Source organism: Plecotus auritus, assembly GCF_963455305.1.
Source record: "Plecotus auritus genome assembly, chromosome: 1".
NCBI classification, from domain to species: domain Eukaryota; kingdom Metazoa; phylum Chordata; class Mammalia; order Chiroptera; family Vespertilionidae; genus Plecotus; species Plecotus auritus.
This window is the reverse complement of record NC_137770.1, coordinates 182,511,767-182,655,945: the sequence shown is the minus strand read 5'-3', so window position 1 is coordinate 182,655,945 and position 144,179 is coordinate 182,511,767. Positions and strand designations below refer to the sequence as shown.

Sequence of the window (144,179 nt, the reverse complement as noted above, 5' to 3'; positions counted from 1 at the left end):
AAGAGACTGGACAAAAATCATACACCTATGGATGAGGACAGTGGGGGGTAGGTAAGGGCAGAAGGTGGGGTGGGAAATGGCTGGAGGGGAACTATGGGGGAAAAAAGGAGAAATAATTGTAATAATCTGAATAAAGATTTATTTAAAAAAAAAAAAAAAAAGAAAAACTTAAAACAATCATGAATTGAGCATAATGCTCTCCAGGTCCGTTCATGTTGTTGCAAATGGTAAGAGTTCCTTCTTTTGGATTAAAAATGGCAGCAGAGTAGGAGGATGCTGCACAGACATGCTTCCAGGAACAAGGTGGAATTACAACTTAAATATGGAAAGGCTTCCTGAATAATCAATGGAAAACTCACAGGAGACAACCCTGATACCCAAGGACCAAAGATAGAGACTCATAGGAGGGGCACAGGCACAAAAGGTTTGGCTGGGCACCCACAGATGGCAAGTGAAAGTCCCGGAGAGATATCTCAGCTGTGAGGGGGAGCCACTGAGAACTCTGGGATCTAATCCCCAAGCTGGGCTCCCCAGCAGAGAGCACCAACTGAGGAGGGTACCCACATAACATCTAGCTGTGAAAAGCAATGGATAGCTGTCTGCCAGGAAGTGGCAACTGAAAGTTTGGGCACTCTCTTAAAGGGCCAATGTACAACATTCCATGTGTAGCCACCAACCTTATGCTCTGGCAGAGGGAGGGTGAAGCCGACTGGAGCTGTGAGAGCAGAACCCAGGACTGGGGACTCAGGAGATAGAGCTCAGAAGGCAGACACCCCAAGTTTCCTGGGATGAGTCATTCCCTCACACAGCATAGGACATCTTTCCCATATAAACATCTCCCTTGCCTGGGGGGAAGACAGTCAACACACCTTATTGGAAAACACCTTGCCTTGAGGCCACTTAAGAGATTAAAAGTAACAATTAGCCTCCAGGCAGAAGCAACTGCCCCACCTTGTTGAAAAAAACTCTTGCCACAACTGAGGATAATTGCCTGGGGGCAATTTTAGTTGGAATCAAATTAGTCTGTAGACAGAGGTGGTCTCTGGAGGCTTTGAGTCTTTGCTTGATCCAATTAGTCAGAAACAGCCTTTAACACTGTCCTGCACTAGAGATTGAGAGGTGTAGAGGATCTACCTAATACATAGTCACAAACCCAAACAGACAAAAAGAGGAAACAAAGAAACAACCCCCAAATGAAAGAACTAGCAAATTCTCCAGAAGAGATAATTGAAGCAGAGATAAGAAATTTATCTGAAACAGAGTTCAGAGTAATGATGTTAAAAATGCTCAACAGTATGGAAAAAGATATAGTAACTATGAAAAAAAGAACAGCCTGAGATAAAGAATAACACAACACAAATAAAGAACACATTGGAAGGAATACACAGCAGATTAGGGGAAGCTGAGGATTGAATCAGTGAATTAGAAGACAGAGGTGAAAATATCACTCAGTAAGAGAACCAAAAAGAAAAAACAATTAAAAAAATAGGAGGACAGCTTAAGGGAAATGTGGGACAATGTGAAATGTTACAATATTAGAATAGTAGGTATGCCAGAAGAGGCAGAAAGGGAGAAAGGAATGGAGAAGGTGTTTGAAGAAATAATGGCAGAAAACTTCCCTAACCTGATAAAGAAAAAAGTCATACAAGTTCAGGAGGCACAGAGAACCCCAAACAAGAAGAACCCAAATGGACACATGCCCAGACACATCATAATTAAAATGCCAAAAAATAAAGACAAAAAGAGAATCTTAAAGGCAGCAAGAGAAAAGAAAACTGTTACCTACGAAGGAGTTCCCATAAGGCTCACACCTGATTTCTCATCAGAAACTCTACAGGCCGGAAGGGAATGGCATGAAGTACTCAACATAATGGAAAGCAAGGATCTGAGACTAAGATTACTATATCCAACAAGGCTATCATTCAAAATAGATGGTCAAATAAAGAGATTCCCAGACAAAAAAAGGCTAAAGGAGTTCATCACCACCAAGCCAGAATTACAAGAAATGCTAAAGGGATTGCTGTAAGGGATTGCTAAGAAGAAGAAACAGAGAGCGAAACCTAGCCATACAGAATTAAAATGGCTATAAATAAGTACCTCTCATAATAACCCAAAATGTAAATGGATTAAATGCTCCAATCAAAAGATGTAGGGTAGCTGAATGGATACAAAAACATGACCCAACTATATACTATCTACAAGAGACCCACCTCAAAGCAAAAGACACACACAGGATGAAAGTGAAGGGATGGAAAAATTTTCCAGGCAAATGGAAAGGAAAAAAAAGCTGGAGTAGCAAAACTCATATCTGACAAAATAGACTTTGAAAGCTCATGCTAAGCAAAATAAGCCAGTCGGAGAAAGCTAAATATCATATTATCTCACTCATTTGTGGAATATAATGAACTACATAAACTGATGAACAAAAATAGAGCCAGAGTGGAAAATATATTCTAGAATATATTAGAAGTAATCCTGTTATTTGCAGATCTTTAATATTTCCTACAACTTTTGTGATATCATACTATGTTAGTACAGTTTTGGTAATATTATTATACTTAAAATTCTTTTATTCTTAAAATAAATGTTTATTGCATGTAATATTACTATATGTAAGATCATTTTCCTTGAATAATTGGTGTTTATTGCATGTAACATTATCATATTTAAAATCATTTTTCTTGAGATATTAATGTTTATTGCATGTAACATTGTTATTCTTAAGATAGTTTTTCCTGAAATAAAAATTAAAAAAAAAAAAACTTTAAAAAAATCATGAATCAATTACCACAAAGATAAGATTTAAAGGAAATTGGCCTGCCCAGCCAGTGTGTCTCAGTGGTTGAGCATCAACCTACAAACCAGAAGGTCATGGTTCAATTCCTGGTCAGGGCACATGCCTGGGTTGCGGGCTCGATCCCCAGTGTGGGATGTGCAGGAGGCAGCCGATCCAAGATTCTCTCTCATCATTGATGTGTCTATCTCTATCTCCCTCTTCCTTCCTCTCTAAAATCAATAAAAAATGTATTTTTTAAAAAAGGAAATTGGGGAGAGAAACCAAGATGGCGGCATAGGTAAACACCTAAACTGCTGCCTCGCACAACAATTTCAAAACTACAACTAAAAGACAGAACGGACACCATCCAGAACCACAGGAAAGCTGGCTGAGGGAAAATTCTACAACTAGAAGGAAAGAGGAAAGCTCACAGAGAATTGGAGGTACGGCAAAGGGGCTTTGTGCGCGCAGAGAGGAAGGGCGGCTGAGAGCCTGGTTGACTTTCTCTGGCGGAAGGGGGAAGGAAGCCTCCGACCGCACTGAACCCCAGTTCTGACAGCACTGAACCCCAGTTCTGGGCGAACCCCTGGGGACCCACGCTCTTACGGGGGGAGTCTGGACTCTCGGGCGGAGACTCGAGCTGGGAAAGGCAGAAGTCTGAAGGCGCACGCGGGCCAGTGCGCACAAAGGCTGCGGAGGTTGCCACAGGCTTTCCCTAGTGGAAGGGAGTCAGAGGCTCCTGACGGCACTCAGCCCCAGTTCTGACTGCAGTGAACCCCAGTTGCAGGCGAGCCCCTGGGGACCCACGCTCTTGTGGGGGGAGTCTGGACTCTCGGGCAGAGACTCGGGAGCCGGGGAAGGCGGAGGACTGAAAGTGCGCACCGCGCGCTCGCCAGTGCGCACAAAGGCTGCGGAAGTTGCCACAGGCTTTCCCTAGTGGAAGGGAGTCAGAGGCTCCTGACGACACTCAGCCCCAGTTCTGACTGCAGTGAACCCCAGTTGCAGGCGAGCCCCTGGGGACCCACGCTCTTGTGGGGGGAGTCTGGACTCTCGGGCAGAGACTCGGGAGCCGGGGAAGGCGGAGGACTGAAAGTGCGCACCGCGCGCTCGCCAGTGCGCACAAAGGCTGCGGAAGTTGCCACAGGCTTTCCCTAGTGAAAGGGAGTCAGAGGCTCCTGACGGCACTCAGCCCCAGTTCTGGCTGCAGTGAACCCCAGTTCCAGGCGAGCCCCTGGGGACCCACGCTCTTGTGGGGGGAGTCTGGACTCTCAGGCGGAGACTGGAGCTGGGGAAGGCGGAGGACTGAAAGCGCACGTGCGCGCAAGGGCAAGGCTGACAGGAAGCCAAGACTGAGACTCCACCCCATCCAAGCTGAGCACAGAGGCTATTGCAATTTGGCAAGTCTAATCCTATAAGGCTGTCTCCAGCACCGAACTTCTCCCAGCATAGACACAGCTGATCCTTACAGCCAACTGGCCCGGAGGTCAATTCTTCCCAGTGATACCAACAACAATAAAGACTTAATTACAACAAGGCTGTACACACAGTCCACAAAGGGGTGCACCAAGAGTGTCCACCTCAGGTTAACTGGGGAAGCAGACCCACTGGGCCATATTGGAAACCTACCACAAATATCTACCTTACCAACTCAGGGAATCAGTGAAAATGCGGGGTCAAAGAATCAGATCACAAACGAAAGAAATGGAGGAAAACAAACGACTGGATATAGAATTCAAAACCACGGTTATAAGACTTTTTAAGAATATCCTAGAAAAGGCCGATAAATATAACGAGACCCTCGAAGATATGAAAAAGGACCAACTAGAAATTAAACATACACTGACTGAAATAAAAAATATTATACAGAGACCCAGAAACAGAATAGAGGAACCCAAGAATCAAGTCAAAGAATTGAAATACAAAGAAGCAAAAAACACTCAACTGAAAAAGCAAAAAGCAAAAAAAAAAAAATCCAAAAAGTTGAAGATAATGTAAGAAGACTCTGGGACAACTTCAAGCGTACCAACATCAGAATTATGGGGGTGCCAGAAGAAGAGAGAGAGCAAGATACTAAAAACCTATTTGAAGAAATAATGACCGAAAACTTCCCCCACCTGGTTAAAGAAATAGACTTACAAGTCCAGGAAGCCCACAGAACCCCAAACAAAAGGAATCCAAAGAGGACCACACCAAGACACATCATAATTAAAATGCCAAGAGCAAAAGACAAAGAGAGAATATTAAAAGCAGCAAGAGAAAAACAGTTAGTTACCTACAAGGGAGCACCCATACGACTGTCAGCTGACTTCTCAACAGAAACTATGCAGGCCAGACGGGAGTGGCAAGAAATTTTCAATGTGATGAATAGCAAGAACCTACAACCAAGATTACTCTACCCAGCAAAGCTATCATTCAGAATTGAAGGGCAGATAAAGAGCTTCACAGATAAGAAAAAGCTGAAGGAGTTCATCACCACCAAACCAGTATTATATGAAATGCTGAAAGGTATTCTTAAAGAAGAGGAAGAAGAAAAAAGTAAAGAGAAAAATTATGAACAACAAATACATATCTATCAACAAGCGAACCTAAAAATCAAGTGAATTAAAAACCTGAGGAACAGAATAATCTGGTGAATATAATAGAATCAGGGGCATAGAAAGGGAGTGGACTGATAATTCTCAGGGGGAAAGGGGCATGGGGGGTTCATGAAGAGAATGGACAAAAATCATACACCTATGGATGAGGACAGTGGGGGGGAGGTAAGGGAAGAAGGTGGGGTGGGAAATGGGTGGAGGGGAGCTATGGGGGGAAAAAGGAGAAATAATTGTAATAATCTGAATAAAGATTTATTTAAAAATAAAATAAAATAAAATAAAATAGAAAAAAAAAGTTAAAAAAAAAATAAAATAAATTACAAAAAAAAAAAAAAAAGGAAATTGGCCTGACAGAAAACTATTATCTGATACTAGTACATATTTTTTCTTAAATAAACTAAAATTTTTATTTTGAGTTTGTTTTTAAAAACAAATGAGTGTATTTTAAAAATCAATTTAATACTTCCCACATCATTAAAGTCAGTTTTATAGAAATCACAACATAAAAACAAAAAAAAATCTTAAAACAACACAGAAGTACAATAACTTTTTGAAACTTAGAAGAACCCCAAGGAATTTGCAAGAGCCCATTAGTCACAAAATCCTAAACTGGAACACAAATATTTTTTAAGCACTAGGAATCATTGAACCAAATGTTTTCATTTACATATGAGAAACAAAGGAATAATAATGGTAGTATTTCATTGAAGGCTCATATATGTCAAGCATATGCACTCACATAAGCATCCATCCCTACTCTTGATCTCCTCAATCTTGGTTTACACTCTTCTTTACAAAAAAAAAAAAAAAAAATCACTTTTTTTTAAATTGATTTGAGAGAGACAGAGAGAAATATCAATTTGTTGTTCTATTTATGCATTTACTGATTGCTTCTTGTACGTGTCTTGACTAAAGATAGAACCTGCAACCTTGACCTATGGGTACCACACTCCAACCAACTGAGCTACCTGGCCAGGGTGAAAATATCACTTTCTAATATATCACATAACTTACATATTAATTATAGTACAGTGTTAGGTTAAGTTATTTACCTACTCTCATGCAGCTCAAGCTGGGATTAGAATCTATACCTATTTGAGCTAATTAATTTAGTCACCAAATATTTGTGCACCTATCATGCTCCACAACAGAATTCATCTATAGGCCCAATTGCTCCTTATCTTACCAGGAATATAAAATTTGGGGGGAGGGAGGGAATGATTCTGAAAACTTTTATTGCCTGAGAGCTTATTTAGAATATGAATGCATATTAGTGAACTATTTTATTTCAGTAGTCTATGACTCTCTTTCCTAAGTATACTCAAATGGGTGTGGGGGGGAAATATCACTTGCATAATCAGTTCTTTTACCTAAAAGTGTTGTCACGTTCATAGGTAACTTTGTGATTAGGAACTGGAATTCAGGCACAGTAAAGACACGTTTGGTTTGTGACTCATGCTATACAGATTTTGGGTGGCTTGGTGCCTCTGGCAGTTCAGACCTGTAATGACAAACAATTGCTGGAATAATTATTTTTCTCCCTCACTTCTGAATTCCTTCATCAAATGAATAAGTACACTTAAATAGTCTGTTATGTAGCCTGAATATCGCAAAAATAGATTGGGGATTTTTCTATTTACACACCTTTCCCAGAATTTTCATTAAGTGCTGACATTTAATGAATTACATTATGATCCTCATTTTCCCCCTATAATTTAATCCCCAAAGTCAACTCTATGAAAGGTGTTTGTATATCAAATTATTAAAAGCACATTTATTTATTTTCTAATTATTTCTTACTTAAGTCAGCTAAACTTGGTGAGTTTCAGTCTGAGCTTGGGTCATTCATTCCTTTGGTCCCAAAAGACTTATAGAGACTCTATCTCTAAGAGCACTTCAATAGGTTCTGCACAGTTTAGAGTCCATGAGGGGTGACAGAGAATCACATAAGCAATGATAACCCAGTGTGGTAATGACACCTAAGGGGAAAACACTGCATGATCTAAAAACACTGAGAATGGTTGAAGAAGGGCATGAAATGACACTCAGCTAAATGAAGTAGGTCAAGACATCATCAAAATGCAAGGAACAGTTTTTCAGGGCAAGACAACAGTTTGTGTAAAGGCTAGTAAAGGAAAGGAAGAATGGTGTGTGGGAGGAACAAAGTTCAATACGACTGGAGTGGGGGTGAGGGGATCATGGCTATGGACAAGACCAGAGAGAAACCCAAAGGTCAAGGGCTAGGACACATACAGACTTGTGAGCCAGGTTGAAAATTTTACACCTTATCCTATGGCAATGAAGAGCCACTCAAGTGTTCAAAGCTGATGTGAGATTTTTGGAGAATGAATTGGATACTGGCATACAAGGCTATGGAGGTTAAAGCAAGAGGAATTGAAGATGGGGTAGGAGTATTATCCAAACTGAGGAGAATAAGTGTGACACTGGAAATGGAGTTGAAGAGTCAAATGATTTTGGTAGGAAGATATGGGAACATTTCAGACAGAGGGAATATCTTGAATTCTTGAATTTAAGGCTAGTAATTTCCTTTACCAGATAGGAATTAAAAGACTATTGAGATTAAATGGTGATGGAAAAAAATAAAATAAAATAAAATAAAGACTGTTGGGATGTGTGGCAAACACTGTTGTCAACATGAAAACATTTGTAACCCTCCTCTCTTTGTCACTTTCTGCTACAGGGCCAGGGAAAGCAGGTTCTTATTTTCCTGGCCTCTCTTTGATACAGGAGTAGACATGTGACCTAGTTCTGTTTAATGAACTAATAGGGGCAACCTTTTAGGTGGATTTCTAATAAGGGGAATAAGTGAAAAGAAAGAGAGCTCATTGCACTGCCCTTTCTCTCTCTTGCCTTGAATGTGGATGTGACATTTGGAATTGTGCAGCTCTCTGGCAAACATGTGGATGAAATGCTTGGAATGTTGCTAATGAAGTGGAAGAAGTTAAAAAAATCTGGGTCCCTGATGATATTTTGACCAATTCTGAGTCCAACTGAAGCATCCATCTTATATAAAAACTGTTGTTTGAAATTGCAACCCTCCTAGTTTGGCTTCTGTAAATGTTTGCTTGTTTAAATAATAAGGAAAATAAGACTACACCCATTCCAGAGAGGCCATAAACTATGCCCCAGACAAAGTTGTCAGTGCTGACACCAGGCCATTCCTTGAGATATGGTCTCATGGCCCCTTCCCAGCACGCAGGACTTCTTTCTCAGAAGGCCTGGAAGTCTCATTCCAAATTTGGGAGACAAAAGAGCTAGAAAAAGTATAAATAGAAAAGGTTTCCTCCATGTTGAGGTGGGGGGGAGGGGGGCAGAATTTGAAAGGCACATTTTTCTCTGGGCCTGGGCAGAATCTATAATAATAAAAGCATAATATGCTAATTAGACTGGACATCCTCCCAGACGTCCTTCCAGACGACCTTATGGTTGAAGCTGGGGCTGATAGGGAAACCCAGGGCCCAGATGCCAGAGGGAAGCCAGTGCCAGCAGCTGGGGGAAGGAAGGCCTACTCTTGCACGAATTTCATGCATTGGGCCTCTAGTTTAATAATAAAATGTAACTCCCTTTCTCTAAGCGTGGCTTGATTTTTCTCCTGTCTTCTGTAACACAACAACCAGTAGACTTCTTGTAAAGAAACCCATAAATGGACTTATGATTTAAGCCACTGTTTCTTTTTCTGTTTCTTATAGCAAAAGAATTCCTAACTGAAACAGGAAATAAGTGGGGGAAAGAAAGACAGGAAGGAATAAACTGACACATCAATGAGAAACATCCATCGGCTGCCTCCTGCATGCCCCCTACTGGGATGGAGCCCCCAATCTGAGCATGTGCCCTGACCAGGAATCAAACCTCCTGGTGCATGAGACGACACTCAACCAACTGTATCAGACTGGGTGGGCAAGCCAGAAAGTCTTATCTCATCTTTGTTTGCCCAATTCAACTCATCGTTTCAGGAGTTAACTTAATTATCATCTTCTTATTATAGCATTGCAAATATCCACAAAGTTAGTTGTATATTTTCTATGTTGCCAAAGTATATCATTTGTATTTTTGTAATAGCATTGACCCTGTTGACAAGTCTGTCTCCACCATTTGACAAGATCCTTCCTTTATAGAGACTAGATCTTATTTCCTGTGCATCCCTAGGACCAAGCATTGCAACTAGCCTATAAAACTGTGAGGAGAAAAAAATCAGTGACTGGGGAAAAAGAAAGAAAACTGAAAACAGAAGGACAAGAGGAAATTTTTTTAACTTTTTTAAAATATATATTTTATTGATTTTAGAGAGGAAGGGAGAGGAAGAGAGAGATAGAAATATCAATGATGAGAGGGAATCATTGATTGGCTGCCTCCTGTATGCCCCCTCCTGGGGATCAAGCTTACAACCTAGGCATGTGCCCTTGGCCAGAATCGAACCTGGGACCCTTCAGTCTGCAGGTCGACACTCTATCCATTGAACCAAACCAGCTAGGGCAAGGGAATTTTTTGGAGTGATGAACATATTGAATATCTTTGTTGTGGTGATGGTTATATGAACATATATATTTGTCAAAATTCATCAACTGTACACCTTAAAGGGTGAATTTAACTGTATGTAAATTATTCCTCAATAAATATATATTGTAAAATACCAAATAGGCATAAAAGAATGAACATGAATGAATGAAAGACTTGTGTACTTAATTTCCCTTCTAGGAGTGCTTACTTTCATAAGCACCACCTGAAAACAGGGTAAAATTGAATGTTGGGCATTTTGAGTAAAAAAAAAAGTGAGATTTCTGAATAGACGTACTTCTAGGAATTCCTTAAATTATTATATCTAATTTGCGTCTCATTCAGAGACTATGATTTCTTATCTTTTTACAGGTGTTCTAAGATTATCTACCTAGTTATCCTTAAATGCCTTTAAAATTGTAGTAATCTGACAACAAATTAAACTGATGTTGACTTAGAGTTGTGTTGGATCACTGTCCTAGCTTGCCCTCTGTAAAGGCTTAAGTTTAAGTTGGTCTTAGAACATTGAAATGTCTGCTACTAGAGAAAACCAAGATGGCAGCATAGGTAAACACCTGAAATTGCTGCCTCCCACAACCACTTCAAAACTACAACTGAAAGACAAAGTGGACATCATCCAGAACCACAGGAAGGCTGGCTGAGTGGAAATTCTACAACTAGAAGGAAAGAGAAAAGCACACTGAGACTCAGAGGAGCTGCGGAAGTAAAGTGCAGAGGTACAGAGGTGCGCGTGGAAAGGACTGGCAACTGAGTACACAGCTTGCTTTTTCAATCGGGAGGGAGACACAAGCTCCCAACTGCTCTGAACTCCAGTTCCGGGCGAGACTTTGGGGACCCAGACTCATACGGGAAGAAACTGGACTGTCTGGAATCGGGCGGAACTAGAGGGCAGCTTTCTCTCAGAGGTGCTTGCAGCGATTACTGAGGGACACTGAGACCTGGGGGCCTCTAAGGGCAGGGCCAACGGTCAGCCATTGCTGTTTGCTCCACCCTGAGACCCCGCCCCACCCAAGCTGTGCACAGAGGTTTTTGCATATGAATGGCCTGGTCCTTTGAAATCTAAAATTACCTAACAAACTGCAGCTGGGTCAGAGAGACTGAGAATATCCAAAAGAAGACTCAAGGCCCCACAGCAGCTTGCATTGCTTCACAACTGGGCCTCATCTGGGCATCTCCAAACCCCAAACAAAGAAGAGGAATCTGCAGATCTCTCCATAGCTCCTGCTGGCTGGCCTCAGGCAGAGGCTAAATTAGCACCTCCTTGAAGATCCAAGAGCCAGTGTACCCAATGGTCAGAGTGGAATCATCCAGATTACAACTCCTCAGATCCATAAGGGACAAACTCAGAGGGTAGACTCAGTAAGCACTAAAGCCCCACTGAAGCAAGTCCTGCCCCATAAGGGGTCTCCAGCACAGAAGTTGTCCCATCATAGACACAACTGATCCTCACAACCAATTGGCCTGGAGGTAAATTCCTCCCAGTAATACCAACAACAATCAAGGCTTAACAAGACTGCACACACAGCCCACAAAGGGGTGCACCAAGAGTATCCACCTCAGGTAACTAGGGAGGTTGAGCCACTGGGCCCTGTAGGACACCTAGCACACAAAGCCACTCTATCAACTCAGGGAAGCAGCCAAAATGCAGAGACAAAGAAACAGGTCACAAATGACAGAAGTGGAGGAAAGCAAATGACTGGATATAGAGTTCAAAACCATGGTTATAAGGTTTTTCAAGAATCTTCTAGAAACTGCTGATAAATTTAGCGAGACCCTCAAGGATATGAAAAAAGACCAATTAGAAATTAAGCATACACTGGCTGAAATAAAGAATATTATACAGAGACCCAACAACAGACTAGAGGATCGCAAGAATCAAGTCAAAGATTTGAAATACAAAGAAGCAAAAAACACTCAACCGGAAAAGCTAAAAGAAAGAAGAATCCAAAAATATGAAGAGTGTGTAAAAAGCCTTTGGGACAACTTCAAGCATACCAACATCAGAATTATGGGGGTGCCAGAAGAAGAGAGAGAGCAAGATATTGAAAACCTATTTGAAGAAATAATGACCAAAAACTTCCCCCACCTGGTGAAAGAAATAGACTTACAAGTCCAGGAAGCGCAGAGAACACCAAACAAAAGGAATCCAAAGAGGACCACACCAAGACACATCATAATTAAAATGCCAAGGGCAAAAGACAAAGAGAGAATCTTAAAAGCAGCAAGAGAAAAACAGTTAGTTTCCTACAAGGGAGCACCCATAGGACTGTCAGCTGATTTCTCAACAGAAACTATGCAGGCCAGACGGGAGTGGCAAGAAATATTCAAAGTGATGAATAGCAAGAACCTACAACCAAGATTACTCTACCCAGCAAAGCTATCATTCAGAATTGAAGGTCAGATAAAGAGCTTCACAGATAAGACAAAGCTAAAGGAGTTCATCACCGCCAAGCCAGTATTATATGAAATGCTGAAAGGTATTCTTTACGAAGAGGAAGAAGAAGAAAAAGGTAAAGATAAAAATTATGAACAACAAATACATATCTATCAACAAGTGAATCTAAAAATCAAGTGAATAAAAAATCTGATGAACAGAATACACTAGTGAATATAATAGAATCAGGGGCATAGAAAGGGAGTGGACTGACAATTCTCAGGGGGAAAGGAGTGTGGGGGGTGTGGGAAGAGACTGGACAAAAATCGTACACCTATGGATGAGGACATTGGGGATGGGGGGTCAGGGCAGAGGGTGGGGTGGGAACCGGGTGGAGGGGAGTTATGGGGGGAAAAAGAGGAACAACTGTAATAATCTGAACAATAAAGATTTATTTAAAAAAAAAAAAGAAATGTCTGCTACTTCTAAATGCCAGTGAAAGATGGTGTATGTTAATGCAGGTATGTACACACAGCATCCATCTCACCCCTCGTGAATTTCAATCTCTGTTCAGAAAAGCCACAAGCCTACAATTAAAAGTGAAACTTGAAACCTGTGTCATTGTAGGATCACATAAAATTCACAATTGTTTCATTTTTTTCTTGCTCAAATTTTTAACCCAGCATTTTCTATAGCACCTGTGGAGCAATAGAAAATAGCCCATGTCTGTTTTCCAGTCTTAGTTCTGCTTCTTACCAACTAAAACATGGGCTAAGTCACTGCCATTTAATTTTTTCAAAAGTCAATTTCTTCATTTATAACATGTACATATAACATCTTCAACATAGTCAATATTCAATTAAATTATATGTGTTTTATAAACATATATTCTATTCTTTTTATCCTGGATTCTTATCTTAGGGCATGGACAAATTAAGAACTTCGTTGTAAATGGTAATAGAACAAGCTTGTCTCTTGTTAAAATAGGAGGTAAACATGGGAAATTTCAGAGATGTTATATTCAGTTCAACACAATAAGTATGTGTTGGTATTATAGTAGGCACCTAGGATACAAGATTCCTGCTTTCCTGAAGTTTATTAAAGCACAAGTATTATTCCTACTTTACAGTGAGGAACAAAGGTTCAGAGAAACAAAATACCAAATAATTATTTTGTTGAACTGTTGTGATGACTGTATGTATAATGTATTTGTAAGTGTCCAGTATAGTTCTCAGTTTTAAAATTAACTATGAATTACATTAAAATGTCACTTAGGACCCAGCCAGTGTGGCTCAGTATTTGATCGTCGACCTATGAATCAGGAGGTCACGGTTCAATTCCTATTCAGGACACATGCCCAGGGTTTCGGGCTCAATCCCCAGTAGGGGGCATGATTCTCTCTCATCATGTTTCTATCTCTCTCTCCCTCTCCCTTCCTCTCTCAAATCAATAAAAATATGTTTTTTAAAATGTCACCTAGGGAGAAATGGGTGGTCTATATCATGATGTAGTTTGAAGGTCCAGAAATACTGATTGGTGGTTGTCATCATCCAAAGTTGATTCATCATCTCCCCCAACCTAGCTCCTTCACCATCTCCCCCTCCTCCCTCCTTTATTCCCTATCTCAGGGGAGCCAATATCCACATCATTGTCCATTCCAGAATTCTCCTCTCCCCCAGCTAACATCCCCCATCACATCTCAAACTATCAACAAATCTTGCCAATTCTATTTTATAATTGTTTCAAAATTTATCCTCTTTTCTCCATCTCCACTATCACTATTCTGGTTTAAATCACTGTTGTTTCTCACTTGAACTCTTACTACATGCTCTCTGACCTTCAGTAGACCTTCAATCTATTTATTTTCCCCTCCCAAAATTCTTACTTTAAAAGCAGTGAAAGTGATCTATTGCCTACAAATCTTTCCCTTGATTTATCAGTTAACATTTTGCTAAATTTGCTTTAAGTTTCTCTTTTTCTGTCTATACATCTGTTTTTTCTCCCTACACTGTTGGAAGTAACTTGCAGACATCTTTACCCCTAAATTGTTTCAGCATGAATAGCCTGATAAGGATATTTTCCTTCATAAAAACAGCACCATTATTACATCTAAGAAAATTAACAATAATTTCACAATATTTATAGTCCATATTTAAATTTCCTCAATTGTCCCACAAATGTCTTTTACAAAATTAAAATACCCCCCCCCCTTAAGAATCCAATCTATGTTTACATATTACACTTGGTTATCAGGTTCCTTTGAACTCCTTTTCATTAGAACACCCCTCTATCAACATTTTGTTTTTGTTTTATAACTTTGTTTGACAAGTCCAGGTCAGTTGTCATAGAATGTTCCACATTCTGATCTTATCAGATTGTTCCCTTATAGTGTTATTTTGTGGTAGGCAGTTAGACAGACATAAGCAGAGCAAGGATAATGGGCAAAATACAGGAGGTCACCAGGGTGGAAAGCCCCAGATCCCTAGCAATGGACAATTATAGGATGGGACCTTGACCCCAGGTGACCTTTTCTCCCTTAGCATATCTTTGGTCTTGTGGTTTGGAACCCCTGACCTTGCCTCCCTTGAGATAACATCAAGGCCTCAGTTGTATTTCAGCTCCAGGCCCAGAAAAGCAGCAAAAGTGGCTACAGCTGACCTCAGGACCAGATGCATTACCCCAATCAACCAACCAGTGGAGACCTAGATCCTGAAATTACACACCTGGAAAGCTGCTGAATATTCTATTAAGATCTCCCCCTGAGCCCAGCCAGTGTGGCCCAGTGATTGAGCATTGACCTATGAACTAGGACAATGGTCGGCAAACTGCGGCTCGCGAGCCGCGGTTTGCCGCTCTGTTGACTAATGAGTTTGCCGACCACTGAACTAGGAGATCACAGTTCGATTCCCAGTCAAAGCACATGCCTGGGTTGCAGGCTCAAGTCCCAGTAGAGGTTGAGTAGGAGGCAGGCAATTGATGATTCATCATTGATGTTTTTCTCTCTCGCTCCCTTTTCCTTCCTCTCTGAAATCAAAACGACCAGACCAACCCGTGGCTATGATGCGCACTGACCACCAGGGGACAGATGCTCAATGCAGGGGAGCGCCGCTCAGCCAGAAGCTGGGCTCATGGCTGGCGAGTGCAGTGGTGGTGGCAGGAGCCTCTCCCGCCTCTGCAGCAGTGCTAAGGAGCAGTGAGCAGGCGGGTGGTAAGGAGCGAGGGGTCCTGGACTGCAAGAGGGATCCTGGACTGCAAGAGGGATCCTGGACTGCAAGAGGGATCCCGGACTGCGAGAGGGATGTCTGCCAAGGGGTCCCAGACTTCGAGAGGGAGCAGGCCAGGCAGAGGGACTCCCCTTCCCCCAGTGCATGAATTTCATGCACTGGGCCTCTAGTATATTATATTAAGCTGCACATAATCTCAAGTTCACCAGATCACTTCATTGTGAGGATACATATTTCCCTTCACAATTAGTAAATTATCTATGGGATGAAAACTTGAACACCTGTGACTACCTATTCCTCACCATCCTTTCACCCATTCATTTTTACCGTAATCTATTAATAATTGTTGCCTAAAATATTATTTTAAGTCTTCAAAGTAGTAGTTTCACAATTTTATCATTCTTCTACATTTATTAGCTGTCTTCTTTTGTAAAGATGGGCCTTCAGTCTTGCTGCACTCCAATTCATTGTTGATAAACGTCAGAGTCAATTTTCTTAACTGCTTAGAAACCGTTGACCTTTTCCTCTGCCCTGAGGGTTAAGTACAAACTCCCTTACAGGACCATGAAAGGACTTGAGCCTCTTCTTTCCTTATCAGCACTTGATCTCCTTTGCTGGTTTACTTCAATTCATCCTTCAGGACTTGGCTGTGGCTTTCTCCCCGGCTTTTTCTACCAATATCCTGAGAACCCCTTTAGCACTATATACTTTCACTATAATAGCATATAGTGTAATACTTTGTAATTTACGGTTAATTCTCACTGACAGACTTTAAGCTATCTGAGGAATCACCTCAGTCTTGTTCATTCTTATATCTCCCAGAACTTCTCATAGTCCTTGACACAGAGTAGGCAAAGAACAAATGATTAATAAATTTGGCAGGTGTGGCTCAGATGGTTATTCATCATTCCATGCACCAAAAGGTCAATGGTTCTACCAGCCGTGGGCAAACTACGGCCCGCGGGCCGGATCCGGCCTGTTCGGCTGTTCTATCCAGCCCGCGGAGCTGAAAGAGCGGAGGGTTCTCTTGCTCTCCCCTCCGCTCCTTTACTTTGAATTTATATTAGTTCACACAAACACTCCATCCATGCTTTTGTTCCGGCCCTCCGGTCCAGTTTAAGAACCCATTGTGGCCTTCGAGTCAAAAAGTTTGCCCACCCCTGTTACCCAATCAGGGCACATACAAAGGTTTTGGGCTTGATCCCCAGTAGGAGGTGTGCAGGATCCATGTTTCTATCTCACATCAATGTCTCTCTCTCTCTTTCTCTCTTTCTTTCCCTTTACCTTTCCCTTCCTCTCTCTCTTAAAAAAAAAAAAATCAATAAAAACTTTTAACAAAAACTAAAAAATGAATAAAATAAAAAATTGAATGAGACTTTTTCTATGTACACTGTATTTTATGATTGATTTATAAGTATAATTTTAAGTGAAAGTGATTTTTCACATAATTTGCTTACTGGAGGCCTAAGGAGAACCCTTGGACCAAAAAGCCGCCTCAGCACCTGCCTCAGCACAGCATCACTGTGATGATGATGATGAGAGACAGACCAGAGGACTGCTGTTGTTCGTATAGGAGCTGCTCACTTGTGCGCAAATAGCCTGGGCTGCATGTGCTACTTTTTATTCACACTGGGAAAGTTAATTTTCATTCTGGAAATATTGCAAGATTCTGTCTTTTCCTTTTAGACTTATGTACTTGTGTCCAGATCAATAAAGTAGAAATAATAGAGAGGCTTGAGTGGCATTTCCCAGATTGTTAGGTCTTTGCTATTTAATTTGCACCTCTTTTATGGTGTACTGTATCTCACATGTTGTCATAATATTTCACATGGACTTTAAGATTTATTAATGTGGACACTAAGGCAGTGGTGGGCAAACCGCGGCTCGCGAGCCACATGCAGCTCTTTGGCCCCTTCAGTGTGTCTCTTCCACAAAATACCACGTGCAGGCGCACACGTACAATGCGATTGAAACTTCGTGGCCCAAGCGTAGAAGTTGGTTTTTGGCCTGGGCGAGTCTATTTTGAAGAAGTGGCGTTAGAACACTCAAGGGGCCAAAGAGCCGCATGTGGCTCGCGAGCTGCGGTTTGCCGACCACTGCACTAAGGGATAAGAAATTTAAGAAATGAAAGTATTTTTTCCATTCTTTAAAATTTCTTTTTTATACACTAGTGTGAGGCACCTGCCATCAAAAAAAGCACTGATGGACAGTCTCACAGATAATTTTATTTATTGTTTCTTTGATTATCAGCCCTCTGTGTCTCTAAACCTAGAAAGCAACTTGGGCAAGTGTTTTAAATTTTGAAGAAACATTTTTAAGGTTTTTTAAATAAAGATATACTGTCTGTATAAGTTAGATTAACTATGTAAATGTGGGGTCCAAGATGACATTTTAAAAATATTTTTATTGATTTCAGTGAGGAAGGGAGAGGGAGAGAGAGATAGAAACATCAATGATGAGAGAGAATCATTGATTGACTGCCTCCTGCATGCCCCCTACTAGGTATTGAGCCTGCAACCCAGGCATGCGCCTTTGACTGGAATTGAACCAGGGACCCTTCAGTCTGCAGGCCGATGCTCTATGCACTGAGCCAAGCCAGCTAGGGCCAAGATGACATTTTTAACCTGCTCATGAACAGGCATTAGTTGAGTTGGATAAAACAGAAAACACTTCTTCCACAGAGTAGCTAAGATAGGTTAGTCAAGTTGGTGATGCCTGTCCATAAGTGATTTATGCATTAATAATAAAATTACAAGAATTAAAAAAAAAAAAAAGGAAATCTTACCTTTTGAGACAGCATGGATGGACCTGGAGAGCATTGTGCTAAGTGAAATAGGCCAATCAGAGAAAAACAAGTACCACATTATGTCACTCATATGTGTAATCTCATGAACAAAATAAACTAACAAACAAAATAGAAACACACTCATAAAGAACAGACTGACAGCTGTCAGAGGGAAGGGGGGTTGCAAGGCTAGGTGAAAAAGGTGAAGGGATTAAGCAAAAACAAAAAACTCATATACGCAGACAAAAACTCATATACCAGAGGGGGAGAGAGGTGTGGTGCGATAGAAGAGGATGTAGGTTGTGGGCTTCATCCCCAGTGGGGGACGTGCAGGAGGCAGCCAATCAATGATTCTCATCATTGATGTTTCTATCTCTCTTTCCCTCTCCCTTCCTCTCTGAAATCAATAAAGATATATTTTTTTAAAAATGATCACTCTGGAAAAAGAAGTATTTGCTTACAAATTGGTAATATTTGGTTTAGTTTCTTGTTTTCAAGAAAGAAAGATCAATTTAGTCTTATGATCTAGTATCCTGTCTTTTCCATTTCATATTTGTGTGTGGGAGGTAAGATTAGTTTACATAAGTTTCCATTACCAACCAGGTGTGGTTTACATTTTTAAGATATCAAGTTAAGAAGAATCCAGGTTTGCAAATTCCATTTTTAATCTCTGTTGCTGTTTATTATTTTGCTTGGTTTCATATTCAATTCAATTCAAATTTGGAAGGGTGGCTCCTTCTTTGAATTGCTTTATGATTTTGTTTTGGTAAATATAAAGCCAAAAAAAATTTTTTTAATTCCCACAAAGTCTTTCCTCCTATTTAATGAAGACATTTGAGGATTCCATCAAACATTTTCACTAAGCCCATTTCAAAACTAACAGGTAATTAACAGAATTCTGGCAGCTCTGTTAGGGTTTTCTGGAAAAACAGAAGCAAGAGGATATGTACATATGTAAAGAGATGCATCGTGAGAGATTGGATCACCTGATTTTGGAGACTGAGAAGTCACTCTGCAAGCTGGAGGTGCAGGAAAGCTGGTGATGTAGTTCCAGTCCAAGACCCCAGTTCAAGGGCCAGAGAAGAGGTCAGAGAGGATGGGCCAGAGAAGAGGTCAGAGAGGATGGGCCAGAGAAGAGGTCAGAGAGGATGGATATTCCAGCTGAAGCAGAGAGAGAGAATTTTCCCTTTTTATACCTCTTTGTTCTATTCAGGCCCTTAATGGGTTGACTGAAGCCCACCCAAATGGATGAGGCAATCTTCTTTACTTAGTCTACCAATTCAAATGCTAATCTCTTTCAGAAACAACCTTAAGGACACACCCAGAAATAATGTCTTTCCATCTATCTGGGCATTCCTTAGCCTAGTCAAGTTGACACCTAAAATTGCCCATTACAGCAGTCAGTCCTGCATAAATAGTCATTGTAAGTTAAAAAGTGAATACTCTCCCCTTAGGAGCCCTTGAAGCAATAATTTATTTCTGAAATCTTAGTCACCACATTTGAGTAGTCCTATTCACAAAGTTCTATTTCATGGTCTATACTCATGAAACTACTATTTTTTCTAATTAAAAAATATTTATTGCCTGGACGGTGTGGTTCAGTGGGTGAGTGTCGACCCATGAACCAGGAGGTTACAGTTCAATTCCTGGTCAGGGCACATGCCTGAGTTGTGGGCTCGATCCTTAGTAGGCGGGGTGCAGGAGGCAGCCAATCAATGTTTCTCATGTATGTTTCTATTTCTCTCTCTGAAATCAATAAAAACATACTTGAACATTTTTTTAATTTATTGAATTTATTGATGTGAAATTGGTTAAAAAATTATATAGGTTTCACATGTCGTGAAACTTTATCTTAATTTCCATGAGGAATCACATAAAACATCAGACAAATTGGAAATGATAATGCATTTCAGTGATTAAGTATATAGTGCTAAAAAAAGAGGTGCCTTTCATCTCATTTATACTACTGAGAAAGAGGAGTTGGGTATTATTGCAGGAAATAATTCTTCTGGCAAAAAAGGCAGAGAGAAATTATGAGGACACACAAACAAAGTCTATTAGATTATGGTGTTTTGATTCAGCTGCTCCAAATGTGAGGTGACTAGGAAATGGGCCTAGGATTTCCAGACCGTTGCTGAGTCAAGGTATTTTAAGATGGGAAAATAAGGAACATCTTAATTCTACATTAAGATATCAATACACTTGAGAAAAAAATGTAGAAAAATGTTTGGATGTGTTCCAATTACTGCATAACAAACTACATCGAAAATTTAGTGCTTTAAAACAATGGCCATTTGTTGGGAAGCATGAGATTTGGTTAGAAAGTTTGTAAGGAAGACATGCTGATAAAAGGGAAGTGTGTGGAAAGCCGCCTGCCCTGTTTATTGGAATTCGGACTTAGGGGAGACTTAAGGGAGTGTCAAAGGCAGCGCCCCTAATTATTCCTTGACCTTTCCGAACAAGTCTGTGCATTTGCAGACCCCGGGTGTTTACTGGAATCCTTATGCTTAATCCCTGGATGCCCTTGCCTAGAGGACAGTGTAAACAAATGTGTCCTCCCAAGATTACTCACCCTACTGATTGTATCTAAAGATTAAAAATTCCAATAAAAGCCTAATGAGCCAGGCAATCAAGGCTCCCTGGCCACTTCGGCCAGGCCATCCCTTAGCCTCTCTCCCATCTGTTCATCTGTTGTTCAGGGGCTGCTGGTCAGCCCTGGCAGCCATTTGTTTGTATCTCATGATTTTATAGGTCAGGAATTTGGGCCAGGCTTGCTGAGTGATTCAAATTTTATCATTTCTTTCTCATATACTAGTTGGAATACCCTTTTTTAAAAAATATGGTTTTTATTAATTGGTTTTATTTATTTATATTTGAAAGTTAGAAAGTGAATATCTTTTATTTTTTTAATCAGCATTTTGTGTAATTAAGGATTATTTTTTAAAAATTTCTTTATTGATTAAGGTATTACAAATGTGTCCTTATACTCCCATTGCCCCCTCCCCACTCATGCCTTCACCCCCCTGTTGTCTGTGTCCATTGGCTAGGCTTATATGCATGCATACAAGTCCTTTGATTTCTCCCCCCTTACCCCCACCCTCCCCTAACTTCCCTCTGAGATTTGACAGTCTGATCTATGCTTCTCTGTCTCTGGATCTGTTTTTATTCATCAGTTTATGTTGTTCATTATATTCCATAAATGAGTGAGATCATGTGATATTTATCTTTCTCTGACTGGCTTATTTCACTTAGCATAATGCTCTCCAGTTCCATTAGTGCTGTTGCAAATGGTAAGAATTCTTTCTTTTTTACCGCAGCATAGTATTCCATTGTGTAGGATGTACCACAGTTTTTTAACCCACTCATCTGCTGATGGGCACTTAGGCTGTTTCCAAACTTAGCTATGATGAATTGTGCCGCTATGAACATAGGGGTGCATATATCCTTTCTGATTGGTATTGCAGAAGACCAAAGAAAAAACAAGCAACGCTTTTAGAGAAATGGAGTGTCACTGTTTATTTATGCCGGCAGACCCAGAGGAATAACTTCCCAAATCTGAGTAAAGTAACATGCAGGGGGCTTCTCTTTTATATCTTTCTGGGGTCTTTGCCTGCAATTATGGATTATGCTTCTGGTCCTTTGCAAGAAGGCCCCCTGATGGTCTGCCCTGGTGCCAGTGTTAATAACCCTTCCTCTCCTCCCTCCGGGGCAGTGCACTGTTCACAGTTTTATGGTCTCTGTAACAGGTTCTGCAAGACCAGTTTCTGGGAAAGAGGTAGTGACTTAATTATAGGTTATCAAGAATGTACATTGGGCCGAAACCGGTTTGGCTCAGTGGATAGAGCGTCGGCCTGTGGACTGAAGGGTCCCGGGTTCGATTCCGGTCAAGGGCATGTACCTTGGTTGCGGGCACATCCCCAGTGGGAGGTGTGCAGGAGGCGGCTGATCGATGTTTCTCTCTCATCGATGTTTCTAGCTCTCTATCCCTCTCCCTTCCTCTCTGTAAAATATCAATAAAATATATTTAAAAAAAAAAAAAAAAAAAAAAAAAGAATGTACATTGGGCCAAAACCGGTTTGGCTCAGTGGATAGAGCATCAGCCTGTGGACTGAAAGGTCCCAGGTTCGATTCCAGTCAAGGACACGTAACTTGGTTGCGGGCACATCCCCAGTAGGAGGTGTGCAGGAGGCAGCTGATCGATGTTTCTCTCTCATCGATGTTTCTAACTCTCTATCTCTCTTCCTTCCTCTCTGTAAAAAATCAATAAAAAATATTAAAAAAAAAAAAAAGAATGTACATTGGGCTTGCTGGCATGGATTCAGATTGCCAGCATCTCCCTTCCTGCCCCCCTCCCCCCAATATCAGGGTTACATTGGAATTAGCCCTTTTTAGCCTTCTCATTGGTGTTTCTAGTTTTTTGGGGATATATTCCTAAAAGTGGGATCACTGGGTCAAATGGGAGTTCCATTTTTAGTTTTTTGAGGAAACTCCATACTGTTCTCCACAGTGGCTGCACCAGTCTGCATTCCCACCAGCAGTGCACGAGGGTTCCTTTTTCTCCCCATACTCGCCAGCACTTGTTTATTGATTTGTTGATGATAGCCATTCGGACAGGTGTGAGATGGTACCTCATTGTCATTTTGATTTGCATCTCTTGGATAATTAGTGACTTGGAGCAGGCCTTCATATGTCTCTTGGCCTTCCTTCTGTCTTCTTTCGAAAAGTATCTATTTAGGTCCATTGCCCATTTTTTGATTGGGTTGTTTATCTTCCTTTTGTTAAGTTGTATGAGTCTTAATTGGTTTTATAGAGAGAGGAAGGGAGAGTGATAGAGATTTTAGAAAAATAGATGAGACAAAGTTCGATCAGCTGCCTCCTGAATGTCCCCTACTGGAAATTGATCCCACAACCCGGGCATGTACTCTGACCAGGAATTGAATGGTGCCCTCCTGGTTCATGGGTTGCTGCCTAACCTCTGACCCACACCAGCAGGGCTGGAACACTTTTTTTTTTTTTAATATCATTATATTTTATTTTATTAATAAATCTTTATTCAGATTATTACAATTGTTTCTCCTTTTCCCCCCCATAGCTCCCCTCCACCAGGTTCCCACCCCACCTTCTCCCCTTACCTCCCCCCCACTGTCCTCATCCATAGGTGCATGATTTTTGTCCAGTCTCTTCCTGAATGCCCCCCTACCCCTTTCCCCCTGAGAATTATCAGTCCACTCCCTTTCTATGCCCCTGATTCTATTATATTCACCAGATTATTCTGTTCCTCAGGTTTTTAATTCACTTGATTTTTAGGTTCACTTGTTGATAGATATGTATTTGTTGTTCATAATTTTTCTCTTTACTTTTTTCTTCTTCCTCTTCTTTAAGAATACCTTTCAGCATTTTATATAATACTGGTTTGGTGGTGATGAACTCCTTTAGCTTTTTCTTATCTGTGAAGCCCTTTATCTGCCCTTCAATTCTAAATGATAGCTTTGCTGGGTAGAGTAATCTTGGTTGTAGGTTCTTGCTATTCATCACTTTGAATATTTCTTGCCACTCCCGTCTGGCCTGCATAGTTTCTGTTGAGAAATCAGCTGACAATCTTTTGGGTGCTCCCTTGTAGGTAATTAACTGTTTTTCTCTTGCTGCTTTTAAGATTTTCTCTTTGTCTTTTGCTCTTGGCATTTTAATTATGATGTGTCTTGGTGTGGTCCTCTTTGGATTCCTTTTGTTTGGGATTCTGTGCACTTCCTGGACTTGTAAGTCTATTTCTTTCACCAGGTGGGGGAAGTTTTCTGTCATTATTTCTTCAAATAGGTTTTCGGTATCTTGCTCTCTCTCTTCTTCTGGCATCCCCATAATTCTGATGTTGGTATGCTTAAAGTTGTCCCAGAGGCTTCTTACACTATCTTCAACTTTTTGGATTTTTTTTTGCTTTTTGCTTTTTCGGTTGAGTGTTTTTTGCTTCTTTGTATTTCAATTCTTTGACTTGATTCTTGTGTTCCTCTAGTCTGTTGTTGGGTCTCTGTATAATATTTTTTATTTCAGTCAGTGTATCTTTAATTTCTAGTTGGTCCTTTTTCATATCTTCGAGGGTCTCGTTATATTTATCGGCCTTTTCTAGGATATTCTTGAAAAGCCTTATAACCGTGGTTTTGAATTCTATATCCAGTCATTTGTTTTCCTCCATTTCTTTCATTTGTGATCTGCTTCTTTGTCGCCGCATTTTCACTGCTTCCCTGAGTTGGTAGGGTAGGTTTGTGTGCTAGGTGTCCTATATGGCCCAGTGGGTCGGCCTCCCCAACTAACCTGAGGTGGATAGTCTTGGTGTACCCCTTTGTGGACTGTGTGTACAGCCTTGTTGTAGTTAAGACTTGATTGTTGTTGATACCACTGGTAGGAATTGACCTCCAGGCCAGTTGGCTGTAAAGATCCGCTGTGTCTACGCTGGGAGAAGTTCGGTGCTGGAGACAGCCTTATAGGATTAGACTTGCCAAATTGCAAAAGCCTCTGTGCTCAGCTTGGATGGGGTGGAGTCTCAGGGCGAAGCAGACAGTCTTGGCTTCCCGTCAGCCTTGCCCTTGTGCGCGCCTGCAGACCTCTGCCTTCCCCGGCTCCCGAGTCTCTGCCCGAGAGTCCAGATTCCCCCCAGTAAGAGCGTGGGTCCCCAGGGGCTTGCCTGGAACTGGGGTTCAGTGCAGTCAGAACTGGGGTTCAGTGCAGTCAAAAGCTTCCGACTCCCTTCTGCTAGGGAAAGCCTGTGGCAACCTCTGCAGTCTTTGTGCACACTGGCATGTGTGCCTCCAGACCCCTGCCCCCTTGGTCTCCAAGTCTCCAGGTGCCTTTCTCTCTACCTGACAGTCCAGACTCTCCCTGTGTGAGCCTGGGCCCACAGGGTTTTGCCCGGAACTGGGGTTCAGTGCAGTCGGAACTGGGGTTCAGTGCTGTCGGGGGCTTCCTTCCCCCTCCCGCCAAAGAAAGTCAGCTAGGCTCTCAGCCGCCCTTCCTCTCTGTGCGCACAAAGACCCTTTGCCATACCTCCAATTCTCTGTGAGCTTTTCTCTTTCCTTCTAGTTGTAGAATTTCTACTCAGCCAGCTTTCCTGTGGTTTTGGATGGTGTCCGTTCTGTCTTTTAGTTGTAGTTTTGAAATTGTTGTGTGAGGCAGCAGTTTAGGTGCTTACCTATGCCGCCATCTTGGTTTCTCCTAGGGCTGGAATACTTTTTGATTGATTTCTTAATGAACCCTTCACAGAATAAAGGCAAAATAAAAGCTTGGTTCTTTTCCTCTACTTACCAGTTTTCATGATAATGAATTGTCTTCTTTCATTCTCCAAAAACAACCAGTTGTGTTATTTTTTTAATACCATAAAGAACTTGTATATTTTATGGCTTTCAAAAAATTGCAATTTTAAATCTTACTGAAGTTCAAAGTACCCCATCTTTGGTCAGTAGTAGAAGCCTCTTCAAGTTGACTCCTGAATCTTTTGAAATGATAATAGTGGTCTTTGATAATTTCCTTGCTTTTTGATACAGAAAGATATTCCAGGCTCATCCTGAACATTTCCTAACCTAGACTGGAATCTGCCCTTTTCCCAAGAAGCTCTGATTTCCTTTAGTGTTAAATTATATTTCAAGACTATAGTCTTAGAGGTAGGGATATATATTGGGCTGGTCAGTTCCTAGGCCTTTTTGGTGGTCATAGATAGGAAACACACACACACACACACACACACACACACATGTTATAGATGTATGTATATAGTATGTGTGCCTGTGTGTGTTTATGTGTGTATAAAACTTGGTAAGTTTCTACTGATAATTCCAATTCAAAAAAAGGACCACTTTGCATTTGAGGATTTGCACCCCAACCTCTCTGTGTCATATCTATTCTTCTTCCTTCTTCTTGATAATCCTGATTCTCAAACAAAAAGAAAATAATATTCATTTCTTTTACCCAGTCTTAGAATAACAATACTAACATACTTACTCCAATACAGTTACTGAAAAGTTAAAAAATATTTTTTATGTGTTTTTACCATTCTCCCTCCACTTTAACAGGTGTGCATTGGCAGATTATATAAGCATTATGTACTATAATGTTTCCTTTTAAACATCATATTGTCTTTGTTTTACATCTATATATATATATGACTAATATGCTAAGTGTCCCTCCAACCATCCGACTGGTCACTATGATGTGCACTGACCACCAGAGGGCAGACACTCAACACAGAAGCTGCCATGAGGCGTACTGGCCATTTACAAAGAAACTGGCACTGCGGATCTGGCACCAACAAAGCAATACTCAGCTTCCCCCAAGTGGGATACAGGCCCCACCACCACTCCAGAGTGAAAGCCCACAAAATCACAGCCAACGCTGCTGAGACCCCATGCTGCAAAGTTCAGCCCACAGCCCAGCCCAGAAACGGTCGCTGTGGGCACCAGGTAATGGCATCATGTAGCAATGCCCGGCTTCATCTCCCTAGTGACTAGCCTCCTTGCAGTTTCTTCAGCCCAGGAACACAACTTGCTTTATAGCCAGGTGCAAACATTTTACACTTTAACCAAATGTCTGTGAAGCATTTTCCATGCCTCATCTCATTTGATACTCACAGAAGTCCTGGAGTAGGTAGACAGTAGACTCGGTAGAATGCTATTTTATTTTCATTAGCTGGAAAACAGAGATTTAGAAAGTTTAGAAACTTGACCCGACTGAAAAGAAGTAAGAAATTCTGGACCTTGAAAATGACTTCAGGTTTTCTCACTGCGCAGAATATAGTCAAACACTGTTACAGTTAAATATTTTACCCTTTGTTCTCCGTGCGTGATCTACAATAATAATCTGCTTCCTGTTGATATTTACTGCTATGTTGCTGACAATCACTGGAAAGAGAAGTTGGGGTGCTTCACTGGGCTGGAAAAAGTTTAGCTAAATAAAAAAGCAGGTCTAATTAAGCAAGTTTATCTATATACTAGAGGCCCGGTGCATGAATTTGTGCACAGGTGGGGTCCCTCGGCCTGGCTGGCGATTGGGCCAATGGGGGGGGGGTGCTGGCCAGCCAGGGGGAGAGGCCATGGGAGATTGGCCGGCTAGGGGGAAGGACCGCAGGAGGTTGGCTGTGGGAGCGCACTGACCATCAGGGGACAGCTCCTCCATTGAGCGTCTGCGCCCTGGTGGTCAGTGTGCATCATAGCACCCGGTTGACCAGTTGTTCTGTTGCTTAGGCTTTTATATATATAAAGCTCTCGCTGGCGCCAATCATACATGCGTGTTTCCATCTGTCATTGTCAATCGTGAATTTGGTCGACACTTCTATTATAGAGAAAGGGTGAATAGTGATATTAAAATATTTATTCTAATTAATTTCCTTTCAATGTGCACGAACTCATGCATCAGGCCTCTAGTGTAACTATATAGTTAATCCTCAATGTGTCCTTACATCATTGTTTCTATAGACATTTAGGTTTTATGAAACCCATTCTCTAATAGATTCTTCAGGAGTGCTCAGGAGAACAACATCCTCAGAGTTCTTGCATGATGTTAAGAGCTTATCTGAGCCTTTATATTTGAAAGGCACATTTGCTCAATATAAAACCCCTGGATCACATTTTATTTACATCCTAAATACAGTTATCCCATTTTTTTCCGGCATGAAGACTTGCTGTTAAAACTGTGATAATAATATAGTTTTCTGTCCCTTATAGGTCAGTTACTTGCTTTTGTCTAAGTGACTCCTATTGTAATTATGTTAGATCTTCTTTGCTAACCTTGAATATTCATTATTTTCTCTTTAAATCTATTTACCTTTCTAATTTTATTTTAGTTTCTTTCCCTTTTTACTCTACTTATCTTAAGGTATTATCTGTTATGTTTATCTATGTGTTACATCAAGGTTAATCTTCATTTCTAAGATTATTTTTTTCTTTTACTTCTCTTTCTTTCTTGAATTTTGTCACTTCTGGAGGCTAATTCCAGAAGGTCACAATTATTCAAGAAGTTCATCAGAAGGCTGATGGATCTTGGGGCTTCAGCAGGGCTGAAAAACTGCATACATTATTACCTGCTGCTGGAATAGCTGAAGGAATTTCCCCTAACCTGATAATCTTTTCCTGTTTATCAAACTTTACCTGTTTGCATTCCTAAAGGGCTAATATGTTTCCCAGCAAATAAAAAGCCGTGGGTCCGGACATTTGGAGAGGCCACTTCACTAGAAAGTGGAGCCTCCCCTGGGTCCCCCATGCCTCCCAAATTTATATTTCATGTCTAGTCTCTTTATTCAATTTATGCACAGCCCTTCTCCAGATTCCTGAACCCTTGCAGCTGCGGAAAGACCCCAGCATGTCACCACTTTTCTGAAATTTTAAAACTCTGGTTTATGTTGTTCTTTCATGGCATGCATCATTCTGAAGATACTCAGCTTTTTAAAACATTCATTTGTGGTTATCTATATGCTTAGGCAATTTGCCTAATTATTATCATCATTTATTCACTCAATAAATACTTATTGAGCATGCACTATGTGCAGAAAGGCATTGTAGCTTGAAATTGAACCACGCAAGCCAATCTAGATTATTGTTCTATGCAACTAAAGTTTTGTGGTTGTGTGCCCTGGCCATTGTGGCTCAGTTAGTTGGGCATTGTTCTGTGCACCAAAAACATGTTGGTTCAATTCCCAGTCAGGACAAGTGCCTGGGTTTCAGGCTCTATCCCCAGTGGTGAGCATGCAGGAAGCAGCTAACCTATGTTTCTTTCTCACATCAATGCGTCTCTCTCTCTCTCTCTCTCCCTCCTCTCTCTCTAAAGATAAATAAAAATATTTTGTGGTTGTTTACTACGCAACAAAAAGCTAATACACCATATTTATAATTATTAAGTCCTAACTGTGTTTAGTCTCAACAGAATACTATTATGCCATGAATTCTCTGTTTTTGAAATCCTCATTTTTTTGACCCTGTCATCTGGATTTATGTCTTTAGACACATGTTAAGAAAAATATATTTTCCAGGAATTAAAAACATGAAATTGATTTTTTTCTTCCATAAATGAATAATATTTATGTGATCTAGAAAAACAGAGTCACAATACTTCCCCTCCAGATCTTTGTAGATGTTGCATCATTACCTCTGGCATTTAGTTGAGTTCATAACTTCAGACAGATTTTTTTTTTGTCCCTTTGTAAAGTGTGACTTAACTTTTACACAGTGGTTTTAAGCACCTGGGCTCTGAAATTTTCTGCTCACATAGCTCCAAGAAGGATAACTAACTTTTTCCCAGGTCCTTCTTGCTGAGGGCCAACAGTGCTTCCAGTATCCTTAGACCTAACATGTAGTAAAAGGCCCCTAGGCCCAAAAGGTAACCAAGCAATGCGGTGCGGGTAAATTTGCCAAATAAAATACAGGACACCTTGTTAAAATATCAAACAAATAATTTTTCAGTGTAAGTTAAGTTTCAAATATTGCATGGGACATATTTGTACTAAAAAAGCATTTGTTGCCCTGCCAGTGTGGGTCAGTGGTTGAGCATCTACCTATGAACTAGAACAGCCATGGGCAAACTACGGCCCGCGGGCCGGATTCAGCCCATTCGGCTAGTCTATCCGGCCCGCGGAGCTGAAAGAGCGGAGGGTTCTCTTGCTCTCCCCTCCGCTCCTTCACCAGCAGCAGTGTTAACATGGCAACGTCGGGAAACTCGGCCGCAGCTCCTTCTGAGTGGGCGGATTTATATCCGCCCATTCAGTAGAAGGAACAACCTCTCAATCTTCCAGAGGCTCCTTGTAATGCCCGCGGACGCGTCCCCCGACATCACCCTGGGAATGCTAGACACATTATCATGGTGATGTAGGGAGACACGCCCCTGGAGAGCACAGTATCACAGCATTAGCTAAAAAGGAGACCAACAACACTGTTCCCACTGAAGTTGATGCTTTAAAGACCAAAAACCTTTCAACCCAGTCTACATTGCCATCTACATCTACATCCCGGGCATAATTTGGAAGTTGCACTAAAGAAAATGTTTAATTTACTGTTTACACATTTTGTTCTTTTCTATTTGTTTTAGTTTTAAATTATTTTATTATATTTAAGTTTAATTTGAAAGGCTTTTGTACCTTTCCTTTGTTAGGCAATTTTATTTTGCCTTTGCCATCTTCAATATAAGGTATGTTATTGTGCTATGATTCCTCCATTTTTTGAAGTTTCAAATTATAATAATTAGTGTTTACATTCTTCTCGTTAAAATGTTTGAAATGAATAAAACTATTGAAATAAAAAAAAAAGACCGTACCCTTTTATGTAATGATGTTTACTTTGAATTTATATTAGTTCACACAAACACACCATCCATGCTTTTGTTCTGGCCCTCCGGTCCAGTTTAAGAACCCATTGTGGCCCTCGAGTCAAAAAGTTTGCCCACCCCTGAACTAGAAGGTCAGGGTTTGATTCCTGGTCAGGGCACTTGCATGAGCTTCAGACTTGATCCCCAGTAGGGGGCATGCAGCAGGCAGCCAATCAATGATTCTCTCTCTTCATTGTGATGTTTCTATCTCTCTCTCCCTCCCTTCCTTTCTGAAATCAATAAGAATATATTAAACAAAAAGAAGTTGTTGTTTAACATTCAGATTTAAGAAAGCATCTTTTTTTTTTTTTTTTTTTTTTTTTTACAAATATGGCAACCCTAGGTGGTGTTAAGAGTTGGACATTTGAGCTGGTTGTCTATATTTGTGAGCAGAAGGCCCCTAATAATATTAGAGTAGGAGGTGGTTAGATCTGTCTGAATATAAAGCAAATATTTTTTATTTATTGCTTTTAGCCAGAGAGAGGAAAAGAGAGAAAGAGAAACTTTTTATTCCACTTATTCGAGCATTCATTTGGTTGATTCTTGTATGTGCCCTGACCAGAATTGAACCTGCAACATTTTGGTGTACGGACGGATGTTCCAACCAACTGAGCTACCGGCCAGGGTGAAATTCCAATTTTTCAGGCTTTGTTACTGAATTTTATGAATCCAGATACATGTTTTATGTGTGCCCACATTTGATAAATCTGTGGGTTTGTGTTACAATTCAAAACACTGATTTATAAAACAGAATGCCAATTTAAATTTACAATGACCAATATATTTGGCAGATTAATGATTTGTAGTAATTTCTTTTTAACAAGAGGGTCAAATTACAACTCAGAAACGTGCCTGTTTAGTCTAATGTTAGAACAACGGGAATAAATATTCTTCGGGTAATATTGCCATCAACATAGGTGAGTGAATTGTCACATTCTACTCTAAGAACAATCCAGCCAACAGTGAGGAGGCAGTTTGTACGCTTTGAAGCTCAACATACCCGGGTTTTTACTCGTTACTAATTAACTACTTAATATCTGTAGGCCTCGGGTCCTTACTTGGTAAAAAATAGGCTTCAAGGGTTCCGATTATACACATAAAACATTTAGCACAATATTGTTATTATACTATCTATATGTTACCTAAAACATAGATTGTAACATATCAAACATTGTGTAACACGTTACTGCTATGCTACTTATTGTCATTGTGCTATTTATTATTGTTCTATTTAACAACTCTAGCCAACCTAGAGAAACAGGCCATAGAGCTTCTTCCCAGGCAGAGAGGCGGGTTCCAGTTACCATGACAACAGCGCGCGCCCAACCATTTTCCGCTCGGGCATCGTTAGGGAAGAAGAAAAGCTTAGGCTGCGTGTTGCGTCATCACTACGCGCTCGCAGGCTTTCTCCGGGTTATTTTGGAAAGTCCCGGCCCGGCTCCCGTCGCCCACACCAGAAATTATTTTTCTTTTCAACCTTTGTTACATCGCACCGAGTCTGCAAGACTGTAAGTACTGAAGGGAGAAAGAGAGAGAGCCAGCGGGCGAGGGAGCGTCCCTAGAGATGCGGGGGCACCTCCGAACCTGCCCCGCGTTGTCTCGGTCCTATCAGCTTCCTCTCAGCTGGGCTCGCGCCGCGTCAACTTCCGGGCGGGTGCCCGCCAGCGCGGCCTGCGCCGCTCCCCGTCTTTGGCCCCTTTGTGTCCCCGCGGTGCCGAGGCGCGGGCCCTGGCACGTCCTTTCTCCAGGCAGGCAGCGCCGTCGTGCAGGCGCCGCTCGCCGTGGGCGGGCGCGCGGCTCGCAGGGGGGTTAGAGGGGGACGTGCCCGCGCGTGCTGGGGTAAGAGGTTGCACGAGGGTCAGCCTGTGGTTTGAGGAAGGAGGGGTGTGTGGGGGGTGGGGGTGGGGAACCAAGGGGCGTGAAAAGAGCAATGGAAAGATTAAAAAAAAAAAAAAAAGCCACCTCTGTCCACCTTCTCCCAGTCGTGGCCTAACAATGAGGCGCAGCCATAATAGTCATCCTGAGCCACTGGCACCTTTGCGGTCTCTTGATTGCCTTGGGAATGAACTGCTCTGGCTTTGCGTTGTACTGTATATTGTTTTCATGGCCTCTTTTTCTCTTTCTGTTTTCTGTAGATAGTTCATTTCAAACTCCCAATCCCACAAGGTGGTGGTGGCTGCCAATATGAATCTTTTCAACCTGGACCGTTTTCGTTTTGAAAAAAGGAATAAGATTGAGGAAGCGCCCGAAGCAACACCTCAAACCTCCCAGCCTGGCCCTTCTTCACCAATTTCTCTTAGTGCCGAGGAGGAGAATGCTGAAGGGGAGGTTAGCAGGGCAGGCAGCCCTGATTCAGATATAACTGAAAAAACAGGTGAGTTACAATGTTGCAGATTGATGGGACATCAAGAGAGATTTTTAAAAGAGGAAAGGCAGAAGAGATTCCAGTGTTCATTCTTGATGTAACACGTGTTAATGCATTGTCTTTCACTGTGCCCTTTTAAAAACAGTTTTGGGACGGTCATAGGCACCATGTACCTCCAACTGAGCATCCATTCATAACTGCTTCACTTTTATATGAGTTCTTGGAATATGGCCCGACAATGGAAGTTGAAATCAGAATTCAGGTCATCTTTAGGTCAGTCCTATGAATCACCTAGTTATTTGGCCAGGTGTTGCCATTGATTCCAGTATTTCTCCAAAAAATACTGATCACCTCCTCTGAGCTAGCTTTATTCAAGGTGTCTGAAGACAACCTCTGTGAACAAAAGATCGGATCACATTCAGCTTTCCCACTACTTGACTTCCTGGAGATCCCCAGAGTGTAGAAGAATAATTGGTATTCTTTATGGTGAATGAGCCATTTTAAACCTCCAGCAGGTTGTCAGGGACAATAGGGTTTGAGAATAAGCCCCAAATTAGCAATTCCATTTTAATCTGTTATTCGACAGTTACAAATTAGAATATATTTGAATTCTTACTATGTTTTGACATAGTGCTTCACATTCTCATTTAATTGGCACAACAATCCTATGAGATATTACCCACATGTTGCAGAAATGAGACCCAGGGAGGTTAAATTATTAGGAAGTAGGTATAACGAAAACTCAAATCTAAGCAATCTAATTCCTTTTTTTTTTCTCATTTTTTTGTTAATTCTCATCTGAGGATATTTTTCACATTGGTTTTTTTTACTGTTTTACATTAGTATAAATTTTTAAAAATTTACCTTTATTGTTGAAAGAATTACAGATGTCCTCCTCCCCCCATTGACCCCCTTCACCTCATTCAAGCCATCCCCCCTACCCCCCGCCCCGCCCCGCGCCTTCATTGCAGTATTGCCTGTTTTCATGGGTTATGCCAGTGGCCGGCAAACTCATTAGTCAACAGAGCCAAATATCAACAGTACAACGATTGAAATTTCTTTTGAGAGCCAAATTTTTTAAACTTAAACAACTTCTAATGCCACTACTTCAAAATAGACTCGCCCAGGCCGTGATATTTTGTGGAAGAGCCACACTCAAGGGGCCAAAGAGCCGCATGTGGCTCGAGAGCCGCAGTTTGCCGACCACCGGGTTATGCAAATAAATTCTTCGGTTAATCTCTACCTGCCCCTTTCCCTCTGAGATGCATCAGTCTGTTCCTGATTTTTAGAGTAGAGGGGAAAGAGGGAAGGGAGGGGAGAGTGACACAGCAATGTTAAGACACATTGATTGCTTGCCTCCCGCGTTCACCACAATCACACACACCCCAATTGGACTGGGCATCTAACCAGCAACCCAGGTATATGCCCTTAATCAGGAATTAAACCCAAGATCCTTTTGTGCACAGACTGACACTCTTAACTACTGAGCAACACTGGCCAGAGCCAAGCAATCTAATTCTTGAGGGTGAAAGGGATATTAGAAGTTTTATTTTAATGTTTATTCCAATAATCTCCTTTATGATGCAAAACTCTGTATTTCACAAGCAGTTTTAAAATTAATGTGGCCCGACAAGATTAGTGACATGTATGTCTTAACTCTTGATATCTCTATTTTGTTTGGTACTCTTCTGTTTAAATGTAACAGTGGTTAATGTTGGCAGAGTCCCTACACGGTCATTGGAATACCATTTTTAAATACTTTCTTATAAATGGAACATGGTGAAATGATTTGTTTGGTTGGGTTAAGTAGTAAGTAGGAGTCAAATTTTGAAAGGCTTTCTTTGTCTGAAGAGCTTTGAACTTAGCTGAATTCTGTGGGAAAGCACTGAAGGATTTAAGCACAGGAGGGATAGCCCTTTGTTTATACTTTTAACAGATAATTTGATTTGTAGACATGCTATAGTTAATGTCTACACATCCAGGTATTTTACTATTTTAACAGTAAATACATTCATCTGTTTCTTATGTTGTTAGGGCAGAGAGGGTTGTAGGCTTGGAATTTTGAGTCCTTAAAAGCCTCTGTTCATCATTTTAGTTAAATGGGACATTGGATAAGTCACTTAAAATTGAGATCCACAATTTTTTGTTATGTAAAATAAAAGCACTTTGTAAACTGGGATTCAATGGAATGTTATATTTATTTATCAATATTAGTAATGTGAAATTCCTAATTGCCTTTTTAAAAAATATATTTTTATTGATTTCAGAGAGTAAGGGAGAGGGAGAGAAACATCAATGATGAGAAAGAATCATTGATTGGCTGCCTCCTGCACGCCGCCTACGGGGGTTGAGCCCACAACTGGAAATGTGCCCTTGACCAGAATTGAACCTGGGACCCTTCAGTCCACAGGCTAACGCTTTATCCACTGAGCCAAACCAGCTAGGGCTTAATTGCCTTTTCTAATCAGAATATGTTTTTCTGCTTTACATTTTCTTCTGTCTGAGACTTTACTCCTTTTTATTGGGACTTTTTCTTTGGTACATAAGTTCATCTTAAAAACTGAGGTTACCTTTAGGAATCATATGGTCAGTCTTGATGACACGAAAATATAAAAATTAAATTTGTTCTGGGAATGGTGAGAATTCATCTTGTTAGGAATAGAGAGAGAGCTTTGCTTTAAGAAGGGAGTATTGTAAATGGTACCATGAATTTTGGAGAATTTTGAAAACTAAGGCTAAGTTTTTAGTTTACCTTATAAGTACTAGGGATCCATTAAAGACTTTTCAGGTAGAAGGGTAAAATGATGAGAGAAAGTTGTTTAGTAAAAAAAAAAAAAAGTCAATCTAACAGAAGGTAGGGTTTGAAGAGAGATATCATTTAGGAAACTTGTAATTCAAACTTAGTGATGGCAGTAGAAATGAGGAAGAAAGAAATGTGAAGAGTTTTCAAGTAAGAAAGGTCAAGGATTTAAAACTAGATTGCTAGTAGGAATGAGATAAAGTGACTTGATAAAAATTTTTAGGTAATTGAAAAAAATGGTGGTTTTGTACATCAGAACAGATATGAAGTACCTATTGTAAGCCATTGGGCATGCCTTTAAAAATTAAGAATCAAACCGACCTATAAACCAGGAGGTCATGGTTCAATTCCGGTTCAACATGCCCCGGTTGCAGGCTCGATCTCCAGTGTGGAGTGTACAGGAGGCAGCCAGTCAATGATTATCATCATTGATGGTTCTATCTCTCCTCCCTTCCTCTCTGAAAGCAATAAAAATATATTAAAAAAAAAAAAAAAAAAAAGAATCAGCCCTAGCTGGTTTGGCTCAGTGGATAGAACGGTCCAAGGACTGAAGGGTCGGGGGCAGGTACCTAGTTGCAGGCTGGTCCCTTTTCCTGGTCGGGGTGTATGTGGGGGGCAACCAATCAATGTGTCTCTCTCGCATTGATGTTTCTTTCTCTCCCCCTCCCTTCCACTCTGTATAAAAATCAATAGAAAAATGTCCTCAGGTGAGGATTAACAACAAAAAATAATAATAAAAAATTTTAAGAATCAAAGTCTTGTCCCAAACTGGTGTTTTGAAGTAGACCAAAGACAACTTAGCATGGGGGATACAGATACTGAATTAAGTATATTAGCCTTGGCTTGTGGAGAGGATAAGAAACCACAGGTAGATTTAAGATCTAACTTTGGGCTGGATATGAGATTGGAGAATTATCAGTGGGATATGAATATTTACCTTCGTTTATCATCATACTAGAGGCCTGGTGCACAAAATTCGTGCACGGAGGGTGGGGGGTGTCCCTCAGCCCAGCCTGTACCCTCTCCAATCTGGGACCCCTCAAGGGATGTCTGACTGCCCGTTTAGGCCCAATCCCAGTAGGACATCCCTCACAATCCAGGACTGCTGGCTCCCAGCTTCTGGCCTGCCTGCCTTCCTGATTGCCCCTAACCGCTTCTGCCTGCCAGCCTGATCACCCTGTAATCACTCCCCTGCCAGCCTGATTAATGCCTAACTGTTCGCCTTGCCAGCCTGTTTGCTCCTAACTGCCCTCCCCTGCAGGCCTGGTCACCCATAACTACCCTCCCCTGCAGGCCTGGTCACCCTTAACTGCCCTCCCCTGCAGGCCTGGTCACCCTTAACTGCCCTCCCCTGCAGGCCTGGATCCCCCCCCCCCCCAACTGCCCTTTCCTGCAGGCCCGGTCGCCCCCAACTTCCCTCCTCTGCTAGCCTGGTCACCCCTAACTGCCCTCCCCTACAGGCTTGATCGCCCTCAACTGCCATTTCTTGCAGGCCTGGTCCCTCTCAACTGCCCTCCCCTGCTGGCCATCTTGTGGTGGCCATCTTGTGTCCACATGGGGGCAGCAATCTTGTGTGTTGGAGTGATGGTCAATTTGCATATTACTCTTTTATTACATAGGATAGAGGCCTGGTTCACGGTGGGCGCCAGCTGGTTTGCCCTGAAGGGTGTCCCAGATCAGGGTGGGGTTCCCTTGGGGCGTGGGGCGGCCTGGGCTAGGGGCCTGTGGTGGTTTGCAGGCTGGCCACGCCCCCCGGCGACCCAAGCGGAGGCCCTGGTATCTGGGATTTATTTATCTTCTATAATTGAAACTTTGTAGCCTTGAGCAGAGGCCAAAGCAGGCCAGGGCTGCGGAAGCTTGGCTTCCTCCATCGTCGGGAGCAACTCAAGCCTCCTGCTCTCTCCAGCTCCGTGGCTGCCGCCATTTTTGTTGGGATTTATTTATCTTCTATAATTGAAACTTTGTAGCCTTGAGCGGAGACCAGTGCTGTGGGAAGCTTGGCTTCCTCCATTGCCGGGAAACCCAAGCCTCCTGCTTGCTCTGTGGCCACAGCCATCTTGGTTGGGTTAATTTGCACACTCACTCCCAATTGGCTGGTGGGCGTGGCTTATGGGTGTAGCGGAGGTACAGTCAATTTGCATTTTACTCTTTTGTTAGATAGGATGTATTTTGTGGTATTTGGCAAACTTGAAAGGTAAATCTTACTTGCTTACACAGCTGGGTAATTAACACTGTCAACTGAATTAGGTGGTACATTTAGGAGGAGGATGCCAAAAAAAGTTGAGTTTGAGTTACTTTTCATATTTCAGTAAAGAGGTTTAATAGATGGTTGTACATCATTGTTTGGAGCCTGAGAAATCAACTTTGGAATTATAGTTGTAGTTAACAAAAAAATGTCCTAAGCAAGTTGTACTGTAAGAAACATCAGTATTTAATGATGATGAAAGGAAGGGAAATCAATGACATATGTAAAGGATGACTAGAATAGTCAGAAATGATAGTATCCTGGAAGTTAAAAACGAAATATAGTGAACAGTATCAAATGTAGAGAAGTCAAGTTCGATAGGGACTGATCAGGGACCACTTCTCTTGGAAATTAAAAGTTATTGTTGACATTTGTTTCAGTAGAAAGGCAAGGAGATGACTACTCTTTATGAAGGGAAAGAGAAACAACTTGACAGGGAAGCAGTTTCAAGAAAAGATATTTCAGGATTATTGAAAATTGAATATATTTGTAGAGATATTTTACCTACGGTGGGGAGGGGAGTGAAGGAAATAAAAATAGATGGGTTCATAGATTATTTTGAGGTTGGAATGAAGGAAAGTTTTAGTATGTGCTTGATGAATTTCTTTTCTTGGTGACATAAATGTCTTCTAATTGGTTACCATTTCAGTGTGGTTGTCCTGTTGAAAGTAACAGTTGTTTATAAGTGAGAAAATTTTAAAATTATATCAGTTATCACTGCTTTGCCACATACAGATTATATGATCTTGGGTACATCAGCGGTTTTGGACTTCACTTCCTTTGTCTAGAGGTTCTCTGAAGTCCTTGCAAAAAGTAAAATGGATATGATTCTTTGAATGATAATGCAGAATATATCATTTTAGTGTCATGATTCTATAACCATTGGGTGTTACTTAGTCTTTTTCAGATGTGTGATCCAAAACGTGAATCATCTTTGTGTAATCATTTTGGCTTCTTAATATCTGTACTTGAAAATCAGTCCTTGGTAAAAGATTTAGTGATGAATTGTTCTAATTGAAAAATACAAGCACTCATGTCTACTAATAATAGAGGAATATGCAAATTGGTCGGGGTGCCCTCACGCAATGACCGAACAGTGGGCTGCGTGGGGCGACCAGGTTAGCGCGGGGTGGGGGGGAGCAGTGAGGGGCGACCAGGCCAGCAGAGGGGGGCAGTGAGGGGTGACCAGGCTGGCAAGGGGGGTAGTTGGGGGCAACCAGGCCAGGAAGGGAGGGCAGTTAGAGGTGATCAGATGGGCAGGGGAGAGCAGTTACGGGCGATCAGGCCAGCAGGCAGAGGCGGTTAGGGGTGATCAGGTTGGCAAGCAGGCGAGCGGTTAGGAGCCAGCGGTCCCGGATTGAGAGAGGGATGTCTGATTGCCGATTTAGGCCCGATTCCTGGGACATCCCCCGAGGGGTCCTGGATTGCAGAGGGTGCAGGCTGGGCTGAGGGGACCCTCCCCCTCCCTGTGCATGAATTTCGTGCACTGGGCCTGTGGTACCTAAGTAAAAATCATAAGTACATTTAAAATGTACATCGTTTTGTTTGTGTTTTCCTTCCATACCTCTTTACGTGCTTACCTATTGTTTTCTTCGAACTACCGTGTTATAAAAAGTTAAATGATACAATGTTGTGTAATGAAGGGAACATTTACTTTTCATGTCAGTTCATGTAAAATATGCTGTACCTCATTTTTAAATGGCTACAGTGTTTTACCTTGTAGATGCATTGTAGTTCATGTAGATTCCCATTAATGGACTTTGGTTATTTTGTTTCTTGTCTTCTTTTTCTTTTTCTTTTTGCTGTCAAAAAATGCTGTAGTGACTATCCTTTCACTCAGATATTTTTGCATGTGTATAATCTTATGGGAAATTCCTGGAAATGGAATTGGCAGAATAGAGGGAATAAAAATAATATTATAGTATTTGCCAGATCACTCTCACAAAAGTTTTACCAGTTTGTACCAGAGTACAGCTTGGTTTTCATTTTTAGTGCACAGGATGATGCCCAACCAACTGAGCCACACTCGCCAGGGCCAGCTTGGTTTTCAGATGTCTGGTTTTTAATACTAGACCAAAATATTGTGAACCAATTTAATCCTTAACAGGCTAGCAGGCAATTAAATTGCTTTATTTTTAGTCTTTATTTCTAAGGTTAAATATGTTTTCATTGTATTAGCCATTTGAATTTTTCCTGTGTTCCTTTGTTTGTTTTTTTTTCTGATAAATGGTTTATTTGTAATTTTTAAAAAAGTACATTTTTATTGATTTCAGAGAGGAAGGGAGAGGGAGAGGTAGAAATATCAGTGATGAGAGAGAATCATTGATCAGCTGCCTCCTGCATGCCCCACACTGGGGATTGAGCCCGCAACCTGGGCATGTGCCCTTGACTAGAATTGAACCCAGGACCCTTGAGTCTGCAGGTCGACGCTCTATCCCCTGAGCAAAACCAGCTAGGTCAATGATTTATAACTTTTAAATTTTCTTCTTTTAATTCCCTGTTTGTTGTTTGCCATAGAGAAATTTTACATTTTTATGTGGTCAGTTTATTCATTCTTTTCTTTAAGGCTTTTGGTTTTAGGTCCTCAACAGGCATTCCCTACTACCACCTAAATACTTTATCCATATTTTCTTTTAGCACAACTGTGTTAACTTTACTTTTAATTGTAGTAAAATGTACATAACATAAAATTTACCATCAACTATTTTTAAATGTACAAGTTAAGGTGTGTTAAATACATACACAGTATTGTGCAGCCAATTTTCAAAACTCTTCATCTTGCAAAACTGAAACTCTGTGCTATTAAATAATTAACCTGCTACCCCCAATCCTTGGCAGCTACCCTTGTACTTTTATTTTTTTTTTAATTGATTGATTGATTTTTAGAGAGAAGAAGGGATTGGGGGAGAGAGAGAAACATTGATTTGTTGTTCCCTTATTTTATGCATTCATTGTTTGATTTTTGTTTTTAATATATGTATTCTTATTAATTTCAGAGAGGAAGAGAGGAGAGAGAGAGAGAGAGAGAGAGAGAGAGAGAGAAAGAGAAACATCAATGATGAGAGAGAGTCATTGATAGGCTGCCTCTTGCATGCCCCACACCTGGGGATTGAGCCCACAACCCAGGCATGTGCCCCAACCAGGAGATGAGCCATGACCTCCTGGTTCATAGTTCAATACTCAACCACTGAGCCACCATGGCCGGGCCATTTTGGTTGATTCTTATATGTGCCCACACCATGGATCGAATCTGCAACCTTGGCTTATCGCGTTGATGCTCTAACTAGCTGAGCTACTCGTCCAGGGCTTACCCTTGTACTTTCTGTCTCTGTGAATTTGATTACTGTTGGCACATCATAAAAGCGGGATCTTATAGCATTTGTCTTTTTGTGAATGACATTTCTTCCATGTACAGGATGATGTTTACATTGTATATATACATTAATTTTGTTATCCATTCATTCAAGCATGGATACTTGGGTTGCTTCCATCTTTTGGTTCTTATAACTAACGCTGCTATGAAGTAAGTGTACAAGTACATCTTTGAGACCCTGTTTTCACTTATTTGGGGTATATACCCAGAAATGGAATTACTAGATCATGTAGGAACCCATCATATGTTTTCCACAGCAGCTTAAAATGTTATTTTCCCACCAACAGTGCACAGGGTTCCAATTTCTTCACAGCCTTGTCAACATTTGTTATTTTCTGTTGGTCTTTTTTTTTTTTCTGATAGCTAAAATGATGGATAGGAGTTGGGTTTTGTGTTGACTGTTTTGTTTTTAATGTGTGTTTGTAAATATGTTTTTTTTGACTTTTAGAAAGAGAGGAAGGTAGGGGGAGAGAGAAACATCGATAGGGGAGAGAAACATCCATGAGTTGCCTTCCAAATGTATTCCAATTGGGAAATGAACGGATGATGACCTTTTGGTACATGGTACCACACTCAACCAACTGAGCCATAGTGGCCAGGACTTAGATTATATTTTTTAACCTTATTCTCATTGGGAATTTATTATAAGGAGTAAAGAAAGGGTGACACAGTTTTCTCCTTTGCTTTTTATGTGACATTGACAAGTCATTTCAGAAATATTTAATAAGAAATATTTTTTCTTATATTTGAAATATCATCATTAGAGTTTAAATTTTCATTTGCATCTTATGAGCCATTAATCTGTTTCTTTAATCTTACATTATTATTATTATTATCCCTCACCTGAGGATATGTTTATTGGTTTTTGAGAGAGAGGGAGAGAGAAAGAGAGAAATATCATTCATTACTTCCAGTATGTGTTCCGACCAGGGATTGAACCCATAACCTAGGCATGTGCACTGACCGGGAATCAAACCTGCAACCATTTGGTGTACAGGATGATGCTCCAACCAACTGGGCCACTCCACGCAACCTGGGCTACCACATTATTTTAATTCTTGTTTTATGTGTTATAATATATTATTGATTTTTATATAGTTTTCTTCTTTTTTGGCCTGAAGTTTCAAGTAAGTGGTTGCTATGGTTTTTATTTAAATTTCCAAGTAGCATAAATTTTGCTTTAATGTTTTTATTAACATTTACTTCTAAATGCAGTCTTCAGTACTACTTCTTTGGCAAATTTACTGAAGTTTTGTGGCCTAATACACAATTGCTGTAACGATTCTAAGGGTATGTGAAAAGAAGACATGATCTGAATTTAGATATAATGATGTGCCATCTAATAGATGAGTTTTATTACTTACATCATTTTATCTCACTGTGGATCACAAACGTATCATAAAGTCAATTTCTTGGAACCCGATTAAATTCTTTTTAAATCCTCACCCAATGATATACTAGTCTATATGTCATATATATATATATATATTTTAAATATATTTTTATTGATTTTGGAGAGGGAGGGATAGAAACATCAATGATGAGAGAGAATTATTGTTTGGGTGCCTCCTGCATGCCCCCCTCCCACCCCCCACCCCCCCCCAGTGGGGATTGAGCCCACTACCCAGGCATGTGCTCTGACCAAAATCAAACTGTGACCTCCTGATTCATAGGTTGATGCTCAAGCACTGAGCCACGCTGGTCGGACAAGGATATATATGTTTTTTTAATATATCTTTATTGATTTCAGAGAGGAAGGCAGGGGGAGAGAGAGAGAGAAAAATCAATGATGAGAGAGAATCATTGAGCAGCTTCCTCCTGCATGCCCCACACTGGGGGTTGAGCCTGCAACCCTTTCATGTGCCCTGACCGGGAAATGAACTGTGACCTCCTGGTCCATAGGTTGACTGAACCATGCCAACTGGGCCACCTGAGGATATTTTTTCCATTAATCTTCAGAGAGAAAGTGGAAGGGAGGGGGAGAGAGAAACATCGATGTGAGAGAGATACATTGACTGGTTGCTTCCTGTATGCACCCTGACCGCACCCAACTGGGGCCTAGGGTACAACCTCAACCGTTCAGTCCAAGGGCTAACGCTCTCCCCACTGAGGCCAACCTTGCTGGGCCATATAACTAATTTTTTAATGCAATACAATGAATGGAAAATTATCCAAGTACTAGAGGCCCAGTGCACGAAATTTGTGCACTTGGCTGGGGGTGGGTACCTCAGCCCAGGTTGTGAGAGGGTGCAGACCAGGCTGAGGGACCCCACCGGTGCAGGATTGGGGACAGGGTAGGATGCAGGAGGTGGCCAGCCAGGGAGGGACTGCGGGAGGGCTCCAGGGCGTGTCCGGCCCGTCTTGCTCACTTCCAATCAGCCAGACCCCAGCAGCAAGCTAACTTACCAGTTGGAGCGTCTGCCCCCTGGTGGTCAGTGCACGTCATAGCGAGCGGTTGAGTGGCCTTAGCATATCATTAGCATATTACGCTTTGATTGGTTGAATGGCTAACTGGACACAGCGTATTAGGGTTTTACTATCCTACTAGAGGCCCGATGCACAAAATTCGTGCAAGGGGCTCGGCCCTCACAGCCGTGGCGGCTACCTCAGCCTTCCCAGCCCCGGCTTTGTCCACGAGGTTGGTCAGCCATCCGGTCTAATTAGCATTTTATGCTTTTACTAGAGGCCCAGTGCACGAATTCGTGCATGGGCTGGGTCCCTCAGCCTGGCCGCTGATTGGGGCTGATCAGGGCTGTCTCACCAAGTCCAGGGGGAGGGACCACAGGAGGTTGGCTGTGGGAGTGCACTGATCACCAGGGGGCATCTTTTGTGTTTAGCATCTGGCCCCTGGTGGTCAGTGCACATCAAGCGGCTGGTCGTAATGGTCGCTTAGGCTTTTATATATATAGATTTACATACACTGAGTGGCCAGATTATTATGATCTGTGAATGCATAATAATCTGGCCAGTGTATATCATCATATATAATAAAAGGCTAATATGCAAATTGTCCCCTCAACCAGCAGGCAGGCTGGCCAACCGCCCATGTCCCCTCTCCCTGGCCAGGCTGGCCGGACCCCACCCATGCATGAATTCATGGGCCTCTAATACACACACACACACACACACACACACACACACACACACTCTCACACTCTCAGAGTGGCCAGATTATTATGCATTCAGAGATCCTAATAATCTGGCTACTCAGTGTATATAGATTATTATAGCTATAATAAAACCCTGATATGAAAATTAACTGAACAGCAGAATGACCAGTTGCTTTGATGCACACTGACCACCAGGGGTCAGACACTCAACACAAGAGCTGCCCCTGGTGGTCAGTGAGCTCCTACAGGGGAGCAGGCCTAAGCCGGCAGGCAGACACATCCCAAGGGGTCCCGGCCTGCGAGAGGGTGCAGGCCAGGCTGAGGGGATCCCCCCTCACCCCCAGTGCACGAATGTCATGCGCTGGGCCTCTGGTATAGGATAATTTGCTATACTTACAGTAAAGCCTCTGAAACTTTTGTTTCAGTTATATGTGTCTATCTAACAATTTGTGGGTTTAGTGCAGCCATGGGCAAACTACGGCCCGCAGGCCGGATCCGGCTGTTCTATCTGGTTCTCTTGCTCTCCCCTCCGCTCCTTTACTTTGAATTTATATTAGTTCACACAAACACTCCATTCATGCTTTTGTTCCGGCCCTCCGGTCCAGTTTAAGAACCCATTGTGGCCCTTGAGTCAAAAAGATTGCCCACCCCTGGTTTAGTGTCATAATCTAAAATGTGTCTCTTACAGTGGGTCCTAATTAAAAATATTTTAAAACATTGTTCTATATCAATTATTTCTGTGCTCTCTCCTCTATTCAGAGCTTATAGAAGAGATTAAAGCCTCATATTTATCTGTTAACTTTTTACTTATATATCCTGCAATATTTATGCACTTCATTGTTAATATTTAGTTGAGATATATGTCAATTATATTTTTATTTTTTTAGTATATTTTTATTGATCTCAGAGAGGAAGGGAGAGAGAGTTAGAAACATCAATGATGAGAGAGAATCATTGGTCGGCTGCCTCCTGCATCCCCCGCACTGGGGATCAAGCCCGTATCCTGGGCATATGCCCTGATCTGGAATCAATCCGTGACCTGGTTCATAGGTTGACACCCAACCACTGAGTAACACCAGCTGGGCAGTTTTATTTTTATTTTAGATATAAATTTTGTTGTTAAAATTATCTCTTAGGTTTAACACTTTTGCCTTGTCCATTACTAATAGCATGACTTTCTTTTCCTTTACATTATTTTGTATCTCTCTTTTCTTTTGACTTAAACATGAAATGTTTTCTTTCTCATTCATCTTAGAGTGATGTATTAGAAACTACTCTTAAATTTTGTATTTAATGTATCTTTTAAAGATGCTAAAGATATTTCCCTATCTAACTCTGACATTCAAATTAAAGACTGTTCAAATTTTACAATCTATTGTTTTGGTAATAACCCTTCTAAAAGGAAAAATACATGATGTGTTACTTGGTATTTAAAGGAACTGCCTTGAAAGTCAGTTGTCATGTTAAAGAACTTAACCATGCAGAGCAACACGCAACTAGAATATAAAAAATGACATTGCTTTTGTTAAGTCTGCAGATGGTTTAGAGGTTTATGTGTTTTCATTTTACTTTGGGAAATCACTTTATTTGTGGACTATCAAATTGACTTAGACTATTTCTCTTTGGACTCATAATCTTCTTGTAAGTGATTTGTTTTTGTTTTTGAGTGGTCCTTGATCTTGGACCACTTTCGTGAAATCAGTGGCATGCTCAAATGCTTTTGTTTCATGATAGACTTAGATATGAGAAAGGGTATAAGCATACTGGAAAAATTTGGAATGTATGATTGTCTTCTCTTGTGCTGTCCACTAATGGGGAATTTCATTTGGAATTACCCCCTGGAACCTTGTAGTCACCTTGCATCATCTTCTATCCCTAAAACATAATAGGCTTTTTAATTGTTCATATATGAAAGGGACAGGCTGTTTTTCCTCATGTTCCTATAGGAATTTGTTTATTGCTCTCTCAGATTATGCCTCATAATAGTTAATTTTCATGGATATTTAGCTCCTATTGTTTATTTTCTTTAGGGCAAATTGTACTGTAACTTGCCCTTTCTTTTTTTTATATACCCCACTTCCTGGTACAGTGCCTTAAACACAGAATACATTTAGTGAATGTCAGAATTGAATACTGTCTAATCCTATCTAATAAAGAGGGAACATGCTAATTGACCCTCACACCATCACAATGATGGAAGCGCCCACAGCCAATAAGGAGGGAATATGCTAATTGACTGTCCCACCCTTAAAGATGGCGGCACCCAATTCCCTCAGCCCTGCCGGGGTGGCAGGCACGGCAAGGCTGGGTCTGCCCCTAGGCACGCCTGCCTCCGGAGTTCTCTCAACCCCCCAGTTGCCCAGGGCTAGCCCAAGGTGCAGGCAAGCCTCAGATGTCAGCTGCCCAGCCGCCCAGGGCCGGCCCAAGGCGCAAGCAAGCCTCGGATTGTGGCTGCCCAGCTGCCTAGGGCCCCCCGAGGCTCAGGTAACCAGGGCCGCCCAAGGCTTGCGCTGTTGGCAGTGGCAGCAGCAGACGTGTGATGGGGCGTCCCCTTCCCCTGATCGCCAGGTTGCCTCCTGCCCCTGGCGGCTCCCAGACTCTGAGAGGGGGCAGGCCAGGTTGAGGGTCTGCCCCCCCTCCAGTGCATGAATTTTCATGCACCGGGCCTCTAGAGTCTTTATAATTGATTTTTCTATTCACCTTCCTTACCTTCTTTTTTGTATTTTGTGTATGTATATGACCTTGTCTCCTTTGTGCTGTTGCTTAAAAATGATTGTTTGCTTTCGGTCAAAAGCATCATTGCATCAGGAATATCTTAGATATTTTTGCTGTTGCTTATTTCCAAAAATAGTCCAAACAAATCTAAGCATTTAGCACTATTCTAATTCTAGATTGGTAACTATTTTGGAAAGTTGGTATTTTATATAAACAAGCTTTTATTGTATTCCATTAGTTTTCAAAGTGTGGTCTCTGAACATTTGGGCTCCTTCAGGTCACAACTATTTTCATAAGACATTACTTGCCTTTTTCACTATGTCGATATTTGCACTGATTGTACAAAAGCAATGGTAAGTAAAACTGCTGGTGCCTTAACAAGAATCAAGGCCAAGACTCCAAACTGTTATAGTAGTCATTTTATTCTTAAAAAATTTTAAATGCCAGTTTCACTTAAAAATGTTCTTTTTTTAAAAAAATCCTCACCTGAGGATATTTTGTCCATTGCTTTTCAGAGAGAGTGGGAGGGAGAGAGAGAAACATAGATGTGAGAGAGACACATCGACTGGTTGCCTCCTGCACATGTTCCCGTAACCCAGGTATGTGCCAGGAATCAAACTTGAGACCCTTCAGTGCATGGACCGACACTCTTAACACTAGCCACACTGATGAGGGCAAGAATGTTCTTGATAAAGCAGTACAAATTATTACTTTCAATAAACTTCAACTTATCAGTAGGCACTTTCATAATATTTTGTGAAACAAACTGTGAACTACCCTTTGCTGCATACCAAAATACAATGTTATTTCAAGGGAAAGCATTTGAGCAATTGTTTTGAGTTGTGAGCTGAACTTGTCATTTTTTTTCACAGAGCACCATTTTTACTTGAAAGGATGATTTACCGACAACTGTAGTTATGCAGACATTTTCTTAAAAATGAATAGCGATATCAAGGAAGACAACTGATAGTATTTATTGCTAGTGATAAAATTCTAGGTTTCAAAGGAAAGTTTGGATTTTGGAAAACTAGTATCCACAACTGTGAGTTAGACAATATCTAGGTATTTAGAGATTGGTGGTGATATTATTGAATCTATTTTTTAAAAAATCATGAAATATGTCAACATTTAGTAGATCTGCATTAATCAGGGAGTTAGCCAGTATTATTTATTTAAGTTTTTTTTTTTTTTCTTTACTGATTTCATAGAGGAATGTAGAGGGAAAGAGAGATAGAAACATCAATGATGAGAGAGAATCATTGGTTGGCTTCCTCCTGCACACCCACTCTGGGGATTGAGCCCACAACCTGGGCATGTGCCCTGACCAGGAATTGAACCAGTGACCTCTTGGTTCCTGGGTCGATGCTCAACCACTGTGCTACACTGGCCTAGCTAGACCAGTGAGTTTTAATGGAACATAAGGCAAAAGTTTATTCATATAGTTTCCACTTCCAAAGTGCAATTAACCTTTAAAAAAACTACCACCTGTACAAATTTGGATTTAGAATCTAAGAGGAAAATCTACAGTAATGTAAAAAAGCTATGAAAATACTCCTTTCCCTAATTTTATCACTGTATAAGGTGTGATTTTCTTTATAAACCTAAACAAAAACAGTATACTATAGCAAATTAATTGCAGAAACAGATAAGAAAATCTAGCAGTCTTCTATTAAACTAGAGATTTTCACAAATGTAAACAGTGTTGCTCTTTTCTCACTAAATTTGGTAGGAGATCGGAGCAGGAAGAGGGGATATAGTTTTCATTAAAATATTTGTTAACATGTAAAGAGTTTGTTTAATAAATAAATATGTAAACTTTTTTTCAGTTTCTGTTCTCTAATGTAAATATAGCTATATAACCAACATAAAAAACTCTTTGGTGCCTTCAATTTTTAGGAGTACAAAGTTGCCATGAATTTGAGAAATGCTGTTATGTTATAATCTTTATTCAACCTCCATGTTATCAAACCACTTCCTCTGAATACCACTTGGTTTAGGGCATGTATATTAAAAATATACATGTTTAATGTGTATTTTGATGGTATTTATTATATATAGAGTAAAACTCTATCCAGTCAAAGCTTAAGTAATTGAGTACATTATGGAGAGTTAAACCACTTTATTTTGTTTTGTTAACTAAGCATATATTAAACGTTAGTCTTAAAAATTGGTGTGTCTTCATATATTTTGTACTATAATCTGTATAAAATAAGAGGAGAAAATAAAAGATGAATATATAAATAATTAAGTTCAAGAAACTAGTTTTCCTAATACAGAATTTTTAGACCCCCAAACACTTAGTTATTTAAATGACTGGCCTTGAAAAGATTATTCTATGTTTTATATTAAGAGACTTTGAAGGAAAGAAGACAATCCAAATTATTTTGCCATAAGCCATTTTAAAATATAAGGAAGCAGGGCACTATCATTCATTAGCTTTAGGTCAAATTTTTGATACATAAAAGATCTAAATTTTTATTTTTTTGTTATTTTAAAATATATTTTCATTTCAGATAGGAAGGGAGAAGGAGAGAAACATCAATGATGAGAGAGAATCATTGATCAGCTGCCTCCTGCATGCCCCACACTGGGGATTGAACCTGCACCTGGGCAAATGCCCTGACCAGGAATCAAACCTGGTTTATAGGTTGACCTCCAACCACTTAGCAGTGCGGGGCATAAATATCTAAACTAGCTTTATATATGATTTTTGATACACCAGGAGTATTTTATGAAAGCAGCACCCATGGTACCTTTAGAGTTATTTTATAGGAGTTGGACTGTATTTTTATTACTTTACATAATTATTAGAATTTATAAATATCTTCATATTTATGACAGTTAAAATAGCTATGGTTTGTTCCAATGCAGATTTCTTAACCCAGGGCACACAACAACATTTATAAAACTGTTCTTTTGGGAAAATAGGATGTGCTTTTTAATATATTTATATATAAATAAATTCTGAAGACAAGTTTTTATTGATGAGAGAGAGAGAGAAATAGAAAAAAAAATGTCAATTGTCTCCCATTACACGCCTTTACCGGGGATCGAACCCGCAACCTTTCAGTGTATGAGATGAAGCCTCAAGCAACTAAGGCACACCTGCCAGGGTTGATTTGCTTTTTAATAGTGTTGATAGAGCTTCACTGTAAGAAGTAAAGAAATGTTCTTGTTTTAGTGTCCTCTGGGGAGGCACAGAGTTTTAGAGTATAAAGATTTAGGCTTTTGGGCTTGGTTTCATATCTGCTTTCTCCTATATGACTGAACAAGTTGCTTTCTCTCAACTTGGGTTTATCTATAAAATGCTGATATAATGTGTGCCCTAGGTATTATTGGAGGATTAAAAATGTTTCACTTTGAGAACTTGAAATTGACCTAGAAAGTAGATATGATAGCTATTTTTTTTTCCTTTTTATTGAATTTACTAGAGGCCCGGTGCATGAAATTCATGCATGGGGGGGGGGGTGTCCCTCAGCCCAGCCTGACCCTCTCCAATCTGGGACCCCCTCGAGGGATGTCCAACTGCCGGTGGGGTCGGGCCTAAATGGGCAGCCGGACATCCCTCTCACAATCCAGGACTGCTGACTCCCAACTGCTCGCCTGCCTGCCTGATTGCCCCTAACCGCTTCTGCTGCCAGCCTAATCACCCCCTAACCACTCCCCTGCCAGCCTGATAGATGCCTAACTGCTCCCCTGCCAGCCCAATTACCCCTAACTGCCCTCCCCTGCTGGCCTGGTCACCCCTAACTGCCCTCCACTGCCGGCCAGGTCACCCCTAACTGTCCTCCCCTGTAGGCCTGGATGCCCCCAACTGCCCTCTCCTGCTGGCCCAATCACCCCTTACTGCCCTCCCCTGCCAGCCTGGTCACCCTTAACTGCTCTCCCCTGCTGGCCTGGTTCCCCCCAGCTGCCCTCCCCTGAAGTCCTGGTCCTCCCCAACTGCCCTCACTTGCCAGCCTGGTCGCCTCTAACTACCCTCCCCTGTCAACCTGATCAAGCCCCCAACTGCTCTCCCCTGCTGGCCTGATTTCACCCCCACCTGCCTCTGTCTGCCTGATTACCCCTAACTGCCCTCCCTTGCTGGCCTGATCTTGCCCCCAACTGCCCTCCCCTGCCATCCTGATCTTGCCCCTAACTGCCCTCCCCTGCCAGCCTGGTTGCCCCCAACTGCCCTCTTCTGCCTGCCTGATCACCCCTAACTGCCCTCCCCTGCTGGTCTGATCTCGCCCATAACTGCCCTCCCCTGCCGGCCTGATCTGACCCCCAACTGCCCTCTTCTGCCGGCCAATTTGGTTCTGATTGGTCAGTTTCTATGCCAGTCCGCATCAAAAGCTCCACCTCCTAGGCAGCCATTGGCTCTTCTCAGTTGACCCAGATTTGGTTCTGATTGGTCAGGTTCTATGCCAGTCAGCGTCAAAAGCTCCGCCTCCTAGGCAGCCATTGGCTCTTCACAGTTGACCCAAATTTGGTTCTGATTGGTCAGTTTCTATGCTAGTCAGCGTCAAAAGCTCCGCCTCCTAGGCAGCCATTGGCTCCTTACATTCACCCAGATTTGGTTCTGATTGGTCAATTTCTATGCCAGTCAGTGTCTCTGGGCCTATCAACGGGGCCTGATCAGAAAGGGGGGCTGATCAGCAGCCCCAGTGGAGGCCTGGAGAGAAATGGAGGCACGGCTGTTGGCCAGGCCTTGAGAGAGAGAGAGGCAAGTTCTGATCCATGGCTGCCACAGAGGCTATGGATCAGATCCTGCCTCTCTCTCTGCAGGCCTCTCTCCGGGCCTGATCCACAGCCCTCTAGGCAGTCTCTGCTGGGTCGGAGCACCGACAGCAGCCCCAGTCAGTGCTGAGTCACCACAGCAACCCAGCACTGACTTCCGGTCTGGTCGAGCCTTCTGTGGTAACGGTCGTTATGACCCTGGCTCTTTATTATATAGATATTCACTAGACCAAGGAACTGACTACTTTTACTTTAATGTGAATTCCTTAAATCTTATATCTTACTCCTCGAACATATAAGGGAGAATGGGGGTTTTGCTGGGAGAAGGGAGAATAATTTTGGAACTCCATCCTTAAAGAGAGGAGACCTCAGTAGAATATTCACCTGTTTTGAACAGACAGATGATGCCACTTTTTTTAGTTTGTAAGGGCTGCCGTAACAAAGTATCACAGGCTGGGTGGCTGAAACAGTAGACATTTCCCCACAGGTCTGGAGGCCAGAAGCCCCAGATCAAAGTGTTGGCAGATTTGGCTTCTTTTAAGGCCTTTCTCCTTGGCTTGCAGATGGCCACCTTCTTGCTGTGTCCTCCGTGCAAGCATTTTTTTAAAAATATATTTTTATTGATTTCAGACATGAAGGGAGAGGGAGAGAGAGAAACATCACTGATGAGTCACTGATCAGCTACCTCCTGCAAGCCCACACTGGAGATCAAGCCTGTAATCCAGGCATATGCCCTGACCAGGAATTGAACCATGACTTCCTGGTTCATAGGTCGACCCTCAACCACTGAGTCACCAGTCTAGGCCAAGCATTTCTTTAGTTCTGTCTCTTAATGAAGACATCAGTCATATTGGATTAGGACTCCACCCTCAAGGCCTAATTTTAATCCAGTCACCTCTTTGAAGGCCCTATCTCAAATGCATTGCATTCTGAAGTACTGTGGTTTGAAATTTAAACATGAATTTTGGAGGGAATATAATTTAGCCCATAATACCCACATGACGTAAGATGATTATTGGATACTGGCTCTGTGCCAATACTGGACTAAATGCTTAATATCTGATTTCAAGGACACTGAGACTTAAAGGATTAAGTAACTTGCCTAAGAGACAAGATTGAAATTCAAGTGTTTTAGGCTCTAGTGTCCATGTTTTCTTAGGTAAGACCTGAACTAGGAAATAAAAGCATAGAGAAAAGGATTGGAATATAGAACACAAACTTCAGTTTTGCAGTTTTCACCAGGGTCATGTTAGTGAATAATCTATGAAATGGAAAGTCATTTAACACCAGCTCTGGTTAGTAATTTTTGGTTTTACAATGGGAACAGTGAATGAAGTTAAAGATATTTAGCTAATGATTCTAATTATAAAAAATTTGCTTTATTTTCAAGTTGCTCAAAATGTCTTTCTCCTTTTCTCCCTCCCCCCAGAAGATTCTAGTGTTCCAGAAACTACAGTAAATGAAAGAAAACCAAGTATATCATATTTGAAGAATCAAGGAGGAATACAGTATATTGATTTGTCTTCTGATAGTGAAGATGTTGTTTCTCCAAACTGCTCCAATACAGTTCAAGAGACAAAATTCAACAAAGACACAGTGATTATAGTGTAAGCAGCTAAAAATAGGTTCATTATATTTGCATTGTAAGAGTTTTTTGAGAAAAGATTACTTAATTATAAATATTTTCCATTTTTTTGCCTTTTCTTGGTTATTTTTTTTGCTAACTTAGAAATGTACAGAGGTTGTGTGTTTCTGGGTAATGGCGATTTTCAGTAAGTTATTGAGAGCAAATAGTTAATTATTTTTAACTAGATGCCCGGTGCATGAAATTCGTTCATGGGTAGGGTCCCTAGGCCTGGCCAGCAATCAGGGCCAATCGGGGCCTTCTGGCTGCTGGCTGGGCCTTCCTTCGTTCTGTGCCCCCCTCCCGCCCCCCCCCCCCCCCCCCCCGTGGTCAGCACACGTCATAGCGAGCAATCGGTCTCCCGTTTGAACTCCCATGTGGACAATTTGCATGTTAGGCTTTTGAATATGTATAGATTTTCCATAGATAGAAAAATTATTTTAACAAATACCTTTGTTCATTTATAACTGCTTTGTGATTTGTTCTTAAGTCCCAGAGTCAAATCATTTAACATTTCTTGGGCACATTTTCTGGGGAAGCAAAGAGTTTCTATTGTAGTCATGAGAAAGATAATAAACATAAAAAATGTCAAATAATTGATATTGTGGGGAAAAAAGGAAAGGAAATATGCAGTTCAGGGCCGGGGGTAGGTGCATGGTTTCTTAAGAGCACAGCTAGTAAAAAGGCTTCATTGAGAAGATGATACTTGGGCAAAGACATGAAGGGGAAAAGAAAGTTAACCATGTGGAAAGGGGGGTGGAGGATGTATTCCAGACATTGGGAATTTTCCTGTTCAATGATCCTAAAATGGTTTTACGCCTGGCATTTTTTTGAGGAAAATGGGGAGGGGGAGCAAATGATGCAGAGTAAAGGTCCTATAGTCACAAGGGGTAAAGGAGGTGTTTAATCATGGTAAGCCCATAGGCTATTTGTCTTTTATTCTAGATGAGATGGGAAGCTAATTGAACAGAGGAGTAAAATTGTCCGACTTCAATGTTTGGCAGGGCTTTGAGGCTGAGGGGAGTAGTAGTAGAAATATGAATATTGTTTTAATAACTCAGGCAAGAAATGATGGAGGTTTAGATCAGGCTACTACTTGTGGAAATGATGAAAAGTGGTGAGATTCTACATATACTTTGAAGGTAGTGCAGAGAGGATTTCTTGATGGATTTCATGTGGGGTGGGAGAGAAAGGAGTAAAGTATGACCAGAAGATTTTTGGTCTTAGCAACTAGAAGAATGTAATTAACAATTAACTGAGATAAGAAGACTGTCTTGAATATGCTGTGATTGAGAAGGCTCTTAGACATGTAAGTGGAGGTAGCAAGTAGGCAATTGAATGTGACATTTGAATTCTGGGGAAAGATCTAGATTACATACCTAATTTTATAAGTTGTCAGTATAGGTTTTCTTTTTACTGGTTGTTGACTTTAACAGGGTGACAGTGGTTATTAAAATTATACAGGTTCAGGTGCACAATTCCCCAAACCTGTATAACCTGTGCCCTGTATAGTGTGTTCACCACCCCAAGTCAAGTCTCCTTCCAGCATATAGATTTGATATTTAAAGCCATATGATTAGATGAAATCACCAAGGGACACTAGTATAGCTGGAAAACAGATCTCTTGGATTTAGGTTAAACAATTAAATTTTTTTCTCTTAGTTGCATCTATTAGTGATTTTCAACCTTTTTTGTCTCATGGCACACCATAAACTAATTACTAAAATTCTGCAACACACAAAAAAATATATTTGATTTTTTGCCCATCTGACTAAAAAAATGAGGTATAATTTTCATTTATTCATACTGGACAGCTATTTTTATATTTGACAGCCCAAGGGAAAAGAGGTCAGTGCCCCTGACTAAATAGTCAGGTATTGCATGTTCAAAATCGCTGATAATTATTCTTTTTTTAAAAATATATTTTATTGATTTTTTACATAGAGGAAGGGAGAGGGATAGAGAGTTGGAAACATCAATGAGAGAGAAAACATTGATCAGCTGCCTCCTGCACACCCCCTACTGGGGATGTTCCCACAACCAAGGTACATGCCCTTGACCAGAATGGAACCTGGGACCCTTCAGTCCACAGGCCAACGCTCTATCCATTGAGGCAAAGCAGTTAGGGCTGATAATTATTCTTATGATTTTATTATTATTTGGTGTCCTGCCAAAATGTATACACACTTTAACAGCTAATAGCTCAATTTTGAAAATGAAATGTATTTTAATAATCACTGCCTTTATAATTATTCAAAGTGTATGTATACATATTTTGGGGACACCCTATATTAAAGTAAATTATAGACATCCCAACATTACTCCCTTTGATCCTTGGTTATACATCCCCCTCCTCCCAAAAAACCAATTCTGCTATCAATGAATAATTCTCTACTGTCATTCCCTGATTGCTGCCTAACCGCTCCCCTGCCGTCCTGATGGCCCCCAACTGCCCTCCCCTGCTGGCCTGATGGCCCCCAACTACCCTCTGCTGTTGTGTTTTGTAGCTGGTTTTTCATACCAGGATCCTAACCAGGAACATACACTGCATTTGGATATTATGTCTCTTAACTCTCTCTTCTTGATAAACAGTCCACTCCCCTCCTCTTCTCTTTTTTAAGGGTTTCAACTTATTGAGGAGATCGTCTTTTCTTAGAGACAAAAGATTTTTCTGATTATTTCCTCATGGTGGTATTGAATTTATTTCTGTACCATTTGTTGTGAACTGGACATTAAATTCAAGGCATGTTCAGATTTGTCATCAGCATGAATACTTAACTTACTACATCAAGAGACCCATGAGTTTGTGCCACTGAATGGTCATGAGCTTGCTCACTAGCTTTAGTTGTCAAGCAGAAGAGCAAGGTTCTTTGAAAGGGGTCGTCCAGAGCAGGAATTGTAAAAGGATTCCAACCTGAATACTTGTATTTTCTGCAAGGACTAGGAGACAATCAGATAGGAAGCATGAACATAGTGAGGCAGAGTGAGTACATTAGGAATGAGAAGTCTGGGTGTAATAGAAAGGAAGATACATGTAATTGTCTTCAAATACTGAAGGACAGGCCTAGTGACAAAGGAAGAGATTGATTGCAGTTTCTCAGAGCAAAGTTCAAGAAGTCAACCTAGAAGCTTAAAATGCATGTTCCTGTCAGTACCCTAATAGGTACAACTGATATAACATGAATAGGAGTAGAGAAGTTAGTAAACTACAGATTCCGGATATGTGTCCAAGAGAGCTGTGAAAAAATAGAACTAGCTGCACAGCAAAATTTGCACTCTGTTCTCCAGAATGCCTACCATAGTAGAAAACTGAAATTTCAAACAGAGATTTTTTGTTTGGGAGATAGATGAGTAAAATTTGGCCCCTAATATCTTTTATATAGGCTAAACATATAAGCTGAAATAGAACATGATTAAAGTTAGTTGTTGTAGAATAAAGCCTCATATGGAGTAAATGCTCCCTGTCAGCTAAAGAAATATTTTGTTCCAGGCAGAGATTCTGATATTGATGGGGCCATTCCGATTTTTTTAAAAATTTAATAAATTTTTATTGTTCAGATTATTATAATTGTTCCTCTTTTTTCCCCCATAACTCCCCTCCACCCAATTCCCACCCCACCCTCTGCTCTTACCACTCCCACTGTCCTCATCCATAGGTGTACGATTTTTGTCCAGTCTCTTCCCACACCCCCACACCCCTTTCCCCCCAGAATTGTCAGTCTGCTCCCTTTCTATGCCCCTGATTCGATTCTATGTATCAGTTGATTCTGTTCATCAGATTTTTTATTCACTTGATTTTTAGATTCACTTGTTGATAGATATGTATTTGTTGTTCATAATTTTTATCTTTACCTTTTTTTTCTTCTTCCTCTTCTTAAAGAGTACCTTTCAGCACTTCATATAATACTGGTTTGGTGGTGATGAACTCCTTTAGCTTTTTCTTATAGCTGTGAAGCTCTTTATCTGACCTTCAATTCTGAATGATAGCTTTGCTGGGTAGAGTAATCTTGGTTGTAGGATCTTGCTATTCATCACTTTGAATATTTCTTGCCACTCCTGTCTGGCCTGCATAGTTTCTGATGAGAAATCAGCTGACAGTCGTATGGGTGCTCCCTTGTAGGTAATTAACTGTTTTTCTCTTGCTGCTTTTAATATTCTCTCTTTGTCTTTTGCTCTTGGCATTTTAATTATGATGTATCTTGGTGTGGTCCTCTTTGGATTCCTTTTGTTTGCGGTTCTCTGTGCTTCCTGGACTTGTAAGTCTATTTCTTTCACCAGGTGGGGGAAGTTTTCGGTGATTATTTATTCAAATAGGTTTTCAGTGTCTTGCTCTCTCTCTTCTTCTGGCACCCCCATAATTCTGATGTTGGTACGCTTGAAGTTGTCCCAGAGGCTCCTTACACTCTCTTCATATTTTTGGATTCGTTTTTCTTTTTGCTTTTCCGGTTGAGTGTTTTTTGCTTCTTTGTATTTCAAATCTTTGACTTGATTCTTGTGATCCTCTAGTCTGCTGTTAGATCTCTGTATAATATATATATTTTTAAATATATTTTATTGATTTTTTTACAGTTAGAAACATTGATGAGAGAGAAACATCGATCAGCTGCCTCCTGCACACTCCCCACTGGGTATGTACCCACAACCAAGGTACATGCCCTTGATCGGAATTGAACCTGGGACCCTTGAGTCCGCAGGCCGATGCTCTATCCACTGAGCCAAACTGGTTAGGGCTCTGTGTAATATTTTTTATTTCAGTCAGTGTATGCTTAATTTCTAGTTGGTCCTTTTTCATATCCTTGAGGGTCTTGCTAAATTTATCGGCCTTTTCTAGAAAATTCTTGAAAAACCTTATAACCGTGGTTTTGAACTCTATATCCAGTAGTTTGCTTTCCTCCATTTCTTTCATTTGTGATCTGTTTCTTTGTCTCCACATTTTGGCTGCTTCCCTGAGTTGATAGAGTGGCTTTGTGTGCTAGGTGTCCTGTAGGGCCCAGTGGTTCAGCCTCCCCAGTTACCTGAGGTGGACACTCTTGGTGCACCCCTTTGTTGGCTGTGTGCACAGTCTTGTTGTAGTTAAGCCTTGATTGTTGTTGGTATCACTGGGAGGAATTGACCTCCAGGCCAATTGGCTGTGAGGATCAGCTGTGTCTACCCTGGGAGAACTTCTGTGCTGGAGACACCCTTATGAGACAAGACTTGCAAAAGCCTCTGTGCTCAGCTTGGATGGGGCGGAGTCTCAGGGCGGAGCAGACAGCATTGGTTTCCCGTCAGCCCTGCCCTAATAGGCCCCTATGTCTCAGTGTCCCGTGGTAATTGCTGCAAACACCTCTGAGAGAAAGACGCCCTCGAGTTCCGCCTGCTGCCAGATATTCCACTTTCTCCCCAAATGAGTCTGGGTCCCCAGAGTCTCGCCTGGAACTGGAGTTCAGTGCAGTCAGGAGCTTTGGTCTCGCTCCCGCTTGAGAAAGCCAGCCGCGCACTCAGTTGCCAGTCATCTCCGTGTGTGCGTCTTAGTACTTCTGCCTCTTGCAGCTCCTCTGAGTCTCAGTGTGCTTTTCTCTTTCCTGATAGTCCAGTTTGACCCCATGTGAGTCTGGGTCACCAGATTCTCGCCTAGAACTGGAGTTCAGCGCAGTCGGGAGCTTTGGTCTCCCTCCTGCTTGAGAAAGCCAGTGTGCTTTTCTCTTTCCTTCTAGTTGTAGAAGTTCCACTCAGCTGGCCTTCCTGTGGTTCTGGATGATGTCTGTTTTGTCTTTTAGTTGTAGTTTTGAAATTGTGCAAGGCAGCAGTTTAGGTGTTTACCTATGCCACCATCTTGGTTTCTCTCGCCATTCCAATTTTAACACTGAGATTCTAGTCACGTAGGCCATGAAAATTTTTTCTTCCTATTCATGTAGTCTTCATAATTTCTCAGGAACAACATGACAACACTCATCTGATATGCAGAATGTAGGTGAAAAACGTGGGAAAGAGAATTGGGCATGCAATGAATATGTGTGTGTCTTAAAAAAATAAATGTTGCTATTTTGTTTTGTTCTTTTTCATCCTAGCCTGGATAATCCGAAACATTTTCGGGATATGCAGATTTTGGGAATGTAGATTTATATACATAAACATTTTGAAATGAAAAACATTGTGTTGTTTTAATCTTTGACAGATGCAGATTTCATTTAATCTTAAAAAAAACTGCAGATGTGCCATATTGCATATATACATGTGTGTATACAATTATAATGCAATAGCATTAACAATACATTAAATTGTTTTTCTCTGAAAATAATTTTAGTTCTGAGCCATCTGAAGATGAAGAGTCTCAAGGCCTTCCTGCCATGACTGGTAGAAATAATGTTATTTCAGAACTGGAAGACCTTTCGGAATTGGAAGACCTTAAAGATGCTAAACTTCAGACCTTGAAGGAACTGTTCCCACAAAGAAGTGACAATGATTTACTTAAGGTTATATCCTTTTTTAGTAACTGGTTATTGTAGCTGTAATGATGTTTAATATCTCTCCTGTATCTAGTGCTTTTTTTAGTCATTTTTCTGAAGATAATTCATGTTTTAAGATAATTATGAACTTTTATTCTATGTAATAATTAAGGAAAATGTCAGGGATTTACTTGAAAGAGTTAATAATAGGTGTGGTCATTCACTTATAGATAGTATAATGAGTTTTCCTCAATATCTCTCATACATAGCTTGTGAGTTCTTGTGTTTTTGAATGGTTTTAAAATGGGAACACCCTCCCCTCCTAATCTTCCAGAGAAGCTCACAAATGTCAGGAGGCTTCCCCCCACCCCCATAATGACAAGGGGTTGCTGGCATACAATATAGTACATACTTATGCTGCTGTAAAAAAGAATGAATTTTTACCATTTGCCACAGCATGGATGGAACTGGAGAGGATTATGCTAAGCAAAATAAGCCAGTCAGAGAAAGATAAATATTGCATGATCTCACTCATTTGTGAAATACAATGAGCAACATAAACTGATGAACAAAAATAGAACCAAAGACAGAAGCATCAAACAGACTGTCCAATCTATGAGGGACGGCAGGGGTTGAGTGGGTAGGAGATCAACCAAAGGACTTGTATGCATGCATATGAGCATAACCAATGGACACAGTAGGCGGCATCAGGGCCTGTGCTGTGGGGTGGGAGCAGTCAGGGAGAGGTCAAGGCGGGGGGGCGGGGGGAAAGGAGACATATAATACTTTAAACAATAAAGAATTCAAATTTAAAAAAATGTATATAGTACATGCTGTTTCTAAAAGGAATAGCTGCTCCTTAACTGCAGCAGGATTTGACTATGTGATAATCATTGATAGCCCATTTTTATCAGACATTGTGATTTTTCAAATAAAGTAAAAAGGATGGATTTTTATTTAATACTAGAGGCCCAGTGCACCATTCGGGTCCCTCAGCCTGGCCTGTGGGATCAGGCCAAAACCGACTCTGACATCTCTCGAGGGGTCTCAGATTGGGAGAAGGTGTAGGCCAGGCCAAGGGACCCCACTGGTGCACAATCAGGCCAGGGAGGGACGTGGGAGGTTGGCCATCCAGGGAAGGACAGCGGGAGGGCTCCAGGGCATGTCTGGCCTGTCTTGCTTAGTCCCTATCGGCCAGACCCCAGCAGCAAGCTAACCTACCGGTTGGAGCGTCTACTCCCTGGTGGTCAGTGCACGTCATAGCAACTGATCCACCGGTCTACTGTCTGCCTCCTGGTGGTCAGTGCATGTCATAGCGAGCAGTTGAGTGGCCTTAGCATATCATTAGCATATTACACTTTGATTGGTTGACCGGACAACCAGACACTTAGCATATTAGGCTTTTATTATATAGGACTGATCACGAATTTCGTAGTTTTATTTTGATATAATTTAAATGTTATAACGATCACCTACCTAAAATGTATAATTTAGCCCAGCCGGCATGGCTTAGTGGTTGGACATTGAGCAGGAGGTCACGGTTCGATTCCCGGTCAGGGCACATGCCTTGGTTGGAACCCCAGTAGGGGGCATGCAGAAGGCAGCCAATCAATGATTCTCTCTCATCATTGATGTTTCTATCTCTCTCTTCCTCTCCATTCCTCTCTGAAATCAATAAAAACATATTAAAAATAAATAAAACGTATAATTTAGTGGTTTTTAGAGTTGTACAACTATCACTATAATCTAATTTTAGAGCATTTTGATCATTCCAAAAAGATCAAAACCTTGTACTCATTAGCAATCACACTCCATTTATAGATTGGTCTTATCTGGATTTTTCATATATATAACCTATATATATAAAAGACTAAGCGACCATCCGACTGGCCAGTAGGTATGACACTCACCCCTAGGGGGCAGACGCTCAACGCAGGAGCTGCCGAGCTGTGTTGACTTGGTAGTTGCGGTTCTCGGGTGATGCACTCCCAGAACCAGAGAGGAGGGAGCCTGATTCTGGGGTGCATCACCTGAGAACCACCCTCTTGCAATCAGGGACCCCTTGGGGGATATCGGAGTGCCGGTTTTGCCTGATCCCCGTAGACTAGGCCAAGGGACCCCATCTGCCAGAGGGACCCCGCTCACTCCATAGACACCCTTCAAGCCTCGGTGCCTCCTCAGGTGCGGCCAGCCGGGGAGGGACTGTGGGAGGTTGGCTCCAGGGCATGTCCAGCCTGTCTTGCCGAGTCCTGCCCCAATGGCCACCTTCTAATTAATTTCTTTTCAATGTGCACAAATCTGTGCACTGGGGCACTAGTGATACAATAACTAGAGGCCTGGTGCACCAAATTTGTGCACTCGGGGGGTGGTGGAGGGTCCCTCGGCCCAGATTGCGAGGGCACAGGTCAGGCCAAGGGACCCCAGCAGTGCATGATTGGGACTGGGGAGGGATGCAGGAGGTTGGCCAGCCAGGGAGGGACTGTGGGAGGGCTCCAGGGCATGTCCGGTCCATCTGGCTCAGTCCCAATTGGCCGGACTGACCCCAGCAGCAAACTACCCTACCAGTTGGAGCGTCTGCCCCCTGGTGGTCAGTGCACGTCATAGTGACTAGTCGACCAGTCAACTGTCTGCCCCCTGGTGGTCAGTGCAAGCGGTTGAGCGGCCTTAGCATATCATTAGCATATTACGCTTTGGTTGAATGGACGTTTAGCATATTAGACTTTTATTATATAGGATGATCTTTTGTGACTGGCTTGTCTTCACTTAGTATAATGTTTTGCAGTTCATCCATGTTTATCAGCACATCATTCCTTTTTATAGTAATTAAAGAAAAAATACCATTCAGGACAAACAAAACAAGTCTGAACTGAAGGTATTCTGGGCCTGCTAGTTTGAATTCTGAAGTATAAATTAAGTTATTCTATTTCCTGTTATTTTTAACATGAATCTCTCCCCCTTCCCCCCCTCCCCCCCCCCAAATAATCATTTTGATACCTTCTTAGTGTTAGATAAAAGAAATTTTACTGTTATTTATCTTGGGTGTACTTTTTTTCCTGCTAGCAGTATTATTTGCTTCCTGGTGTGATCCCCTCTCCCCCTCTTCCCCCCCCCCCCAGCATAAGAAGAAAAGAAATGTAGCCACTAGTAGATACAGGGGCTACTTACAGTGTTGGAGGAGTTTCCAAAAGAAACAAATCTCAGTTTAACTGTACTTAGCTTGTTGCCAAATTTTTATGTGGTTCAAGGGGATTTTTTTTCCTATACAAGTATTTATCTCTTATTTTATAATTTTTTAAGTTCTTTATTGTTGAAAGTATTAACATGTCTCTTTTTTTCCCCATTGACCTCTCCCAGCCTACTCCTGCCTCCCAGCACAGGACGTCACCCCCCTATTGTTTTGTCCCCCTCCCCCTATTGTTCATGTTCATTGGTTGTGCTTATACCAGTATACATGCATGCAAGTCTTTTGGTTGATCTTTTACCACCCCCCTTTTATTTTAGAATTTTAATGGGAAAATAGGCTTGATACACAGAATTTATTTGTATGTTTCATTAATTAGAAATTTTTGGAATTTAGCATATCACTCCCTCCATAGCAGAGTACTCTCTTGAGGTAATCTGGATTTCAAGTGATCTCTATCATTTCAAGAGATTTAAAAGTGGCATTTATAAATTACTTTGCAAAGGTTTTTAGACCCTTATAAAAGAATTGAAGTTATAAAATATAAATTTAGTTGTAGATTTGTAAAGCATATGCTTTGAATATTTTAAAAAGGAAGAGGGACTTACAGGATATGTAAGGATCCAAGATTAGAAAACTAGTATAGAAGACAGCATTCTCGTTTGATTTGAGACTTTTTGATTTAATACAAAATATAGCTTATTTTAAAAAGTAAAATTACTTTTAAGATCTTTATTGTTGAAAGTATTACATAGGTCCTTCTTTTTCCCCCATCAACCTCTTCCAGCCCGCTCCCATCCTCCCTCTCACCCCAGGCCCTCACTACCTCCTTCTCTGTGTCCACGGGTTATGCATATATACATACAAGTTCATTGGTTGATCTCTTCCCACCCACCCTCCCCTTCCTTCCCTCTGAGGTTCAACAGTCTCTTCATGCTTCTAAAAATATATATTTTTATTGATTTCAGAGAGGAAGTGAGAGGCAGAGAGAGAGAGAAACATTAATGATTAGAGAGAATCACTGATCAACTGCCTCTTGCACACCCCACACTGAGGATCGAGCCCATAACCCCGACATATGCCCAGACTGGAAAGCGAACTGTGGCCTGGTTATAGGTCGATGTTCAACCACTGAGCCATGCTGGCTGGGCTAAAAAAATTTTTTTAATCCTCACTTGAGGATATATACATTAATTTGAGGGAGAGAGAGAGAGAAACATCAGTTGCCTCCCATACTCACCCCAACTGGGGATCAAACCCGAAACCTAGGTATGTGCCCTGATTGGGAATTGAACCTGCAAACTTCTTAGTGTACAGGATAATGCTCCAACCAACCGAGCCACCCAGCTGAGGCAAAAGTAAGATCTTTTAAAAACAAAGAACTCATTGGAAGTATAGGAAACTTTAGTAAGAGAAAATTATGGACTATTCAGTTTCTCCTGAGATGTAAAATGTTATAGGACAGTGTGAAAATATATTGAAGATGTTAATTACATAAGTAATATATGAATATGTTCTTGAACAAATTCAACCAATTCAGAGGTAGAGTAAAAATCAAAAGAGCCCTTTATCCCACTCATCTAGGAAGTATTAGATTTTTAAAAAATGACTGCACAATTATAATATGTGAGTATCCACTGCTAAATGTCAGTTAAAAGGGAATAATATAAATGTCTGTTGGTCTCCCTCTCTCCCTACTTTCTCTTATCCTTCCTTTCCCCGCACCCTCTTCAGGGCCTGGAAATGTAAATAGAAAGTTTTTAAGGCTCCAATGTACAATTTTATAATTAAAATAACCAAAGCCTTGAGTATGCTGTACATATATGACTATATTTTAATTTTTCCTTTGCAATGATGAGTGAATTTGATACATTTTAAGATATGCTTAGATAAGTTCACACTTTTCAATAAACCAGGTTGCCTGAAAATTTATCATAGGATTTAATGAATTTAAAACTATGACATATTTCCCAACTTTATATATACTTAATATATATAAAGTTGGGAAATATGTATGTCATAGTTTTTGTTTTTTAATATTTTGATAAATGAAACAATTCTTAGTGCAATTTTTAAAATATTAATATTTTCTCATTCTGTTAGTTGATTGAATCAACCAGCACAATGGATGGAGCAATTGCTGCTGCCTTGCTGATGTTTGGTGATGCAGGTATGCCTGACTTAGTTTCAAACTATATTGATTTATTACATAAGAATATCTTTTCATTTTTGATAACTATAATAATAAAGGCATAATATGCAAATCTACCAAATGGCTGAACAGTGGAATGACCATCCGGACGACCTTCTGGATGAAGCCAGGGTTGTGAGGCAGCAGCTGAGGCAACTCGGGTTGCGAGGGCTGAGGCAGGCAGGGCTGCAAAGGTCTACCCTTTCATGAATTTTGTGCATCGGGCCTCTAGTTGCTCTGTAATTTACCAAGTTCCTACATGAATTCTTATAGGATACTTATGAGATATTAATAACTTCAGCATTTTTAGATGAAGAAACTGAATCTTAAGGTTAAGTGACTTATCTGAGTTCATACAGCTATTTCGGAACCCAGTTTTCTAGATTGATTCTCTCCCCTTCTGCCCCCCCCCCCCAAAAAAAAGGGAGGGGCAGCTTTCCCGTGGTAATTTTGCTTGTTTTCTACAGATCAGATTTCATAACAATGAAGTTTTGGAAGGTATATATTTTTTCTTAAGTATCCTTTCTAATTGCATTGTGGTTTTATTTACAGGTCTACAAATCTGAGTCGGTAGGAATATAATGACTTGTGGAAAGTCCTAGCTGGAAATCATCATTCCTTCATTTAGTAAATACTTATGCTAAGTTCCAGTCTTGGGATACAAAAATAAATGCATTTAAAGGAGCTTGCAATATAAAAGCACTTTTTTAAGTAAATGCCATCTTGATTTTTTTAAACTTGTACATACCAAACAGGTAAAAATAACTTGTAATCTTGCTACCAAAAAAGTATTTAAGGAAGGAAAGCAAACCCATACTCCATTAACCACTCTTAAATTTGCTTTGTATAATTTTCAACTTTTACATTGCTTATTCATACTATTATACAAAACACACACACTAGGTTATGAATGTAATTATAGTACTGGTTTACATTTTTTTAAATTTATTAGGGAACAGTTGTTAACATTATATAGGACCTGTACAATTCTGTATACTGCTTACCGCCCAAAATCTTGTCTCCTTTGACCCCCTTTACTCTCTGGTAACGAACATACTGTTTTCTGTGTCTATGAGTTTGTTTTGCTTGTCCATTTGTTACTTTCTTCTTTATATTCCACATGTCAGTAAAATCATATGGTTCTTGTCCTTTTTCACTGACTTACTTTACTTAGCATGATACTCTCAAGATCCATTCATGTTGTCACAAATGGCAGTATCCAATCCTTTTTATGGCTGAGTAGTAGTAGTCCACTGTATATATGTACCATATCAACAATGACAGTCAGGTTGTTTCCATGTCTTGGCCACTGTGAATAATGCTGCAGTTAACATAGAGGTACATATGTCTTTACAAATAAATGTTTACAAAGTTTACAGGTAGATTACCAGAAGAGGGATTGCTGGGTCATATAGTAGCTCTATTTTTAATTTTTTTTGAGGAACTTTCATAATGTTTTTCATAGTGGCAATACCAGTTTACATTCCCACCAACAATATAGGAAGGTTCTTTTACATCCTCTCTAACACTTGTTATTTCTTGTCATGTTGGTAATAGTTATTTTAACAGGTATGAGGTATTAACTCATTGTGGTTTTGATGTGCATTTCCCTTATAACTAGTGATTTTGTGCATCTTTACATAGTATAGCTGTTGGCTATTGTATGTCTTCTGGGAAAAGTGTCCAGCACCTCTGTCCATTTTTTAATTGGATTGTTTGTTTTTTTGTTGTTGAGTTATATGAGTTTTTTATATATTTTGGATATTAGCCCCTTATTGAAGGTATCATTTGGGAATGTCTTCTCTCATTAATTGATTGCCTTTTTTGTTGTTAACAGTTTCTCATACTGTGTGGTTTTTTAATTCAACACAATCCATTCATTTATTTTTGCTTTTATTTCTTTTGCCTTTGAGGTCAAGTTCATAAAAACCTCTGAGATGAAGATCCATTAAGTTTAGTATTTATGTACCTATGCTTTTTTCCATATATTTTATTTTTTTCAGATCTTATATTTAGGTTTTTAATTCATTTTGAGTTAATTTTTGTGAATGGTGTTAGATAGAAATCTAGTTTAATTCTTTTGCATGTGGCTTTTCAATTTTCCCAATGCCATTTATTGTAGGGTTTCCTTTTTCCATGGTATGTTTTTGGCACCTTTGTAAAAAATCAGTTGCTCATGTATGTATGAGTTTATTTCTGGGCTCTCAGTCATGTTCCATTAGTGTGTGTGTCTGTTTTTCTATTAATATCTTACTGTTTTGCAGTATAATTTGAAATCAAGGAAGTGTGATACCTCCGGCTTTGTTTTTTCCCCCTCGGAATTGCTTTGGCTGTTTGGGGTCTTGTATGGTTCCTTACAAATTTGATGGTTTTTTTGTTCTATTTCTTTGAAAAATGCCTTTGGGATTTTGATGGGGATTGCATTAAATCTGCATATTTCTTTAGGCAATAAGGCCATTTTAACTATGTTGATTTTTTTCATTCCATGAACATGGAATATCTTTTTTTTAAATTTCTTTCAACACTATCTTGTAGTTTTCAGCGTATAGGTCTTTCACTTCCTCTGTTAAGTTTATTATGAGGTATATTAGCCTTTTTGTTGCAATTACAAATGAGATTGTTTATTTTTCTGAAATTTCACTGTTAGCACATAGGAACACAGCAGATTTAAAATTCGTTTTAATTTAGAAAAAAAAATTTTATTGATTCCAGAGGGAGGGAAGGGGGGGTAGGGAGAGAGGGAGGGAGGGAGGGAGGGAGGGAGAGAGAGAGAGAGAGAAAGAGAAACATCAGTTGGCTGCCTCCCACGTGTGCTCCAACTGGGGATCAAACCCGCAACTCTGGTATGTGCCCTGACCAGGAAATCAAACCCACCATCTTTTGATTTTGATGTATGGGATGACGCTCCAACAAACAGCTTCATCAGCCAGGGTGAATGCAGCAGATTTTTATGCATTGATTTTGCATCCTGCAATTTCACTGTATTTATTTATTGTTTCTAAGTCTTTTGGTGGAGCCTTTCAGGTTTTCTATATTATGTCATCTGCAAAAAGTGAGTCTACTTTTTCATTTCCAGTTTGATGCCCTTTATTTATTTCTCTTGCCTGATTGCTCTGACTAGGACTCCCAGTACAAAGTTGAGTAACGGTGGCGAGAATGGGCAGCCTTGTCTTGTTCCTAATCTTAGAGGGAAAACTTCCAGTTTTTCACCATTGAGTGAGATATTATCTGAGTGTTTGTCTACTAGTCTTTATTATATTGAGGTACTTTCCTTCTATACTCATTTTATTGAGTGTTTTAATCATAAATGGATGTCATATCTTATCAAACACTTATTCTGCATCTATTAATAATGATTATATGATTTTTATCTTTTATTTTGTTAATGTAAGTGTATCACATTGATTTTGCACATGTTGAACCATCCTTGTGGAAAGAACCCATTTGATTGTGATGTATTTTTAATACCTTACTGTATTCAGTTTGCTAGTACTGTTTAGGATTTTTGCATCTATGTTCATTAGCAATATTTTTTGTGTGGGTGTTTTTCCTGCCAGGTCTTGGTATCAGGGTAATGTTAGTCTCATAAAATGAGTTAGGAAATATTCCCTCTTTAACTTTTTGGAAGTTTTAGAAGAATAGGTATTACATCTTATTTGAATGTAGAATTTGAATGGTAGAATTATTTGAATGGTAGAATTCACAGTAGGGAAGCTATCTTGTCCTTGACTTTGTTTTTGAGAGGATTCTTTTGTTTTTTTGTGTGTGTTTTAAAAAATATTTTTATTGATTTCAGAGAGGAAGGGAGGGGGAAGAGAGAGACAGAAACATCAATTATGTGAATCATTGATTGGCTGCCTCCTGCATACCCTCCATCGGGGATTGAGCCTACAACTTGGGCATGTGACCCGACCAGGTTCGTGACCTCCTGGTTAATAGGTCGATGCTCAACCACTGTGCCACACCCACCAGGCTTTTGGGAGGTTTTTGATGACTGTTTCAATTTCCTTACTGTTGATCAGTCTAATTAGGCCAGTTCTTCATGGTTCAACCTAGGAAGGTTGTTTGCCCATTTCTCTATGTTATTGAATTTGGTGGCATATATCCTTTAATAATAGCCTAGTAATCTTGTATATTTTCTTGTATTTTTGTGGTGTGCGTTGTAACTTTCATTTCTGATTTTGTTTGAGATTTTTCTCTTTCCTTAGTCTACCCAAGGTTTGTCAATTTTATTCATCTTTTCAAAGAACCAGCTCTTTGGTGCATTAAATTTTTTCTATTGTCTTTTTGTTCTTTATTTCATTTAATTCTGCTCTGATTTTTAGTATTTATGTCTACTAACTTTGGGTTTCATTTGTTCTTTTTCAAATTCTTTAAGTTCACATTAGATTATTTGGGATGTTTCTTGTTTCTTGAGCTAGGCCTGTAATGCTATAAACTTTCCTCTTAGTACTTCTTTTGCTGCATACCACAAATTTTGGTATGCTGTATTGTCATTTTCATTTGTCTCCATGTATATTTTAATCTCTTATTTCTCCTTTGCCCCAGTAGTTCTTCAGTAGCATGGTGTTTAATCTCCCTGTATTAGGTATTTTTCGTTTTTTTAAGTGTTATGTCTTCTTAATGTATTGTCTCGCCTTTATGATTGTAAAATGTTCATTTTTGTCTCTTGTTACCATTTTTATTTTGAAATCTATCTGATATAAGTACCACTACACCCATTCTTCTCTGGATGCCATTTGCTTGGAGTATCTTCTTCTATTCTTTTGTTTTAAGTCTGTTTGCACACTGAACCTGTGCAAATTGAGTTCTTTTCTCCCTTCCCCTTTTATGTTTTTGTTGTTGCAAATTATCCCTTTATATGCTGTGCCTTTATTTTCCAAATTGTAGAAGCTATAGTGTTTTTTAATGCCTTTACTCCCTTCAACTTTTATATTATATTTAAGTATTTAATGCCCTATTTTGAATAATAGTTGCAATTTCCTGCTTTTGTCTGTCATCTTCAGTTTTGTTTCCTATTGTCTTTTTGTTTCAGGTAGAAGGGACTCAACATTTTTTCTTAAGTAGGTCCTGTGGGCCTCAGCTTTTGTTTGTCTTGGAAAGCCTTTATTTTTTCTTCATATCTAAAGGATAATTTTGCTGGATATATTATTCTTGAATGGTGATTACTCTCTTTCAGTATTTTGAATATTTGATTCTACTCGTAGCTTATAAGTTTTCTGCGGGAAAAAAAAAACAATGATAAACTAATGGTTTGTTTTGTTTTTATATGTTACAGTCTTCCTTAGCTGTCTTGAGAATTCTTTCTTTGTCATTAAGTTTTGACACCTTTAATATAATGTGCCTTGAATAAGGCCTTTTTGCATTGAGGTAAATAGGGGTTCTGTTATTCTTCTTGGATTTGAGGGTCCAACTCGTTCTATATGTTTGCAAAGTTCTCATTATTTATTTAAATAGGCTTTCTGTTCTCTTTCTTTTCTTCAGGTATACCCATTATTTTATTACTAGAGGCCCAATGCAAAAATTTGTGCAAGGGGCTCGGCACTCGCAGCCATGGTGCCTTGCCTCGGCACTCGCAGCCGCAGCTTCATCCGGAAGGTCATCTGGTCGTTCGGCTGCCTGGTCTAATTAGCATATTATGCTTTTATTATTATAGATTGTTCTCTCTGATGGAATCAGATAGTTCTTTTTTTGTTGTTGTTAATCCTCACTGAGGATATTTTTCCATTGATTTTAGATAGAGTGGAATGGAGGGGGAGAGACAGAGAAACTTTGAGGTAAGAGAGACACATATTGGTTGCCTCCCGAATGAATGGTCAGGATCGAGCCTGCAACCAAGGTACGTGCCCTTGATCGGAATTGAACCCAGGACCCTTCACTGAACCAAACCAGCAAGGGCAGATAGTTCTTACAGAATTCTTTCATATTTTTAAAACTCTCAATTCTTTCTCTTCATCTGAGTCATTTCTAGATTTCTAAGTTCAAGATCATTGATTCTTTTTTTTCCATCTGGTCTGCTCTATTTCCTAAGCTCTCTAATTCATCCCCTCCCTTTTAAAAAAATATATATTTTTATTGATTTTAGAGAAGAAGGGAGAGAGAGATAGAAATATCAATGATGACAGAGAATCATTGATCAGCTGCTCCCTGAATGCCCCCCACTGGGGATTGAGCCCACAACCCGGTCATATGCCCTGACCGGGAATCGAACCGTGACCTCTTGGTTCATAGATTGACGCTCAACCACTGAGCCATGCTGGCCGTTCTTTAATTCATTCTTAATCTCATTTATTGCATTATTGAGTTCTTCAGCTCCAGAATTTCTTTTTTTTTAAAATATATGTTTTATTGATTGCAGAGAGTAAGGGAGAGGGAGAGATAAAAACATCAATGATGAGAGACTCACTGATTGGCTGCCTCCTGCGCACCCCACATTGGGGATCGAGCCCACAACCCGGGTATGTGCCCTGACCAGGAATCGGAACCGTGAACTTCTGCTTCTTAGGTGTAGATGCTCAACCACTGAGCCACGCCAGCCGGGCCAGAATTTCTTTGTTGGCTCAGTTAGATGGAGCATCATCAAAACGTTGCTGGTTTGATTCCCGGTTATGGCACATACTTAGGTTGTGGATTTGATCCCCAGTTGGGGAGTTTAGGGAAGGCAACCATTTGATATAAGTCAAGTGGCAAGTTACATGGAAAGAAGAAATTGGGGTTTTCTTGCTTCTTAAGTAAACTTCCTTCCATACTTCATCTTGGAAAGGATTAGATAGTCCTATCAGTCATCTTCATCTTTAGTACTATGCATTTTTTAGGTATAGTGGCTTTATCTTGCCAAGATAACTTTCAATATATGAAATCATTAAGATGGGAAATTATTTTGGGTGTATTTGAACAATTTTCAACAAAAGGCTTTTTAAAATACCTGTAAGAGATCTTGGACAGTTCCACAAGTCATAATGTTGGACATAAGTTTTACAATAAATTTATCTTTTGTAGAAAATATCAACTTGCATATTAAGCAATAAGGATGTATTTTATACATTGCTTTCTGAACATTTTTATTTATGAATACTAAGTTACAAAAAATAATATCCAAAATTTTTACTTTTTTTAAAAAGGTACCAATATGAATTTATTCATATTGTCAGGAGTTTCCCTGGCTGTTTTTTCCATTTCTCTATATGTATGAGAACAGGCAAACCATTTTTATGTATCATCCTATTATTTCTGCTGTTTTGTAACATTTTCATTTATTAGAGACATCTTTCCATGTTACTTTAAATATCTGCCTCTTTTATAATAGTGGCATATGTGTGTATCCTAATTTGTCTAATATCTTGGGCATTAAGACATTTTGGTAACATTTTTGTGTATATGCCTAAGCAGACATTTCCATCAGATCTGTGGAAAGAATACCTGGAAAAGGAATTGTTGGACTAAAAGCTATACAGAGCTAAAATTCAGAGATGTATTTTTTACATTGCCTTCCAGAAAGGTTACAATCATCAATTTGTACTATTTGCCCTGTGTCCATTTACTACTCTTTTTAATCTTAGGATGAACAAAAAATTATTATTTAAGTTGAGCCTCTTTTTGTTGTTTTTCTGTTGAACTGCCTATTTGTGTTCTTTGTCCATATTTTTTTTTTCTGTTTCATCTTTTGTTTTTAAATATTGAATTTACATGAAATTTATTTTTATATGGGTTATGAGGTACTTCTAATTTTTTCCCCCTTGAATTTGATTATGGGTACTCCCAATGAAAGATAAGAATGTATAAAACATAATTTGAAATTGATATATAGTATAGCATATTAAATTTCTAATTAATAATTATAAATAGGATAGGTTTAGAGATAGGTAACTAAGCATTATGTGCTGTTATGTAACCTTGTGTACAAAAAATTTAGTTTTATATTTTCTCCCACATTTAATTGCACATTCTGGCCTTTAGCCATTTTATATACATGTAAAGATTTGGTGCTATGGTATTAACATCCCCCTCTCCCCACCAAAAAAAAAAAGATGTATTGACAAATATATAAGGCTAAAAAATTCTTTTTTTTAAATATATTTTTACTGATTTCAGATTTCAGAGAGAGGAAGGGAGAGGGAGAGAGAAATAAAAATATAATGATGAGAGAGAATCATGGATTGGCTGCCTCCTGCACGCCCCCTACTGGGAATTGAGTTTGCAACCAGGACCTGCGCTTTGAACCAGGAATTGAGCCCTGGGCTAGGCTAAAGAATTCTTTATTGACAAAACAAAGTTTTTGTTCTTTTAGTAAAGAAACATGTATAGGTGACTCAGCATAAATGATCTAGTTTGAAGTTCTTTTCAGACTTAGACTATTCCTAATAGTGTTCACTTAACCCCAACAAATATATGGGTGATGATGAGGTGGTAGTTATACTTCCCCTTTCTTAAAGTGGATGCTAGGAGTTAGTTGGCATATGTATAATGCACCTTTACTTTATAAAATAAATTGGAAAAAAATTTAAGCATTCAATTATTTTGTTACAGCCATATGAAATTTTCTGGCTTACAACTTAAAAGTTGTCAAGCTTGTATTTATTTTGAATATTATATTTCTACAGCTTTTATTTCTAACTACATAGTTAGGGTACTGATGTAACTAATATTGATATCTTAAATCTTTGTGAACTTATAGCAGATGCTTTCATATTAGCACAGTAGTATGTCTAAGGCATTTGCTCTCTGAAAGTAAAAGTATTTAAGCAGTAGGTCAATGTATACAAAGTATAAATAAGTAACAGCTTTTTAAAATCATATACAGTGAGTCTAGTTTTCTTTTAGTCTTGGCAGAATATGCAGATTTTAATTACTGTTAGACTCTTGTCTTACTGTTATTTTTAGGTTAAGAGCATTAATTGCTTGAGCTGTCTATTTCAGTTCCTCTTTATTTGTTAAATGAGAATACGACCTAGTTTGTAGGTTTATTTTGGAAGGTAAACGAAGCAACAGTTTACTAGTATAAAAGTCCTCTGCAAAGCCTGGTACATAGTATACAATTATTGATGTCAGTGATTCTATTCAGATAAGCTACACTGATGAGACTCAACTTTTTCTTACCGATGAACACTAAGTCACTGAGGATAATCCCTTCCTCCGAATATTGCAGTGAAGAATTACTTGTCAATTTAGTGATGTATGTTTTTTTTTAATTTCTATATTGATTGTGGTATTACATATGTGTCCTTATTCCCCCATTACCCCTCAACCCCCCATTCATGCCCTTACCCCTCTGTTTAGTGATGTATGTTTTTAGCATTAAATATGATGGTTTACAAATACATTATTATAGTGACTTCTACTTTTGAAAGACTGGAGTCTCTGTTCACTTTTCCTTCAATTCTATTGATATTGTTGAGTAGACATTTTATGTCGAAGAAACAACATTGGACCTGATGTCAAGAGGACAATCTACAAATGTATTCATTATGATAACACTTTGGCTTTTGTTTTGCATTAATGATTCTTCTACTTATCTGTACAAATTTTGAGTGTTTTTCTCTGTTGTAAAAGGTGGTGGACCCAGGAAAAGAAAGTTATCTTCTTCTTCAGACACAAATGAGGAAGATGAATTTAATGGTAATCAAACCATAAAAAAGAAGAGACTGGATCATGTAAGTTACATTTGAATTGCACTATCAAAATTACCTGGTTAAGCACAGAGTATGTTGTTTATGAACATCAGACCTGAAAATCCACCTAAATGAATCTTCTTTCTTTTCTCTCTCAATACCAAGTCAGAGAATCAATTTTTGCATTTCATTTGTGACTGTTTTGTTTTCTTTTTAATTTATCAAGTATTAATTTTTCACCTCTTAGTTATAAAATTAATTTTTAGGATATTCTAATGGCATATATTTATACTTTTAAATTTTTTTTCATGAAAGTTATACATACATATCCTAACATATAAAAACCCTGGGTCATAACTACCAGTAACGAATGAGCCTCGACCAACTGGAAGTCAGTCCTGACTGCTTCCGCTGCAGGCGCAGTGCCCCAGCACTGATTGCTGAGGGGGCTGTGAATCAGGACCAGAGAGAGGTCTGAAGAGAGAAGCAAGGACTGATCTGTTGCCTCTGTGGCAGCTTTTTTTTTTTTTTTTTTTTTATCTTTATTGTACAGATTATTACAGTTGTTCCTCTTCCCCCCCCCGCCCGCCATAGCTCCCCTCCACCCGGTTCCCACCCCACCCTCTGCCCTTACCCCCCCCACCACTATCCTCATCCATAAGTGTACGATTTTTTTCTGTCTCTTCCCGCACCCCCGACAACCCTTTCCCCCTGAAAATTGTCAGTCCACTCCCTTTCTATGCCCCTGATTCTGTTATATTCACCAGTTTATTCTGTTCATCAGACATTTTATTCACTTGATTTTTAGATTCACTTGTTGATAGATATGTATTTGTTGTCACTTTGTTGTTCAAAATTTTTATCTTTACCTTTTTCTTCTTCTTCCTCCTCTTAAAGAATACCTTTCAGCATTTCATATAATACTGGTTTGGCGGTGATGAACTCCTTTAGCTTTTTCTTATCTGTGAAGCTCTTTATCTCACCTTCCATTCTGAATGATAGCTTTGCTGGGTAGAGTAATCTTGGTTGTAGGTTCTTGCTATTCATCACTTTGAATATTTCTTGCCACTCCCTTCTGGCCTGCATAGTTTCTGTTGAGAAATCAGTTGACAGTCATATGGGTACTCCCTTGTAGGTAACTAACTGTTTTTCTCTTGCTGTTTTTAATATTCTCTCTTTGTCTTTTGCTCTTGGCTTTTTAATTATGATGTGTCTTGGTGTGGTCCTCTTTGGATTCTTTTTATTTGGGGTTCTCTGTGCTTCCTGGACTTGTAAGTCTGTTTCATTCACCAGGTGGGGGAAGTTTTCTGTCATTATTTCTTCAAATAGGTTTTCAGTATCTTGCTGTCTCTCTTCTTCTGGCACCCCCATAATTCTGATGTTGGTACACTTGCAGTTGTCCCAGAGGCTCTTTACACTATGTTCATATTTTTGGATTCTTTTTTCTTTTTGCTTTTCCGGTTGGGTGTTTTTTGCTTCTTTGTATTTCAAATCTTTGACTTGATTCTTGCAATCCTCTAGTCTGCTATTGGATCTCTGTATATTATTCTTTATTTCAGCCAGTGTATGCTTCATTTCTAGTTGGTCCTTTTTCATATCTTCGACGGTCTTGCTAAATTTATCGGCCTTTTCTAGAAAATTCTTGAAAAACCTTATATCCGTGGTTTTGGACTCTATATCCAGTAGTTTGCATTCCTCCATTTCTTTCATTTGTGATCTGTTTCTTTGTCTCCACATTTTGGCTGCTTCCCTGAGTTGGTAGAGTGCCTTTGTGTGCTGGTGTCCAATAGGGCCCAGTGGCTCAGCCTCCCCAGTTACCTGAGGTGGACACTCTTGGTGCACCCCTTTGTGGGCTGTGTGCACAGTCTTGTTGTAGTTAAGTCTTGATTGTTGTTGGTATCACTGGGAGGAATTGACCTCCAGGCCAATTGGCTGTGAGGATCAGCTGTGTCTATGATGAGAGAATTTCTGTGCTGAGACACCCTTATGGGGCAAGACTTGCTTCAGTGGGGCTTTGGTGCTCAATGAGTGTGCCCTCTGAGTGTGTCCCTTATGGATCTGAGGAGTTGTAATCTGGATGGTCCCACTCTGACCACTGGGTACACTGGCTCTTGGATCTCCAAGGAGGTGCTAATTTAGCCTCTGCCTGAGGCCACCCAGCAGGAGCTACGGAGAGATCTGCAGATTCCTCTTCTTTGTTTGGGGTTTGGAGGTGCCCAGATGAGGCCCAGCTGTGAAGCAGTGCAAGCTGCTGTGGGTCCTTGGGCCTTCTTTTGGATATTCCGGGTCTCTCTGACCCAGCTGCAGTTTGTTATGTAATTTTAGGTTTCAAAGGGCCAGGCCATTCATATGCAAAAGCCTCTGCACAGCTTGGGTGGGGCAGGATCTCAGGGCGGAGCAAACAGCAATCGCTAACCATCAGCCCTAAGAGGCCCCCAGGTCTCAGTGTCCCTCAGTAATCGCTGCAAGCACCTCTGAGAGAAAGCTGCCCTGGAGTTCTGCCCAAAGCCAGACAGTCCATTTTCTCCCCATATGAGTCTGGGTCCCCAGAGTCACGCCCGGGACTGGAGTTCAGAGCAGTTGGGAGCTTGTGTTTCCCTCCTGATTGAAAAAGAACCATGTACTCAGTTGCCAGCTCTTTCCGTGCGTGCGCGCCTCCGTACCTGTGCACTTTACTTTTGCACCTCCTCTGAGTCTCAGTGTGCTTTTCTTTTTCCTTCTGGTTGTATAATTTCCACTCAGCTAGCCTTCCTGTGGTTCTGGATGATGTCCGTTTTGTCTGTTGTAGTTTTGAAGTGGTTGTGCGAGGCAGCAATTTCAGGTGTTTACCTATGCCACCATCTTGGTTTCTCCTCTGTGGCAGCTTTTGATCAGCACTTGCCTCTCTCTTTCTCTCCCAGTCTGGCCGGCAGCCTTGCCTCCAGGCAGCAGCCCCGCCTTTCTAATCAGGCCCCGTTGTTAGGCCCAGAGACGCTGACTGGCATAGGAACCAACCAGTCAGAACCAAATGTGGGTGCTGTGAAGAACCAATGGCTGTCTAGGAGGAGAAGCTTTTGACATTGATTGGCATAGGAACCGACCAATCAGAACCCAATGTGGGTGCTTTGAAGAACTAATGGCTGCCTCGGAGGAAGAGCTTCTCTCGCTGACTGGCGTAGACACGACCAATCAGAACCAAATGTGGGTACTGTCAGGAGCCAATGGCTGCCTAAGAGGCAGAAGCTTTTGACGCTGACTGGCTTAGAAACCGACCAATCAGAACCAAATGTGGGTGCTGTTGGGAGCCAATGGCTGCCTAGGAGGTGGAGCTTTAGATGCTGACTCTCATAGAAACCCACCAATCAGAATCAAATCTCGGTGCTGTGGGGAGCTGATGGCTGCCTAGCAGGCAGAGCTTTTGACGCTGACTGGCATTGAAACCAACCAATCAGAACCAAATCTGGGTGCTGTTAGGAGCCATAGGCTGCCTAGGAGGCGGAGCTTTTGACGCTGACTGGCATAGAAACCGACCAATCAGAACCAAATTGGCCAGCAGAGGAGGGCAGTTGGGGGTGAGATTAGGCCTGCAGGGGAGGGCCATTGGGGGTGAGATCAGGCAGGCAGGGGAGGGCAGTTGGGGGCAACCAGTCTGTGAGGGGAAGGCAGTTAGGGGCGAAATCATGACGGCAGGGGAGGGCAGTTGGGGTTACCAGGCCGGCAGGGGAGGACAATTAGGGGTGATCAGACTAGCAGGCAGAGGCATTTAGGGGCGGTCAGGCAGTCAGGCAGGTGACCAGTTAGGAGCCAGCAGTCCCAGATTTTGAAAGGGATGTCTCCAATTGGAGAGGGTGCAGGCTGGGCTGAGGGAACCCTCCCTCTGTGCATGAATTTCATGCACCGGGCCTCTAGTGGTTATATAATACTTATGAAAAACAGTTGCTGCCACCACCAGTACCATTTCCTGCTGCCCAGTGGCAACTACTTATAATTCTTCTAGATGACTTTTGATACTTAACTAGTTATCTAAAATAATAGTGGTTATGCTTTTATTGGGTTGCTCTAATTTTTCACTATTTTATTTAAAAAATTTTTTTTGAGTTTTGGAAAGAGACAGACAGACAGACACAAGGACATGAGAGAGAACATCAATTGCTTGTCTCCTACATGCTTCCCAACCAGTGATCAAACCCAAAAAGTATGTTCCCTGACTGGGAATCGAACCCGCCACCTTTTGGTGCATGGGACAGCGTTTCAACCAACTGAACCACACCAGTCATGGCTGCTCTAGTTTTTTACTTACTTTTACTTACTTTATGAATAGAACTAATAAGAGGCCTCCCAGTAAAACCAGATATAATCTTCCCTGTGTCTTCATTCAGAAAACACAATTTATTCTTGGTAATAAAAATAAAATACCACAACTAATACAGTAACCTCTTTCTTTTACTGTGATTTAGGTAGTATATGAAGACCAAAATAGCCAGTTGGCCTTCTCTACCCTGATTTAATGGGACAATCGTTATGTCCCTACATAGAAACATTCTTCTTTTGGGAATTAGTACTAATGGGAAGTAAAAATTCTGTGAGTAGGTTTTTAGGTATGAGGAAATGCTGTAGTGTGAGAGACAAAGGCCCACGTTTTAGTTTACAGATCTACATATAATGGCTATCTGAAAATACCATCAAATGTGCTGATTCAGAACATTTACCCTCCTTGTACATCCTGATGAACTACATATCAGAGTGTTATCTACTAGTTCACATGCTGAACTTTTCACTAAACAATACTACATCTGTAAGCCAGTTGCTTCTAGGTGTTGAGGCACATAGTAAAATCAGTGAACTTCCTGAGCATGAATCTATTGATGCACTTTCTTCCAGTGAAATTAGCTTCCAGTCAGAAGCATTGTTGTGTTACAGTGCACTATGATTGAGAATGAGGCTTTCTATATACTATCTAATAAAAGAGTAATATGCAGATTGATTGTCACTCTAACACAATATGGCTGCCCCCATGTGGACATAAGATGGCCGCCACAAGATGGCCAGCTGGGGAGGGCAGTTGGGGTGACCAGGCTGGCAGGGGAGGGCAGTTAGGGGTGACCAGGCCAGCAGGGGAGGGCAGTTAGGGTGGAACCAGGCCTGCAGGGGAGGGCAGTTGGGGGTGACCAGGCCTACAGGGGAGGATAGTTAGGGACGACCAGGCTGGCAGGGGAGGGCAATTAGGGGTGACCAGGCCGGCAGGGGAGGGCAGTTAGGGGCAATCGGGCCGGCATGGGAGCAGTTAGGTGTCGATCTGGCTGGCAGGGAGAAGCAGTTAGGGGCAGTCAGGCAGGTAGGCAGGCGAGTGGTTGGGAGCCAGCTGACCTGGATTGTGAGAGGAATCCCAGATTGGAGAGGGTGCAGGCTGGGCTGAGGGACACACACACACACACACTCACACACACACACACGTGCACGAATTTCGTGCACTGGGCCTCTAGTATCTGTATAAGATGTATTAATTCTCTGGGGCTGCCAAAATAAAGTTCCACAAACTGGGTAGCTTAAACAACAGAAATATGTTGTCTCACAGTTCTGGAAGCTCAAAGTCCAAGATAAACTGTCAGAAGGGTTGATTCCTTCTGAGGGCTGTCCCATCCCTCTCTCCTGGATTCTGATGGTTTGCTGGCAATTTTAATGTTTCTTGGCTTGTAGATTTCTGTCTTCATCTTCAGAATGCATGCTCCCTGTGTGCGTGTCTTTCTCCAAATTTCCCGTTTTTATAAGGACACCAGTCATTATATTAGGACTCCCTTTAATGACCTTGGTTTTATTTTTATTTTATTTATTTATTTATTTATTTTTTTAAAACATATTTTATTGATATTTTACAGAGAGGAAGGGAGAGGGATAGAGAGCTAGAAACATCGATGAGAGAGAAACATCGATCAGCTGCCTCCTGCACACCTCCCACTGGGGATGTGCCCGCAACCAAGGTACATGCCCTTGACCGGAATCGAACCCGGGACCCTCCAGTCCGCAGGCCGACGCTCTATCCACTGAGCCAAACCGGTTTCGGCTGACCTTGGTTTTATTTGATTATCTCAGGAAAGACCCTATCTCCATATAAGGACACATTCAGAGGTACTGAGATACAAAATTCAACATGAATTTTGGAGGGACACAATTCAACCCATAATTGGGTTATCAGAAGCAGATGTATAGGGAAGGTAAATTCACACAAGTTTCTGTTACAATCTCTTCCATGATGAAAGAGGTTCGAAGTAATCAACTTCCCACCAACCACTGGCTGAATCGCTCAAGGAATGGTGCTATCATGGGAACTCATTGTTGGCCTCTGCTCTTCCCAGGTTGAATACTTAGTAGTAGCAATAGCCAGATAAATATTGATGTGGGAAAGTTTCATCTTGTTGATCTGTATATACAGCTTTAATTCCTATTGCAGTGGCCATCTGTTATATAGAATCATTGAGCAAGCATCCAAAAGGCTAAGATCTTATTGGTGTTCACAGAATAGATCATCTGTCTACCTGATTTTTTGAAATCTGCTTTACAATACATGCCCTTTGCAGAACATTCACATGGAACACTGTTTGCTTTGCATTCTGTTTTCAGAAAACCTGAAAAGTTTAGCAGTGCACCTCTTCCCCCAGACTTCTGGTCACTAGTCTTTCATTCTTGTTCTTTTCCTTCGCTACTGGCCATGATATATCATTGATCTGTAGCTCTTGCCATCTCTTTCTATATAAAATGGACAACAAGGTGCACTGCCCTAAGTTGTGGACAGGGCTTGTCTCTTAAATAGGATTATATATATATATAGTTGTTCACTTCACTTTTAGCTTCTTCTAACAATTATGTAAATCCTTTGAAAACCAGTTTCTATATAATAAAGAGGTAATATACAATATAATATTCTCCTCACTTAGTCTGATCAGAAATAATTTCCCACATACCTGAAATCTATATAATTTTATTAACCAATGTCACCCCAATAAATTCAATTAAAAAAAAAGAGTTCCCCAAAGTGCTATACATACTGGCTGAGTCTGAGACTAAATAACCTTATTTACTTGCAACTTATTTGTACCTCAAGTCCAGTCTCAAATACACAATTTCCACTTGCTGCTGCTCATGCTCAGAGTTAGGCTTGGTGGATCAGATATCCAAATCACATACCAGATCAAGTCTCTTGGTCAGTTGATGTCCCATGGTCAACCATTCTGCTCCCACCCTCTATGAAGCCAACAAATGTTTCACAGAGAGAGATCAGTTCATTCTATTTTTTAAATGTGAATTGTTCCAATGCAGTAAATATGTTAAGAGAACAGTTTGAGCATTCCCAAGAATTTTACACTTTTGTTCATGATAGATATCAGGTGAATGCAGAAAACTATATCAAGCTGAACTGGACTACATGGGAATACACAAAACACATGACACCTCAAAACATCTACTAGCTGCCTCATTTCACTGTATTTGCTACCCCACAAAGTTGTGTTTTACTATCGTTTCACATTTGTGAATATCACCATTTGAGAAAAGCAGTCACTCAACATCCTTAACATATCTGAGCATTCTGGTTCAAAAATACCAAGCTGTGCATACAAAAGGCAAGTTTTAAGTATGGAGGAGAAGCTTGAAACAAACATTTGGAAAGAAATGAGAACATGTGATATATCCTGACCAGTAGGTATAAAGGAATCCACATTGTCACAAAAATAAAGTATAAGACTGGACCATCTTCAAATACTGTGAAGTCAATAAGAACAGGTATAAAGAAATTCCCTATAGAGTTTACTAAAAAATGGTTATATCATATGATCCAGAAATTCCACTTCTGGGTATTTATCGGAAGAAAAAAAACACATGAATTTGAAAAGATACATGCACTCCTATGTTCATTGAGGCATTATTTACAGTATCCAAGGTATGGAAGCAACCTAGATATCTATTAATGCATGAATGGATAAAGGTGTGGTATACAATGGAATATCACACAGCAATAAAAAAGAATGAAACCTTGTCATTTGTGACAACATGGATGAGGGTATTATGCTAAGTGAAATAAGTCAAGCAGAGAAAGACAAATGATTTCACTTATATGTGGAATCTAAAAAGCAAAACATAACAAAAAACAGACTCATAGGAACAGTCCAAAAGGGATGGTTACCAGAAGGGTGGGGAGTGGGTGTGAGTGAGGATGGGTGAATGGGGAAAAGGGAATATAGTCAATAATCCTATATAATAAAGAGGTAACATACAAATTGACCATCACTCCAATACACAAGATGGCCGCCCCCATGTGGTCAAAGATGACTGCCCCCATGTGGGCACATGATGGCTGGCAGGGTAGGGCAGTTGTGAGCCATCAGGCCAGCAGGGGAGGGCAGTTGGGAGGGACCAGGCCAGCAGGGGAGGACAGTTGGGAGGGACCAGGCCAGCAAGGGAGAGCAGTTAGGGGTGACCGGGCCGGCAGGGGAGGGCAGTTAGGGGTGACTGGGCCGGCAGGGGAGGGCAGTCGGGGGGCAACCAGGCCTGCAGGGAAGGACAGTGGGGGTGACCAGGCTGGCAGGGGAGGGCAGTTAGGGGCAATTGGGCCGGCACGGGACCAGTTAGGTGTTGATCAGGCTGGCAGGCAGAAGCGGTTAGGGGCAATCAGGAAGGCAGGCAGGCAGGCGAGCAGTTGGGAGCCAGCAGTCCTGGATTGTGAGAGGGATCCCAGATTGGAGAGAGTGCAGGCTGGGCTGAGAGACAACCCTCCCCCCCCAGGGCACGAATTTTGTGCACCAGGCCTCTAGTATTATAAGTTTATGTGGTGTCAAATGATTACTGGAATTAGTGGGCTAATCCCATTGTAAGGTATAAAAATGTCAAATCACTATATTGTATAACTAAAACTAATATAACCCATATAAGATTAAAAAATAAAATTTAAAAAATAGAAGAAAATGAAAGCTTGTTCAGCATTTGGATTAAAGACCAAAGAGTGAAAAAAATCAGAGACAACCTTTTTCACATGTATCTTTATATACAAAGACCTTAAATGGAAATCACTGTATCCTGCAGAAGTAGCTCCAATAGTGGTTGTGTTAGTAGTTTCAAACAATGCTACAAATTCATAAGCCCATTGCCTTGCTGGTGTGGTTCAGTGGTTTAGTGTCGACTTGTGAACCAGGAGGCCACAGTTTGATTCCTGGTCAGAAATGCCTGGGTTTCTTTCGGGCTCAATCCCCAGTTGGGGGTCGTGTAGGAGGCAGCTAAGGAATGATTCTCTCTCATCGCTGATGTTTCTACCTCTCTCTCCCTCTACCTTCCTCTCTCTGAAATCAATAAAAACATATTGTTTTAAAAAATTCATAAGCCATCAACTATCACACAAAGCCATGAGTGCAGATGGGAAAGCTGCAAAATAATTTTCCAATGGTGATTCAGAAGTAAACTGAAGAAGGCGGCTGACTATTCATTGAATTAAGTGCTCAATTTAATGAAACAGGTATCTGTTATGCATGCATGCTTCAAAGGACCCATATCTGAAAGACAGAAAACATACTCTAGGATTTAAGACTTGGAAAGATAGCATTACAGTGATGTTTGGTACCAGTGCCTGGTAGAGACTTGGAACTGATGAAATCAGTAGTAGTTTGTCACTTACCAAAATGAGCCTTTTAAAAGAAATAGTTAAAGTCAGCCTTAGAGTTTACTACAGGTGGAGTGCCCAAATCTGCCTTGATATTTTTACTTAACTCTTCCCTGTTATAAAAAGGATAATTACAAAAATAAAAGCAAAACTCCAAAATGAAAAAAAATTATATTTGAAAATTCTTAGTTTATCAAGTCTATCCTGCTACAAAAGCTGACTGAACCAAAAGTTTTTTTTTTTCTTTTTCTTTCTGCCTCCAAAAAAATAGCTCTCTGTTATAGCCTCTTGATAAAAATATGATAGCAGCATTTATGGCTTATTATTTGAAGTGAGCATTTAAAATGCTATTTGCTGTTACTGAAGGTGAGAATGCAGATATGGTTATAAAATTTGGAAGAGATTTAACATCAGGAAGGCATTGCTACCATTATAGAAGCCTGTAGTGATACAATGGAGTGTTACATTAAGTATGGGGGAAAGTTCTCCTTAATTTGTGATTCTTCAGATAAATTTTTAAAATTCAAAACAAGTGTGTTGACATAGGAAAACAGGTTGGCTTTGAGGAGGTAGAAAATTCAGATGTTAAAAGTTTCAAGGGTCCCAATCCTGATCTAGCCATAGAAGACTTGAAATAGGTTGCACCTGATGGCTATGTAGATGCAAAAGGTGAAGAAGATGATGAAAACCTAAAGGCTTCACTGGGACAGTGTAACACATCAAGTTACCAGGTCTTTTAAGTGTTGTTGAAAACAGACTTGTGTGAAGGTAATGGCTTGCTGCTGAGTGTAATAGGAGAGTCGTGTTGCATGGCATCCAGTTGAATTTGGAATCATACAGGCAACTTCAGTATGAAAGGATGAAGCTAACAAAGCTCCATAGATTTATTTACTTTATTATTTGTTTTTTAATTCACTATTTATAGTTTCAGCCAGTATAGGAGAGAGAACAGAAATACAATGTGTCATGCCCTTCTATAGCTGGTGCAACTTTCTGTTCATTTTCAGATACCACCACCCCCCCCACAACCACTTCACAATAAGTCATATCTGCAACCAGACCTTCCAGTGCTAACACCCCCAAGAAAATTTCAGTTCAGATTTATCATGCCATTTTTAACACTGTAGTTTTTATTTTCATGATTTTGCACAGCATAGTAATTTTTGGAAATGCATACAAGTTATAGCAGAACAGTAGTTATCGGCAGAAGCAGATCTGACCTTGCTTCAAAACCATGTGGGTCTGTGCTGGGATTTTTCTATTAGGACTTGCCAGAGACGTCATGCAGCATCCTTATTAATCCACATTCTTTAAGAATCATTGCATGTGCTCAATAGTCATGAACCCTAAGTGGCAGAGCACATTGTACTGCACCCTTGACCTACTAGAGAGCCTTCTCTTAATCTGTGCCCTATTCATAACTGACAATGTTAAGGGCTATTTCGTAAAGAGCAGAGCAGCACACACTGCAGTGAAGTATACCTTGCCTCCAATATCCAGAGGCCAACCAAGTGTTGTCCCTTCTTTTTGTTTTAAGAGTGGAATATGCAACACACTCCATAAAAATCTTGAAAGTGGTGGGCCCCAGAATTTGAGGGTGGTTATTTCCCACTCTGAGGTGTATGTATCTTCCTAAGGCCATCTAAAGCACCATTGCTTCCTGCTTATCAAGTCCAGTCAATATGATATCTTTAGTGTAGAGGAACAAAGTTATGTTCTGTGGACTGTGGAAAACAGTCAGAGTCCTTGAGTACTTTATTATGAAAGAGAGCAGGAGAGTAACCAAAACCCTGAAGCCAGGGAAGGTGTATCTATCACTGACTTGCTTAGGTAAAAACAAATTGCTTCTACTTGCCCTTTCTCATTGGGATAGGGGAGAGAAAAGCATCTGCCAGATTGATAACTGCATAGTTATATTGATCTGCTCCATTAAAAGTACTACATCTGATATAGCAGCTTGCAATTGGGGTCATCACTTGTTTATGTTCACCCAAAATAATTTTCCAAGACCCATCCAGCTTTTGCATAGGCCACGGAGGCACATTGCATTGGGATGGGACGGTGATGTCATTCTCTGCAGTTCCTTCAGGAACAATGGTGGTGGTGGTGGTGGTGGTGGTGGTGGTGGTGGTGGTGGTGGTGCTGCTGCTGCTGGCTAAACTGGGGACTTGGATTTGGTATTGACTGAAATAATGGCCCTTACTCATGGGTCAAGGAGCTAATACAGGGTTTCTGCCAGTGCCAAATATGTCTGTTCCAGCTTTTCATTCTGGAACCAGAAAAATAACTACAGGACTGACTCATAACCACTCGACCCACAGAGACAGATTTGGGCCCAAGCACCAATCACCTGGCATTTATAAAGCTCTGTTGTAACCTCTGGAGTGCATAGGAATTTTCAGTCTCAGGGATTAGCAGGGCTGGCAGAAGCATGGATCTGAGAGCAAATAGCAAATGATAGGAACACTCTCTGCTGAGTATTTTAATTTGTGCTATCATATATTTGATTCCCAAAAGATGTTTACAATTTTCCAAGTATTTTAACCATTTTTTATTGAGGTAAAATTCATAGTAAGAAGTTAGCCATTTTAGAATGAACAATTCAGTGGCATTTAGTATGTTCACAATATTGTTGCAGCTACCCCTCCTGTCTAGTTCCAAAACATTTTATCACCCCATAATTGCATGTCATACCTTTTAAACAGTTTCTCTTCTCCCCCCAGCCCCTGGCAGCCACCACTCTGCTCTTTGTCTCTATGTATTTACCTGGTTAGACACCTAAGTTTCTATTGCTGGTTATTATCCATCTGTGACCTCTAAAAGGCTTGTTCTTGGAGTTTCAGTGTCATTAGTTATAAAATAAGTGTGGCAGTATGAATTTTTGAGGGCTTTGAAATGCTTTCTCCGAATATTAGTGTTTTATTATTCTCCTGCTCAAAATCCTATTGCTTTTTGATAAATGACCTCAGTTTGGCACTTCAAGCCTTATTCAATAATAGTTTTGGTTTTAGTTTTCAGCCGTTAGCCTATCCATGGCCTCTGTGCTTTAGCCCAATTAAGCTACTTTCTATTATAAAACATGTGCAGTTTTTTTCCTGCTCCAAACTTCCATAGCATTTTTTAAGTGGTTCCTGAAACTTTCTTTTCAATTTTAAATATCCAGGTACTATACATACATTATATACAACATTTTATTTGTCTCCCTCCTGTGGAACCTCATCTTCCTGTGTGAAAGTAAGGTATCACAATTTATCTTAGGTAGTGACAGAAAAAAATATAGCATTAATTTGTTGGATAAGAAAGGAAACAGAAGATAAAGGATGAGACTGTATTTTTTTTTATCTTGTTTGTATAGCATGTAGTACAGATCTAAGCAGAGTAGACAGATAAATGCTTTTGGATTGACTGAAATAAACCTAAGGAATCTTTTTTGTTTAAATACGGAATTTTTAACCAGTTTCTTCAAGTGATATTAGGTGACACAGAAAGAGGAAACAGATTGTACATATGAGTAACCATAATTGGAATTCCCAGATTGATGTTTAATTTATATTTTGTTTAGTTTTACATAGGTTTTTTTAATTGATTTTTTTTGAGAAATATCAATTTGTTCCACTTATTTATGCATCCATTGTTTGACTCTTTTTTTTAAATATATTTTTATTGATTTCAGAGAGGAAGGGAGAGGGAGAGGAGATAGAAACATCAATGATAAGAATCATCCATCGGCTGCCTCCTGCACGCGCCCTCTACTGGGGGTCGAGCCAGCAATCTGGGCATGTGTCCTGACCGGGAATCCAGCCATGACCTCCCAGTTCATAGGCCAATGCTCAACCACTGCACATGCTGGCCAAGCCTGGTTGATTCTTTTATGTGCCCTGACTGGGGACCAAACCTGCAACCTTGGCATATTGGGATGATGCTCTAACCAGCTGAGCTATCTGACCAGGGCCCACATAAATTTTTTGTCTTTTTTTTTTTTTTTTTTTAATCATTGTGTCACTTTAAAAAAAAAATACATTTTTATTGATTTTAGAGAGGAAGGGAGACGGAGAGAGAGAGAGAAAGATCAATGATGAGAGAGAATCACTGATTGGCTGCCTCCTGCATGCCCCCTACTGGGGATTGAGCCTGCAACCCTGAGCATGTGCCCTTGACCAGAATCGAACCTGGGAATTTGGTCCGCAGGCCGACACTATATACTGAGCCAAACCAGTTAGGGCCATTGTGTCACTTTTATGTTCTGTCTGAGCAATTTATATTTAAGCCATTTTATGAATCAAGACTGAAGTAAAAGTAAATGTCTTTTTTCCTCTCAGTATTTGAAATTGGAGGTATGAAACTGAACACAGATGAGATATTTTTCTTTTTCCAATAACTTGGAGAGACTTCATTATACCTGAATTATTTCAGGTTAATTTGAGAAACATTCTAGTTTTTTTCTTTTTTAGCAGATTTATCTCATTTTGACCACTGTATGAATGAAGTGTGAGTTGTCAATTGTTGCATATGCAATCAAGGGCTTTCAGAGATCTTAAACCAGCAATGTTTTTTTTTATCCTTAAACACAAAAATTTATCAATTTTCATGTGAACAAAATGAAACATTTTTGGATTCTTCAGATTGAATGTGGTAACTTCCAAATCAAGTCAAAATACAAATGTAATTTATCTTTAGCCTCTGGTTATTGATAATCTCTTAAATTGGTTCTCTTTTTCTCCTCATTAGGGAGAGGAATCAAATGAGTCTGCAGAATCTAGAAATATTTGGGAAAAGCAGGAAAGTATTGTATTGAAATTGCAAAAGGAATTTCCCCATTTGGGTAGAAAGGTGAGTAATGTACTGAAATTTAATCAGCGTGTACTAAGTGTTTGTATTACAAAGTAGTGTTTGAGATATAAAAGCTTTGGATGAGTTTTACATTTTTCTAATTAAATATTTTTCTTTATAATATCTTTATATGGCTTGTTAATTCTTTACATTGTTTATTTACCATATTTGTGAACTATAGTATCAGCATTATAACCATAATCATAACAAATATAACTGTAGTAACAATTGTGAACTTATGTATAAAATGTAAATTATCTAGAAAGCAATCTATAACCCCAAGTCAGCTGTTTTACCTTTTTTTCCTGTTCTATTTTTTTAAATTTCTCATAAAAAATTTTAAAGTTGTAGCCCTGGCCAGGGTGACTCAGTGGTTAGAATGTTGGCCCTCACACCAAAGGGTTTTGGGTTCAGTTCCTAGTCAAGCATACATGCCTCAGTTGTGAGTTCACTCCCCAGCCCTGATTGGGGCTCATGCAGGAGGCAACCAACCAGTGGATGTGCCTTTCACATTAATGTTTCTCTCCCCTTCCCCCCCCCCCCTTCCACTCTTTCTGAAAAGCAATGGGAAAAATATCCTCAAGTGAGGATTAACAACAACAAAAAAAGAATTTTAAAGTGTAATACTGCATTTTATTCTGTTAATATTCTGTAAGCTTTGTTCTATTTGCCAGATAGTGAAAATAGTTTGAGTCATTAAAGACCCATACCAAGCATGCTGGTGCTAATAGGACCACAGTTTAATCATGTGATTGTATATGGAAGCACATTATTTGTTTAACATTTAGAATACTTGCATTTGATTTTTTCAGGCATATGTACAAGTAGTACATCTGCTAATTCTGATGAGCTGAAAGCACAATCTTGTTGTTATACTGCTTTTTTACATATGTTGGAACTATATGTTTTGAAATTTACAGTTTGTAAAAGCCCAGATATATATAGAAATTTAATTGAGCAAACACTTTTTAATCCTCTAATCTTCAGAGTATTTCATTGGGAAAATAAAAATGCAAAAGAAGTCAAACTTCCTTCCCTTTGACCAGTGGTCAGCAAACTCATTAGTCAACAGAGCCAAATATCAACAGTACAACGATTGAAATTTCTTTTGAGAGCCAAATTTTTTAAACTTCTTCTAATGCCACTACTTCAAAATAGACTCGCCCAGGCCGTGGTATTTTGTGGAAGAGCCACACTCAAGGGGCCAAAGAGCCGCATGTGGCTCGTGAGCCACAGTTTGCCGACCACAGCCTTTGACAACTGTTATATATCTGTGAAGGTGAAATTATATACACAGGCAGCATTTGTAAAGCAGCATGAAAACAAGTGTGAAATAATCAGATGAATTCTATTACGTTTTCAGGTGATTTTCTTATTTTTAAAGATCATAAAAGCTTTCTGTGAACTGCTTATTTTAGATTTTTTAACAAACCATCCATAACTTATTTCTAGGAACTAAGGGACGTACTCAAGGAACATGAATGGATGTACACAGAAGCCTTAGAATCTTTAAGAGTGTTTGCAGAAGATCAAGGTAATTGTCCATTCTGTGTTATTATTATAGAAAGTACGTACTCCCATTATATTCTTTATTTTAGTTTATAAGAAAATAGTAAATCTATTATCTAGTAATTAGAGAATGGGATTGTGAAAGATATTAGAAACAGTAATGGAAAAAAAATGTAAATGACCAGTTCCCAAATGTTTTGGCCTATTCTTTATGATAGTGTAAAATGAAATAATAAATATATTTTTCTGTTTGGATAGCTTCGATATTTATGGCTACTTGTAAACTATCATGTTTTATTGAATATAAAAAAACCCCACATTTTTTGCATTTTAACCGCTCTCTGAATGGATCTTTTTTTTTTTTTTTTTAATATATTTTATTGATATTTCACAGAGAGGAAGGGAGAGGGATAGAGAGCTAGAAACATCGATGAGAGAGAAACATCGATCAGCTGCCTCCTGCACACCTCCCACTGGGGATGTGCCTGCAACCAAGGTACATGCCCTTGACCGGAATCGAACCCGGGACCTTTCAGTCCGCAAGCCGACGCTCTATCCACTGAGCCAAACCGGTTTCGGCTCTGAATGGATCTTAATGATTGCCGGTGTCACTGTAATGTAGAAGTCCTAGCCTGCACTTGCATGAATGTCAAAAGTACCAATATCAGAAACTTAAAAGATGGGACTCACTGGCATAGAAGAAAGTCCCTGGTGGAACACTAATCTTAGGAACCAAATAGTGTATGAGAAGTAGTGGGGAAGAATTGAATCACTCAAGTTTAGTAACATCCTTAAGCAAGAATTAAATATACTAGCTCTTTATAATTGGCTTTAGGTTTTTCTTGTTTTGAAAATGATTCCTTTTAAGAATGGCTATACTACAAATGCTTTTGTTGGCACAGAGAATGATATTGTGTGGAGTAAAGAAAGCCACTGATATCACCAATTCTGAGTCAGAAAATTGATTCAAAAGAGATGGGTTATAAGGTGAAGAAATTACCCAATTTATCTTGCTTATTTTTTTAATATATGCACAAGAATGAAGGTGTATGATAATCAGTGTGTAAGTCTAAAAGCTCTTTGAGTAGGTAAAACAAAAACATTCTAAATAATAAAGTCTTGTGTAAAAATTAATTGGTACATATTTTCTTACTGGTACATTAAAACTCTACCTTCAATCACAGGCATGTTAGAAATCTGGAATATAATTTTAAAGTTATAGCCCTGGCCAGGGTTGACTTAGTGGTTAGAATTATTAATCAGTGATAAAGCAGTGGTGCCTTTTAATATATTTAAATACTTTTTTACTAAGTAATGATAAACTTAGACTACTTAGAGGTGGTAAGGGAAAAATTAATTATAATATGGAAGGTTTTAATTTGGGTGAGCCTTGATATTGCTGTACCCATCAGTGTTGGCATAAGGATGGCTGCAAAGTAACATCTGGGACATGTGGGTATGCAGCTGCCATTTATATTTTTAGGACCTTTGTTAGAAAATGGGGATTTATAATTAATACACTTTGAAAAAGAAGTTATCACCTGTTTTTGAAACTAATTATTTTAACTTATTCAATAACTTCAAATTGTATTCAGTATTTCTCTTTAGTGTGTATCAAGATTTAACAATAATTTATAGTTGAATTTTATATTTAAAGGGAAAATACACATGTTTAAATATTTTTCTTATTTGAAGTGTTACATCATTTTATTTTATATCTTTGTAATTTAGTTATTTTTGTCTTTCTCTGTACACAGAATATGCTTCACAAAGTGAGTTTCCAAATGGAAAAGAAGTTTCTTCAAGAAGTCAAAATTATCCTAAAAGTATAGCTAAAGCAAAACTAAAACAGAAATATGCCATGAAAGCACAAAATGGTTTTAACAAGAAACGTAAAAAAAATGTATTTAATCCAAAGAGAGTTACTGAAGACTCTGAATATGATTCAGGTTCTGATGCAGGTAGTTCACTAGATGAGGACTATAGTAGTGGTGAAGAAGTGATGGAGGATGGCTATAAAGGTAAAATTCTTCACTTCCTTCAAGATGCTTCAATTGCTGAACTTACTTTGATTCCTCAGTGTTCTCAGAAAAAGGCTCAGAAGATAACAGAACTCCGGCCCTTTAATAGTTGGGAAGCTCTGGTAAGGCTACATTCTTTATCTCCGTGAGTGTGTGTGTGTTGTGTGTGTGTGTGTGTGTGTGTGTGTGTGTGTGTGTGTGTGTGTTTAATTCACAGTACCGTTTATACTCAATGTGTCTTCAGCCCAGGGAAGCATAGATGGGTGGCCTTATCCTCTGTAGAGGCAAACATTACTTTCATTGTAAGCCAATAGTATTTCAAATAGTGTCATATGACCTAATTTTGAATGAATTAAGGGGTGATTTTCCTGAAAAAAACCCCAAGCTGATTGGCTGGGCATACTGTCACTCATTCTTTTGCATAGAAACTTGGTTCATTTCACTGCAGAAGAAGAAATTAGAGCTTACATTTAGAAAGGAGTTGTTTGCTAGCCTGTTCTGATCTGTTAACTGCTGATACACCATGCAGAAAGCAAGAATGTGGCAGAAATTTTACTGCAACTACTTGAAGAGCAGTAGCAACATCCAGGGGAGCTCCATAATTCAAAATGCCAGCCTAGGTGTTTTATGCTTCTCCACAAAAGAAACAATTGTTTATTTTCTTTTTCTTTTAAAAGTGACAGCTCTAACATGTTTTTCTTGGTTAAACAACGCGGCCATTTTATGGAGTATAGCAGGCTGCAGCGTTTTTAATTGGAAAGATAGAAAAGTGTGGAAGCCTAGAATTCAAGCGTTAGGGGAAGGGAAGGCATAAGCACTGGTAAGTACACTCTGCATGATCATTTTCTGGAATTTGATTTCCTATAAACAAGTTTTAGTCAAAATACTTATATTTTGAGTTTCATAAATGTGAACTATCAATCAGCAAATCTTATTCATACTCCTGTCTTTTTAAATGTTGCTTCAACTTTTGTGAGAATGTGGACTTTATAGTATGAATTGTGTATAGGCCCTGCCGTGAAAGCAGTATGGATTATTTTTTACAGCTTTAGAAGATAAACTGACTCTTGATGCTTTATAAATGTTCATGAAGTTTTTATTCGCTAACTTAGGGAGAAGTTGCTTTTGTGATTAATTTTATACTTGTGACAAACATATGAGCGTAAGTTCCCTTGACAAATGTCTTGAAGTGGTGTTATCGGAGGGTTCCTAAACAATGGTTCTAAAAGCATGTTTTAAAAAATTAAAATACATGAAAAATATAGAAACAAAATGACTAGTATTTCTCAGCTTTAGAAAAAAAAGTCATTTGTTTTGCCTGAAGCCTTTGCTCTTGCAGAGAACATCTGTCAAAGCAGGCTCTTCAAACATGTTCAGTTTTGCCTGAGTGATTTATTTGTTCAAGTATTTGCTGAAGGGCTTTCTTGTTCATCTTTTCTTCCTTTTTTAATTTCTTTTCATCTTTAATAGTCTCCTGTGTTATTGCAGGGTTTCTGTTGCTCAGGCTTGTTGGGATTCTAACTTATTTAATAAGGAATGCAGTTATCCGCACTAGTGTGTTTAAACAGTCACTGTAACTACTTGCCCAAATATCTTATAATAACAGTAAATTAAACCTGTTGTATGTGCCAGATGCTTTTAAAAATATTCAGCAACTTAACATGTAGAAAGCATATTTCCCCTACTAATTAATTGGCATAGTTTAAATTAGTCTTAACATGAGTTTATAGATTGTGTGTTACCTACTTAAACCTTGTCCCCTTTCTAAAAGTTGAATACAAAGACTATTTTTTGCTAGCTATGCATGTAAATGTTGATTATTTTATGTAGCATTTAAAAAGTAAATTTGCTACTTGAGTTCAGTATTCAGGGCTTTTCTGAAAAAAGTAGGAAAACGAAAATGCTTTTTAAATGAACAGTTAAAATTAGCAAGTCAGTGTATATAAGCTTTGAGTTTTAATTGGCTTAGAACTTGTAAGTTTATACTTTCAATTACTTTAAAATTTTTAATATGACTGTTTGTAGAGCAATTTAATATCTTGAAATTATCAAGGAAAAAGTCAAATATTTTGGTAAAAAGCTGTATAATTACTCCTTCCCTATTAATCAAAGAGGTTTAATAGTATAATTGTGAGCAACTTCAAAATGAAACAAAAGAAGAAAACATTTACTTTGTTTTCATAGCTGCTGTTTTAAGAAATTCCTATGAGAATTAGTTGAAATTTTAATTATGTTACTCAGGCATACTTAATGGAAACTACAATACATTATACAAGGTGTGGCAAAAGTAGGTTTACAGTTGTGCGTATGCGAAAGTTTTTTCTTGGATGGTTATTTATCAATTATTGCATTATTTTCCCATATGAACCACTGTAAGCCTACTTTTGCCCCACCCTGTATAGTAAGAACAGCATGCAAAAGTCTAGTAAACTCTTAACATTATTGTTGAAGCTTATTTAGTCTTCAGGATTTGGAATTTGGCAATTTTTATTAACTTTTATTAATATTTCATTAAAATGCCTACTAACCCAACAAATTAATTACATCTACATTTTAATTATGATTTTGGTTAAAACTGAAGTCTTTATAACATTGGTGGGTTAAATGCAACCATTAGTATTTCATTGTCTTATTTTAAAAATAATTTGAATGTGAAAATTATGTTAGTACTGCCTTTTAAAACAAAAGTTATTTGAAAAGTTGTGCATCATTGTTAGGACTTTCTTTTCAGAGAATTGCACTTAAAAAATTAAATAAAATGATCCTAGATATACTAGTGACACTCAATTTACATGAGGAAACTTTGGTTTTTAACAAAAAATCAGTGCATTAGATGAGGTTGTTTAAGTTTTCAGCATTATACTCATTTTTTTCTTTGAATCAGAACGTAAACATTGTTTGTCAAAGTTTTCTTCATAACTTTTTCATTTTACTTATTTTTCAGCTTAATAGCAGTCAAGTATATGCTTATTATAAGAAGTCACATCATTAAATCATGTAAACTTTGGAAATACAGCAAGCCAAAATGTCACTAGTTTTAAAACATGTACTGTTAATGTGGTAAAATTGGGATTTTTATTGCCAAATTTCACACATTTGATAGTATCAGTTCACCAACTACTTACTGAATTTTTTATTAGCCTTGTGTAAGGTGGGTTAGAGATGCAATTATGTCTATACATTGCATCTGTATACTTTATTCATGAGTAACTGATTCATGAATAGCTCTGCCTGAAAACTTCATTTATGCATCTACCTCCTTACCATTTAAATCAGAATATAGTTTTCCTTCTTGATTGTTAACCAGGCAACCCAGGTTGAGTTCATTTTTTAGTTTATTTAAGCTCTTCATTGAGCTATTCCGATCTACTGGAAACTTAAACCACAGACCACAGGTTTTCTTTTTCTGCTTTGTTTTCCCAGTAGTAATATAAAATTCTGTCTGAATTTGTCACTTAAAATATTGTAATGCCTACTGCTCTCTTCCTGATAGAGTGGCTTCAGTAATTTTTGTACAAGATTACAATATTCAGCTTTGTTTTAATTTTTATGAATTTGATAAACTTTTTTATTATAAGTTTATTCTGAGTACTTTGTAGGCTGGTGCCAGGTATATATAGCAATGAATAAGATTAGTACTCTGTTTTCAAGACTGTTACTTGTTAGGTGGGGAATCAAATCTACGTGTAAACAATATCCGTCTTCCTATAGAAATTAAAACAGTTTTTGTGCTGTAAGAGTGACACACTGTGGCAAGATGAGGTACTTCAGTTTATGGCTATTTTTGAAAGGACAAAAATTCTTAGACTGGTACTTGAGTTTTTGTCAAAGAGGTAGTAATCAGGGCCATATTGATACTATGTTTTTCATGTAATTAATTTTCCAGCAAATGGCAATTACCTTGTTTTCTTTCTTCCTGGAAAAATAGCTTTACCATTTTTAAAAAAAATAATTGGTTTTCCTTGTCTAAAATTGAAAGAGTACTTGCAAGAACAAGGAAGAAAGTCAAATTTAGTCAAAATTCTAACAAAGATACCCACCACTTAATTATTTAGCATTCATCTATTTATACATACATTTTTATATTTAACATGTAAATAGGATCATATTTTCTGTGTCATCAATAACTTAGATTTACTAGTAGATCCTGTATTTACAGAATACTTTGTGTTTCTTAAAACATTTTTGGTGAAGCTAAGTAACTTACAGGATTGTTAAATGCTTTATGTCTTCAAAGAATAGTAAAAGAATAATAAGAGTGACCTTCCCCCCCAACTCCCTCCCACATACACACGTACTTAGTGAAGGAATTGTGGAATTAAATACTAGGGTTTTAGGTTTTTTTTTCCTCTTCTGGAGACCGTGGCTTCAGGCATTCACCATGGTCCAGCATACTGTCAGAGACTGTCCTACACTAGGCTGTCCCAAACCCCTGGTAATAGAATTATTTACCTTTATACCAAGAAGGTTGGGAAAGCATCCAAATCTGCATGTGGTGTGTGCCCAGGCCGACTTTTTGGAGTTCATGTTGTGAGACCTAAAGTTCTAATGAGGTTGTCTAAAAGGAAAAAAGGGCCTATGGTGGATCCATGTGTGCTAAGTGTGTTCATGACTGGATCAAGCATGCTTTCCTTATTGAGGAGCAGAAAATCATTGTGAAAGTGTTGAAGGCACAAACAGAGTCAGAAAGCTAAATAAATTTTTTTTAAATGAAGTTTTTTTGAGTAATAAAAACAATTAAAAGGAAAAAAATTAGGGTTTTTAAAAAGTATTTTGATTTTTTATTATTTATATATTTTTATTGATTTCAGAGAAGCGAGAGAGATAGAAACATCAAATATATATATCCTCTCTAATAAAAGGGCAATATGCAAATTAACCATCACTCTGTCACAAATATGGCAGTGCCCAGTCCTCTCAGCCCCGCCAGAGTCCCCCAGTCCAGGAGGGCAGCAGCTCAGAGTGGGCAGCATGAGCGGCCTGGCAGAATGCTTTTTTTTGTCACTGCGGCGACAAGGCAAGCGTTCTGTGTCCGGCTGCGGATAGGCCTCTGGCCAGGCCCATACATATATACATATACACACACACACACACACTGAGTGGCCAGATTGTTATGACCTCAGAGCACACAATAATCTGGCCACTCAGTATATATCCTATATAATAAAAGGCTAATATGCAAATTGTCCCCTCGACCAGGAGTTTAACCAGCAAGCAGGCTGGCCAACTGCCCATGTCCCCTCCCCCTGGCCAGGCTGGCCGGACCCCACCCATGCACGAATTCATGCACCAGGCCTCTAATATATATATATTTTTATATATATATATCACCTAATAATAGACAAACATGTAAATTGACCGTACCTCTGCTATGCCCACCAGCCAATCAGGAGTGATATGCAAATTAACCCAACAAAGATGGAAGTTAATTTGCATACACAGGCGCTGAGCTACCAGGGCGGGTGGGATGCTTGAGTCGTTGCCATGGCTACGATGCAGGTGTTCTGCCCCACCCCTGGTCTCTCAAGGCCTCTGGGCAGTGTGGGAAGGTGGGGCCGGAGCGGAAAGAGGCCGCTCTGGGGCTGGGCTGGAGTGGAAAGGCGGTGCCGGCAGTCAGGGAAAGGAAGGCCCATTCTAGCATGAATCTTCTTGCATCGGACTTCATATTTGGGCTTCGTGTGTGTATATACACACACACGCACACGCATACACACACAGAGTGGCCAGATTATTATGCGTTCAGAGATCATAATCTGGCCACTCAGTGTATATACATGTATATACAGATTTCAGAGATGGAGAGAGAGATAGAAACATCAGTGATGAGAATCATTCATTGGCTGCCTCCTGCACGCCCCACACTGGGGATTGAGCTGAAACCCGGGACCGGGAATCAAACTGTGACCTCCTGGTTCATAGGTTGACGCCCAACCACTGAACCATGCCAGCCTGGGCGAAATATCAAATATTGAGAGAGAATCATTGATCAGCTGCCTCCTCTACACCCCATACTGGGGATCGAGCCCACAACCCCAGTATGTTCCCTGTCGGGGAATTGAACAGTGACCTCCTGGTTCATAAGTCAACGCTAAACCACTGAGCCATGCCAGCCAGGCTTATGCATCTATTAATTTATTTTTAAATATATTTTATTGATTTTTTTACAGAGAGGAGAGGGATAGCGAGTTAGAAACATCGATGAGAGAGAAACATCGATTCAGCTGCTTCTTGCACACTCCCTACTGGGGATGTGCCCGCAACCATGGTACATGCCCTTGACCGGAATCGAACCTGGGACCCTTCAGTCCACAGGTCAATGCTCTATCCACTGAGCCAAACCAATTAGGGCTTATGCATCTATTTAGATTAACAAGTTAAAAAAATAGGCTTGTACTGCCCCGAAATCCATATCTTTGCCCTTCCCCAGCTTATTTTTCATACTACAGATAAATTCTTTCACTTTTTCTAGGTAATACATAAAAACATAATCCTATTTTTTATTTTTCAGTTGCAGGCCTTATCTGCTGACATAACAGACATCATAATATTAATGCAGCATTAGCTCCCTTCTCATTATCTATCTCACCTCACATGCCCAATTCCTATTCCCCAACCCTACCAATATAAGTTAATATGTAATCTTAGAGATCTTTTTTTAGTATCTACATTATGACTATGTAAATGCTTTTCATTGCTGAGCCATGTAGTATAGTACATGATTGCTTTATTTCCTTGCTTTCCGTTTTGTTTTCTCTAGTTGTTAGTGGCCTTGATTTTTCTGTTTGCTTAGTTTTCTGTGTACTTACTACTTCAACTCTATACTCCTCCCCAGCTGTCTAAGTTTACCTTCAGTCTTTAGATACTTCAGGTATCCTATCAGTTTCATATTCTTGAGAAAGTGTCTTTTAGTGTCTTACGACGTGCCCTGAATTAGACTGGTTGTGTTATAGGCAAGCTGATCAGCTGTGGCCTTGAGATCTCATTTCCTTGACAACCTAACTCATTAGTCAACAGAGCCAAATATGAACAGTACAATGATTGAAATTTCTTTTGAGAGCCAAATTTTTTAAACTTAAACTTCTTCTAACGCTACTTCTTCAAAATAGACTCTCCCAGGCCGTGGTATTTTGTGGAAGAGCCACACTTAAGGGGCCAAAAAGCCACATGTGGCTCGCGAGCTGCAGTTTGCCAACCACGGACCTAAGGAATCCTATTGTCTCTGTTGTGTTGGATCTCTTGTTTCTGAATTTCATGCATGTCTTTTCATTTATTCCCCTGGTTTTGTAAGGGCTTACCAGGGGGTGAGTGAATAATACAGTGGAGCTAGATGGCCTGGTTTTAGATCCCAGTTTTGACATTTTCTAGTAATTTATATAACCTTAAGCAAATTATCTCTGTTTCTCTATGTTTTCATCTGTAAGTGGGTACAGTTATGGTACTGACCCATAGGGAAGTCTAAGCTCTTGGAAAATGTTAGCTGCAGATATCCACAATACTTTGCATTGGAAGTGTTGTATATGCCATTTGTTGTTTTCTGCTTCTCTCCCAATATCAGTTCTTGCCATATTGTGTGAAACTTTTTTTGATCAAACCATTTTTCTCGCTTTTTTAACTCCCTCAGGGCTTTTAAACAGATTTATGGCTGGTCATATTAACCACAATATATTAAGACTACATTTTTCAGCCTCCCTTGTGGTCATTTGGCAAAGTTCCAATAGGATGTAAGCATAAATACATGATAACTTTTGAAAAGTGTTCTTTAAGGATCCCTTCTTCCTGTTGGTTGAGATATTATTGTGATAATGAGAATCACATATTGAGGATATTGAAGAATAAAGTAGAATTATTTTTTTAATTTAATCTTTATTGTTCAGATTATTACAATTGTTCCTCTTCCCCCCACCCCATAGCTCCCCTCCACCGGGTTCCCACCCCACCCTCTGCCCTTACCTCTCCCCCACTGTCCTCATCCATAGGTGTACGCTTTTTGTCCAGTCTCTTCCCACACCTCCCACACCTCTTTCCCCCTGAAAATTGTCAGTCCACTCCCTTTCTATGCCCCTGATTCTATTATATTTACCAGTTTATTCTGTTCATCAGATTTTTTATTCACTTGATTTTTAGATTCACTTGTTGATAGATATGTATTTGTTGTTCATAATTTTTATCTTTACTTTTTTCTTCTTCTTCTTAAAGAATAACTTTCAACATTTCATATAATACTGGTTTGGTGGTGATGAACTCCTTTAGCTTTTTCTTATCTGTGAAGCTCTTTATCTCACCTTCCATTCTGAATGATAGCTTTGCTGGGTAGAGTAATCTTGGTTGTAGGTTCTTGCTATTCATCACTTTGAATATTTCTTGCCACTCCCTTCTGGCCTGCATAGTTTCTGTTGAGAAATCAGCTGACAATCGTATGGGTGCTCCCTTGTAGGTAACTGTTTTTCTCTTGCTGCTTTTAATATTCTCTCTTTGTCTTTTGCTCTTGGCATTTTAATTATCATGTGTCTTGGTGTGGTCCTCTTTGGATTCCTTTTGTTTGGGGTTCTGTGCACTTCCTGGACTTGTAAGTCTATTTCTTTCACCAGGTGGGGGAAGTTTTCTGTCATTATTTCTTCAAATAGGTTTTCAGTATCTTGCTGTCTCTCTTCTTCTGCCACCCCCATAATTCGGATATTGGTATGCTTGAAGTTGTCCCAGAGGCTCCTTACACTATCTTCAAATTTTTGGATTCTTTTTTCTTTTTGCTTTTCCGGCTGAGTGTTTATTGCTTCTTTGTATTTCAACTCTTTGACTTGATTCTTGCAGTCCTCTAGTCTGCTGTTAGGTCTCTGTATAATATTTTTTATTTCAGTCAGTGTATGTTTAATTTCTAGTTGGTTCTCTTTCATATCCTCGAGGGTCTCGTTAAATTTATCGGCCTTTTCTAGAAAATTCTTGAAAAACCTTATAACAGTGGTTTTGAACTCTATATCCAGTTGTTTGCTTTCCTCCATTTCTTTCATTTGTGATCTGTTTCTTTGTCTCCACATTTTCGTTGCTTCCCTGAGTTGGTAGAATAGCTTTGTGTGGTAGGTGTTTTCTAGGGCCAGTGGCTCAGCCTCCTCAGTTACCTGAGGTGGACACTCTTGGTGCACCCCTTTGTGGACTGTGTGCTCATCCTTGTTGTAGTTAAATCTTGATTGTTGTTGGTATCACTGGGCGGAATTGACCTCCAGGCCAATTGGCTGTGAGGATCAGCTGTGTCTATGCTAATATTAATATCCCTTAATATTAGAACTTCTGTGCTGGAGACACTCTTATGAGACAAGACTTGCAAAATTGCAAAAGCCTCTGTGCTCAGCTTGGATGGGGCGGAGTTTCAGGGCGGAGTTTCAGGGCGGAGCATACAGCCTTGGTTTCCTGTCATCCCTGCCCTATGAGGCCTCTGGGTCTCCGTGTCCCTTGGTAATCACTGCAAGCACCTCTGAGAGAAAGCCGCCCTCGAATTTTGCCTGCTGCCAGACAGTCCAGTTTCCCCCCCGAATGAGTCGGCATTCCCACAAACTTGCCCGGAACTGGAGTTCAGCGCAGTCAGGAGCTTCTGTCTCCCTCCTGCTTTAGAAAGCCAGCTGCGCACTCAGCCGCCCGTGCACACAGCCGCCCTTCCTCTCCGCGTGCAAGCCTCCATACCTCAGCTTTTTGCAGCTCCTCTGAGTCTCAATGTGCTTTCCTCTTTTCTTCTAGTTGTAGAATTTCCACTCAGCCAGCTTTACTGTGGTTCTGGATGGTGTCCGTTTTGTCTTTTAGTTGTAGTTTTGATATTGTTGTGGGAGGCAGCAGTTTAGTTGTTTATTTATGCCACCATCTTGGTTTCTCTCTCTAAAGTAGAATTCTTGATTTTGGAACTACTGTACCATATCTGAACTGCTTTCTCAGGTCCTCATTTATATGACAGAGAAATACACTTATGTTTTATTTATACTTCTGATGTTTTGGGTTTATTATCACGCATAACTGAACTGTATCCTATTAGATTCATCATTCAAACTTTCTCCTTGAAAATCTATCTACTTTTTATATTCATGGACAGTGTAGTGTATCACTCACTACCAGATAGACCTAAATTCTAAACTAGCAGCAATAATTTGGATCATCTCTAATGCTGGTTGGCTTGTATGGGGGTAAGGGAGGAACCCATACAAGAATTTCAAACATAAAAATTAGAATAGTATAACGAACCTCCCATGTGTTCATCACAAGCTTCAGTTACCAGCTGATGTCTGATCTTGTTTTATCTATACCCTCATCTTCTCCCTTCCATCTCTTACTATTTGTAAGCAAATTTCAGAATTCAGTTTTTATTTCTAAAAATTCAAATACATACTTAAGGTTTTTTATCTCTTAAAACCACAGTAACATTGTCACACCTAATAAATATCAATAATCCCTTAATATTAGAAAATAACCATTCAAGTGTTCAAATTTCTATTTCCTCATAAATGTCATAAATATTTTTTATTTGTTTAGAGTTAGTTAGAATTAGGATCCAAATAAGGTTCACAAGAGATTGTTTGATAGGCCTTTGTAACTATTTTAATCTGTAGGTTCCTCATCCACCTATCTCTTTCTTTTCCTATAGTATCTTTGGTGAAAAAACTGGATCATTTGTTCTATAGCTTCCTATTCTGGACTTCTCTGGTTAAACCTCCCTGGTATTGTTTAACACAAACATGTTTTTCTGAACCAGTTAATTTCTGTGAAGTTATAATTAAAAGGTTAAATGCTCCCACCATTACTACTACAAGGTTGGTGTTGTGTTGTTTCATCAGGAGACACTAGTGTCTGGTTGTTCCTTTTTTGTAATGTTAGCTTATCTCTTACTTCTCTAGGTTCTGTCCTAATGAATTGATCTTCTGTGAGTCAAAACGGTTCTTTCTTATTTCTGAGCTTATTACTCTGAAAGGACTTCCTAGATTCTAGATTTTATTAGTCTCCTTGTGATAAAAGTGCCCATTAAATTTGTTTCCCTTATAATACCAGTTGTTAACACTTAAAATTATTTGTTGCATGTCTTTTCTGATGACCATAAACCACATGAGGACAGGGACTGTGTCTACATAACAGGTACCTTCACCAGTCAGGGTAGTACTTGCTAAAAATAAGAACATAATAAATGGTAGTTGGTTATAGTTTAAAAGTTTTTTGTTTGTTTAACTTTAAGGTCTTAAATTTTAATTATTTAGGAAGGTACTAGTTATAGTAAAAAGAAAAGAATATGGATTTTAGAATCTCTTATCTTTGTCACCTTGAAAATTGAAGCTTCACTTTATTGATCCAGAACTGGTAGACTGATCTTGTAATTGCTGTGAGGATTTAATGTTAGAGAATAAAAGACATCTAGTAGTTCATAGCACATAAAAAGTACAGAATACATGTTCTTTCTGTACTTCCTAGTTATTCGTGTTGGTTCTTTCACACACACATCACAAACACACATTCACACCACAGTAGGCAGGAGATTGTTTTTTGTTTTGATGGAACCCCCTTAAAATCTTCAAGGCACTGATTCTCATATATCCTGCTGTTTACATATAATCTTTTCTCTGGAAAGCACAGAGTGGGAGGTCACATTGTGATTATGAATGTTTTCCTTGTGAAAATGTAAAGTAGTGTGCCAATAACTTTATATTTCACAATGCCATTTTGTGATATGGTTAATTTTTATTTTTAATCCTGCAGTACATTGGTTTTCAAATAGATTGGAGATTTCCTTTCTTTCTTTTTTTTTTTTTATATATATATATTATTGATATTTTACAGAGAGGAAGGGAGAGGGATAGAGAGCTAGAAACATCGATGAGAGAGAAACATCGATCAGCTGCCTCCTGCACACCTCCCCCTGGAGATGTGCCCGCAACCAAGGTACATGCCCTTGACCGGAATCGAACCCGGGACCCTTCAGTCTGCAGGCCAACACTCTTTCCACTGAGCCAAACCGGTTTCGGCGAGATTTCCTTTCTTGCCAACTTATTCTAAGTTAGATATGAAAAACGTATATTTTTATAAACTGAATTTTTATGAAATTACCTTAGTATATCCTATAAACATTTAATCTCTATTACTTGAGATTCTCTGTGAATTTAGAAATTCATAGAAATTATTTAGAATTGTTAATGTGATTCGTAACATGAATGAATATGCTAAATAAGATTGACATGAATCAAAATCAGGTGTGGTTTATCCTAACAGATGATTTTACTTTATTTTTCTTTATTCCATTCTGGATTGTGGACTTTTTCTTTTTGCCCAACAAGCTTTCAGATAGCTATTTGGCTTTGTAATCCTTTCACTAAGGATTTTTGTAATGTTTTTCAACATAATATTTTTTCAACTACCTGTTTGGAAAATTTTTAATTCTATTATAGCTTTTACATTATGAAGTATTCATTGTGTCCTTTAGAAAAATAAGTAGAAATACATTTTAAAAGAAATTCTTACTAAAACAGGTGTATTGAAATTTTTGGAAAATCTTTTATCAAATTATTGAATTGGTCATAGTTAACTTTTGATTCATGCATTATCTTTCCAAGTAATAGTCTAAGCTTAAGGGTAAAATATCAAGTGACAACAAATAATTGGAGTTTTGAAAGCTTAGGGATTGTACTGATGATAGGGGAAAATATGTTTTAGGAAGATTAATCATTTACTAATATGTCATAGTCATAGGAAGTGGCAAAAATGGCTAGAGATCAGGTATGCAGTTATTACATTTGGTATTATTACCCTTGGTAATAAAGGTGAATCTGAAATTTTAAAAGACAAAACTTGAGACATATAAGAAAACACCTACCAGGGTCACAGTTACAAGTGTGGAATTGTGCATTCTGGGGAGAAAGCTATTGTATGTCAGTGTGCTAAGTTTGAGGTCACAGGATTGTCAAAGTGAAACAGAAATAATAAATGTAAATATGAAGAATCAGGTTTCTTAGCATTTAATTAAGGTCATTAGTAAATTTTTAAATTAAAGTTATTTCCTCAAAAGAAAGAAAATGATACTGGCTTTCTGTTCACTAGATCTGAACTGTTAAATTGTTTTCTTTTTATGCCATAGTTCACAAAGATGTCCAAAACTAATGGCTTATCAGAAGATTTGATATGGCACTGTAAAACATTGATCCAAGAAAGAGATGTAGTTATAAGGCTTATGAACAAATGTGAAGACATTTCAAATAAATTGACGAAACAAGTTACCATGCTCACTGGAAATGGAGCTGGATGGAACATAGAACAACCCTCTATTTTGAATCAAAGGTAATATTTGTTGTACACACCTATTCATTATTTCACCACAGTTGTATACAATTTCTGAATTTATTTCTATAATATGCCTAGGGAACTTAAATGTGGAAGTGATATGAAAATTAATAATGTTAAAAGGGAAGCCCAAGGTTTTTTATATGGCACATAGGTGGTATATGATTTGCTTTCCATTGACTTCCCTCCTTCCCCCAATTAGGATATTTTACTTCATCATACCATAAATTAGAGAGAGGAAATATTATGGTCTTATATGACCTAGATTTTCCTTGTCTGATTACATATACAGATAATTTCATATATAATCACAGACACTGAAAAGGTGGTTTTAGATATGCCTTTCCATAATTTGATACTTAAAAAAATCAGCTGCTTAATTGCATCAATGTAAAAATTTCTGTATTAGCTTAATGTCTTTTTTTTTTAATTTTTAGAATGAGAGAGAGAGAAAGGAAGAGAAAGAGAGAGGGAGACACATTGATCTTTTGTTCCACTTAGTTATTAGGCATTCACTAGAGACCCAGTGCATGAAAATTCATGTACTGAAGGGGGCAGCTGGCCTGCCCCCTCTCACAGTCCAGGAGCCCTGAGGGGTGGGAGGCGACCGGCGATCAGGGGAAGGAGTTGCCCCATCACACCTCTGCTGCTGCCATTGCCGGCAGCGCAAGCCTCGGCCAGCCCTGGTTACCTGAGCCTCGGGCGGCCCTGGGCCACTGGGCAGCTACCATCTGAGGCTTGCCTGCGCCTCGGGCTGGCCTGGGCAGCTGGGGGGCTTAGGGTGGGTCTGGCTGCAGTGCGTACCTGCCACCCCCCCACACACACACAGGGTTGAAAGGACTGGGGGACTCTGGTGGGACTGAGGGGGCTGGGCGCCGCCATCTTGTGGCTATGGGTGCTTCCATCTTTGTGACGGTGTGATGGGAATTTTGCATATTCCCTCTTTATTAGATAGGATTGGTTGAGTCTTGTATGTGCCCTAACCTGGCACATAAATTTGGCATATCTGGACGACTTAACCAATTGAGCTATTTAGCCAGGGCCTATTTTTAATCATAAATAAAATGAAATGGTTAAAATATCCTGTATCTATGATTAAATGTTTTAAATGCTTTCAATAGCCCAGATTTGTAATTTTTTTTTTTAGGGTAGAACAACATCAAAAATGAAAAGGGCACTTTCATTGAATAGATTATATAAGGAAAGATTATTCCCCCAAACTGTTACTCTTAGTAAATACCTTGTTATAATTCTTGCAAAAAGTAGACCCTAAGTTTTAAGTAGTTTGGGAACTCAGAATGTTCAGAATATTTCCCTTTTTTAAAAATGTGCAAAATTGTTTACTGTGATGATATTTATAAGTGGCAAAAACATGAAAACAATCTAAGTTCCAAAAATCAGAGAGTAGTTAGAATGAATTATGAGGTACATCTGTTCAGTATATTTCTGATAGGTATTTAAATAAGATTAGCACTAGGGCCCTGACCAGGTGGCTCAGTTGACTGGAATGTCATCCTGTACACCAAAAATGTTGCAGGTTTGATTCCCAGTTAGGACACATACCTAAGTTTCGGGTTCAATCCCTGTTTGGGGTGTGTATGGGAGTCAACTGGTCAATGTTTCTCTCTCCCCCACCCCTCTCTCAAATCAATAAACATATCCTGGAGTGAGGATTAAAAAAAAAAAAAGAATAGGGTCTCCTTAAAATTAATTACCGTAGTTGGTGATTTTATTTACTTCTTTTGGTAGTGTTCTAAGTTCATGATCAAAGCATATTTGCTGATCATTGGTTAATTAAAACTCAAGGTGTGGTTTCTGGCCTTTAATAGTAAGCTACAATCTTTTCTGTGCCCTTCCAGGGTGCTATGGGATGGTGTGTAGGGAAACATGATGCAGTTCTCACAAAGAAGCTCTTTTCTCTGTTGCATAGAAAGAACTATGGCCATGTCAGCAAATTCATCTCCTAAAAGTGTAGTTGGAGCTGGTCCTTCTTGTTCTACAGCATTGGATATGGGGAGTTCTTCACTCTACAATACTTGCCCAGTTGAGTCTACTTTATCATAATTCGGAGTTTAAAAAATTGAGTGCTTTATTGCATCACTTAAAAATTTTTTTTCTTAAATCCACATTTACAAAGTCCTCTTGTTTGTAAATAGTATGATCAGGTAATAAATTGCCCTTTCCATTAAACTGAGGATTTTTAATGGAATATTTAATAGATGATAAAAGTTTTTTTAAAAAGGTTTTTTATTGGATCTAGTCCAAGGTACAACTTCTAAAAATCTTTATAGATATTCTCTATAGAATATTTATAGATGCATTTTTAGGGGGTGAAATTTGTTGTCTTGGTTTTTGTTTTTAGCCAAGGTAGGAATTGGACAACCAATTTTACTTGTTATACTAGCCAGGCATCAAGAAGTAGTTTCTTTGCCTCGGGAAAGGATTTATTAGCACAAAAGAAAATATTAGACTATGCTGATGAATAAGCTACCATGCTCTTTCTTAACAGAACAAAATCTCTGTAGCAAAGTTTACTTTGAAGCAAAATTATATTGTGTTTATTTTCTTATTATAAGTTTATATGAATTACATAAGATGGAAAATGACTTTTAGAGATCAAGGAAATACAGACATACCATAACTCCTCATTAAAAATAAGGTCTTTGGAGGGAAAAATAAGATTTTTCATATGTATCTCAAAATCACTACATTCATAATCTTAAAATGTCAAAACTAAAATTGCCTAAAGTTAAAATATAATATACGAGAGAAAAAGATAAAAAACACAGTATATCCCCTTTTTTATTCCTATCATAGATATGTAGCCATCTGTCAAGCTTTAGCAGTTTATCTAAAATTTATTAAACTGTTTTAACTGAAGAGATTTATCAATGTTTAATATAAAATGTGTTTTGTCTTTCTGGGCTAAATTTAACAAGGTTCTTTGGATCTTGTTCTCCCTCAACTTGACAGAATGGTTCCCTGTCCTATTCCTACACAGTCGCTTTGAAACCATTTGACAGTGGTATGAATGCAAATCTATACTGTAGGTGTGGTTTGACTAACTCAAAATACTATGTTGATGCAAATATTTTAGTAGTTTGGATACACACCAATGTTGTGGCAGTATTTTCAGCAGTGCTGTTACACTCATGGGACATAAAACTTTGGTCAATTAACATCCTTAATCTGTTTCATATGAACTACTTCAAAGCAGGCTCTGTAGCCCTGTATTTTTCTGTATTTTAAACTCAGATTTAACACATTGTATGTACTCCTGTTGTTTCTAATTCTTACCTTTCAGAAATAATTTCTTTTTTTAAATTGTCTAAAGTTTTACATATGTCTCCTTTTTCCCCCATTGATTCCCCCCCCCACCTCCCACCCCCAGCCATTCCCATCCTGGGCAAGCCCCTATTGCCCCAGTGTCTATGTCCATTGGTTGTGCTAATACGCATGCATACAAGTCCTTTGGTTGCTCTCTAACCACCCCCCCCCCCCACCATTTGTCTCTGGATCTATTCTTGTTCATCAAATTATGTTGATCATTATATCCCACATATGAATGAGATCATGTGATATTTATCTTTCTCCGACTGGATTATTTTGCTTAGCATAATGTTCTTCAGTTCCATCCATGCTGTTGCAAATGGTAAAAGTTCCTTCTTTTTTATAGCAGCGTAGTATTATTCCATTGTGTACTAGCAGATGTACCACAGTTTTTAAATCCACTCATCTACTGATGGGCATTTAGGCTGTTTCTAAATCTTAGCTATTATAAATTGTGCTACTATGAACATAGGGGTGCATATATCCTTTCTGATTGGTGTTTCTGGTTTCTTGGGATATAATCCTAGAAGTGGGATCACTGGGTCATATGGGAGTTCCATTTTTAACTTTTTGAGGAAACTCCATACTGTCTTCCACAGTGGCTGCACCAGTCTGCATTCCCACCAGCAGTACACGAGAGTTTCTTTTTCTCCACATCCTCGCCAGCACTTGTCTTTTATTGATTTGTTGATGATAGCCATTCTGACAGGTGTGAAATGGTATCTCATTGCTGTTTTGATTTGCATCTCTTGGATAATTAGTGACTTTGAGCATGTTTTCATATGTCTCTGGGCCTTCTGTATGTCCTCTTTCAAAAAGTGTCTATTTAGGTCCTTTGCCCATTTTTTGACTGGATCATTTATCTTCTTTTTGTTAAGTTGTATGAGTTCTCTGTAAATTTTGGAGATTAAACCCTTATCTGAAATATCATTGAAAATATGTTCAACCATGAAGTGGGCTTTCTTGTTGTTTTGTTGATGGTTTCTTTTGCTGCGCAGAAGCTTTTTATTTTAATGTATTCCCATTTGTTTATTTTCTCCATAGTCTCCATTGCCCTAGAGCTGTGTCTGTAAAGATATTGCTACTTACGATATGTCTGCTATTTTGCTGCCTATGGAGTCTTGTATGATTTTTATGATTTCCCATCTTACGTTAAAGTCCTTTAGCCATTTTGCATTTATTTTTGTGTATGGTGCAAGTAGGTGATCTAGTTTCATTTTTTTATTTTTATTTTTTGCATGTATCTGACCAAATTTCCCAGCACCATTTATTGAAGAGACTGTCTTGACTCCATTGTATGCTCTTTCCTCCTTTGTCAAATATTAATTGAACATAATGGTTTGGGTCATTGTTCTGTTCCATTGGTTTATATGTCTGTTCTTGTGCCAGTACCAGGCTGTTTTGAGAACTGTGGCTTGGTAATATAGCTTAATATCTGGTATGTGTTTCCTCTAACTTTGTTTTTGCTGTGGCTATTCGGGGTCTTTTTTTATTCCAGATGAATTTTTGGAGAGTTTGTTCTAGATCTTTGAAATATGCTGTTGCTATTTTAATGGAGATTGCATTGAATCCGTAGATAGCTTTGGATAGTATGGACATTTTAATGATGTTGATTCTACCAATCCATGAACATGGTATGTTATTCCGTTTGTTTATGTCTTCCTCTATCTCATTTTTCAATGTCCTGTAGTTTTCCGAGTATAGGTCTTTTATGTCCTTAGTTAAGTTTATTGCTAGGTATCTTAATTTTTTTGGTGCAATGGTAAAGGGGATTGTTTTTTTTTTTTTCGTTTTTCTTTCTATGAGTTCATTATTGGTGTATAAAAAGGCCATAGATTTCTGGGTGTTAATTTTGTATCCTGCAGATTGCCGAAATCATTTATTAGGTCTAGTAGTTTTTTGATGGAGTCTTTGGGGTTTTCTATGTATACTATCATGTCATCTGCATATAAGGACAATTTTACTTCTTCTTTTCCAATTTTGATGCCTTTTATTTCTTTTTCTTGTCTGATCGCTATGGCTAGCACTTCCAGTACTATATCAAACAGGAATGGTGAAAGTGTGCATACCTGTCTTGTTCCCATTCTTAGGGGAAATGAGTTTAGTTTTTGTACATTGAGTATGGTGTTGGCTGTAGGTTTGTCATATAAAGCTTTTATTATGTTGAGGTATGATTCCTCTATTCCCACTTTGCTGAGAGTTTTTATCAAGAAAGGGTGTTGGATTTTGTCAAATGCTTTTTCTGCATCGATTGATATGATTATGTGATTTTTGTCTCTCAATTTGTTTATGTGATGTATCACATTTATTGATTTGTGGATATTGTACCATCCTTGCATCCCCAGAATAAATCCCACTTGGTCATGGTGTATGATCTTTGTAATGTAATGCTGAATCCGATTTGCTAGAATTTTGTTGAGGATTTTAGTATCTATGTCCATCAAGGATATTGGCCTGTAATTCTTCCTTTTTATGGTGTCTTTATCTGGTTTGGGAATTAGGGTATTGCTGGCTTCATAGTTAGTTCTTATTTGAATGCTTGGTAGAATTCCCCTGTAAAGCCACCCGGACCAGGGCTTTTGTTTGCTGGAAGATTTTTTTTTTTTAATATATTTTATTGATATTTCACAGAGAGGAAGGGAGAGGGACAGAGAGTTAGAAACATCGATGAGAGAGAAACATCGATCAGCTGCCTCCTGCACACCTCCCACTGGGGATGTGCCCGCAACCAAGGTATGTGCCCTTGACCGGAATCGAACCCGGGACCTTTCAGTCCGCAGGCCGACGCTCTATCCACTGAGCCAATCCGGTTTCGGCTGCTGGAAGATTTTTGATTACTGCTTCAATCTCCTTGGTAGTTATTGGCCTATTCAGGTTTTTTGATTCTTCCTGATTGAGTTTTGGGATCTTGTATTTTTCTAAGAATGTGTTCATTTTGTTGGAATATAGTTGTTCATACCGGTAGTATTTTTTCATAATCATTTGTATTTCTGTGGGATCGGTTGTTACTTCACCTCTTTCATTTCTGATTTTGTTTATTTGGATCCTCTCTCTTTCCTTCTTGGTGAGCCTGGCTAGAATTTCATCAATCTTGTTTATCCTTTTAAAGAACCAGCTCTTGGTTTTGTTGATCTTTTGTATTGTTTCTTTGGCCTCTATGTCGTTTATTTCTGCTCTAATCTTTATTATTTCCTTCCTTATGTGTACGCTGGGCTTTTCTTGTTCCTCTCTTTCTAACTCTTTGAGTTGTAGGGTTAGATAATTTATTACCATTTTTTCTTGTTTTTTTGAGGTGGGCCTATAGAGCTATGAACTTCCCTCTCCGTACTGCTTTCACTGTGTCTCATAGATTTTCCATTGTTATGTTTTCATTGTCGTTTGTTGCCATGATGCTTTTTATTTTTTCTTGGATCTCTTTGGTAACCCAATCATTGTTTAATAGCATGTTATTTAGCCTCCAGGTGTTTGATATTTTTCATTGTTTTTATTGTAGTTGATTTCTAGTTTTATGCCATTGTGATCTGAGAAGATGCTTGGTATGATTTCTATCTTTTTGAAATTGAAGAGACTTTGCCTGTGTCCCAATATGTGGTCTATCTTTGAAAATGACCCATGTGCACTTGAGAAGAATGTATATGGTATTCTGTGGCTTTGGGGTGAAATGTTCTGAAGATGTCAATTCCATCTGATCTAGTGAGTCATTTAAGATTGGTGTTTCTTTGCTGATTTTTTGTTTAGAGAATTTATCCAGTTGTGTTAGTGGGATATTAAAGCCTCCTACTATGACTATATTGCTGTCAATCTCTCCCTTGATATCCTCCAGAAGTTTTTTTATGTATGTGGTGGGTGCTCCTGTATTGGGTGTATATATTTATTTACCAGAGTTTTATCTTCTTGTTGAATTGTTCCCCTTAGTATTATGAAGTGGCCTTCCTTATCTCTTTTTATGTCCTTCACTTTGAGATCTAATTTGTCAGATATAAGTATTGCTACCCCAGCTTCTATTTTTTTTTTTAATATATTTTATTGATTTTTTACAGAGAGGAAGGGAGAGGGATAGAGAGTCAGAAACATCGATGAGAGAGAAACATCGATCAGCTGCCTCCTGCACACTCCCCACTGGGGATGTGCCCGCAACCAAGGTACATGCCCTTGACCGGAATCGAACCTGGGACCCTTCAGTCCGCAGGCCGACGCTCTATCCACTGAGCCAAACCGGTTTCGGCACCCCAGCTTCTTTTTCATTTCCCTTTGCCTGAAAACCTTTTTCCATCCCTTCACCATCAGCTTGTGTGTGCATCTTTTTTTCTGAGGTGGGTTTCCTGTAGACAGATATATTGGTCATGTTTTCTTATCCACTCAGTTACCCTATGCCCGTGGTCGGCAAAATGCGGCTCGCGAGCCACATGCGGCTCTTTGGCTCCTTGATTGTGGCTCTTCCACAAAATACCACAGTCTGGGCGAGTCTATTTTGAAGAAGTGGCGTTAGAAGAAGTTTAAGTTTAAAAAATTTGATTCTCAAAAGAAATTTCAATTGTGCTGTTGATATTTGGCTCTGTTGACTAATGAGTTTGCTGACCACTGCCCTATGCCTTTTGATTGGGGCATTTAATCCATTTATGTTTAAAGTTATTATTGATAGGTACTTGTTTGTTGCCATTTTTATTCTTTATCCCTGTGTTCCTTCCCCGCTTCCTATTTCTTCTTTTTACAGCAGACCCTTTAGCATTTCTTGCATTGCTGGTTTGGTAATAATAAACTTCCTTAGACCTTTCTTGTTTGTGAAACTCCTGATTTCACCCTCAACTTTGATTGATAGCCTTGCTGGGTACAGTATTCTTGGATTCAGACCCTTGCTTTCCATGACTTTGTATATTTCATTCCATTCCCTTCTGGTGATAGTCTGATGGGAGATCCCTTGCAGGTAACTTTCTGTCTCTCTCTGGCAGCCTTTAAGATTCTTTGTCGTTTGTGTTTGCCAATCTATATATATATAAAAAGCCAGCGACCAGGACACCGTAACAACGGGTTGCTGTGATGCCCACTGCGGCCAGTGAACCGGCCCGATTGGGGATGGGGCCAGCTGGCCAACCTTCCACAGCCCCTCACCCCAGTTGGCCCTGCCCCTGATGGGAGTCTCCCACCGTGATGGAGGTCAGGGCAGCTGGCTGGCCCCACCCCCGATCCCCCACCCCACCCCTGTTGGCCCGCAGCCCCTCCCCTGATCACACCCCCCACCCTGATCAGGGGCAGGGCCGGCTGGCCAACTGCCTGCGGCCCCCTTCTTCCCAGCCATCCCTACCCTGATCAGCCCCCACCACCCCGATTGACCCGAGGTCTCTCCCCTCAGCCAGATCCCCTCGATTGGCCTCCCACACACCAATCGGGGGTGGGGCCGACCATCCCACCACCCACAGCACCATCCCTGTCAGCCCCATCACCCCAGTCAGGGGTGGGGCCTGCCGGCCAATCACCCGCAGCCCCTCCCCCCAGCCGGCTGGCCAACCTCCCACTGTCTCCTCCCAACAGGCCCAGTTCCATTCTGTCCCGATTGGCCCAGCCCCCATCCATGCCCGAATTCGTGCACTGGGACTCTATTTTAATTATAATGTGTCTTGGTGTCGGTCTTTTTGGGTTCGTCTTGTTTGGAACTCTGTTAGCTTCTTGTACTTGTGTGAGTTTTTTCTTCTTCCCAATATCAGGGAAGTTTTCTGTCATTATTTCTTCAAACAAGTTTTTTATTCCTTGATGAGTTACCTCTCCTTCTGGGACCCCTATTATTCAGATGTTGTTTTGTTTCATGTTGTCCCAAAGTTCCCTTAGGCCCCTTTCCTGTTTTTAAGTTTTTTTTCCCAGTTGCGGCTCTGCTTGAGTATTTTTTCCTACCTTGTCTTCTAGCTCACTGATGGGGTCCTCTGCTTCTTCTAGTTTACTGTTGATGCTTTCTACTGTGTTCTTTATTGCAGCAATGTCATTTTTCTTTCTTTTTTTTTTTGGTTCTTCATTTCCTTTTGTTTCTTACACATATTGAATTTGTCTTCCATCTTTTTCAGCGTCCTTATAACCATTGCTCTGAATTCTTTCTCTGACATGTTGCTTGCCTCCATTTCGTTTACTTCTTTTCCAGTGGTTCCTCCTTTTCTTTTGTGTGCGGGCTGGTTCTTTGTCTCCCCATGTTCGCTCCTCTCAGGGTGTCTGGTTATGTAGCTTTCTCTTTCCTGTGTTAACTTAAAGGCACAAAATACAACATGACAAGACACAATGCATGGGGCACCAAACACAAATGTATTCCAGATACCAATAACCCCAAATAAAGGTGACCACCAGAGAAAAGAGAATTAAGGGAGAGAAAAGAGTGCAAAAATGATATTAAGGGGGGAAAATGATATTGAGAAAAGGAAAAAACATATGAGAGAAAAGAAAGAGAAGAAAAAAGAAGGGGGAAAAATATATGTATATGGGGAGAAAACTCAAAGGAACGAACAGCTAATCCAAAAAATGCAAACAACAAACACTCTGAGGTGAATGCAAACAACAAACACCCAGCTGAATCTGAGGAGGCCGAGCTCTTCCTAGGCGATCTCTGACCTTTCTGTCCACAGATTGCCTCGCCAGCTGTGTTTAATTCGCTAATTCCAGGTGGATGATGTTTGATTCAGGTGTTCCTTCTATCTGCTCTGTGGGAAGGCCCAGGGACCGTCCTCATATTCGGTGCCACTTTGTCCCCCTCTGGACAAACTTCTTAGGTGCCCGAGGCCAGGGAGGTTGGAGTCTCGGTGTTTGTGGGTTCGCAGCTGAGGCAGCTAGTCCCTGGGCGATGTGGTTGTAGGGTCTCGGTAGGTATCTGATGTCTTCCCGGTTAAAGGTAAGGCTGGGCTTCCTATCACAGCTGTTCTCCCCTTCAAGATGGCGTGGTCTGTGTGGCAGAGCCGGCTGCTCTGGGAGAGATTTCAGCAGTAGTGGAGACTGCCTGGGCAGGGGAGCCTGGTCCGCCATTCCCCAACAGTCCTGTGGAATATAGCTGTCCCTCACTCACAAATACAGACACTCCCCGCACGTCCATGCACTCTCGTTTCACGCTCTTACTCACACACTATCTTGCAGCCTCCTGTCCCATCGGCTGCCATCTTGGATCCCCCTACTTGTAATTTAGATAAATTTAACAGAGGAGCAAATATGTTTGCACACACACAAATACATAGGAATATGGGTTTCTTTGTTACAAGATCTGTATATTGCACTGTGTGCCCACCACCCAATACTTATACTTTTAAAACAAATATTTCAAAAGTAGTTAATGTCCTAATCAAAACAGCTATCAGGGCTGCATTGTGATTGTGGATGAAAAAATTTTATTTGAATGAAAAATTCTATGTAGTAGATTCTTAAAATTCCCTCATCACTTATTTTAATAGACTTATTTCTCAACATGTGTTGATAATGAAGAAATTCAGTAACTTTTATTTGTTAAGAGTATTTTTTGGCTCTTTGTGATTTACATTGGGATAGCATGTTCACCTTTGAATACATTTGTAAGTGAAGTAGTGCGCTGACCTCATCACTTTCATGGCATGTGTGTGGGATGATTTAAGCATTGTGAATGATTCAAAAATAACAAGAGGCCTCAGTTTTGACCATAGAGTTGGGGGGTCAGAGTGAGAGAGAGAGAAAACTCTTTTATGTTTGCTGTTTAATGGTTAGGAGCTGAGCACTGGATAGGTCCTAGATTGGATACTGGCTCTGCCACTGCACACATGGGTTTTGTTAGCTACATGACATTGGACAAGTTACCTCTCTGAGTTCCAGAGAACTTCTCATCTGGGAAATAGAGATGATAATAGCATCTACTTTATAATGTAGATGAAATGAAGTAATAATGCATGTGAAGCCCCTAGCAAAGTATCTGAAATATTGTGAACATTCCAATACTGGAACTTATTCTCATCATTACTGTAGTAGAAAGAATTCATTTGGATCTGGAAGTTAAAATATCTATAATATGTTGTATTTATGATTACTTTTGTAGCGAGCAGCATAGGAAAAATGTTTTGTCCAAAAAGTAATGAACTTTAAAATGAACTATAAAGATTTTAGCAAATACTGCTGATTTTTCCCCTGCCTATTCTTTTCATTTTTTTCAAATGAAAAATGTTTTATGGATGTATTCCCCACTGTTGAAACATAGATTCTGATTTAAGAAGGCTATCATTCTGTCCTACGTCTTTTACCCCTTTTCTAGTAGTGGTATATTGATTTCAGAATCTACCCATTAACTGTGTATTATGCCATACTATGTCCAGACCTTTTCCCTGTGATAAGATGTGTGTAACAGGAAATTAAGAGGACAGGATTAAAAGCTGGAGAATGGGGGGCATGGCCTTGTCCTAGGTTTTCATGTTACATGGGTTGTATTCTGTCCTAATGAGAATGAGAAAAGGCTTCCAAGTGAGATAGGCAAATTATGCTTATGTATTTTAGTCTTTATACTTAAAACTTCACATAGTTTCTTAATGTGCTATAATTCAAATCAGTACAATACAATTTTCTAGTATAAACATTAACTTAGAAATGTTATCATAGTTAATATTGCAGTTATTTAGTTAATTTGTTGACATTACATTATGACCAAATATGGGAATATATTTTTAATTCTTATTGCCAGAAGAAATAAATCAACAAATACAGAATAAAATTTGACAAGACAGAAAAAAACCCATTGTATTTTGTTATTTTGTACTGATTTTTTAAGTACATATAAATAGTTCATAACAGTAAATTAAAAGGTAAGATTAGACCTAGTATTTCAGTTTTTGTGTGCATTGTAAACCTAAATCTCCTGTGAGAAAACTAATGGAAGTATAAATCTATAACACTTGGTAACTCTCTCTTTATCAGTTTATCACTCAAGCCCTATCAGAAGGTTGGTTTGAATTGGTTGGCATTGGTACATAAACATGGACTCAATGGCATTTTGGCAGATGAAATGGTAAGTAATAACTCTATTTCTAGGATTTTTCATTAAAAGACATCCTTGCTGTCGTTAAAAAAATGAAAATTTCCTCTTAACTGTAGTTTACTTCCCTCACTTCAGTATCTATATCCCTCTGACCCCTCCCAGTTTTCTATTGCTTGTCTTGGCTCTAGCCTCTTTATTACCCCAACCCCAAATGAATATGGATTTATTGTCTATCTGATTATCAAACTAATGAATGGGATTGTACTATATGCGCTTTTCCATAGCTGCCTTTAAAATTAAAATTTATCATAGATACCTGACCTTGTTAGTAAATAACTTCATACATTTATGAGAACTTCATCAACATCATTTCCACTATTTTACTAGATATCTCTGAGTTTCTATTCTTTCCCAAATCACATTTGCTTGAACTTGGGCAGTTTATTACAGCCAGTAGTCCAGGTACTATTGCATAGAAACTTGACTTTTAACCTTACCTTCTTCCTCCAGCTATACTTTTTTCAAAGTTTTTATTAAAAATGAGTCATGATCTGTGGAGAAAATATTTATTGAGTACATATATATATTACATTGTGTGTTAGATTTCCAAAATAAAAATGAACAAGGTTAGTGATCTTTGTTCTCTAATTACATTCTAGTAATTTTGAGGGCTTCCACTATTTCTATACACATGTCATTTTAAAGCAAAGATACACTATTTAGCTATTTACCTGATAGAAAAATGAATAATACATGCAGGATTTCAAAATAGGTATAGCAGTTAGATACAGAATATAGAACATTACAGTTGTGGAAAAACTGCATTTGAGCAGTCAGTCTGGGTTTTGGATCACAACTTGGCCTTTCTTGAGTCATTTGCTCTTTATCAATGACCTAATCTCTCAGAGCCAACATTAATAAAACATAGTAATTTTTATGTTATAAAATCTTACATTTGGTATCAAATGAGGTTTATTATGTGAACTGGTTTTTGTAACTTGTAAAGGACAATATTTGTGATAAGTTAATGTCTTAGTCTGTTGGGGTACCACAACAGTATCAAAGACTGCGTGGCTTAGAGAACAGAAATTTATTTCTCATAGTTCTGGAGGCTGGAAGTCTTAAGATCAAGTATAGCAGGTTTGGTTTCTCCTAAGGCCACTCTTTTTGGTTTGTAGTTAGCCACTTTTTTAGTGTGCCCTCACATGGCCTTTTCTCCGTGTGCATACATCCTTGGTGTCTTTTTGTCTGTCTCTCTCTTTTTAAAAATCCTCACCCAAGGATATGCCTACTGGTTTTTAGAGAAAGGAAAAGTGGGGGAGAGATAGAGAAACATCAGTGTGAGAGAGACATCAATTGGTTGCCCTTCTTTCATGCCCAACTGGGAATTGAACCTGCCTTTCAGTATACAGGATGAAAATTAAGTAACTGAGCCACACTGGCCAGGGCTCTCTTTCTCTTCTTTTAAGAGGGGTTCGGGCCCTACCTTTATGACCTTATTTAACCTTAATGGTCCTATCTTGAAATATAGTCAGTCAGTTACACCAGGGGTTAGGGCAGCCGTGGGCAAACTGCGGGCCGGATCCGGCTGTTCTATCCGGTTCTCTTGCTCTCCCATCCGCTCCTTTACTTTGAATTTATATTAGTTCACACAAACACTCCATCCATGCTTTTGTTCTGGCCCTGCAGTCCAGTTTAAGAACCCATTGTGGCCCTCGAGTCAAAAAGTTTGCCCACCCCTGGGTTAGGGTTTCAACATATGAATCACAAGTGGGAGGGGGGAAGGGGGGATTTCAGTTATTAACAAATGATAATGTCTTTCTCCCCTGAGGAGCTAAACCTCTTTAATACCTTTTTTAAAAAAACAAACACTTTATCCTCCTATATAATAAAGAGGTGATATGCAAATTAACTCTCACGCCCTCACAAGATGGCTGCCTACGACCAGGCCAACCGGGGGGGTTAGTGAAGGATGACCAAATGATTGAACAGCAGGCTGCGTGGGGCAACCAGGCTGGCAGGGGGGTTAGTGAGGGACGACCAAACGACTGAACAGCAGGCTGCGTGGGACAACCAGGCCGGCAGGGGGGTTAGTGAGGGATGACCAAACGACTGAACAGCAGGCTGCGTGGGTGGGGCAACCAGGCCGGGGGGGTGGGGCAGTAAGAGGCGACCAGGCCAACAAGAGGGAGCAGTTAGGGGTGACCAGGCTGGCGGGGGGTGGGGGGTTCAGTTGGCGACCAGGCCGGCTGGTGGGGGGGTTCAGTTGGCGACCAGGCCGGCGGCAGGGGGTTGGGCAGTTAGGGGCGACCAGGCCGGCATGGGGGGCAGTTAGGGGTGACCTGGCAGGCAGATGAGTGATTAGGAGCCAGCAGTCCAGGATTGTGAGAGGGATGTCCGACTGCTGCAGTCGGACATACCCCAAGGGGTCCCGGATTGGAGAGGGTACAGGCTGGGCTGAGGGGACCTGCTCTCCATGCACAAATTTCATGCACCGGGCCTCTAGTTGATATATAATTTAGCTGCAATAAAACATGCAAATGTTCACCTTAGTGAATTTTTACATATATGTACCTCCCAGATCAACATTTTTATCATCTCAGAAAGTTCCTTTATTACCATCACCATTTCGATGCCTATCACCATATCAGTTTTTTCTGATTTTGAACTTTATATAAATAGAACCATGCAGTATATACTGTTTATTTCTGGTTCTTTTGATGCATCACAAAGTTACTGAGATTCATTTGAGTATTTACATGTATCAGCTACTATATTGGCATATAGAAGTCCATAGTATAAGTATGCTATAACATGTTTATCCATTCTCATTTTGATGGGCATTAAGTTATTTCCAGTGTTTGGCTCTTATAATAGTATGAACGTTCTTACCCAAGTCTTTTTGTGGAAATATTCTCTCATATATCCTGAATATAGTCTTAAGAGTGGAATTGTTGAGTAATAAGGTTATATGTTTAACTCTAATTAGTCATTAGTAACATTGTCCTTAGTCTTTCTAGTGTGTATTAAATGTTTGCTTTATATAAATAGTTACCAAAATTATATCTTTTATATGCAGTACAAAAGTCTTCCGTATTAATGTATGTCACATATTAACTAGCAGTTATGATACATCTTGCACATTAAACTAAGTTATAATTTCCCTTGGATATTTGTTTCTTTTATCTCATTAAGAACTGAGAACCTAGTAGAAATTCTCATAGTGTGGCATTATAGGGAATCAAAACCAGAACTATATTTTTTCTTTTGTATTTTCCAGTACTTATTTGGGTTTTTTTGTTTGTTTATCTTTACATTTCATATATTGTCTTTTGAATTTTAGGGCCTAGGAAAAACTATTCAAGCCATTGCATTTCTGGCATACCTCTATCAGGAGGGTAATAAAGGTCCTCATTTGATCGTTGTTCCTGCGTCAACTATAGGTTTGTAGTATTGTGGACAACCATACTTGACTGTATACTATTTTTTTTTTAAAACATATTTTTATTGATTTCAGAGAGGAAGGGAGAGGGACAGAGAGATAGAAACATCAATGATGAGAATCATTGATTGGCTGCCTCCTTCATGCCCCCCACTGAGGGGGATCGAGCCCACAGCCCAGGCATGTGCCCCTGGCCAGAATCAAACCCGGGACCCTTTAGTCTGAAGGCCGACACTCCATTCACTGAGCCAAACCGGCTAGGGCTTGACTATATCCTATTTAACGTAGGGAGAAGAAAAGTGTGTATGTGTGATTCCTTAGCTTGTGGAGGTGAATATTTATTTCTGTGGTCTTCTTTTTGTGTGTGTGTGTGTGAATGTACTAGAAGTCTTTTAAAGAAAAAAACCTCAAGTATAAATCAATTATTATAGATCAAAGACCATTTGATAAAATTTATTTTGTTTTCATAATACTTATAAATTGTTTTGATGAATAACTAAGAGAAACTAAGTGCATTTAAATTTATAATTAAACATTTATTGAGTCAGAAACCATGCAGTTCATCCCCATTCAAATTACTGTTACATTCTTGCTCAATTGATTGGATGTAGAATAGAGTAAGAGAATGTATGTATGAATGTAACCAAAAATGACATTTCTTTAAATTGGAAATCATTAATCACCTATAAATACAATGGTTGGTTCTCTTCCCTTTATTTGGTGCCACCTCAAAACAGTTGTAATCATTAGGAGTAAAATTGGGAAGGTCCTGTAATTTTTTTAAAAAATCACCTTGTATTACTTTATAAAATAATTTCTGGGCAAAATTTGTCAAACTGTAGTGTTGATTTTATTGCATACACATATCCTGTTGTAGCAGATGCAAGTAATGTCTCTTGTTTCATAGATAACTGGTTAAGGGAAGTTAATTTATGGTGCCCCACTTTGAAGGTGCTCTGTTACTATGGTAAGAATATGTCATTTTGCTTTAATTTAAAATTTTTAATATTTTAACATACAGTAAAGTACAGTAAGTACAATCAAAATGCATGTTGTTTTAAATTCTAGGTTCTCAAGAAGAACGTAAACAGATAAGATATAACATTCATAGTAAATATGAAGAATATAATGTAATTGTGACCACGTAAGTATTGAGAAAAAAGTTTTTTGGAAAGAAATTTTGTGTGGCTTCCAAGTTTAAAAAAATACTTAGTATTAATATGAAGGAAAGTTTATGCTTAGAATTGTGCAACTAAAATAATGGAATGACTTACGATGAGGATCAGGCATTTTTTCAGTTTGGTGTGTAAAACCAAGATAGCAGTTTTTTGCTAGTACATTAGGTGACTGGTTGACAGTGGTTATAAAAAGATTTTGTCTACTTGATTGCAAGTATACTGTTATATTTTCTCAGTTAAAGTAACATTTAAACTCATACAACTCAATGACAAGAAATGAACAAAGGACATGAAAAGATTCTCAACATCACTAATCAATCATGGAAATGTGAATTAAAACCACAGTGAGATACCACCTCACACAAGTTAGAATGAAAATCAACAATCACCTGTGTTTGGCAAGGGTTTGGAGAAAAGGGAATCCTTGTACACTGTTGGTAGGACTGCAAATTGGTGTAGTCACTATAGAAAACAGAATGAAGATTCCTCAAAAAATTAGATCTTCTCTACAACCCATCAATTCCACTGCTGTTATCATCCAAAGACAATAAAAACACTAATTTGAGAAGATAATATGCATCATTTATTAATAGCCAAGATTTGGAAGCAACTTACATGTCTATCCATACATGAATGGATAAAGGAGATGTGGTATGTACATGTACAATGAAATATCACACAGCAATAAAAAATGAAATCTGCCCTGGCTGGTTTTGATCAGTGGTTAGAACAGCTGCCCTTGGACTGAAGGACCGCACATTCAATTCCCAAAGTTGCAGGTTCCCCAGCCCCAATAGGGGCTTATAAGGAAGGCAAACAATTGATGTATCTTTCACGTTGATGTTTCTCATGTAGATGTTTCTCTCCCCTTCCTCCCTCTCTCCCACTCTCTAGAAATCAATGAGGAAAATATCCTTGTGTGAGGATTAAAAAAAATGAAATCTTGCCTTTTGCAACAACATAGATAGATCTAAAGGGTATTATGCTAAGTGAATAGATCAAACCGAGAAAGACAAATACCATATGGTTTCACATATGTGTGTAATCTTTAAAAATCCACGAAAACAGACTCATAAAAACAGCAGAGGGATGGTTGCCAGAGAGGAGATATTTAGGGAGATGGGTAAAAAAGGTGAAGGGGAATATAGTTAATAATGTGATTAGTTTGTATAGTGACAGATGATTACTAAAATTAGCAGGTAATCACATTGTAAGATATAAAAATATTGTATGCCTGAAACTAACATAATATTGTATATCAACAATCCTATCTAATAAAAGGGTAATATACAAATTGACCGTAACTCCAACACACAAGATGGCCACCCCCATGTGGTTAAAGATGGCCGCCACAAGTTGGCCAGCAGGGGAGGGCAGTTGGGAGGACCAGGCTGGCAGGGGAGGGCCGTTAGGGGCAAACAGGCTGGCAGGGGAGCAGTTAGGCGTTGATCAGGCTGGCAGGGGAGTGGTTAGGGGGCTATCAGGTTGGCAGGCAGAAGCAGTTTAGGGGCAATCAGGCAGGCGGGCAGGCGAGTAGTTGGGAACCAGCAGTCTTGGATTCTGAGAGGGATCCCAGATTGGAGACAGTGCAGGCTGGGCTGTAGGACCCTCCCCCACGTGCATGAATTTCATGCACTGGGCCTCTAGTCCTATCTAATAAAAGAGTAATATGCAAATTGACCACCACTCCAACACACAAGATGGCCACCCCCATGTGGTCAAAGATGGCTGCCCCCATGTGGACACAAGATGGCCACCACAAGTTGGCCAGCAGGGGAAGGCAGTTGGGGGTTACTGGGCCAGCAGGGGAGGGCAGTTAGGGGCAATGGGGCCGGCAGGGGAGCAGTTAGGCGTTGATCAGGCTGTCAGGGGAGTGGTTAGGGGATAATCAGGCTGGCAGGCAGAAGTGGTTAGGGGTAATCAGGCAGGCAGGCAGGCAAGCAGTTGGGAGCCAGCAGTCATGGATTGTGAAAGGAATGTCCGACTGCCCGTTTAGGCCCAATCCCAGTGTGGGATTGGACCTAAACGGGCAGTCGGACATTCCTTGAGTGGTCCCAGATTGGAGAGTGTGCAGGCTGGGCTGAGGGACACATCCCTCCCCCCCCCCCCTGCACGAATTTTGTGCACCGGGCCTCTAGTACTTAAATAAAATTTTTAAAATAAAAAGCATTTCTTTAAAAAATAATAGTAAAGTAACATTTATGATATTCCACCAAGATAATTTATAGTATTTCTATCTGGCAAGTATTAATAATAAATGCAGTGCAATCTCAGTGAAAAATCTGAGTTAGAAATATGGATGAAAAATATAACTGAATAAGTTAATCATTAGTAGCTAATTAGCATAAATATCTAGCAGAAAATTTAATGCTGTCATATTAACCTTGTATTTTAAGGAGGCCATGATTTAAATAATTCATTCAAAATATATTTTATATAGTCTTGTACTTGTAGTTGCTATTAACTGTTATTTCTTGTATCTTCTCTGCTAGTTTAATATAGTAGTATGTTCTTAACATAAATATCTTAATGTCCTTTTTTCTGCTGCTTTTTAAAATATAACAGTTCATGAAGTGAAGTGTACAGCAAGTGCAGATTACATATACATTACCAAAATTTGCTTCTTCCTAGGTATGTGGAAGTTGTCTGATTACAGTATAACATTTAAATTTTCTTTTAGCTACCTATGGAAGCTTTTTATTTTTATTTTTTTGGTCATTAATTTCAGAGAGGGAGAGAAAGATAGGAACTTCAGTGATGAGAGAGAATCATTGATCGGCTGCCTTCTGCACACCCTCCACTGGGGATTGTGCCTGCAACCCAGGCATGTGCCTGAACAGGAATTGAAACTCGACCTCCTGGTCCATAGGTCGACGCTCAATCACTGAACCACACTGGCCGGGCCATTTTTAAACTTGGTTACGTGTACATCAGTAATTATTGGATAATTTACATTACATTAGTATTTATTTGAGCACCAACTAGTGGTATCTTTTAGATACCAGTGATTAAAAGTGTATAAATAAAAATAATTTTACAAAGCAATAAATCTTACTAGTGTCCAGGCTCATAAAGGTATAACCCTAGAGATTTCTTTTTTCTTTTGGTGATAGGTATAATTGTGCAATCAGCAGTTCTGATGATCGTGGTCTCTTTCGACGACTAAAACTTAATTACGCAATTTTTGATGAGGGCCATATGCTGAAGAATATGGGCTCTATTCGCTACCAGCACCTTATGACCATTAATGTAAGAGAGTGTTTGTGAATTTTTCCAATTACGATAACATTACATATTATGTATTTTAATGTAAGTAGTATTTTATATCGGGTCAGCAAACTTTTTCTGTAAAGGGCCAAATAGGAAATATTTACTACTTTGTGGACTATTTAGCCTCTGTTGTTCTTTTGCTGTTTTTTTTTACAACCCTTTAAAATTGTAAAAACCATTCATAGCTCATGAGCCTCAATTTACCATCTCTGTCCTGTGTGATATTAAATATAATCTATTTTCATTACGTCATAAAGTGATCTAAGGGTGCAAGTTACCTACTTAAAAAGTGAAACGATTAGTTTTACACATTCTGCCTTAAAATACAATAGATGATAATTTTTTAAATTACTAATCTTTCATTACAGAATGTTACATTATTAATAATGGTATTAATCCCCTCCCACCACCGAGGAGCATAGACAAAGAAGGATGTGTCTCTAATTTAAAAAACCAACTAATCTTAATTACCTTCATTCACAGGCAAATAACCGTTTGCTGCTCACAGGCACACCTGTACAGAATAATCTATTAGAACTCATGTCGCTGTTGAATTTTGTTATGCCACACATGTTTAGTAGTAGCACAAGTGAAATACGAAGAATGTTTTCTTCTAAGACAGTAAGCATAAATTCATATTTTCTCCCAAATATGTTACTTTGTGTTTTACCTGGGTCATTCTTCTATTTTGTCTTTTTTCTTGTTTTCATTTTGAAATTTAAGTAGTCAATATTCCTATCCTTGGATGAGTTGAGAAATCAGCGAAACACAGTGAGAAATGAATTGGTGACTTCTGTAATCTGTGTCTAAAAGTTTTGTTTTTTAGCATGCTAATTTTCTGAAGAATAACAATTCTAAATTAGTGAAAGGCTCTGATATATAATATTTGGGAAAAGTTTTGATCATTGCTTTTTCTTTATTAAAATTGGTCAGGAAAATTAGCATTTTTTTAAACGGGTGAACTGTAGAACTAGGCAAAGATTGAAAATTCCTGTCCTGCGACATAACTTTTGAAATAAGAGTTCATAAATACAAAAGTAACAGTTTCTAAAAGTTACAATAAAGAAATCTGTTTAGATGAAAATCTTGTTTATTTTCTCCTGATTGCTTAGAAAAAGCACAATATAGTCTTCAAAAACTCCTAAATTCTTCCATACAGCAATGTTATTACAGATTCTTGATTCTTCTTTCATACATATTTTGCATACATTTTCTATGATAGTCTTCTGCTGCAATTAACTGCCTTTTAAACTTTCACTAATGAATTTTTTCTCACTTGATGACCTAGCAGTTCATAGGATATGAAGGATACCTTTACATTTTAGAATAAAATTCCACACTTCTTTAATTCTTCAAAATTAACCAGTTTTGACTAATAACTATGCCCATTTTTTAGATCACATGATTCGCATCACCTGTACTAGTTTTCTTTTAGGGCCTTTTTCCACAAATAAATACAAGTTTTTTACCTCTCTCGCATACCCTTCATCTCACCTTTTCTCACCTCCCCGCCCCCCCCTCACACACACACACACACACACACACACACACACACACACACACTTTTTCATTATGTTCTCTAGGTAATCAGTAACAACTCATCAGTTAATGACTTCTGAAAACTAACCTAGTACAGTTCAGCAGAATATACAATTTACATGTCATGAAATCTCAAAATACTTATGGAGCTTTAAGAAGTAGGTTATAGCCCATAATATAAATGTGAAGTTCCATCTAGAATAAATGGAGTTTCTGTGCAAAACAACTCAAATTTTCATGTTGTGTAATGTTATTGTGATCATTTAAATGAATATAATTTCTAAAAGGATATGTTTTTATTTTATTTAGAAATCAGCAGATGAGCAAAGTATATATGAAAAGGAGAGAATAGCACACGCAAAACAAATTATAAAACCATTTATTCTCAGAAGAGTAAAAGATGAGGTAACTCTTATCTGCATATTTTTTATTATGATTGGTTTTTAAATGTCTGTGTTCGTCTTTATCTGATTGTTTTACTTAAACTGGTTTCCTCACTCAGGTTCTCAAGCAGCTGCCCCCCAAGAAGGACCAGATTGAGTTGTGTCCCATGTCGGAGAAACAGGAGCAACTCTACCTGGGTCTTTTCAGCAAATTGAAAAAGTCTATCAATAACTTGGGTATAACCTGATTTTCACAATTTTACGTGAAAAATGATCTTGTACTGGGGCAGCATTTTGTTTACTCATAATGGGCTTCACTCATTTTTTTAAGTTTTAATTTGAAGAAATAATTTTAGCTCTTTGTTTGCATTGAGATATATTTCAACAAACAGCTGTCAGCTTGTTTTTTGTATTTTTTAAATATCTGTCTCTTTGGATCACAGAAAAAAACACAGAAATGTGCAATGTCATGATGCAATTGAGAAAAATGGCCAATCATCCTTTATTACATCGCCAATATTACACAGCTGAAAAACTCAAGGAAATGTCCCAGCTTATGCTAAAGGTAAAGATTCCATCTTATGCTAACACTAAGCTTTATTACCACTGTTAAACATGAGATTAAATTGTTAGGCTAAAAATCAGACCATTGAACCTAATAAGCATATTAACCCTTTAACCATGTTTAAGAAAAACAAATATGTTTTAAGACAAAGTTCAAGATAATTTGGGAGACATCAGAGTCAAGAAGGACTGACCAGGAATCAGCCAACTACCTCCAGAGGGACAAATATGGCAGTGTCTATTTTTAAAAATAAAATTTTATTCTAACAGCCACTGCCTTTTGTTTTGGTATTGTCTGCTTTCTCAATAAAAGGGCAGAGTTGAATATTTGCCAAACAGATCATTTAGCCTACAAAGTCTAAAATATTTACTGTCTGGCCCTTTGCAGAAAAAGTTTGCCAATTCTTGATCTAGACTTCATAATATACTTATTTATTTTTTTACCAAAAGATTTCTCAGATTTTATGGCCTAGGTAGTGAGTAATTTTTCTCTATTTTTTTTTCATTTTATCCTTTATTTTGTCTATAGTTTTAGCCATTACTCTTCATTTTTACCTCATTCTTCTTTAGTACCTACCCATATTTCTCCTGGTAAAAGCTTTTTTTAAAAAAATATATTTGCTTTTTTTTAAAATATATTTTTTGCTTTTTAAAAAAAATATATTTTTTATTGATTTCAGAGAAGGAGAGGGAGAGAGAGTTAGAAACATCAGCAATGAGAGAGAATCATTGATTGGCTGCCTCCTGAACGCCCCACACTGGGCATTGAGCCTGCAACCTGGATATATGCCCCGACTGGGAATCTATCTCTGATCTCCTGGTATCAAACCCTGACCTCCTGGTTCATTGGTTCACCTCTGAGCCGCGCCGGCTGGGCAGCAGCCATTTGTTTTGATTTTTTTTTTTTTTTTTTTTTTTTTTTTTACTATTATTTTAAACTTACTATGGAAAATTTCAAACATGTAAAAGTAGTGAGAATTGTGTAATGAAATCCTCTGCCCATATAACCTTCACACATTTTCTGCAGTTATTATGTGGAATGACACTACGCTTTGTTTATTTTTTTATCTATTTATTTAAGTGTAGTTGTTATACAATGTTATATTAATTTCAGGTGTACCGTATAGGGATTTGACATTTTTATACCTTACAATGTGATCACTCACTAATACTGTTCATCATCTGCTACCACAAACTTATCACATCATTACTGATTATATTCCCCCTTTTTTTTTTTTACCCTTCTCCCTTCCCCTTCCCCTCAGGCAACCGTCCATTTGGTCTGTTTTTATGAATCTGTTCTTGTTTGTTCATTTGTTTTCTTTTGTATGTTTTTTTACGTTCTACATATAAGTAATATCAGATGTTATTTATCTTTGTCTGATTTATTTCACTTAGCATAATACCCTGTTGTTGCAAATGGCAAGATTTCATACTTTTTTATTGCTGTGTAATATTCATTGTACATATATATCACATCTTCTTTATCCATCTATCTATGGACACTTAGGTTGCTTCCATATCTTAGCTCTTGAAAATAATAATGCACTGAACATAGGAATGCATATATCTTTTCAAATTAGTGTTTTTGTTTTCTTCGGATAAGTGCCAGAAGTGGAATTACTGAGTTGTACAATAGATCTATTTTTAGTTTTTGATATTTCTCCATATTGTTGTCCATAGTGTTATTGTGGTCATTTAAACAAATGGTTATTTAAACCACTATGCAGTCCCACCAACATTGCACAAGGGTATCACTACTCTTGTTTCATCTAGTCCCTTCCCCAAGAGTATTTTGAAATAAATTCTAGATCTTATTTCATCTGTAAATATTTCACTATGTTAATTCTAAAATAGTAGGAACTTTCCCCCTTTATTGTACCTAAAAAATATTAGTTTTCTTTGTTACATTTATCATCCTAAAATTTCTATGATTTATATATATTTTATCAAATATGAACAATTTATTAGATTGTTTTGATCATATAAATTATCTTAATTTTGAAGTATATGTATTGTTTGTTTTGCTTTGAGGAACCTACACATTGTGAAGCTAACCCTGACCTGATCTTTGAAGATATGGAAGTTATGACAGACTTCGAATTACATGTACTTTGTAAACAGTATCGGCACATTAATAACTTCCAGTTAGACATGGACTTGATTTTAGATTCTGGAAAATTCCGAGTTTTGGCACGCATTTTGTCTGAACTAAAGGAGAAGGTATTAAAGAAGAATGCTACTCCTTTTGTGTTTTCCCAGTTAGTTAAACTTCTTAAGACAATTCTGGCATGATTTGACTTTCTTAAAGTTTTAGCCGTTGTCTGTTCTGAATTCTTTTAGAAACAAGTGTTTTGAGCATTTGGGGGAGATACAGTAGTTCCCCCCTTATCTCCCCTTTTGCTTTCTGTGGTTTTAGTCACCAAAAGCCAAACATGATCCAAAAATATTAAATGGAGAAATCCCAGAAATAAACAATTCGTAAGTTTTAAACTGCACACGATTCTAAGTTTTGTGATGAGGTCTTCTGCTGTCTCGCCTGGACATGAATCAGTATATGCCAGCATATTTACACTATGTACACTAGCCCATTAGTCACTCAGTAGTTCTCTCAGTTATCACATCTGTAGTTGGAGATGTGATAACACATCAGATCGGCTGTGTAACGGAGTGCTTGTGTTCAAGTAACCCTTATTTTATTCATTAATGGTCCAAAGTGCAAGAGTAGTGATGCTAGTAATTTGGATATGCCAAAGACAAGCTGTAAAGTGCTTCCTTTAAGTGAAAAAGTATGTATGTAAAGGGAAAAACAGTATATGTAGGGTTTGGTACTATCCATGGTTTCAGGCATCTACCATGGATCTTGAAATGTATTCCCTGCAGATAAGGGATTTCTACTGTATATGGGAGTATATTTTCCTGATTACTTTTCCTGGGTCGAACCTCCGAAAGAAAAATAGAAGTTATTAGAACATGTCTATATTGGTGTTTTTTTTAAAAAAAATCTTGTCATTATTTCATAGGTAACACTCTATCTGTATGATTGATACTATGTTAAATGGTTAATTAATATTACAGTTTATATGTGAAATAGCTTAAATTTGTAAGATCACAATCCAAATAGTACTTTGTAGCTATTCCCATTTACTGTCCTTACAAATCAAAACTGAAAATTGAATTTAGTTCTTAAGTTTAGAAATTAAGTTAATTTATATACAATCTAAAATAAGAATTTTACCTTAGTTATGATTACTTGATTTTTATTAAAGAAGCAGTTGAACATTAGATATTTATAATTTTTCTTCCCATGTATTTAATACATATATGTATTTTCACAGGGTGATAGAGTTGTATTATTTAGCCAATTTACCATGATGCTGGATATTTTAGAGGCTCTTTTAAAACATCATCAGCATAGGTATCTCAGATTAGATGGAAAGACTCAGATTTCTGAAAGGTTGGTATACTTTACCTTCAAAAATTTCTATCCACCTTACTCTCAGATTAAATGTTTGCATTTTAAATGTCTAGAGCACTTGATAGAATTGTATTGCTTTGAGTCTTATGTGTGGTTACTTCCAGTCATTACCTGAAGATGAGGAACATTTTTTTTTTTTTGGTCTGAATTGCATAAAAGTATATTTTGAAACAGTTCTATAATTGTATACTTAGTGTTTTTTCTCTTTAAAAATCATTCAAAGTCTAAAGCACCTTATCTATAAACCAAGATTGTTTTCTTTCATATTTTAAGAGAAATTGAGTAAGTTATGTTTTAATTTCCAAAGGTTAAAAATGGTTATCTTGAAAAAAGGAATGTTTTTTTCTAGAGTGTTTAACTGCATTATATCTTGATTTATTTTTATCAGCCAAAGTGAATTCCCTGCCTCCCCCCCCCCCCCCGCCCCCCGCATTACAGTGAGGAAGTCATGCTAAAAGAGATTACACCAATACAGCTTGATCTTGAGATTGAGTTCATACTTATATTGTCTATTAGTAGCAGTTGACAGACTTCGGAGAAGGTTAAAGATTGAAAAGCCATATGTAGAATTTAGAGAAGCCAGAACCATTAAACAAAGGACAAAATAGTCCTTCAGGAATTAATCAAATCTGAATAGTTGAATTAAGTAGAATTAGTAGAGATAAATGGTATAGAAAAGAAGTTGATGAATTGGGAAGATCTTTCAATAATATAGCTGCAGGTAACGTAGCTATAATACAAAAAGTATGCATTTACATCTTCAAGTTTATTTTTCATGTGATGTGATTGTTTTCATTTTAATTATATACCTTTTGGTGAGATGTAACCTAATATATTTATCCTACAGGATTCATTTAATTGATGAGTATAATACCGATATGGATATCTTTGTGTTTCTGCTGTCAACCAAAGCTGGTGGCTTAGGAATAAACCTGACTTCAGCAAATGTTGTTATACTTCACGATATTGACTGTAACCCTTACAATGATAAACAAGCAGAAGATAGATGCCATAGGGTAGGCCAGACAAAGTAAGTGTTTTCAGTTGAAATTTATTTTTTAATAAAATGCAAGTTTATTGTGTATGGACTATGAGAATATAGTCTGTCAGCTGTCCTGACTTAGTTTTTATATTTTTTTATCAAAGCATTGCTGCTGATGTATTTTATACCAGCAGTGTTGAATATGAACTTCCCTGTGTAACCTATTCAATTTCTAGTTTTTAAAACAAAATAACCTCCCACCCCAACCCAAATAGTTCTATAGCTAGTAAAAAAGTGGTATTATCAATGATCCAAAGCCTTTGAAATGATTAATAATTAAAAATACTTGCTTGTTAGACCATTTAAGAGTCAGATAGACTTGGTAATATACATACTTTTGCTACCCAGTTACTATTAGGAAATAGATTATTTGAGTTATAGATATTTTAGGTGATGTTAATATTGACATTGGTCATAGGACCAAATAGAGGTGAAAAAATACCTACACTTCAACTCTACTTTCACATATAAACAGCAGACCAATGTTTTCTTTGTGGAGTATTTGACAGTATTTCCAAGACATTGATATATTCATTTATAAACCAAATAGGTATAGTACCTATTGTGGGATTCAAACCTCCCATGTAATTATTTCTTAGAACCTAATAATTAAAGCATGTTCCTTTTTAAAATGGTATTACATATCTGAACCCAGAACTGTTTGTTGTAAACCCAATACTTTTTAAAGTACAAATATCTTTCTCGCTTCTCTTGGATTAGTAAGAAAGGATATTTAAAAGTGACATGCTCAGAAAATGTCAATTTGAAGTAGTTTGAATAAAGCAATTCAAATTTATGTATATATTTGTTATACATTTTTAAAAATATTCTTATAGAACTCTAAGATGATTTATATAGTCCATATGTATCCAAACATTTTATATTTAGTAACCAATGGACATATGTTTTATTTTTTAGAGAAGTACTAGTTATAAAATTAATAAGCCAAGGAACGATTGAAGAATCTATGCTAAAAATTAACCAACAGAAATTGAAACTAGAGCAAGATATGACCACAGTAGATGAAGGTAAGTTGTTTATAAGCAGAAACTTCAGTATTTATTTATATGGAAATACAACAAATTAGCAATACAAAAGGGTAACAAAGATGATCTGGGTCCTTAACTGGCATACAGTTTAGGGATGGCATAGGAGAAAAGAAAGATACTCATTTCAAAAGTACAACAATAAGATAATTTTGCCAGAATTGATGTAAATAAACACTTTGATTTTGGAAAATTCTGTCTATTCTATCCCTTAGCTCTGACACCAAAACATTCCAGAAATAAAGTTGGATCTATAATTTTATAATATCATGATTTACTTACATAAGTAATATTTATGAATCAAAAGATTTAAAATGGATGGTATAATACAAATTTATTTACATTAATATTTGACTAGCAAATATTTATTGCACTAAGTATAATCAAATGCATTTTTTCAAAAATTTAATAAGTTCAGATGGAAGTAATTGGCTTTAGAAAAAACCCCTCAAATTCCACCTTTTTGAAAAGAATAATTTTTAGTTGTTTCAGTTATAGAAGATAAATAAAGACCAATCAGTGAAAAACAATCACTGTGATTTTAATGCATTTCCTGATTAGCAATGAGCTTGAGCACCTTCTATATAAATTTTTTTAATATATTTTTATTGATTTCAGAGAGGAAGAAAGAGGGAGAGAGAAATAGAAACACCCACGATGAGAGAGAATCATGGATCGGCTGCCTCTTGCAAGTCCCCCACTGGGATCAAGCCCACAACCCGGGCATGTGCCCTTGACCAGAATCGAACCTGGGACCTTTCAGTTTGCAGGCCGACGCTCTATCCCAGCCGTGGGCAAACTACGGCCCGCGGGCCAGATCCGGCCCGTTCGGCTGTTCTATCCGGCCCGCGGAGCCGAAAGAGCGGAGGGTTCTCTTGCTCTCCCCTCCGCTCCTTTACTTTGAATTTATATTAGTTCACACAAACACTCCATCCATGCTTTTGTTCCGGCCCTCCAGTCCAGTTTAAGAACCCATTGTGGCCCTCGAGTCAAAAAGTTTGCCCACCTGAGCCAAACCGGCTAGGCACCTTCTATATTTATTGAAGTGAATTTCTCCATTTTAAAATCAACCTTTCAGTAGTTTTACCCACTTTTCTATTGGGAAAACTGTCTTTTGCTTTAGTTCTTACATATCCTGGACACTACCATTTGTCAGTCATATGCATCCATGACACCTCTTCCCACTCTGCAGTTTGTTTTTCTTTCTTTTTTTTTTTTTAAATTTAATCTTTAGCCAAAACCGGTTTGGCTCAGTGGATAGAGCGTCAGCCTGCGGACTGAAAGGTCCCAGGTTCGATTCCGGTCAAGGGCACGTAACTTGGTTGCGGGCACATCCCCAGTAGGAGGTGTGCAGGAGGCAGCTGATCGATGTTTCTCTCTCATCGATGTTTCTAACTCTCTATCCCTCTTCCTTCCTCTCTGTAAAAAATCAATAAAATATTTAAATTTAATCTTTATTGTTCAGATTATTACAATTGTTCCTCTTTTTCCCCCCATAGCTCCCCTCCACCCGGTTCCCACACCACCCTCTGCCCTTACCTCCCTCGCACTGTCCTCATCCATAGGTGTCCGATCTTTGTCCAGTCTCTTCCCGCACCCCCCTCACCCCTTTCCCCCCATCAATTGTCAGTCCACTCCCTTTCTATGCCCCTGATTCTATTATATTCACCAGTTTATTCTGTTCATCAGATTTTTATTCACTTGATTTTTAGATTCACTTGTTGATAGATATGTATTTGTTGTTCATAATTTTTATCTTTACCTTCTTCTTCTTCCTCTTCTTAAAAGAGTACCTTTCAGCATTTCATATAATACTGGTTTGGTGGTGATGAACTCCTTTAGCTTTTTCTTATCTGTGAAGCTCTTTATCTCACCTTCCATTCTGAATGATAGCTTTGCTGGGTAGAGTAATCTTGGTTGTAGGTTCTTGCTATTCATCACTTTGAATATTTCTTGCCACTCCCGTCTGGCCGGCATAGTTTCTGTTGAGAAATCAGCTGACAATCCTATGGGTGCTCCCTTGTAGGTAATTAACTTTTTCTCTTGCTGCTTTTAAGATTCTCTCTTTGTTTTTTGCTCTTGGCATTTTAATTATGATGTGTCTTGGTGTGGTCCTCTTTGGATTCCTTTTATTTGGGGTTCCCTGTGCTTCCTGGACTTATAAGTCTATTTCTTTCACCAGGTGGGGGAATTTCTTCAAATAGGTTTTCAGTATCTTGCTCTCTCTCTGCTTCTGGAACCCCCATAATTATGATATTGGTACGCTTGAAGTTATCCCAGAGGCTCCTTACACTATCTTCAAATTTTTGGATTCTTTTTTCTTTTTGCTTTTCCAGTTGAGTGTTTTTTGCTTCTTTGTATTCCAAATCTTTGATTTGATTCTTGTGATCCTCTAGTCTGCTGTTAGGTCTCTGTATAATATTTTTATTTCAGTCAGTGTATGTTTAATTTCTAGTTGGTCCTTTTTCATAATCTCGCTAAATTTATCGGCCTTTTCTAGGAAATTCTTGAAAAACCTTATAACCGTGATTTTGAACTCTATATCCATTCGTTTGCTTTCCTCCATTTCTTTCATTTGTGATCTGTTTCTTTGTCTCCACATTTTCGCTGCTTCCCTGAGTTGGTAGAGTAGCTTTGTGTGGTAGGAGTTTTCTAGCGCCCAGTGGCTCAGCCTCCCCAGTTACCTGAGGTGGACACTCTTGGTGCACCCCTTTGTGGACTGTTTGTACAGCCTTGTTGTAGTTAATTCTTGACTGTTGTTGGTATCACTGGGAGGAATTGACCTCCAGGCCAATTGGCTGTGAGGATCAGCTGTGTCTATGCTGGGAGAACTTCTGTGCTGGAGACACTCTTATGAGACAAGACGCAAAATTGCAAAAGCCTCTGTGCTCAGTTTGGATGGGGCAGAGTCTCAGGGCGGAGCAGACAGCCTTGGCTTCCCGTCAGCCCTGCCCTATGAGGCCCCTGGGTCTCAGTGTCCCTCGGTAATCGCTGCAAGCACCTCTGAGAGAAAGCCACCCTTGAGTTTCGCCCGCTGCCAGACAGTCCAGTTTCTCCCCCAATGAATCTGGATTCCCAGATTCTCGCCCAGAACTGGAGTTCAGCACAGTCAGGAGCTTACGCCTTCCTCCCGCTTGAGAAAGGCAGCGGCACACTCAGCAGTCAGTTTTCTCTGTGCACACTGGAGCGCACGCCTCCAGACCTCTGCATTTAGTGTCTCCCCTGAGTTTTCCGACAGTTCAGACTCCCCCCATATGAGTCTGAGACCCCAGTGTCTTCCCCGGAACTGGGGTTCAGTGCAGTCGGAACTGAGGTTCAGTGCAGTCGGGAACTTCCGTCTCTCTCCGGCTAGAGAAAGCTAGCCAGGCACTCAGCCGCCCGTCCTCTCGGCGCGCGTGTCTCCGTACCTCAGCCTTTTGCAGCTCCTCTGAGTTTCCATGTGCCCCTCTCTTTTCTTCTAGTTGTAGCATTTCCACTCAGCCAGCTTTCCTGTGGTTCTGGATGATGTCCGTTCTGTCTTTTAGCTGTAGTTTTGAAATTGTTGTGCGAGGCAGCAGTTTAGATGTTCACCTATGCCGCCATCATGGTTTCTTCACGTGTTTTTCTTTCTTTATGATGTATTTTGAAGGTCAGGTTGGGTTGGGGTTTTGTTTTTTTTCCCCACTTTAATGTAGTAAAATCTGTCAGTCTTTCTGGTTAGTATTTTTTTTTATGTCATGTATCACTATCCATAGGTCATGAAGATGGTCTGTGTTATTTCCAAAAAGTCCAAGTTTTGCTTTTCAAGCTCAGGTCTTTGATTCACCTGAAATTATGGGGCGGGGGTAATGGTGGGGAGTCTTTTCTTCCTCAGTACAGGTCACACACATTGTTCCCTCAGCTTTGGGTGCCTCCCTGGTCGTGACTCCCAGGGTTCTCATTCAGGGCTGTTTCACAACATGCTATCCGTCCTCCATCGTGCAGAGGAGCTCCGTATTTTGCTGATACAGGCATGTTTTTGCTTACAACAGTACCTCCTGATCCGAAGCGTTTTGCATTAAGGTTTTCATCATTTCGTGTGACAATGCCCTTTCAAGCTTATTTGGTCATCACAGTCCAGCGTCCTGCCTTGAGGACACCAGTGCCCACCTCCTCCAAGACAGACATTCAACCTTTTCTTTCCATGAACCATTTTAATGTCAGTTAAAGACATGACACTTAATTCTGAATATTTTAGCATATTCCCTTAAGTTGCCATAATGATCATTATTACATGCAAGAAAATTAATTTTCAAATATTATATATTGTCTATATCTGGATTTTCCCCCAGTTTCCTCCTTAAATGTACTTTACAGCTTTTTTATTAAAAAAAACAACAACAAAAAAAAAAACAAGATCCAATCAGAATTCACACATAGCATTTCATTGTATTATTTCTTTAGTATCTTTGAATTTTGAAGAGTCTTCACTCTTTCCTTTTTCCTCCTCTCCCTGCATTCCTAGTAATGCTGAATTTTGGAGAGTATTGTTGTCATGTAGATTTATATTGTTGTCTTACTGTATTCTGGATTTGTTCAGTTATTTATTCGTGGTGTCAGTTAATATAGGACATGTCAATTTAGATGTTATAGACTATCTTCAAATCTGTGGACAAGTTTGGAGCAGAGATGTCAGTGAATTTCCTGAGAGTTTAATGCAATAGTTTGTGTTCCTGTGCATATGATTTTTATTGAAAGAAGGAGATTAGATAAAAGTACTCTCATAATTTTAGATTATAACTTGGGGTGGTGGGGGTGAGAGAGAGAGAGGTGATTAGTTTTGCTACATTTTAGCCATTTCTAAGTTACAGAATTATTCATAGCTATAAATGGATAAATATTTATGAATTGCCAGCTGTACCATTGTTACTATAAACAAACACTTCATCTAAAAACAATCTGAGTAATTAACGGAAATAATGAAGGATGACTAGATTCTTTGCTACCTTGACACAGATATTTTCACACCTTAGAAAATCCTGATTAATTCCTGGATAAATGTCCAGATGCTGCAGGCCCCATTTATTTGAAACATGGGATAAACATTGGGAAATGGTAATTTACAGTGGGCACTTTAATCCTCCCTGTTATGCTGTGTTCAAATTTTGTTCTGATGTGTCTGATTAAGCCTAAGTTAGTGATTGTATCTTTGGACTAAAATTAAGGATGTAGATGAAATGATTTCTTGTTTGGTTGGGATTTGGGAGCTTTGTTTTGTTTTCATATTCAGTTCATTATATAAATGTTCTCACTTTAGCAAACTTGAGGAATAAATACTATGTGGGGCTGAATAGCATGTAATCCAGCTATCTATGTATCCTTATATATCTACTAGAGGCCTGATGCACGAAATTTGTGCATCAAATTTCACCGGGGGGAAGGCGGTCCCTTAGCCCTGCCTGCGCCCTCTCACAGTCTGGGAGCTCTCAGGGGATGTCCAACTGATGGGCCTAAGCCATCAGTTGGACATCCTTAGCGCTGCTGCAGAGGCGGGAGAGGCTCTGCCACTGCTGTTGTGCTCGCCAGCTGTGAGCCCGGGTTCTAGCCGAGAGGTGCTTCCCCTGTGGGACCGCACTGACCAACAAGGGGCAGCTCCTGCATTGACCATCTGCCCCCTGGTGGTCAGTGCACATCATAGCGACAGGTTGTTCTGTTCAGTCAATTTTACATATTAGCCTTTTATTCTATAGGACTAGAGCCCAGTGCACGAAATTTGTGCACTGGGGGAGTTGTCCCTCAGCACAGCCTGCACCCTCTCCAATCTAGGACCCCTCGAGGGATGTCCGATGGCCCATTTAGGTCCGATCCCGGTAGCATTGGGCCTAAACAGGCCGTCGGACATCCCTCTCACAATCCAGGACTGCTGGCTCCCAACTGCTCGCCTGCCTGCCTTCCTGATTGCCCCTAACCGCTTCTGCCTGCCAGCCTGATCACCCCCTAACCACTCCCCTGCCAGCCTGATTGATGCCTAACTGCTCCCCTGCCAGCCTGTTTGCCCCTAACTGCCATCCCCCGCAGGCCTGGTCACCCCTAACTGCCCTCCCCTGCAGGCCTGGTCCCACCCAACTGCTCTCCCCTGCAGGCCTGGGTCCCCCCCCCCCCCCTCAACTGCCCTTGCCTGCGGGCCCGGTCGCCCCCAACTTCCCTCTTCTGCTGGCCTGGTCACCCCTAACTGCCCTCCCCTGCAGGCTTGATCGCCCCCAACTGCCCTCCCTTGCAGGCCTGGTCCCTCCCAACTTCCCTCCCCTGCTGGACATCTTGTGGCGGCCATCTTGTGTCCACATGGGGTCAGCTATCTTGTGTGTTGGAGTGATGGTCAATTTGCATATTACTCTTATTAGATAGGATAGAGGCCTGGTGCATGGGTGGGGCCAGCTGGTTTTCCCTGAAGGGTGTCCCGGATCAGGGTGTGGGTTCCCGTGGGGCGGCCAGGGCAAGGGGCCTGTGGTGGTTTGCACGCCAGCCACACACCCCAGCGACTCAAGCAGGAGGCCCTGGTATCTGGGATTTATTTATCTTCTATAATTGAAACTTTGTAGCCTTGAGCAGAGCCAAGCCTACTGCTTGCTCCATGGCTGCAGCCATTTTCATTGGGATTTATTTATCTTCTATAATTGAAACTTTGTAGCCTTGAGTGGAGGCCTAAGCCAGCCAGGGTGTGTGGAAAGCTTGACTTCCTCCATCGCCGGGAGCAACTCAAGCCTCCTGCTCTCTCCAGCTCTGTGGCTGCCGCCATTTTTGTTGGGATTTATTTATCTTCTATAATTGAAACTTTGTAGCCTTGAGCGGAGTCCTAGGCTGGCCAGGGTGTGCGGAAAGCTTGGCTTCCTCCATTAACGGGGAAACCCAAGCCTCCTGCTCACTCTGTGGCTGCAGCCATCTTGGTTGGGTTAATTTGCATACTTGCTCCTGATTAGCTGGTGGGCATGGCTTGTGGGTGTAGAGAAGGTACAGTCAATTTGCATATTACTCTTTTATTAGATAGGATATCAAGTCAGCAACATAGCCTGTGATGCCATACTGTCAATAGGAGCTTGAGCACAGAGGAAGTAGCTCTAATGTACAGAGCAATTCGAAAAGATTTTTTAAATTTATTTATTTATTTATTCATTTTTAAATACGTTTTTATTGATTTCAGTGAGAGGAAAGGAAAGGAAAGGGAGAGGGAGATAGAGATGGAAACATTGATGATGTGCCCTGACATGGAATCTAACTGTGACCTGGTTTATGGGTGGACACTCAATCACTGAGCCACACCAGCCAGACAGATTTGGAAAGATTTTTAACAGGAAATGACACTGAAGCAAACGGGGCCTTGAAAGATGATTAGGAATTCACCGGAGTAGCAAAAATTGGAGAGAAAGAATATATTTTATAAAATATTAAAAAGTATTTTTATTAAACTCTTAATGCCACTTTCTAACCTGCAGGAGATGAAGGGAGCATGCCAGCAGATATAGCCACATTACTTAAAACGTCAATGGGCCTGTGAAATAAGAATTGTGAATTCCTGATTGATGAGGAAATATCAACTTGGTGCACTCAAGGACATTTACATTATGATGACCATGGGGTTTATGAACATTTGTAACTTTTTATAATTTCCATATTACATTTCTCATAGTATGGACAACTTTTTTGCCACTAACTGAATTCTCCTGAAGCTCACATATAAAGTTTCAATAAAAGCCACAAATATGTAGTCCTAAAGATGTTGAATAATCATTTTACAAAACAGTTTTCTGAATGGGGATTAGTTGGTGATTGTTTGTAACAAATATGCTAATGCTTTAGAAATGTCAGTATTTTTGTAATTATTTCTACCTCCAAATATATATATATTGTCTTTCACTGGATAATGTGTGTAGATTTTTACATGTGCCTTATTTGACAATGCTTATGTCTTGTTTTTGCTTGTCTCATTTGAAGTTCTTTTTTATTATGTTAGGTTTAAAGAATACAGCTGTATAGATTATATAGCTTTCATTTTATTGCTATTTGAAGCAGATGTTCACCACTGTCAACAAGAACTCAACCTGAATTTAAAGGTGGCATTCCATATACTGACACCCCCAGGTCCTCCCAACTACTTCTGTTAAAACAAATACGTTTGGCTAGGCACTAAGTTGTTTTCCAGTGAATAGTATCTAAAGAAGCCCTTATCTTGCTCCATGGAATAATTAATTCCTTCTGTTCATTTCCCAACTGCGTTAATTGTGCGTATATTACTCTGCCCATTCCTGTGCATGTTTTCATTGATTTCCCTCTCCTGGCTTTTGCTTCTCTTGAAATTGTTGCCCAGTCATTTCTGCTCCAGTTCTCTTTACTCTCTAAATAGTAGTTATTCTGCCACATCTCCACACATCAGCAAAATGTTGGTGACATTTTTTTCTAGCCTGGCAGAACAGATTAACAGGCTATTTCACTTCAAAGCAGACTGAATGTGACTTCATGTTAAGGAAGCATTAGGTACTGCATGGAAATAGGTCATTAACTTTACATTCTTATCAAAATATGATTTACCAGGTTCCAGAAATTCCAGTACAGGACCTCCTGAAGAGAGAGCCATTGTTCAATTCCAATTCAGTGTGGGTGACAACCTGAAACTTAGAAGTAAAGTTGTCTACTTGATATTTAACTCTTTATTAAGTCTTTCTTTAAATTTTTGCCTGTCAGTCTATATTGCTGTTTTTATTACACATCAATTTCTTTGTATAACTTGTGAGTTTCATGTGTTTTGTTTTTATTATGTAAATACCATTATAAATAAAGTTATTTATAAATCAAAGATTTGTTAATTGGAGATTATACTTTCCAGGCATCCTGACTTGCTAAGATGCTAGGGTAATATAGTCCTCTGTAGATAGAAGGATAATGAAACTCTGATAGTGATTCTTCAGATATTGTGGACTCTGAAAACTTATGACTCAGTACACTTACACAATCTTGATGGTGTATTAAACATACTCCATTTATTTTAGTATGGGGACTAAAAGGAATCGGCAAATATTACTGTCTCCTTCTGCGTCACAGTACCCAAATTTGTCAATTTTTTAAGAATATTACCTTTTAAAATATTACAATAGATTTCTCATAACTTTTCTGTATTAATGTATCTTCATTGATAGGCTATTTCTTTTGTTGTTGTTAAAACCATATTTTTATCTTCAATGAAATGTAGTTGGGTTCTCCCTGTAATGCTTTATTATGTCTGGGGCTTAATAAAAATATTTGTGATCTTAAGTTGCATTTTCACACCCTTTTTAATAGTTTTTAACCCTTCCTTCCTTTACCCTTAAAAATAAAAAATATTGAGCACAAATGAGGTCATATTATGTGCTTTGTATTGTCTGTTTCTCAATAAATGAATTTGTTACGTAGGGATCTATTCTCATGAGTGCCTTCATTTGGCTGATGTCAGTAAATATAATCCATTAATTAGTAAAGAGAGCATATGAGGCCATGGTTATTGGAGTAATATCTTGACCAATTGAAGCAGCCTTTTTTAGTATGTCACACAAAGATGGAAGACATACGCCTTATGTGTTTTCACAATTGTATTCCTGACGCCCATAGTCTTAAATTGATGCCAGTAGGTACTGATATTGAAACATTAATATTGTTCCCAGTTAATGGTGTTATTTTATACTGGTTAGATAGGAGTATCAAGAGAT

The 144,179-nt window shown here is 39.3% G+C and overlaps 1 protein-coding gene across 3 annotated transcripts; it reads left to right on the top strand.

The window, feature by feature from the left end:
- The first annotated feature begins 32,006 nt into the window (after positions 1-32,006).
- Positions 32,007-143,887, top strand: SMARCAD1 (SNF2 related chromatin remodeling ATPase with DExD box 1). Of its 3 annotated transcripts, none has more exons than XM_080682487.1 (24): positions 32,007-32,130; positions 32,758-32,996; positions 53,379-53,556; positions 59,860-60,028; positions 65,286-65,352; positions 74,923-75,023; positions 89,332-89,433; positions 90,886-90,967; positions 92,700-93,085; positions 106,057-106,256; positions 118,485-118,575; positions 121,889-121,988; positions 122,895-122,954; positions 123,056-123,131; positions 126,279-126,414; positions 126,919-127,056; positions 128,284-128,379; positions 128,477-128,594; positions 128,801-128,922; positions 130,956-131,144; positions 132,260-132,378; positions 133,247-133,429; positions 134,360-134,469; positions 141,936-143,887. In XM_080682487.1, the coding sequence occupies exons 2-24, from the start codon at positions 32,807-32,809 to the stop codon at positions 141,995-141,997; spliced, it is 3,075 nt and encodes a 1,024-aa protein (XP_080538613.1). In that variant the 5' UTR covers positions 32,007-32,130; positions 32,758-32,806; the 3' UTR covers positions 141,998-143,887. The 3 variants fall into 3 exon arrangements, with proteins under 3 accessions (XP_080538613.1, XP_080538614.1, XP_080538612.1); XM_080682488.1 differs by having other exon boundaries at positions 32,023-32,130; positions 53,382-53,556; XM_080682486.1 differs by lacking the exon at positions 32,007-32,130 and adding an exon at positions 32,239-32,461.
- Positions 143,888-144,179: the final 292 nt, after the last annotated feature.

Bases quoted from the DNA above. Each gene is read 5' to 3' on its own strand.
- SMARCAD1 (XM_080682487.1), top strand. From the start codon at position 32,807: ATGAATCTTTTCAACCTGGACCGTTTTCGTTTTGAAAAAAGGAATAAG. The intron at 89,434-90,885 runs GTGAGTAATGTA...ACTTATTTCTAG, and splicing joins TTCCCCATTTGGGTAGAAAG to GAACTAAGGGACGTACTCAA. The intron at 133,430-134,359 runs GTAAGTGTTTTC...TTTATTTTTTAG, and splicing joins CATAGGGTAGGCCAGACAAA to AGAAGTACTAGTTATAAAAT.